Below are 144,179 nucleotides of genomic sequence, written 5' to 3' on the forward strand. Positions count from 1 at the left end.
CTCGCCTCAGTGAACCCAAATCAGGGGCCCCCTATGAGGTCATGGTGTGGTGGAGCTGGCCGAGGCCCCCGCCAGCCCTCACCTCAGTGTACACAATTTAAGAGCCCCTATGAGGTCATGCTGAGTTGGCGCAGAGCCCCCCCGCAGCCCTCACCTCGGGCTCTGCTGACACACGACCAGTCTGGCCGCCGTGCAGTGGAAAATCTGAGGCGGGCTCCCGGCTGGAGGACCGCGACTCGGATTCAGTGCCCAGTGGCGGCGCTGCGGCCCAGACCACTTCCGTACTCCGTTTCCCCCGCTGCTCTCCTCCCCCACCTATCTGCCTCCCTGCCCTGCTTTCTGCCGCCCTGCCCTGCTTTCTGCCTCCCTGCCCTGCTTTCTGCCTCCCCTTCCCTGCTTTCTGCCTCCCCTTCCCTGCTTTCTGCCTCCCCTTCCCTGCTTTCTGCCTCCCCTTCCCTGCTCCCTGCCTCCCTTCCCTGCTTTCTGCCTCCCCTTCCCTGCTCCCTGCCTCCCTTCCCTGCTTCCTGCCTCCCTTCCCTGCTCCCTGCCTCCCTTCTCTGCTCCCTGCCTCCCTTCTCTGCTCCCTGCCTCCCTTCCCCCCTGCCTTCCTTCTCTGCTCCCTGCCTCCCTTCTCTGCTCCCTGCCTCCCTTCTCTGCTCCCTGCCTCACTTCCCTCCTCCCTACCTTCCTTCTCTGCTCCATGCCTCCCTTCCCTGCTCCCTGTCTCCCTTCCCAGTTCTCTTCCTCTTTACCCTCCTCCTTTCCCTGCTTTCTACCCCTATACCTTTTAACAAATACCGCCTCCCCACCACCTATCTTACATCCAACACCCCATGCTCTCCACCGCTAGTTCTCTGCCTCCCTTCCTCGCAATCGACCACCTATCCCTCCCTCCACCTCTTTCTCGGTCTCTCCAACACCTCAATGCTCTCCACCTCTGGTTGCTGCTCTCCGCCCCCTATAACTCATCTATACTCCCACCCATCCTCTCCACACCCCGATCACCATTTCCACTCCCTGCTCTCTGTCCCCCACTTGTCACATTTCCCTCCGCTCAGCACCTTCTGTACACCTTTCCCTGCTCCCAGCTGCCACTGCTCTCTACTACCCCTGCTCTCTACTACCCCTCCTTCTTTCCAGTTGCCCGCTCGTCTATCTCAAGCCTTGTGTCCACCCTCCTCTGCTCTCCACCCTCCTCTCGTCCACCTCCTCGTCTGCAAACCCTCTCTCCTGCTAACGAACGCTTTCCCGCGGTTCCACCTCTGCTCTCCACCCCCCTCTCCTGGCCACCCCCTCTCCTGCCCTCTCCACCTCTGCTCTCCACCCTCCTCTCCTGGCCACCCCCTCTCCTGCCCTCTCCACCTCTGCTCTCCACCCTCCTCTCCTGGCCTCCTCCTCTCCTGCCCTCTCCACCTCTGCTCTTCACTCTCCTCTCCTGCCCTCCTCCTCTCCTGCCCTCTCCACCTCTGCTCTCCACCCTCCTCTCCTGGCCACCCCCTCTCCTGCCCCCTCCACCCTCCTCTCCTGCCCTCCTCCTCTCCTGCCCTCTCCACCTCTGCTCTTCACCCTCCTCTCCTGCCCTCCTCCTCTCCTGCCCTCTCCACCTCTGCTCTCCACCCTCCTCTCCTGGCCACCCCCTCTCCTGCCCTCTCCACCCTCCTCTCCTGCCCTCCTCCTCTCCTGCCCTCTCCACCTCTGCTCTTCACCCTCCTCTCCTGCCCTCCTCCTCTCCTGCCCTCTCCACCTCTGCTCTCCACCCTCCTCTCCTGCCCTCCTCCTCTCCTGCCCTCTCCACCTCTGCTCTTCACCCTCCTCTCCTGCCCTCCTCCTCTCCTGCCCTCTCCACCTCTGCTCTCCACCCTCCTCTCCTGCCCTCCTCCTCTCCTGCCCTCTCCACCTCTGCTCTTCACCCTCCTCTCCTGCCCTCCTCCTCTCCTGCCCTCTCCACCTCTGCTCTCCACCCTCCTCTCCTGCCCTCCTCCTCTCCTGCCCTCTCCACCTCTGCTCTTCACCCTCCTCTCCTGCCCTCCTCCTCTCCTGCCCTCTCCACCTCTGCTCTCCACCCTCCTCTCCTGGCCACCCCCTCTCCTGCCCTCTCCACCCTCCTCTCCTGCCCTCCTCCTCTCCTGCCCTCTCCACCTCTGCTCTCCACCCTCCTCTCCTGCCCTCCTCCTCTCCTGCCCTCTCCACCTCTGCTCTTCACCCTCCTCTCCTGCCCTCCTCCTCTCCTGCCCTCTCCACCTCTGCTCTCCACCCTCCTCTCCTGCCCTCCTCCTCTCCTGCCCTCTCCACCTCTGCTCTTCACCCTCCTCTCCTGCCCTCCTCCTCTCCTGCCCTCTCCACCTCTGCTCTCCACCCTCCTCTCCTGGCCACCCCCTCTCCTGCCTTCTCCACCCTCCTCTCCTGCCCTCCTCCTCTCCTGCCCTCTCCACCTCTGCTCTTCACCCTCCTCTCCTGCCCTCCTCCTCTCCTGCCCTCTCCACCTCTGCTCTTCACCCTCCTCTCCTGCCCTCCTCCTCTCCTGCCCTCTCCACCTCTGCTCTTCACCCTCCTCTCCTGCCCTCCTCCTCTCCTGCCCTCTTCACCTCTGCTCTCCACCCTCCTCTCCTGCCCTCCTCCTCCTCTCCTGCCCTCTCCACCTCTGCTCTTCACCCTCCTCTCCTGCCCTCCTCCTCTCCTGCCCTCTCCACCTCTGCTCTCCACCCTCCTCTCCTGCCCTCCTCCTCTCCTGCCCTCTCCACCTCTGCTCTTCACCCTCCTCTCCTGCCCTCCTCCTCTCCTGCCCTCTCCACCTCTGCTCTCCACCCTCCTCTCCTGGCCACCCCCTCTCCTGCCTTCTCCACCCTCCTCTCCTGCCCTCCTCCTCTCCTGCCCTCTCCACCTCTGCTCTTCACCCTCCTCTCCTGCCCTCCTCCTCTCCTGCCCTCTCCACCTCTGCTCTTCACCCTCCTCTCCTGCCCTCCTCCTCTCCTGCCCTCTCCACCTCTGCTCTTCACCCTCCTCTCCTGCCCTCCTCCTCTCCTGCCCTCTTCACCTCTGCTCTCCACCCTCCTCTCCTGCCCTCCTCCTCCTCTCCTGCCCTCTCCACCTCTGCTCTTCACCCTCCTCTCCTGCCCTCCTCCTCTCCTGCCCTCTCCACCTCTGCTCTCCACCCTCCTCTCCTGCCCTCCTCCTCTCCTGCCCTCTCCACCTCTGCTCTCCACCCTCCTCTCCTGCCCTCTCCACCTCTGCTCTCCACCCTCCTCTCCTGCGCTCCTCCTCTCCTGCCCTCTCCACCTCTGCTCTTCACCCCCCTCTCCATACACCTTGCAGCCTAAGGGCCTCTCCCGCCCACCCCATGCTGTCCACACTGGACCTGATCTTGGCTGTTTGTGGCGGAGCTGCAGACACCACTCTCCAGCGCCTTGAGACCTATGGATGAGTAGTGCGCTTTACAAACCCCTGATTGAGTGATAGAAACTGTGTATGTGGCCGTTCTGCCTAATGGACCTCAGTCACTCTGGTTTCGTAAAGTCACACTAGTCGCTGCACCGCAAGCCGCGCCCTTGCATCCCAGGGCTGTCTTGTACTCAGTCCTCTGTGGGTGGTGGTGCCTCTCCTCTGGCGCATGCTAGAGTACAGTGGCCCTAAGGCACTAGGTGACAACGAGCTTGTCATCAAGGCACAGCTCGATGCTGACCCGGCACCCCTTTGGGTAGGATAATTATGAACCTGTGAGAGAGTTTCATGGCAAAGAGCCCTTTCATTGATGTAAAGTAATAAACATTAGAGGCTCCTTGCTGAACTACACCCGGTGTTGGGCAGCAGGAAACATGCTAACTCCATCACCCCCGTATGGCTGTGACTCCCAGAAGCAGCACTGGGACTTTGGGCCATTACTTGCAAGTTAGATCTTTGCACTGGAGATGGCTTGCGCTCACTCTTCCTGTCCATGTGCGACTTTGATTACCCGGACTCCTCTAGACCAAGATGAGGTCATTGATTGCTCTGAACAACTTTCCAGATGACCCAAACAGTCTTCAATCGGTCTGTCCAAAGCTTTATCCCAGAAAAGATCATGCATCAGGTCTGTCCAAGGTACAGCTGTGACATCAGGGTCGTGGTGGGTCTGTCCAAGGCTCTACTCATGTCAGGCGAGCTCCTGATGGGTCGCCCCAAGGCAAGCTCCTGATAGATTGCCCTATGGCTATACTCGTCCCAGGCGAGCTCCTGATGGGTCGCCCTAAGGCTTTACTCGTCCCAGGCGACCTCCTGATGGGTCGCCCCAAGGCTCTACTCGTCCCAGGCGAGCTCATGATAGGTCGCCCCAAGGCTCTACTCGTCCCAGGCGAGCTCATGATAGGTCGCCCCAAGGCTCTTCTCGTCCCAGGCGAGCTCATGATGGGTCGCCCCAAGGCTCTACTTGTCCCAGACGAGCTCATGAAGAGTCGCCCCAAGGCTCTACTCGTCCCATGCGAGCACATGATGGATCGCCCCAAGGCTCTACTCGTCCCAGGCGAGCTCCTGATGGGTCGCCCCAAGGCTCTACTCGTCCCAGGCGCGCTCACGATGGGTCGCCCCAAGGCTCTACTCGTCCCAGGCGCGCTCATGATGGATCGCCCCAAGGCAAGCTCATGATAGATCACCCCATGGCTCTACTCGTCCCAGGTGATCTCGTATGTGGGTTGCCCCAAGGCTCTACTCGTCCCAGGTGAGCTCATGATGAGTCACCCCAAGGCTGTACTCGTCCCAGGCGAGCTCATGATGGGTCTCCCCAAGCCATACTCGTACTACACTAGGTCATGAATGGATCTGTCCAAAGCTCCTCTGTTCCAGACAAGGTCGCGAACAGGTCTGCCCTAGGCTCCTGGTGCCCCAAAAGATGTCATGAATAGATCTGCTTCTTTTGGTCTTGGCTAGGTCATGGCTAAGTCAGTCCGGGGCTAACCTTTTCCCAGACGAGGTCATGGCTGGGTCTGTCGAAGGCTGATTTTGTTCCTGCCAGGTCATGGGTGGTTCTGTTCCAGAATCCTCTAGTTGCAGAGGGTGGTGGATGGTGTTTGCCAAGGGCTCCTCTTCCCCCAGACAAGGAGGTGGATGTAAGCTCATAAATCAGTCTGTCCAGGCTAAATCCATTTTGAAATCTTGTGATTTGCAGTCCTTGTGAACTAGACCTCTCCTTTCTAGTGCACGTTTCGATTAATGCTTCATTTTCTTTTGAAAGGTCTGTGGAGGACCTCGTTAAATTAACCCAGGAGTAAGCATTGGCAACTCCAGTGGGTCTGGTTTATGAATGAAACCATTGATTGGTTTAGACACTTAGTAAGTCCTATTTTATGCACTCATGCAACCATTCAGCCATCCACTGACTCATTCTTGTACTCTCCCTCTGACACAAACACAATAAACACATGCAAACATAAAAACATGCAAGATAAATCGAAAGAATAGTGCTGTCTAAGCATGGTGGGCATGTGTTTGCAGTAAATAAGCTAAACCTAGCAGCAGGTGTCCATCTTACAGCGGTCTTGTTGACTGTCCATCGTGGTCTCAAAGTTCAAGCATGGCCGCCAATCTTTGAATTGTGAAACAGCGATACACTATGGACAACAACCTTCGATAATGGTCACCTGGTTTAGAGTAAGTGGACACTCTGGATGCAGCCTACCGCATTTGCAGTGAGCGGCAATCGAGCAGCTTTTTAGCACTGCCCGAATGGGACTAAGCAGCCCCAACACTAAAGCACCTTTATTTTCAGGGGGATGTGCACATGAGATGAGAAAATGCAATCATTTACAGGGCAAGCGAGCCAATGGCTGGTGTGGACTGAACCATTACCTTATGCAGTATGCAATCGTGGATGGAAACCGTGTGTAAATGACAGCCAGAAACACCAGTGGCAGAAGCGAGCCAAATCAAAGGCCCTCTGTCTATCTATATAAATATATATGTGCATTTTTGGATCTATTACTTAATAAAAAAACAATATTACAAGATCCTGGCTAAGAGAAGCCTTTCAGGTTTTACACAGAATTATTTCTCCTATGGCTTGTTAGAAAAGGGCAACCAACTCCAAAATATAGAAGAGACATGTAGAAGGAAGGCAGAGGCGCAGCCCTAATAAATCATGCATTGAAAAACAAATTCAACTTCCTATTTTCATGCAGGATTTTAAGGGATATACCAGTGGAGCGAAAACTTGAAAAACAATGTGAGACTCAGTGTAACAAAATACCAATCTGTTGTCATTAATATAGTGTAATAACAATCCACCTGTAAATACATATTGACAATAAAATTTGCTTTTCACAATCAATATAACCGGCTTACTGCCGGCTTGTCATCCTAATCAACTCCGCTGGTCTGTGTTGGACATAAGCGTTCCCACAAGAAAACAATCAGGTAGTCTGTAATGCAATTACAAATCTGTGCAAGATGGAAGTTGTGAAGACAATATAAAATCCCTTCAAATCAAGCCTACTTCAGTTCGGGATTGTTATTATTTTGCATTTTGATTCTTGTTACTGTTTTGGTACTGCATTCATACTTTACCGATTGCCCTAAATTAAGCCTGTCTGCTCTGTGGCATAGCTACCAGGGGGTTGAGCTCAGATTAATTTGGTGAGATTACACTGTCAAGAGTTGTGGTTATTCCTTGAAGTTGGTAGTCACACACCCCAGTTAATCCAATCTCTTACTAGATCTCTATCCACAGTTTGTCAGTGTGGGTGACCAACAACAAAAAAACCCTTGTAACAAAATCCTTGTCTGCAGGCTTTTATGCAGAGTATTAACAATCCACTGTTAAACGGGTTGATGTTAACATATGCTTTTCACAATAAATATGCCAGGCCTGCCACATTTTTCGTTACCTTACCATGATTGTCACCACCATAACTAGCTCTGTCCTATCAACTTTGCCACTAGCCAAAAACTGCAATACAAACAATCGCTTCAGTGGAACCACACGACTTCGACCCATTCAAATCCTGTTTATCGAAGAGCCAACTTATGGGTGGAGCCAGAGCCCCTCTCACGGATTTGTTTGAGTGCTCTTTATGGACATATATGGTATGCAGCCATCTTTACTGTCAAGCCAGACCTAAAAAGCGGTTTGTGTCCTTCATGTGGGACAGCCCCAAGTCTTCACACGGACCATGGCAACCTTTTGGAGCAAAAGGCATAAGGTGGAAGCTCTCGTAGTGAGTGTAGCAGTGGTCAACGTTGAACCTTGTCAGTAGACTGTTAATGCTTGGGTATTCCTGACATCTGTCTGTAATGGATGGACCCACTTCAAGGTCTGTAGTGAGGGTCTTGATTACCAGCTCTCTTTAACTAGTCTATGCGTCTTTGAGGTGTTGGCTATACTATGAGCACCATTTCGCTAAGTGAGCGGCTTCAAAGGCACAGCTGGTCTTGAGTAGAGCTTCCTTCCATCTTCAACTGTCCGATGGAAGTGACTTGTGCTGTTGAAAAAGAGTGCATAGTCTGCATGATGTTCTAGTTGTCTGTGGTGACCTTATGTACGCCAGGGTGAACTAGTTTACAGTGGTCAGTGGGTTTAGGATACTCCTTGTATTAAAGTACACTGCTTCAAGGCGCTGAATGAGTGCCACCTTCGTATGTGTCCTCCGGTCTTTGCGAAGTCAATTTGAGCTGTCTTTCTCAAGCACCGAGTGTGGTATCCACTGTTGTGAACTATTGGTGCACACCTGGCCTTGGACTCAAGAAAGAGACTTGGAGCTAACTACATAGTCAGCAGGGTCTGCTTGACACTGAATGTGGTATTCCCTGTGAAGAAGCACACACAGAGAATAAATACCACCATTCAGACTGCCAGGAATACAGCTTGGTGTCCACTCTAGACAGGCACATTCAACATCAATGCCACGAGTCAGACTGCTAGAGATAGAGCACTATGTCCGCTCTGGACTGGCATGCTTCCAGCCTTAGTGCCACTCGTCACACTGCCAGAGATAGAGCATGGCTTCAGCACTCGACAGTCATGCTACCAACATCAATACCCTTAATCTGATAGAGCCTTCTAGCCGCAGAATCCTTACCTTAGAATTATCCCCAGGTGCGAGACTGGAACCTGAAATGTTTTCGTAAACAGGAATCCTGTGTGCCGGTAGGTGGTACTGTGTGCATTACCTATATAGGTGCCACCCATGCCGCTGACATCCGTTTTATTTTTTGCGACTTTCCATGTCAGATCTGCAGGTCCAAGAAGAGTACTGACCACTTGTGTGTGAAAGCTAGGACCCTGAAGAGGAAACGGTGCTAAGTCTATAAATCCATTCACAGAGCAGGGAGGATGGGTATTTCGGTAAGGAATTTGCAGCTAGATATAGCCTTTACCAGATAAGGCGTTACCAAAGGTAAGTAACTTGTTCATCTGGTAAACATTTCTATTTTCAGATTTCTTACCTTAGAATAGATACCCAAGGAATACCTCCCCGGAGGATCGTCTGCGAAAACATTTTACACTAAAAAGTCCTTCAGGACCGAACAGGCAAAGTTCCCATCCCTGCGGACCGGATTGTCCTAGTAGTGGTGCTTGGTAAATGTGTGCAGTGAGGCCCACGTTGATTCCTGAAAGATGTCCAGGACCGAAATTCCGCGTGGTAGCGCAGTGGTCGCAGCCTCGGCTCTGGTGGAATGAGCACGCAAGCCCTCTGGGTGTTTTTTCTTGGTCCTTGTGTAGCAGATTTGGATACAGATCATGATCCATTGGGAGATGGTCTGTCTCTGTACCACTTTCCCTTCCGGGGCTCCGACATATCATACGAAGAGTTGGTCGTCCACAAAACTCTTTTTGTGCGGTCAAGGTAGAACGACAATGGTCTCACACAAAGCCACCAGTCACACTACCAGGCGTAGAGCATAGCTTCACCTCCGGATAGGCACGCTGCCAACATTAATGCCAGGACTGCAAACGGTATGCGTCGGGCAAGATCGTGATGTGTTGCCAGACGCGCTGCATTGGATGTTGCTCTGCTGCCAGATGCATTGCATTGAGAAAGGTGCAGGGCTGAGCTGAAGTCCTGTATTAGGCACTGATAAAAATGTGGGTCTCTAGTTGGCAGTGGCCTGCACCCTGTCCAAGTAGGGACCCTTCCTTCTAGTCAGGATAAGGGGATTACACAGCTAGGATTATCCCTGCTCTCCCCCTGGGTAGCTTGGTACGAGCAGTCAGGCCTATCTCCGAGGCTATGTGCAAAACACACACAGTAACACAGTGAAAACACTACAAGTGGACACCACACCAGTTTAGAAAAGTAGCCAGTCTTTATCGGTTTAAACCAAAACAGCAAAAAAAAAAACAACTTACACAAGTAAAGGTATCACTTTTAAATAATTCATTCCATAGGAAACTATGGAAGCAACACTTTATGGCAAAGTACCTCGGATGCGTCAAATTCAGAGAAAACCCGGTACAGGGGCTAGAAGACGCCAGGAAAAGCATTGCGTCAATTCATTACTCGCTGGGAAGGTGATAAGTCTGTTCCTTGCTGTCAGGGGAGGTGATACGTCGATTCCTTACTGCAAGAGGAGATGTGTCAAACTCCAGACATATGGCCTTGGTTCCTTACCACTGGGCAACATTGATTAAGAACTTGGCGATCAGGTGCGATGAGTAGAAAATCCAGACGCGCTGGGTTGATGCGGCACCGAACAGGTGCTGCGCCTATTTTTCCAGCCGTGTGGCAGGTGATGTGTGTATTTCTTCAGCCACACAGCCGGACCTGGGTCGGAGCGAGTGCCTCAGGCATCTGAGACATGTTTTTCCAGACTTGGGCTGCGGTGATTTTTCAGCCACACGACCGACCCTGTCGATTCTTCGGTTGCACCGTGGTGAGGTGTGGATTTTTTTTCCGCGCGACTGTCCTGCATCAGAAAAAACAGGCACTGAAGGGCGAGGCATGGATTTACTTCTCCTCTTTGCAGCAACGCCACCACCAATGGCCCAGAACTGGAATTGGCACCACTTGGCAAAGCAGAACTCCCAGCAGAGGAGTTCAGGGGCTGCAGGTGAAGTCTTTGATGGCCCTGAGACTTGTTAACAGGAGGCAAGCACTTGCAACCCTTGGCAAGCAGGATACAAAAGCGCAGTCCAGTCCTGTCGCTGTCCAAGACAGAGGCAGCAAGCAACAGGCTAGTACAACACTGCAGCAAGCAAAGTGGCAGCTTCCCTCCTAAAGCTTACAGGGGACAATTCTACACAAAAGGGGCTGAGGCAGTACACTATTGCACCAAACACCTCAGTGGGAACACCTCACTCACCTGTCTTGATGAAGACCCGATGTGACCACCCATTTGGGCACCACAGGGTCGAAACGTCGACACTCTTTCTAGGTCCAGCACCACGAGGATTCTATACTAGGAAAGATAGTAATCTCTGGATTAAAATCAACATCTGGCCTATCCTAACACCTGTATATATGAAATTGTTTTCACTGTATATAATGTTCACCACTTGAGCACCATGCACATCTGTCACCCATTTACGTTTATGTCTATTATTGATCTTGACAGTTTAACTTTGTAATGTATATATCATTTAATTAAGTAATTCTGGTCTAAGCTCGTCATGAGGCACGGTTGAGCTGCACTCCTGACGAGCTGAGCTCTTCACGGCCGTTGAAACGTTCGCACACGGGGATAATTTCCCCACTGTGCTGACCTTTCGAAAACGGGTGTGGCCTATTCATTAAGTGCTAAGACATTTGAGTAACGATCTTTGTGTGTTCGAGAGCTTTCCTTTTTGATTGCATTAAAAGCATCCTCAACTCACGTTTGTTCTACCCGACAGAACCACTTTTGTTTAACCATAACTTACCCAGGTTATGAGGGACACAGGGTCACCCCATTTTTCTTAACTCCCCATGATGTGGGGCCTCTCCTTTTGACAGTTCCGGGGGCCATGCTGGTCTCCACACGGGCCAGTGACGCCCCCTGTGCTGGGGCCAGGCCCCCCTCCTTTGGCAGTCCCGGGGGCCGTGCTGGTCCCCGCTCGGGTCAGTGCAGCGCTAATTTCACGTCTAATGGGAGCCGGCCGCGTCTGGGCCGCGTTTCACGCCTGCTGTGTGGCCGGGGTGATTCACGGGTTCCAGAGATGGTTCTGCTCCGAAGAGGAAACTATGGATTATCTGAAGCGGCTCCTCACGCCCCCTCCGTCGGGTCCTGGTCACGCACGGGGGTTGTGGTGAATCCCCTTCCCCCATGTGTGAGTGTCTTCGGTGCTGTGGCTCTGGTTACACACCGTTTGTGTGACTGCTCCCCTGCCCCCAAGAGTGCAGCACTATAACCCTGATACTCTGGGCCCCAGCTCCATTGAAGCCCGCGGTGAGGCTGCGCGGCGCCTCTTTCACTGGTGGCCTCACTGGTGGTGGTGTGCACGTCACGTGCGCAAGCATACAGCGAGGGATGGCAGCACTGATGTGGTGAAATGCGCCAAGCTCTCCCAGAGGCTCTGTTATTCTGTGCAACATCATCTCTTGCACAAGCAGGAGCTGTGCTGGTGACGTGGCACGCAGCGGATAGAGAAACGGGAGCTGAGGAAACACTACAGGTGTGCAGCAAGTAAGGCTTACTTAAAATGAATAAAATCAGCGAGAGTGCTGTAAGGAGTACCAGAACTCCCCACGGTACTATTGGGCTACGCTAGAAAGACGTGCGTCATGGAAGAGCTCCACGTGTGCTGCATGTGGTTGCTGGAGCTTCACTTTGTCACACAAGTTCTGATAGGCTGCAGCCTCTCTCTGCAGGTGAAGTACTACATGACGTGTGCAAGCCTCTTAGGGATGAGAACTGTGAAACTAGGAAGGGTCGGAGAAAGGAACTCGGCTGCACATCTAAATAATTGTGGCTCATGAGTGCCAGGCGTGAAATGTCACAACCTGCGGGAATGTTTTCACATTTCTACTATATAAGGAGGGAAAAATCCGGAGACTGCTCTGAACATTAATTAAAGTCGTCTCAATGTTTCTTCGATCCAAAACGTAAAAAATAAACCAGCCTGCACTCGCCGTGTTAGATGTTTAGAGTTCAAGCTTATTAAAATGTGTGTAGTCTGCGACCCTCACACATCTCTGCAGCTAGAGTTTGAGAGTCCTGGTGGTACACTGTCTCTTACACACATCTCTCACACATATCACTGCAGATACAGTTTGTGGGTCCTGGTGTCACACTGGGTCCTCCCTCGCACACACCTACAAGTCTGTGCCCTAACACCTGGTGTCTGCACCCTCGCACTCCTGGCACGTGTGAAGGTTCAGTTTGAGCAGATTGGAGGCACTGGGTGGCTTGGGCTCGCCTTTCACGTGCCCGCTGCCCAATCCTTGGCAGCAAACTGTCACCAAAAAAGAGGTTGGAGATTTCAGGGTTAGAACCATCCATTAGCACGGTACCCCTGAAAATGGCACCCCGTGAACTCAAACCTGATGGTGAAGCCCCAAGAAATCCTCTTACTTGACATGGGGCCTCAATTTGAGGCCGGGCAGCCTTTTTATTTATTCAAGTTAATATCATAGGGTTTAACCACATGGCTGCTGGGCGTTTCCCCCCCCCCCTGTGCTGGAAAATGCCATTTTAGTGGCACCATGACGAGCTCAGCTCGTCATCAGCACACGACACCCGTGGGTGATGACGAGCTGAGCTCGTCATCAGCATCGAAAGGGTTAAATGTCCTACAATATTCAGTAACACCTGGAAAAAAATATTACTTTTAGATTTCATTTAAAATAATAAATAGACGATAAAATTTACCCACAAAATATGTACAAATTATTAAATAGTACTAATTTGAATATGACATTGCATTATACTTGTTAAAATATATTCGAAAAGTAATTGTTAATTTGTTGTCGTTAATTGCATATGGGTTTATGATGTCCGGCCCGACTAGAGAAAACAGGCCTCTAATGTATCTGGGTTAAACTTCACGCAGGCTAACTTAGTTTCATCATTTGTAAATAAAGTGCTGCTGCTATGGTCATGTGAGCTGTAAGGTTTTTGATTTGAGTAAACAAGGTAAATCTGAGCAGACCTGTTCAATTCATCTGTCACTGTTTTCTAATTGGTTTGCCGCTAGACTTGAAAACTTTATCGCTTGTATGCCAGTTGGACTGTCGAGCCTCCTAAGCATTTTATGATGGCAGATTTGCAGGTCCTCGTTTGTTCTTGCTTCGGTTTTGGCCGTAAAAGGGTTTTCCGAATATTTAATCGTGCCAGACAGATACATAAAAGGTGAAGTGGTGACTCGCTTCAATGCCCACCAAGGCGCTATTCCGTACTGGGCCAGGACAGTTTCCATTTTGGGGTAAGGTCTTTAAATGGAAAAGCTACCAGTCTCAATGAAATTAGGTTCACATTTTTAGGTTTCGCCTCGTCGAGAGCTGCGCACTGCGCAGGCGAAATCTAATGTTAGAACAGTGTGGCTTGGGAATCCGCCCCTCTGTTCCATTGGCTAGCTCCATAAATGGAGGCTAGCCATTGGAACAGAGATCTGTCCGTCATGGCCGTACCAGATTCGTGGGCGTTCCCGCGATTTCTTCCCTCTGTGCGCGTCATCTCGGCGGTGGGCGTTTTTTATTTTTTTATTTTTTTTTTAAGGTTTTTCTTCATTCCAGGCCGACCTCCGCCGGAAGAAGTCCAGGTGAGTGCCCGTTCCCGCCCCCCCTCCCGCTGACCGTGTGCCGTTTCCCCCCCCCCCCTGCTGTCCGTGCCTTTCCCGACCCCCCCTCCCGCTGTCCGTGTGCCCGTAGGTGCTTGTTGTTACTTTGCTAATGCCATGACCCCGGGGTCTTGCGCAGTCAGCGTCCAATAAGAGTCTTAGCAGCTCGCAGAGCCCAGGCTCAGCGCCTGCCCCCGCTCCTGCCTTTTAAAGGGGATGCGGCAATCTGTGGCGTCCAGGTCTCTGCTCGAGCGTCCTCGGAGGAGAGCTCCAGGCAGAAGGACTCTGACGACACGACGAGGTGAACCTCCTGCTCCCCTCTGTAGAGTGCCAGTAACTGAGAGCGCAGAGAGCCCCAATGCAGGGTGAAGGGGTGGGGAAGGGAAGGGAAAGGTACCGCCCACTCAGGGGATCCCACTGCAGCCTGCACACTGAACTGATCAGAGTAAGGGTCTGTACACAGGAAGCACTGTTGCTTCACAGACCCTCCCGCATCCTCGCCCCACGCGACGGCAGCAAGGGACCACGATCACCTTTTTCAAAACGTACATTAAATGGAAGGTGGATCACTTTTTCTGATGACATAGTTCCTCTTTCAAACTTCTTCTAGTTGGGATGCCTTTCTGAATATCTTTATAGAAGGCATGGTAGAGTGCCCGTAAAAGTACTTTAGAGAGTCTTTTGAGTGTCAAAACCGCTCCTTCCCTTCACGCCTGAGGACGTGCAACGAGCCAGCCCCTTAGCCAGGCCCCGGGACTGAAGTGCAAGCATCCACCAGCACTGGAATAAAATCGTTTCACCAAATGCATTTCTGGGTTTCCAACGAAGGGGCAGTGCGAGTTACAGTGGCCTAACAGCATTATGCAGCTTTTACCAGCTCCCGGAGTCCTGCGACCCATGCCCAGCTGGGAGGATAGATTGAGCAAGTGTGGCTCGAGCAACAGATGTAAAAATCAAACACTGAAAGCTGGAGCCGCACGCCCGCTAGTGGAGAGAGAAGGGATCGGTACCACAGCATGATGAATTAAAGTAGAGGGTATTTTCCCATGGACACGAAAGGGATCGTTCTGTACTCCCCACATAGTGGGATTTGTAAAATGCTCACCTTTGAGGTGTTGAGGTTACAAGTCGGCACCTCTGTACCCAGAAATGCTTGTCACATGCCCTCACTACACTTCTATTGTCAGAAGAATTGAATCGACGTGATAGGAAAGTCCCATTTTACCTGATACCACACAACTGCCACTTACAATCAATGCCAGTCCCTAGTACTAATAAAGTTCAGCTACTATCATTTACCCTCCCCGGTGACTGTACCTGTTGTCAGCAAGAAGTGGCGGAGCCGGGAGTCCTGCCGAGTATCTGCATTCATTCCAGCTAGCACTGCGCTCTAACGCAAGACCTGTGACACCAGGCAGACTCCTTATTCCATATTTAAAGGCATGGTGCCTGATGACTTCACAGGCAGCGGAGCTACCTCAAAGTGTGTGTCTGTCTAGCTTCCAAAAACTTTTCCAGGGTGACTCAGGCACTCTCGCTGGAATGCCATTGGCACAGGGCACTTGCTACGTTTTATTACTATCTTTACCCTCAATGTTTAATAATAGCACGATTGGCATATTTTTATTAAACGTTTTTGGGAAAATTATGCAAATGGCCCTACATTTGGGAACTTGTGAGGACGATGAAAGGGCTCTGCATTTGCATAACGCTGAGACACCTCTTTGCAGGTTGAAGCAGCATGCGCTGATTGTGTCTGAGTGCCCTGTGTGTTTGTTGTCAGCTGAGCTGAGGTGTGCAGTGTACTCCAACCCCTTATATCGCACAGGGCCATCTTTCAGTATAGCACTGCGCACGGGAACGCGCAAGACCCCAGGGCGCTGGCACTTCCTTTCTCTGACTTACATCCACTCCCCATGAGTAGCCCTACTCCGAAGAAACGCACACAGATTCCAGTGAGCAAAAGTCAATATTAGCTGTCAGACCTAAACTTAGAGATGGAGGGAACCCAGCTTACACCAGAGACAAAAATACATCATAGCCTTGAACTGGCCCAGTGTTCATAAGGAGAAAAACGTTCCACGGACACGCTAAAAAGGTCAACATTGTGTCTTCTATGCACTTTAGCGGTTTTTTTCAAACTTGACTTTAGTGGACCCATGCCAGGATAAAATATTTCAAAAACCGTTATCAATAGCAGCGTACCTATCTTTAGCAGGCCTGCCCACATAGACGTTTATCCAGGTGCTAATTGCAACGCAGGATGCCAGACTCTTGAAAATTACATAAGTGCATCACCAGGTTACCAAATGTATTCCACCCTTATTTTCAAAACATTGCTGTCCAACTAAATGGTCCCAATCGTGCAAGAAGGTCATGTTTCTAATTTCGAACGCCACTGGCTGGCTCTGTGTGTGTGTGTGTGTGTGTGTGTGCGGCTGGCTGTGTGTGTGTGTGCGGCTGCTGTGTGTGTGTGCGGCTGGCTGTGTGTGTGTGCGGCTGGCTGTGTGTGTGTGCGGCTGGCTGTGTGTGTGTGCTGCTGGCTGTGTGTGTGTGTGTGTGTGGCTGGCTGTGTGTGTGTGTGCCTTTGTTTGTGTGTGGCTCTCTGTGTGGGTGCAAATGCAATAGGTCTCACATTTGCAAGAGATTAAGCTAATGGCAATGTAAATGACAATGCCATTTATTTATCTGTTTTCAAAACCAATACGTAAATACAAGTTTTGTCATTTACAATGCCAATAGCTCTAACTTTTCCAAAGGCGAAACCATTGCATTGTAAATGCTTGTTTGTCTTGAAACTAAAATGCACCGCACTACCCCCCGCAGCTGCTCTGCAGGACACACTCTAGGTGCACAACAGGTGTAGAGGTTTGGAGTGATCCCCTTCAACCCACAGCGTCCCCGAAGCTGCAGGGTGACTGATGAATCTGTAGGTTCAACCCACAACCTCCCCGAAGCTGTAGGGGGACTGGGGAATCTGTAGGCTCGACCCACAACTTCCCTGAAATCTGTAGAGTGACTGAGGATCTGTGGGTTGTAGTTCTGTTGATGAAGCAGGCGTTTCCTTTCTAGATTAGTAAGTGTGGTGTTTGGAACTCAGTTGTGCCAAGGATGTGCTGAGTATTTCAGTCTGTGCCTGCAGTGTTGGTTGCCTGTTAGAGTGTTATTTATGACCAAGGCTTCTGACTCCCCTCGCCTCCCCTCTGCACCTTTTATTTTTAGGTCTGGCTACAGACAGCTTTACCTGTGCCATAATGTTTTAATTGTTTTCTAAAAACAAATAGATGGGGCTACAGTTGCTATTTTATTTTGCACCGGGGCATTAGGCTTTTTTTTCCAATGCAGAGCACGAGGTGGTTTCATTTTAGGACAAGCAGCAGCTCGAACAGATTATTTGTTGAATATGAAAATCACCTTGAAAATTGAGCAACATTACTTGTATGGTATAAATAATTCTGCAAATGCCATATGATAGCGGAGTGTTCTATTTTAATAAAATGTTTATGCTAAAAGCACTACTTAAAAAATAGAAAAAAAATGACAATTACAGTGAGTATACCTATTTAGATAGGACATCAAGTAAGTTTTTCTTGAGTTATTTTGTGAGGCTTGTGATGCCTTTCATGGTGAAACTGCCCTTCCTAAGGTGGTGTGCTTGTACTTGAAATAAATATCCTTGCTGCTGATTCTTCTCTCGAGCAGGGTACTTACCGTTTAAGCCCAGCCGCCATCTTTGAATGGTGCCGCATCTGTAAGGTTTTACTGCAAGAAAGAGAACATCCACTTTCTTAAATCCACCATGTGTACAGTATGATCTTTATCTGGTCTTTTTTTACGAACCTGTGCATGTGCCACTTCGGTAGTATTTATTTTTTGGGCTCGTCTTTCGCTATGACCCTGTGTTTAGGTTGCCACTTAGGTACTCTACTTTTCTTTTGTAAGCCTATGTACGCTGTTGTATTATGTTCCTTTTTTTTCTTTATGCATTTGATCTGCTGCGAGCTGGGCCGGCTTTAGGACATTGCACCTGGGCACTGGGCGCCGACCTGTGGAGGCAGGCACTGACCTCGGGGGCTGAGCTGTGTTTAGCAATAACTTATGATTGGGGAGATGAGCGGCACTTTTGCCGGATGGTAGAGAGGTGGTCATGGGGGTGAAGGCGCCAAATAGGATTGTAGCACTGGGCGCCGCCAGCGCTAAAGCCGGCCCTGGCTGTGGGCCTGTGGGCTTGCCATTTACTTAAGGTACTCTGTCTCCCAAACACCTGATCTGTGTTGGCGCTGGTGGTGCAACAAGAAAGAGATGCGAAGACGCCTCACGTGCCAGAACAGTCCAGGTGAACTGATGCAGAGCCCTTTTGTAAACTGTTCAGATAACCCTCCCAGCTCATTTGGCAGAGTGGGGACTGCTACCTTCAAGTCAACCATTGTGTCAACCATGGAGGCCTTGGGCTGTAGAGATCTGCCACCCTCGGACTAGGGATGAACCAACCATGGAGGCCTTGGGCTGTAGAGGTCTGCCACCCTCGGACTAGGGATGAACCAACCATGGAGGCCTTGGGCTGTAGAGGTCTGCCACCCTCGGACTAGGGATGAACCAGGGGCCTTACTGAACTCCGCTGTGAGTCCAGTACGCTCAGTTAAAAGAAGATTAGACCACTGGCAGGAGACCGCACTCAGCCCCACTTCGAGTCTGCTTACCCGTACAGGCCAACATTTTGAAAAAGAGATCTTGAAAACAATAGTATCAGGGGCCTTCATTTCCCCTATTGATGTATGTTGGAAGGCAAGGCAGTTTTAGGTGGGAAACGGCTACAATAAATCCATTTTGGCTTTAGAAAATCCCAATTCTCCCCCTGAATCTTGCATGCATGCTTATTCTCAGGTAAGAAAAGGTTGGGGCGCTGGCGGGGGCCTCGCAGAGCTCAGCTTACAGGTGTTCTCCACTTGCCTGTTGTTTCTCATAATGGAAAGTAATATTTTAAAGTCAACAAGAGTAGGATTTGAATTTAGGAACCATAAATTTACATTTGCCCACGCCTTGTGTGATGCTTCACTCTGCAGAATATTGGTAATGCCTGACATTTGTGTTGCAGTATTATCCCTGTTTGTGGCCTGAGGCCTCATCTTGTAAGATGGGGGTAACCTGCTGCTTCGTTGCGTCAAGTCATTCTTTTACTCCGCCGCGCGCATCCAGGCTCCTATCCATGCACTTTTATTAACCCATTCATCAATGCTCTAAACCACTTACCCATCGGCACACTCACTCACTAATTATCCATGTACTCTCACTGATGAATCCTTTTATCCATGCACTCTCTCATCCATCCCGTTGTTCACACATTCTCGTCTTCACCCAAACTCGGGCACAAACTTGTTAATGGGCTATGAAGCAGTTTCACTTTTACCAGATGTGTTGGTTTTCCAATGCTTTTTCTCCTTTTCTGCTGTGGCCATTCTCATCCCGCTCCTTTCCTCTTTTATATTCTCTGATTTATGCTTTCTCACCCTTGTAATATACCTGCCAAAGTTCTTCAGGTTTTGGATAAACATTATTGAAGATGGAACATATATGGTTGTGTATATTTTATTTTTATTTGAATTTTCGGTGTGTTTGTCTGATATATCCATCTCTTGGCTCCCCAGAACTAAACTTTTTTCGGTGATGATGTGCAGTAGTTTCTTATCCATGACCTACCTACAGGTCCCCATTTTAGGAAGACGGGAGCTTTGCATTGTGATTGTCAGCAAACGTTGATGGGCTTCGCAAGTGTTGTTTTTAGGTTTTCACATTGTTTTCTGTGATCAATGCGCGTAAAAGAACTTACCTGTTTGAGGCATGTTTTTTGCCTGGCTCTAACTCCTGGTTCTCTCTGTTTTCTCTTCCACTCAGGATGTCCGCAATACCGTGGGTAACATCCCCATGGAATGGTACCAGGATTACCCCCACGTTGGATACGACCTGGAGGGGAGGAAAATCTACAAACCAATCCGCAACAAGGACGAACTGGACGAGTTCTTGGACAAGATGGAGAACCCTGACTACTGGTAAGAGTCGCTGGGCCTGGAGACCTTCTTCTGTTGAACACTTCTCCATTGCCTGGCTCTGCAGCACATGCAAGACCTTCCCATGTAGCCTCAACTCTGAGGCACCTGCTGTTCTCTGATGCCTAAGAACATCTCCTGTGTACCTGTACCCTCCACTTCTGGACTGAAATACCACAAAGGTCTCTCTGCCCTCTACTGCTAGACTTCACGTCACGGGGAACAGCTTCTCAATACCTCTGGTCCCTGGAATCACTACCACGAACCAGGGTCTTCGCCAACTGGGTCTAATGCACTTCTAAACTCTCCTGGTTCTGAGATTATCGCTCGTATTGCATTGCCAACCCCTAGCAGACTCCAAGGCATGGGAACCATCTCATACATACCCCCATTTTCAGCTTCTGCTCCTCGGCGAAGCGATGAGGGGTGGTGGAGATCAGGAGAAGGAGAGCTGGTAAAGAGGGTTGGAGGATTGTGAAGCAGTGGGAACAACAGTTTGAGGTGAAAAGGTCCATGGATAGTGCAGAAGGGGTGATGGAGTTGGGGCGTGGTTTAAATGGACTGGTAGGAAAGGAAAGATGGCCTAGTCGTTCTGAGGAGACGTGGAATGTAGGGAAAGGGTGGAGGGGCGCACTAGAGGCTGTTAAGTGGCATGGAAGTTAAGGGAGGAAAAAGTACCATCTCACTTTCTCCCCTCCACCTCTTCATCAGTCCCCGGCCACTGCAGTGTCTTCTCGGTTCTGTGTCCTCCAAGCCTCTATTTTGCCAAGCATCTACCAGCAAATGTTGCAACACATCACTCTTTCTTTACTGTCCCCTCTCCTTCCTCACCTCTTCTTTCCTTCTCTTCCATTGATCGCCGCCGCATCCCTTCTCAGCATTGCTCTTTCTTCCTCTGTTCTCTTGCATCGCTCTTTCTTCCTCTGTTCTCTTGCATCGCTCTACCGCTCTTGCTCATCACCTCTTCTCCTACTCTTGCTCTTCCTTCCTCACCTTTTCGGCACCTCTTTCTTTACTCTTCCTTGTGCTTCTTCTCTGACCTTTTCTACCATTTCGCTTCTTTAATCCCCTGGTCTCTTCGCATGCATCACTTTTCACTTTTTTCAGCTCTTTTCTGTCATCGCCTTTTCTTTGACCCTTCTCTACTGCAGCTTCTACTTCCTTGTCTCTTTTCTAGAAGTGTGGCTCACTGGTTAGAAGCGGCAGAGCCTGAAGCAGAGATCAGGCCCGGGACCAGGGTTCAATTCCCGACGCGGCAGGGTCTGGGGCTCAATGTCTGCGCACTCGATAATTCTCGCCTCAGCGCCTACTCTAATCATCGGTCTTACTCTGCAACTCTGGGCAATAGCTTGCTTAATCTCCACAACTGCCCCAAAAAATGCTGGGAAGCCTGGCTTCACCTTGGGGGTGCCCAGGAGGGGCATCTCACAGGGAGAGCCAGGAAGGGTTCCACCGCGGTATACAGCGCCGGGACGCCCCGTTGCTGGGGCAGCTGTGCGCTTTATAAGTATACTACATTTCCTTTTACATTCTACCATTGCTTCTACTCCTCTACCCCTATGCCCTTTCTCCAGCATCCATTTTCTTTCGTCATCTCTCTAATCTCCCTATTTCCATTTAAACCTCCTCATTCATCCCTTTATCACCATGGTGCTTGTTTATGAAATATTCTGGTATCCCCGACCCATCCACCCTTCTCCCCCGGATGGGTAGAAAGTGCCTCAATGACTAGCTGTTCTTTTCTCATTCACACCCCTGTTGCAGTCCTGATTCGAGTCTGTTCACATTTTGTTGGCAAAAAAACAGCGAAATGTCAACAAGAAAATCATATTTACATACCATCAGCTCCTTAAAGACCAAGATGAGAGCACCTTCCCTCAAAAGGTGCAACAATAAGTCCTCTGAATACCCGAGGTCTTCGAATAACCACTGTCCAAACGTAGCCCTAGATGAAGCAAAACCTGGTTACTTCCAAAGCCTTGTCACCTCTCTAAGCAAGCGCAAGTTGAGGGAGGTGGGGGGGTTCTAAGAAAAACTTCCTCTTGATTTCACACACCCCTGTCTGTCACAGCTCTTGCTCTTAATGTCCGCCCACAATTACCACCATACATGAAGCCCTTGCCTTAATACTCCCGCTTATCGTCCTGCCTGAAAAATCTGTATATTGGTGGAACTTAAACCTCATGGGAACAGTCCAGCCCGAACTGCACAGGCACAGGGTCAGACTGATTTGCATATGGCCATGTCTGAACTGGGGTGGGGTGGAGTGCAAAAAAAGATGGATTTAGGCCCAGATCACTGTACTGGGGTGAATGTATGACATTGTTCTGCATTCTGTCCATCAACTGTGGTTTTTGCATTTGTCACCCCGAGTGGGATGGGTATGCTCAGACGTGAGTCCCATGCACTCCACACCACTGGGTAATGCCAGAAACCGGTCCTCGGAAAGCTTGTTTCCGGTCCAGGGAAGGCATGGCTTGGCAGTTCGGGCTGGACTGTTCCCATTAGGCACTGATTTGCATATGGCCATGTCTGAACTGGGGTGGTGTAGAGTGCCAAAAAACGATGGATTTAGGCCCAGATCTCTGTACTGAGGTGAATGTATGACATTGTTCTGCATTCTGTCCAGCAACTGTGGATTTTGCATAAACCTATATCTGGACACATTTGCACCTATAAGTCAATCCTATGGCAGGCCTTAACAATCCTGGAGGCAGAGTGCTTGGTTTTATGTGAGATGGTGCTCAAGCATGAGCTGAGCCTGTCTTCAGCTTTCGGAACCAAGTCCTTATAGCTGTTCTGGGCGATTGCCACACCATATACTCTTAAGTGCATTATGAACCTCGCGGTTATAAACTAACTATGGTTTGGTTTTATCAAAACATGTTGTGTAAGGTGTCATACGCTTTGGAATACTACTCCCTCGCCAGTCCTGACGACGGGGGTAGCATTCCACTTTTCTAGAAGGAGAAGACATGTTACTTTCCTTAAACGCGGTTAAATCTAACCAGAGCCTCAGCATCACAAAATGGATGCTGCTGCCACAGACACAAGTCTGGCCTCCTGCTGCTGACCGAAACTCCGGCAGGGGAGGCCTAGACAAAAGGTTTCCTGTCACAGGGAGGTGCTAGCACCACCCAGACAGGAGATAGTGGATTGGGGCAGGGAGGGCTGAATGAAACTAGACACTACCTGGGGCACACAAGGTGTCCCATGCAAAGTCCAGTTCAAACCAGTGCTGGGGCACTCCAGCCCCAGCTCTGGCGCAAAACTAGACAAAGGGAAAGGGGTGTAACCACCCCCTTCCTGGGTCCCACCCATAGGATGGACCTAGCAGGAGATCCAGCCCCTTGATTTGGAATAAAGGTAGGAGCTGTGCCCATAGACAGTAGATAATCCTGACTGAAACTTTGATACGAAACTCTGGACCCTTCGACATCCTACTCGACGTAGAAGACTGAAGAATCTCCCTTGTGGTCAAGGAGTGACCACCCTGCACAAGCAGGCACCATCAGCGCTCAAAGGTTTTCTTTGTTGTTGCTCCCGCCGGAGCTCGAACGACAGAGACCGACAAGACCTGGACTCCCAGACTTCCAACAGCCCAATCCACAGTCCCAGCAAAGCTGAGACCCGTGGGGGCGACGTTAGACGTGGGACCGGCCATCTTGGAAAGCCAGCGAAGTGCTTCCTGTGCAGCTCCCGAGGCACCCTCGAAGCTGTGCATTGGGGCTTGAGAAGCCCCAGCCCCGAGCAGCCTTTGCACCAAAGATCACCTCTCCACACTCAGAGTGCTGCGTGGGGCCATTTTGCAATTTTCCTGCTCGACGCGTTGTCCGGTCACTTGCCCGTTGGCTAGTGGCCTCTGTGACGAAGAACCTTCGAATTTTCACTGCTGGTCTGGTTGCTCCAGACTGGCCCTTGCTCCCCTGAAAAGGAGCAGCCGATCAGACCTTGCCGGTCTGATCCAGAAGCCATCTTCGATTCCTGCGTGGGTTGCATTTGCCAAGGACTGTTGACTCCGATTCGAGAACCGACACCGCCGACAGCAAGAGCCTTTGTGGGACAGTCCGTGTCTACCTCCTGGTCGTCGTCGATATCTCCTGGTCCACGTGGCAGCGGAGACCAGCTTCACGACATCACTTGGTTCCTTCCTGGTTCCATCCTGGTCACTGGCTAGCGACCCAGACTCTGTCCACTCTGCTTTCAGGTACTCTACATCTTCGACCACCCTTGGATCCAACCGGACTCTTCTTTCCTGGTCGCCTGCAGCATCTTTTCCTCCAGGCTCCATAGAACTCCACGACGAAATCCGACTCACTTTGACACCTATGCACCCGCTTCCTGTGGGTGAGGTAACGAGAGTACTCCGGTGCTCCTGTAGTGGTTTATACCTCTAGTGTACTAGTTTTAAGTGGTTAAGTTCTAGTCCAGTCCACTCCCAAATCAGTAACTTTCTAACTTTTACGCACCATTGACTTCTATTGGTAAACGCGTGTGCCTATAGACACTGTACCCGCATCCTGTGGGCCTCCCCCTACCTAACCTTCGTTAGTCCCCCAGCGATTCTCAAGGCCCTAGGCCATACCATTGTTCGTGACGTGGTTCTCATACCACTATTTTAGTATATGGTTTGAGGGGCCACCCGGGCCTATCCATATTTGTGCAACCTTTGGATGTTATATGAAGTTCTTTGTTTAACGCTTTTGCTTCTGTCCTCATAAAGAGTACAGGGGATTATTCTAGTAATAAATGCATATATTTTATAATATATAACTTGTGTGGTGTCCTTTCATTTGATGTTAAAAGGATTGCATATGGTAAAACAGCTGGCTTCACATGCCCTCTTGAGTTTAGCCTAAGCCTAAGACTGCTTTGTCCATGCTACCCCTAGGATAGCTGGTCTATAAGATTGATTTACAACCAATCACCATAAGGGTCGTTTGGACTGGTGCACGGTGCTCACTAGAATAGTGATCATCATATACCAGGCCAACTTCTCACACCCATCTTCGCAAGAAGCCTCAAAACCTGGCTCTTCGACAGACCCCCATCTTGATGGTATGAAACCTGCACCCCCACCTCCCCTCTCAGCGCCGTGAGACCCTTGCGGGTGAGTAGTCGCGCTTTAACAAACACCTGATTGATTGATCTCTGGGTATTACCTTTCCCATGTTCATGTCTCACCTGAATCAGTATGCATGTCAATCTCCTCTGGCATCTCTTACTCTCCTATAGCGCTCCATCTTCAATCTTTCTGGCTCCACTATCTGCTTGTCCCTTCTTCCAAATTGCTCACTTTATTCCAGTGCTCCTCTAAAACCTGTATCCTTTTGCCCTCTCCATTTCCTTCCTGACACCCCATTCCTCTTTCCTTTACTTACTTTTCATTGTTCATGATTTACCATAAACCCCTGCTTTTTAATGTGCATCATCCATACAGGCGGACAGTTCATGACAAGATGACTGGAGCTGATATCAAACTGACAGACGAACAGGTCGACCTAGTTCATCGTCTTCAGAAAGGCCAGTTTGGAGATGTTAACTACAACCCTTATGAGGTAAGCTGAATTCTCAATGACAGTCCGTTAATACAGGGACTTCATATAATATTTCGGCACAGTGTGCTTCATGTAGACCTGCATCAGGATGGGAGTGGACTAGGGAAAAGGTAAATCGATTACACTGCAACAGTCCATAGATTTGTAAGAAGTCTGCTGGGCTATACCTTTTTGGTCTCGCCTAGCGATGCAGCGCCATGCGTTGCTCGCTAGCGAGACTTATTGTCGCTGTGTAGCTAGCGAAGTGGGACATGAGATGTGCACTTATTGTCGCTGTGTAGCTAGCTTAAAAACCCATTGCAGACAATGGCTGTGACCGTGCGCTTTAGGAGACACGCACTGTGAACGTGCGCGCTTTAGGAGACATGCGCTGTGAGCGGCTCACGTCTCTTCTCACGCTCTCCCACACTTTCACTTTCACAGCGCGTGTCTCCTAAGGCGCTCGGTCACAGCCATTGTCTGCAATGTGTTTGGTGAGCTCGTCCGCAGGGCCGCGCACGCAGCAAGGACATCTTGGCTTTTATGAGGACGGGCGGGTGGGGGCTGTGCTGGCTGGTTAATGGGTGCTCGGGGAGACAACTCATGCCATGGACGGGTGAGGCCTTCTGCCGCTCCGGAGGAAGAGCCGGGAACCACTGGCATTGTTTCAACCGGATCAGCGATAAAGTAAGTTACCATGTTGAGTATGTTAATGAGACCCATGCAGCTATTTCTGTAAATACATTTGAACTGAATCTCTTGGTGCCTTTCAATGTAATGTATGTTCCCTGTTTGATACAAAAAATGTGGGTATATCTATAATTTGTTGATATCTTCCCTGTGGTGTTATTTGATTGTCGTTGTCAACATTGACATCATACTTTGCTTTCTAGTGGACTCATTGGCCGGGAAACACTTTCAGTACACAGCCTCATGATTTGGACCATGGCATGCCACGACATCAACCAACCATTGCAAATGCTTCTTTATGTCTCTCAACGAGAGTCTATTTACTACATTTCTGCAAACTCAAAACACGGAAGACAGCGAGGACAGTACATGGTGAATGCAGAGTAAATGAACAAGGGGGTTCCCTCTGGGTAAGGGTACGCAACATGCGGTCCCACCACACACAAAGTGTTAAAGAGCTTCTGTAGTATCCCAACAACATCACGTTGTTACTTACTGTGTCGCTTCTGGAGTTGAAATGCTGGAACACGAAGGTGCCAAACAAGAACCCGGAGATCACGGCGCCGGTAGTCTCCCCTTCCGTCATCCTTCAGCGGCTATTGAACACCTGGGTGCTCTGCCTATTCATCCTTCTACGGTTTCCCCCATGCGGCTATCTTTCGGGGTCCCCCATCCAGCTGTGGAAGAGGTGCGCTGGCACTCGCAAGTCGCACCAGTCCTCCTAGGGGCGGGCAAATCAGAGCAGCAGGGCGGTGCCTAACAGACAAATGGCATCAGAAGCGCTCACCAGGACGCTTGCAATACGGAAGGCTCAGGGCTTTAAGTGGGATTAAAAAACTGGGGGGTCTCTCAAAGGGGTGTTGCCAGTGTAATTAGGGGCATGGCTTTAAAACGCAAAAAATCTGTGTTTAGCATAGTGTGCCGCCCGATTTGTATTTGGCTGTTTGTCATTTTATCCAGATATATGATACAACAAGTAACATCATACCTACAACAAGTAAGGACTATTGGCTTTGTCAATGTTATGTTATGTTATGTTATCAGCACTTTTATAGCGCACAGCTGCCCCAGCAAATGGACGTCCCGGTGCTTTGGACGGGCATAAAAGACATAACACAAAATACATCAGAGAATCAGGAAGCAGGAAAGGGAAATGCTAAAGTACAGAAGGGAACAGATAGGTTTTAATAGCCCTCCTGAAGTCAAGCAACTCATCCAGTGCACGAATTTGGGATGGAAGTGAGTTCCATAATTTAGCAGCTAAAACACGAAAGGATCGTCCTCCGGCTCGGCAGAGCTTGAACCGCGGGACCACAACCAGGTTTTGACCCAAAGACCTCAGGGAACGAGAAGGAACATAGGGAATGAGAAGATTCTCAAGGATCTGGGGGGAGGACAATTTGAGAATCTTAAAAGACAGACATAAGGTCAATCCGTTGCGCCATAGGCAGCCAGTGTAGCGTCCGGATAGTTTCTTTCACGGAGCAGAACCTCGGTAGACCCACCAGGGCTCTGGCGGCAGCATTTTGAACACGCTGCATCCGGGCAACTTCTGCATGATTGGCCCCCAACAGGAGCGACCTGGCATAGTCAAGCCTTGATAAAATAATAGCCTGCATAATCAGCTGCCTAGTAGGGGCGTCAAAAAATTTCAGGATGGGCCTAAGCCCTCGCAAAATCCCGAAACAGGTAGCTGCCACTTTTTTTGTCTGGCTGCAGAAGCTGAGGGTAGAGTCTAGCCAGACACCTAAGTTTTTAACCTTCGAAACTGGAGTTGGAGTGACACCTAGCTCTGAAGGCCACCACTTTTCACCCCAAAGGTTACTATGTTTGCCCACGATCAGGACCCTTGTCTTCTTAGCATTAAGCTGAAGACAGTTAGCTGCCATCCAGCCCGCTACTGCTAAGAGACCGGCCCCGAAATTTGGGGGCATCAAGGTCGGACCTCCCACTCAGTGTCACCGCCAGCTACGTGTCGTCAGCATAGGAGACCATAGTCATGTCCCAATGCTTGGCGACCGCAGCCAGTGGCTGCACATAAAGATTAAACAATGTGGGGCTCAATGCCGATCCCTGAGGCACTCCCAGTTCGAGCGGGTAGCATATAGACTCAAAGGGTGGGGTTGCAACCCTGAATGAGCGATTGGCTAAAAAAAAAAACGAAACCAGTCCAATGCTATGCCAGAGACACCAGCCTCTTCCAGTAGAATCGTGTGTGAAACCGTATCAAACGCGGCACTGAGGTCAAGTAACACCAGTGCCACAGTCTGATCGGAATCAAGCACGGACCGCAGATGTTCCGTCATCGAGAGTAAAGCTGTCTCGGTGCTGTGGCCAGCGCGAAAACCATTCTGGGAGGGATCCAAGATTTTAGCCCTCTGTAGATGTTCAGACAGAATACCATTGACATGGGCCTCAGCAACCTTCGCGACCCACGGGAGCAAAGAGATTGGTCGGTAATTCTCCAGTTTGAGGGGGTCCAACGTGGGTTTCTTTAGAATCGGGGTGACAAAAGCCTGTTTCCATTTAGTTGGAACAGTACCTGAGGAAAAGGACAAGTTGATAAGATGGCGCACAGGAGGGAGGCAGAGAATAGATGGTTCCCTGAACTGCGCCGGTCTGAGAGGGTCGGCAGGAGACCCAGATTTTACTTTAGTAGCCAACCCATTAAACACCTCCTCCGACAGGCCAGGGATAGTCGAAAGAACCACATTCGTGGAGGGGTTGGATCTCTGAGCCTCGCTCGAAGGGACAGAGCTAGGAAAAGAACTATAGATAGCCTGAACCCTTTCAAGGAAAAAGGCCGCTAGATCTTCATAATGAGACACTGAACAAATTTCAGCTGTAAGAGCTCTTTTCGCAGTCAGGTCTTAAGGACTTTAAAGATCAATTTCGACGAGTTGGAACTGTTTTTAAACTCTTTAGAGTAGTAGGCCGCACGGCCCTGTGATAACTTTTAACTTTAGTGAGGTATGCAGTCTTTTTCCCAACTTCGTAGGTTTTCCGCCAGCCCCGTTCCGCTTGTTTTTTTTAGCGGCAACAGGGTACTATCATACCATGTACTTGGTTCTAAGGAGCGACATTTGCTCCACGTGGCCGGGATCAGAGCATCTAGAGCCCGGATAATCCAAGCACAAAAAAGATCATAGCCGGATTCCACCTCGTTAAGGGGACCAAGCGGATTTTCAACAAGTAGACTGTGGAAGTCTTCAAGCTTTAATTTTTTCCAGGGACGTTTAAAAACGACTCTATCTAACGGTTTAAAAGGGAGGTCTCTGATCGTAAGATACAATTTCACTAGAAAGTGTGCGGACCAGGCAACTGGGCTTGGCTGCGGCACCTTAGCTCCCGGCAGATTCGAGAATATTGGATCCAATATATGTCCACCCACATGTGTAGGTTAAGTGACCAGCTGACTTAGCTGCAGTGCCACTAAATCTGCAATAGTACTGCTTATCGATGGAGTATGGTGACGATCAAAATGGAGATTGAGATCTCCGAGGATACTAAAATTGGCAGAGCCCATTGCAAGGGAGCTAGCCGTTCCAGGAAGAGCTTTCCTAAAGGCATTATCATTGCCAGGCGGACGATAGATCAAGAGGCCGGAAAAGGTAAAATGGTGGCTGACCTTGACACTAAAATGTGCACTCTCGCAGCCATCCAAATTCAATACCTTCCATACACAAGGATAACAAGACTAAACTACCATAGCAATGCCCCCACCCGTAGAGTTGCGATTATGGGTGTAGATGGAATACCCCGGCGGGAGTGCCAGATTCACTACTGCTGTGGCCTCATCCTGCAGCCACGTTTCAGTCATGAGGAAAACATCTGGGACCTCCTCCAAAATGAGATCATGGATCGCAGAGTGATGTTTAACCATCGATCTCACATTGAGATTACAAGATAATAAGTTCTCGCGGGGTCACAGGCCCTATATGTGGAGATTCAGCAGGAGAGAGCTCAGTAAGAGCTGAGATAGGGATTGGGGTCTTAAGTAAAAAGTTGCCACTTGAGAACCTGTAAGGACCACACAGCTGGTCAAAGGGCCCAAAGGCACAATGTGGGGGCAGCTGTCTAATGGTCAGCAGCTCCTCCCTGGAATATTGACCTCCTAACATCTGAGGTGCCAAGTCCCTGGCGCTTAGCGCTGACGGACGCAGACAAGCATGACTCTGGCTCAACTCCGGCGCGAATACGGCGCGCCTGCTGCGCGTCACCGCTGCGCGTTTCCATGACAGGTATAAGTAGAGGTCCGTGAGTATGCCTGGAACACTGGAGCGCTCACCAAGATGGTGCCCGTCAAGTGTCCCAGCCTACCCCCAAGATGGCTGCAGAATCGCCGTGTGGGAGCAATGGTTATTAGTTGCATAAGATAACAATCATTTGCAATGCAATAGGTCTCGCTTTTGTGAGAGTTTAAGCTATTGGCATTGTAAATGACAATGCCTTTCATTTAGGTTTTAAAAACCAACACGTAATTAAAAGGCATTGCCATTTACAATGCCAATAGCTCAAACTCGCACAACTGCAAGACCTGTTGCATTGCAAATGCTTGTTTAAAATAGTCACCATTGGGCTGCTGGTAAAGGTAAAATAGAAGTCAATATAACTTGAAGTGCAATAGAATGAGCCTGTTCAGTGGAGTGAGACAAGGGTGTGTTCTATCCCCAGTATTTATTTTATAGATTAATAAACTCTGTCTCTCTGAATACCATAACTCAAGTTGTTCCCTATGCCAATTCAGCTACTATACCTGTACTTTCATATTTTTATAATGCTGTGCTTCTTGCCTGAACCTACGTTGCTTGGTATGTGCTTTTCTACAATGTATGTCTGATCTTGACCTGTAACTAACTTTACTCCCACGCCATGGTATGTGGACATAAGCACTATTTGTTACTCACTCTCTGTATCAATAGGAATCGCTTGGAGAGTGTGTACAGATTTACATATCTAGGACTCGTGTTTGATTATAATGGATCATGAGCTGAAAATGTAAAGTACAGAAATGTCAAGTTTACATAAACCGTATGTTCTCTTTTTAGTGTTTGTAAGGCCATGGGAGGCAAACCGATCTCTTCTATTTCAGACGTATATAACAAATAATGTGTACCTACTGCTAGTTTTGGTCGTGGGATCTGGGGTTTTGCAGACTGTTGGGCATTGCAAGTGGAGGAGAATCGATTTTGCAGTTGTCTCCTCTCGCTTCTTCATTCATTTCCCCACTTCTTTTGACATAAAGAACTTGCCCGCCTTATTTTGAGGATCTTAAGATAGGGCCCCTGTTGTAATGGCTTTCAGTGTGGAACAACATTTGGGTCAATTTTAGCCTAAGTATACTTGGTGATTGTTTTCGATGTGAGTGGCCCTTGAACATTCCCTGACTTGAATATGTTAAGCAGAATTTTCAGATCTAGGAAAATCCTTCTTATTTGACAACCCTCTGACTATATGTAAAAATGATTAAAAAAATTCTGTGAAGCGTCTGTTTATCGACGGACGCTGTGCACTAAGGGAAAGCTTGGAACCACGAAAGCCCTTACTGAGGAACTATGATGTCCTAAAATCTTTGGTCTAGGGCCATATTGGTGTTACGTATGTAATAATTGGGAGACCACTCTGTTTACCCCTACCCTTACTGAGACTCTGTGAGCCCTTGCTCTACTTGTAAATACGAACCTTGTGGATCATAAAGATCCTGATACCTTGCTAGATAAAGAATACGTTCTTCAGAACCTATGGTGTGGTGTCTTTGTCGAGTGGTGCTAGCTCGGCGCGTATGATCCTAGATACAAGACTCTTCCCCAGAAGGGTCTCCCGCCAGTGCTCGGCTGCATTCCTGGAAGAGGTGGGTCACAGGGTGGTCAGGTCCATATCCTGCCCTTCCCTGGGATCGCCCCTTCTAACAAACTCCCCCCATTTCACTTAACATCATTCTATGAACTTTTAGATCATAATTGTTATTAGCTATTTTAAGGGTGCACAGTTTTAAGCAATGGAGAGATGCCCTTCGTTTCTTACAATTGTTGCCCAGTGCTGACATATGTTTTACATTGGGTAGTTTTCTTAAATCAGCTGGGTCTAATCGCAAATGTTTGGATTTTTCGATTGGGGAATATTTTACTTTTTAATCTTATTTATGTGGAATTTCAGTTGTATGGATATTTTGTATGAGACTTTTATGATAGTCTTTGACATTCGAATAAAGAATTGATTGATTGATTGAGTCGGTTCAGTAAATTACTTCAATGGTCAAGGCACCAGGAAAGGAGCTTGCTTCTCAGCGGCAATAAATGTGCTACAGAGATCGATACATAACCTTCAATGAACTAAAACCTTCTTGTTTCCCCCACAGCCTGCAGTAGATTTCTTTACTCATGAGATCATGATTCACCCGGTCACTAATCGCCCAGCTGACAAGCGGAGCTTCATCCCATCACTGATTGAGAAGGAGAAGGTAAGACCCTCATGGTAACTTCCTGAATGTCTTTAGATGTGGGATGAGAGAGACTGTTTAACAGGTCCTAGCCTCTGGGGTCTTCTTTAGTATGACCTTGGCATCGGCCAGGGAAAGGCCTCTGTCTGTTTGTTAATTACTGAGCCTGCTGCTTTAAAAAGTTTTGGTATCCCTGGGTGTATTGTATAAATCTCCTTGTAAGGAATGGGGAAGGTATGGATTCACATTAATTTTTATTAAATCTGCATCAAAGAATGGATTTAAGAGATTCATCCCTTGTGCAGAACATACTTAGCACATAGTTATTCATGTGGGAACTGAATTTGGGATCCAAAGGCTTTCTGGCCGGGAGTATGCAACAGGCCTAATATCCTGAGGTGCTGAGGGAGGTTGGTGATCGATGGTTTGTGTGCCAGGTGCAGAAACTAAAGGTTCATCTGAAGGTTGTTTTGGGGTAGGGCTCTGGAATCTAGAGCATGATCTTTCTTACAGCTTCACTCTCAGGAGGCGGTCTGATTTCTGATCCTCCCCTGCAGGTTTCCAGGCTTGTACATGCCATTAAGATGGGCTGGATCAAGCCCCGCAAGCCGAAAGAAGATGGCCCCCAGTATTACGACTTGTGGGCCAAGGAAGACCCCAATGCTATCCTGGGGCGACACAAGATGCACGTGCCTGCACCCAAGATGAAACTCCCGGGGCACGAGGAGTCCTACAACCCTCCGCCAGAGTATCTCCTCAGCGAGGAAGAGGTAATGGCTGCAAGCCAGGCCACTGATGGGTGCACACATTTCAATGCCACGCCTCCTTTCACCGGGGCTCCCTAAAATGAAAAGCGTATTTGCTCCTAATAGTTCTATAAAATGGTAGCGCTCTGTTCTCTTCCTCTGACCCTGTGATTTGTCCCTTCCAGAGGTTGGCCTGGGAGCAGCAAGAGCCTGAGGAGCGAAAACTCAACTTTCTGCCCCAGGCGTACAAATGCCTGCGCGCTGTCCCAGCATTTCCACGCTTCATCCATGAGCGCTTTGAGAGGTGCCTGGATCTCTACCTGTGCCCCCGGCAGAGAAAGATGAGGGTATGTTTGCTTCTTCATTTATTAAGAGCAGTGCTTCTCAAACTGTTTAGAACCACAACCCACTTACAAGAACTAGCACTCACTTTATTGGACATGAAGGATGATTCTTTTTTTAATTTTTCTTTTAGTGTAACTAATGCATTGTTTGGTAGTACATTGTCATTTACAGACAGCACATTTTCCATTAAAATTGTCCTTACTTGCATATCCATGCAGTTTTACTGATAACACTATAATACACACAAATGATAATTTGTGGAAATCTGGTTTCTGTGAATATTTGTCATTTGTGCTTCATCAATTAAAAGGGCCTTAATTGTTTGAATCTGATTTAAAATCTCAGTTTCAGCTTTTTTTTAAATTACCTTCCTTTTTGCTTTCATAATTGCTGAATGCATACAGTTCATTTACAGGTATTTACGTTTTATGTGTTTCAATAAAATAACACCCTAAGATTGTCATATAATTCACTTTAAAAACGCCTCACTTTGCAGTCGGAGAAAGAAAAGTAAAAACCCGTCCCAGAGGATAATCAGAAGACCTACTCACATTTCACTCACTTCAAAGTGCTGTCTGGTTGGTTGCGTGACAGGAGTTATTGCTACTTTAATGTGTCTGTTGCTTCCACCAGGAGGATGTTGTCCTCCTGATTTTGATACCACAGGAGGGTCACTGGGTTCAGTAAATGCATTTTCTTTTTTATAAAAACAAAAAGCAGGGTTCGAGTTTTTGAGGGTCTTGAGCAGGTGCCTGTGAACTTCTGACCTGGCAGTGTTCAAGGCTTCCTTGAGAAGGCTGCTATACAGGTGTTTTTTGGACTCACTGTACCGTGTTTGGGGATCAAGAGACCCCATCGAAGGACGTGAAATGTTCTTTGCCATGTTTGTTTCCGTCTCTAGTTTCAAGGCCTCATTTGTACTTGGTATTTACATTCTGTGGTCTCTGGACGGTCCATAACGAGGGGATCATTTCTGAAGGTAGACCCTAACCCTAGCCTCGTGAACCATGTGCGTAGTGCACCAAACTTTGGACTGGATTTGTTGATGTACCATGAATTGCTGAAACGACTATTGAGCGAGGTGGGAGAGCTGTCGCATATTTTAGTGCCCGGCTAGGGATGATTTGAAGTTTATATATTTCTGGTGTGAGGCGGTGCTGATGGTTACCGCGATCCATCCGTGATGAGTTCAGGTGCTTGTCACGTCGCAGTGGGAGCTCTTTTCTATCATTAATAGTTGAGGTTAGAATCTTCAACACTGCTTGTCCTTTGGTCAGAAGGCTATCCCTTACCCTCTCATGCTGTCCTACAGATGTATGTAATTTCTATAGCATACAGCTAGCTACAAAACATCTGCGTGTGTTGCCTGAGGAGTTGAGGAAGAGTGCAGGGCTTCAGCATCACAGGAAGTGGTCTACAGAGAAGAAGGGAGGATGCTACAATGAGGCTTACACTGAGGGTCAGGCAGCGAAGGCAGTGAGATCTGGGAATCTTTCAGGTTGGGGCGGCATCCAGGTGGTTGCCCTGTGACTAGGTTTTGCTATAGTAGTTTAGTTTTGGTCCAGCAAATCTAGATAGGAATTATTTCCATGATCTGTGGTTATCCTGAGAACCGGGAATGGGTCTTTCTCTTCCTGATCTACATTGGCTATCTGTGGTCTACACCAGGATCTAGTGTGTGGGGACGTGTGCACTGGCTCCAGAATTGGGTTATCCATCTCCTAGACTTAGATATAATCTGGTGGAGAAACCTCAAGATTATTGCTGTTTGGACCTCAAAAGGTCGGGGAGTTTCTCCTAAGTAGACTGGGTTATAGGGTGCTTTATAAATTAATGAGCAATAAAGGCAAATTGGGCAATTAAACTTTCAGGTGACAATATACAGAGGCAGAGAGTACAGATGGTTCTTAAAGACACCAGAGGTATGGAGGGAGTGGACATTTGGCAAACTCGAATCGGAAAACTGCTTTCTGGTACCTAGTTCCTGCTGATCAACGAACTGCATCTTTGTTTATAAGAAGATTTTAGGAGTAAAGCCTTATTTAATTTTAATTATTTTGTTATGGATTTTTTTTATCTCTTTTTCTTCTGAGCGTCTTTAAAGTGCTGTAAATATCCGGGGGTGTTGGGCAGGTAGAGGATTGGATGCCGTAAGTATCTGATAGAATGGTTTGTTGGCCTAGCACCCACAGTCTAAGCCAAACAGGTGGATTTTACGAAGTCTCTTCTACTGTGCCACAGCCTCGAACTGGACTTAGTATTTTGGTTGTCCTCTTGATTTGTGGAGACATACAATGTTCAATGTCCGGCCGACTGCCACATTACAAAGGTTCTGTTGAGGAGAGTGATCACTGGACTGCTGGTTTCTTTTTAATGAGTTATGCATTAAGTCTTGGCAAAGAACACAGATATATACAAACTTAACTGATGGTGTACTTGCAGTGACACATTCATTCCTTGCTCCCTTTCCCACTGCTGTGGCAGATCTTTGCCCCTTAGACAGACAGGCACACACAGACCCTCCTCCCACCTATCTCCACAAAACTCTATGGCACAGACCAACATATCCTGTGCCCACCCTATTTCATCCATACGCAGCAGCCCCTGCACATCTCCAAGCGTACATTCACATCAGTCTTGACCATCCAAGATACCCCTCGCACAAAGAGGTCGCACCGACCAACAACCTCAATGCACACTTTCTGTGATTTAGGACTACACCAGTGCTGCGAGCAGTACATAAATGCACAAGCAGTGCCACCCGCTTCCTTTCATGCGTCTGCCTTTTCCGAGCCCTTAACAAACAATGATTCAAAGAGGGCAATCTTGAGTTTATCAGAAGCAAGAAATCCGGATTGAGTCTCTTTAGTCCGAGGCGGTGGGCCTTCATCCATACCAGATTACGTAAAGAGTCTCCAGTGTCCTCAGGGCATCTGCTGTCCTCCTGAAGTTTGAGCCGAAGTTGGGTATCTTGAGCATACATTGAAAGCAGAGGGTGTGAGTCAAGGACTCTATATAGGCTATGAATAGGATCAGTGATTAGATTGGTTCCTGAGGATCTCCAGAAGTGAAGCTGCCGAGCACGATGTGCTAGTTAACCTTGTTTGAGACGAAGGTTGCTCACCACGTTAGCATGGTACCTTCGATATGCTTAGCTTCGTGAAGGCGGACGGTGTAGCCATAGGATTGCTGCATTGAAGGCTAAGGAGAGGTCACACAGCATGAGTGCTCATGCGTGCTGAACCTGATCTCTGGGTGCAAGCAGCTCTCTCCTACAACATCAGTGCCAGCATTGGGTGACAAGCCTGATGAGCTGCTAACGGAAAGATTGCAGGTATTGTCTTACTTTCTCCGGGGATGCATGATACTTCTGGGATGTGGAGTAAATAAGCAATCTGCTCCCCTCCTTAAACAAGCATTTACAATGCAACGGTTTCGCCTTTGTAAAAGTTAGAGCTATTGGCATTGTAAATGACAAACATTTTATTTATGTGTTGGTTTTGAAAACCGATAAATAAATGGCATTGTCATTTACATTGCCAACAGCTTAATCTCTTGCAAACGTATTGTACCCTACTGGAAGAGCTCAGCAGACCGCAATTACTACCACACACACACACACAGACCCAGAGCCAGCCACACACACACACACACACGAGCCACACATACACACCCAGAGCTACACACACACACACACACAGAGCCACACACACACACCCAGAGCCACACACACACACCCAGAGCCACACACACACACCCAGAGCCACACACACACACCCAGAGCCACACACACACACCCAGAGCCACACACACACACCCAGAGCCACACACACACACCCAGAGCCACACACACACCCAGAGCCACACACACACCCAGAGCCACACACACACCCAGAGCCACACACACACACACCCAGAGCCACACACACACACACACCCAGAGCCACACACACACACACACCCAGAGCCACACACACGCACACCCAGAGCCACACACACACACACCCAGAGCCACACACACACACCCAGAGCCACACACACACACACGCCCAGAGCCACACACACACACACGCCCAGAGCCACACACACGCCCAGAGCCACACACACGCCCAGAGCCACACACACGCCCAGAGCCACACACACGCCCAGAGCCACACACACGCCCAGAGCCACACACACGCCCAGAGCCACACACACACGCCCAGAGCCACACACACACACCCAGAGCCACACACACACACCCAGAGCCACACACACACCCAGAGCCACACACACACCCAGAGCCACACACACACCCAGAGCCACACACACACCCAGAGCCACACACACACACACACCCAGAGCCACACACACACCCAGAGCCACACACACACCCCCACACACCCAGAGCCACACACACCCACACACCCAGAGCCACACACACCCACACACCCAGAGCCACACACCCACACACCCAGAGCCACACACACACACCCACACACCCAGAGCCACACACACTCACACACCCAGAGCCACACACACACACACACACACACACCCAGAGCCACACACACTCACACACCCAGAGCCACACACACACACACCCAGAGCCACACACACACACACACCCAGAGCCACACACACTCACACACCCAGAGCCACACACACTCACACACCCAGAGCCACACACACTCACACACCCAGAGCCACACACACACACACACCCAGAGCCACACACACTCACACACCCAGAGCCACACACACTCACACACCCAGAGCCACACACACTCACACACCCAGAGCCACACACACCCAGAGCCACACACACACACACGACCTTGATTGAGGCTCTTCCTACCAAGCCCACTGACACGTGCCGCCGGCACCAGAGAGCGTGTCTAGCCAACGTGCTAGCCAAGCCACTGCTGGACAGCTTTGCTAGTCAGCATCCTCTCTCTAGTCGGGGACGCTTCCGACAGCTTGAAACCCGTACAGCGTTACTAGCGCTTACAAGCTGCACCACAGTACTACTGCATCTGTTTCCTCTTTCGAAGCAGGACGTCCTCCAAAACAGACATTAAAGGAAATTAAGAGGCGGTGAGAACGCTTCCAAAGACCTTGCCTTCCTAGGGTCCTGCAACACAGCGGAGACGCGCTGGACGTCTGGGGTTTGTCCGATATCTGCCACGTCACACCCCCTTCTGTACCAGATATGAATAGTGCACAGTTCCATTCCTCGCGCCGTGGCACCAGTCTGTCTGTGCATCACTGTCCGAACGACGACTAAACGGCGACACTGCATAGTTTTACAGTGTTTGCGTTTCCACTGATTAAAAGGTGTCCCCGTGAAAAACATAATATGGAAAATACACAACCTACAAAATTGCCTCTGACGCCAGATGCGTTGCTACTTTAATGAAGAGAGCGAGAGGTGGGCAGTACGAAACAGGCTGCTGTGCCTATACCCGGTCTCAAGCGTCCAGTGCACACCTGCTAGCTTGTCACAATGATTTCTCAAACTTGTAGGACCTAAAGGACTAGGTCAGCAGAAAGTATCCAAACCATGCAACCTGGTCATCCTTTTCATGAGAAGATGAGAAACCCCGCCCCCTAGCTGCTGCTTCCTACAGCTGCCAGTGCTAGCAGTAATATCGTAGAAATAATGCTTAGCAAACCTCTCCTTCAGCCCTGTCCTCTAGGATGCCTTCAAAGCGCACAGGAGTCTAGCCTCTGGGAGTTCGCCGGCCAAACTCTCAGTGAAAATGGCCAATAACAAACGCATCGCTGCAGGAGCGGGGGTCCGTGAAAGCCAAGGCTGGGGGTTGTTACCATAGGTGCAGTTGCAGCACAGCCTCAGGACCAGCAGGATCTCCATCTGAGGCTCCCTGGGGCGGCCGGGCGCGTGCAGCTCTGTGCGCTCTGTCCATGGCGCGCACCGGGCTATGACTAGCCCCGGCACACACTGGAGGGAGGCGGGGCCGCGGGGGGAGGGAGGGGCGGACGGAGCGAGGGGCGGACGGACGGGCTCACACAGCACCCGAGAGTCTTGACTACATCCCCACATTTTAAACAGTATTACTTAGCTCTAGCTGCAAGATTTCACGGGGATAATTACACTGCATGCATTTGTAAATTATACTAGATTTCATGTTAAGCTCTGCTTTTCACGGAATTCATATAGCTAAGTACGTAACGTGAGCATAGCGTTGTGGCACAAAAGAAACAACGTTTACCATCGGCCGAAGGGTGGGCTGCATAGAAATCCCGTACACGCCCACAGTGGACACGTCTTCATGGCGTTGCGAAAAGCCTAAAAATCGCCGGAACGCCCACGAATCTGCTCCGGCTATGACGGACAGATCTCTGTTCCAATGGCTAGCCTCCATTTATGGAGCTAGCCAATGGAACAGAGGGGCGGGACAACACACACATACTGTGCACATAAGATTTCGCCTGCGCCGAAAAGCTGCGTGGTGCGCAGCTTTCGACAGGCGAAACCTAAAAATGAATACTTTCGGTTGTTCTCAATCTAGAGCTCTCAGAAAAACACAGCAACAAAATGTGTGTTTTGGAAACTTTTGTCATACTAGTTTGTACAGCGTTTAGGATAATTCCCCTCTTCTAGAATACTTCCTAGGATCTGTTATTGTATCCTTCGATAGGAACACGTTTGTTAATCAGGAAGCATGCATATGAACTTCTTGCAGTTGGGCTTACCATCTGCACTCTGGGCTACTTTGATTTAAGAGAACAGGATGTTAGGGGAAGTTCTTCTAGCTTTATGATTGATATGCAAATGTGGAGAAGTCTGCCTAGTCACAGCATCATCCGGTATACAAGGGTATTTTTTGTTCGGTGTGATAGGAGCTTCTACATTGTGGTTGTATCTGTAGGAAGATAAAGAGGTCTCTGCTGTTTCTACTGGTTGGTAGAGGTGCATTTCTGAGAAAGGTGGTATACTTATTAAACCGTCCTAAGCAGATGTGGAGGCCTACAGGACATGGTTCCATCAACAGAGTGATCAAGGAGGTCTCCATGTGGTGGTCTGTGAGTATGAAGTTATAAAATGTTCATGAAGAAAAGACCACTAGTGATCGGGGTGGTGGGTCTTACTAATGTCTGTAAAGATGGCCTCTCGGGCGTTCCTTTAGGCTTCACCCGTGTATTTGTTCTCTTTCAGGTGAATGTGGATCCAGAGGACCTGATTCCAAAACTTCCAAAGCCAAGGGACCTTCAACCGTTCCCCACCACCCAAGCCCTGGTGAGTCTCTAACTTCTTAAATTAACCCTTGTCCTTTGCAATTGGGGTAGGCTTTCACCCCAACTTTAATCGTGTCTAATGACTTCTGTTGCTCTTTTCTATGGATAGCTCTCCCAATACCTGCTGTAGTAACCAACATTACATACGCTTTATTACAGTGCCATGTGTTGGGCGCATGAGAGCTTCGGGGCACATGAACAGATGAAATACTTAAAAAGACCCACTGCCAAGCAGTGATGTGTATTCAGTCAAGGCTGCAATGTGGGTTCAGAATGCACCAGACGAGTAAGAAGGTGTATTTTAGTGAGATTTTATTTTACAACAGTAAAGAGGTACCCGTCCCCGAGGAGGGGTCTCTAGAACAGAAGAGGGGAGGGATGGGGCAGTAAGAAGAGACATGAGCATGGCAGATGGTCGAATGACAAAAGGGAGCAGAGCTGTCCTTATGAACACAGCTGTGATACGGGGGATTGTGGGAGATGAGATGGAACACTCATATGCCCATGTGAAGTCACCATCAATCCAGGAAGGTCTTGGAGTGACCGACCGGTGCGCGATATTGGGGCTCGCAGAACAGCAGTCTAACGAGCGTAAAGGCATTAGCAGCAGCAAGAGAAACGCTGTGCATAATTTGCGTCCAGTGATTGGTTTGTACTGCGCCATTCTCAGTCACACTGGAGAAGACGCGTAGAAGCAGGGAGTATCAATCTTACCCCACCTGTCGAACTATAAGGGACAGAAACATTGAATGGATTAATGTCTAATGTTGAACAGTGGAGGTACAGACCTTTCTACCCGAGCTTTGCATTACAAAGACCATCCAATATTGTCTTCGTTGTGAAATGGGAAGTGGCTTGTATGGGAGAGGGCTGGGTTTGGTGAAGCGAGCAAGGAGGATGCCGTGGGAAGCCATCAGTTCGGTTGACTCAACGGTTGAAGAGTTCATGTGAAGGAGACTCTGGGAATAGAGGAGCCGTCATGTGTGGACCAAGGATGGACCCACCACCAGGGCCGCAGGGCTTGGGATTGGACATCACGAAGAGCCCGCAATGCCGACTAGTCAGGGCGCAAGGAAGGGACAAGCCAGCGGACCATGGAAGGATGACGGTGGTAGGCAGTGTCTAGCTTCCATTTCTTGTAGTCAAGTCCCTCTTAGCAAAATATTTTTGGAAGTGTACAATTTTCCACCAGAGAAGAACATAGTGTGCTTCTGCTGCTTGTATTGTAAGCGAAAAGTAATTCCGAAGCGCCAAGTGTGCCAGTGAACAAGAAAGTATCGCCCTACAAAGGAGGGTCGACTGTTGAGTAGTTAAGTCAAACCAGCATTTGGTGGTGCACTTGGCCACATTTCGCTGGGTCTGCATTCTTTCCGGAGAGGCGTCTGACTTGTGTGCCGCAAACCCAGATTTTATTTGCATATAAATACTCGCAGGCCTCCAGGGGCATACTTTCCGTTGATGCTGTCCGGCACCGAGAGCCCAGGTCACTGCGCTGGCTTCCCTGGCCATTTAAACCGCATCTCCAGTAGCCCAGCAGTGTCCAGCAAGTAAACTCTTGCTGCTGTGAAACGCCGGTGGTTGGTTGTGCTTTACAAGCTTTGTATTTGGGCCGCATTTGCAGTCATTATATATTATTGTATACCGCTGTGACTTTGTTCCTCGCCAGACAGCACCTCTGGGCTCAAATAAATGGTTGACACTTGTGAAGGATGTCATCGGAATGTCAATTGTTGGAAAAAACAAAGTATATCTTCCAGTTCTGTAAAAATACATTCCTTCCCAAGAAGACTGGGTGTATCATGTGGCGGAGGAAGAGAGGCGTTGATGAGACGGAAGGGTCGTTAAGGGTGAAAGGCAGGCCCGGCTCCAGGAATTTTTGTTTGGGTGGGCCAAGGGCGCATTTGGGTGGGCCACTGCTGGCTCAATGTGTCGCTTCTGGAGGTAGCCTACAAATAGAAAAAACTCTACTCCTGCGTGTGATAGAACGGGATAACAGGAGATTCAGGGCCCTCCATTATTTTCCAAATCTCTTTCTAATCGTTAACACTCTCAAAAAGTGTTTTGATCCCCATGTAAGGTCCTTTTGATGGGCAGAGGAGGTTTCTGAGGTGAGAGTATCAGGCAAGTAACACTACTCAGCCTGCCTCGTTGCCAGCCTTCAGAGAGAATCTCTCTTCATTAATACCTCCATCTGACCCCAGACTCTGCAGTACACTCCCTTCCAGGCCTGATCATCAATTTTCTACAATCTCTCTACTGTGCACCTTAACTCACAGCTAACCTTGGCCCCCAGCCCCATATCAGGCACCACCTGGTTTCATTCTCCATAATACCACTAAAAAGATTTGTAAAATCACCTTCAAACTGAAAACCCTGAATATAAGAGTAAATATAATTAGCACACACTTTAAAATATGTTACACAGTGGCCCTAATGACCCAACTGCTAATTAAATAAGCAAAAACATTACAGGGTCTATTATAGCGCCGGTGCAAAAGTATTTATTGGTGTCCCACCACTGACCTCTTACTCGATAGACACCTTTACTATCACCCTCCAACAGTGCACTTCATCTCTCCTTAGCCCCTTTCAGTCATGACCTCCTCATCAGACTCCCTCCCTACCTGCCACCCACCAGTGTCCCTCATCACTCCAAAGCCCCTCCCCATGACCACCTCCTCAGACTCCCACACAAATACCCTCCACCAGTGCCCCTCATCGCTCCATAACCCCTCCCCCCATTGACCTCCTCCTGAGTCCCTCACTGCCACCCTCCACCAGTGTCCCTCATCGCTGCAAAGCCCCTCTGCCTCATGACCTCCTCCTCAGACTCCCTACCTACCACCCTCCACCAGTGCCCATCACTCCAAAGCAACCCCCTCATGACCGCCTCCTCAGACTCCCTCCCTACCACCCTCCACCAGTGCCCCTCATGCCCTCCTCCTCAGACTCCCTCCCTACCACCCTCCACCAGTGCCCATCCCTCAAAAGCAACCCCCCTCATGACCGCCTCCTCAGAGTCCCTCCCTACCACCCTCCACCAGTGCCCCTCATGCCCTCCTCCTCAGACTCCCTCCCTACCACCCTCCACCAGTGCCCATCCCTCAAAAGCAACCCCCCTCATGACCGCCTCCTCAGAGTCCCTCCCTACCACCCTCCACCAGTGCCCCTCATGCCCTCCTCCTCAGACTCCCTCCCTACCACCCTCCACCAGTGCCCCTCATGCCCTCCTCCTCAGACTCCCTCCCTACCACCCTCCACCAGTGCCCATCCCTCAAAAGCAACCCCCCTCATGACCGCCTCTTCAGAGTCCCTCCCTACCACCCTCCACCAGTGCCCCTCATCACTCCAAAGCAACTCCCCCTTATAACCTCCTCCTCAGAATCCCTCGCTACCACCCTCCACCAGTGCCCCTCATGCCCTCCTCCTCAGACTCCCTCCCTACCACCCTCCACCAGTGCCCCTCATGCCCTCCTCCTCAGACTCCCTCCCTACCACCCTCCACCAGTGCCCATCCCTCAAAAGCAACCCCCCTCATGACCGCCTCTTCAGAATCCCTCCCTACCACCCTCCACCAGTGTCTCATCACTCCAAAGCCCCTCCCCCATGACCTCCTCTTCAGACTCCCTCACAAACAACCTCCACCAGTGCCTTCCATCTCTCCGTATCTCCACCCCTCATGATGCCCCCCTCGGATTCCCTCATTGCCACCCTCCAACAGAGCCCATCATCACTCCATAGCCCCTCTCTCATATGCATTTTATTTCTTGTATAGCGCTACTCGTAGTGTAGGGTATCACAGTACTGTACATCACACACACATTATGCAGACACAATGATTCATAAAAGTATCCAAATCAGCCTATAGGGAATGTTGCATAAGCTAATGAAGATTACCAGGTGTAGGAATCACATCTCATCCATGCTGCTGGGCAATATGTATTAAGAGGGTTGGGTCTGGAGAACCACAAACACAGGATTTAAAGCATACCCCAGTGGTTGGCTGTACTGATTAGAAATTATATCTGCCCAAACTCTGTATTGCAACATTAGAATAATGAAATACTGGGAAAATTCGAACTAACTAGCAATACAAAAAAAAAATCTAATTATACCATTCTGGTTTGTATACACGTCTTTGATCACACTGTCTTATGTATCAAAGGATCTCTGTGACAAAGGCAGTAACCCACTGAGCTATCCACGTTAACTACAGTTCTATTGCATTTAAATACTACAAACCAAAAAAAGACCGCTCTCCAGCAAGATCAACAATCCCCAAGGTTATTTGGACATTTAGTTGTCGTGCATCCTTGCAGAACCACTTATGAATGATACCAACGATTTAAACACACGATGTAAATGAAATAAACACGGCGTTCTAAGTATGTCTTTCTCACAGATTTAAAAAACACAATAGCCACACATTCTCTTACCTGCTCCTTACGAACTCTGTCACAGCCGGATCGGGTAAACAAACAGCTCAAGGGGTCAGGAAGGTGAGGAAAACGAAACGGCAAAACAAACTCCTCTTTACCAGCAGAAAAGAATTAATTATCCACAAATCCAGTTCCAACGAAAGGCTTTGTCCCCTTCGCAGTGCCCCTAATGTACCTGCACGAGTGGGCGGGGACACAGCCCACCTGCCTAATAGGAGATGCGTGATTGGGGGTGCGAGCCCAGGCCCAATCACGCAACTCCTAAAGAAAGATAATGTTCGAAGAACTTTTTAACTTGCAGTGGCCATATTCTGCTGGCCTTGCTGACGTCACTGCCAGGGCCAAGGGTTATGTTTGGGTGGGCCAGAACCGGGCCTGGTGAAAGGTAACACATCCTGTGTGCAGCCTCTGTCCGCACTCGTTCTCAGCAGTGGCGGCCGGTAAGTTTTGGGGGGAGGGGGGCGGTTGGGACACACGCATACGCTCACAAACACATAACACTCACAACCAGGCGCGCACACACACAAACACATTCATCCACAACACTCTTTCCCAAACATTCATACATGCACGCACCAAACAATGTAAAAAGAAAATAAGTCGCACTTACCTTCAGCCGGCTCTGCTCTACCTCGGAGGTTCCAGGAGGCTTGGGACTGGTGCCTTCCCTCATTGGCTGACCTAAGGTCAGCCAATGAGGGAAGGCAGCAGTCCTATCCTCATCACAGAGTGGGATGGGGTCAGTGAGACTGCTGGCCCAACCCCACTCTGTGATGAAGTGTCACTATTGACACTCGACCCTGGGCTCTACAGGGCTTAAGACTGTAGCACCCAGGTGCGAGGCAATCAGTGACGCTATCCCTCGTCACTGAGGGGAAGACCTTCGGGACCTTTGCTGAGATGAGCTGAGCTGAGATGAGCTGAGCTGTGGTGGTCACGCCCAGAGGAGCTGTGATTGCCACAGCCCAGCAAAGTTCAGTTCAGGCATTCAGGAGCCAACGCTTAATGCGCATGTGTGTCTCCTGGCTGCTTAAACTGAAAGTGGATAGTGTCTGTCAGACTGACTTTTGTTCGGCCTGTTCATACGGGGTAAAAGGGGGCGGACTGGGCCCTTCAGCCCAAATGGACCAGCCGCACCTGCTGGCGCGGCTGAAAATAGTCCCTTGTGCTCAAACCAAAATAACAAACTTGGAGTCAACAGCCATCTCTTTGCATTTTCATCTTGAAATGAACCAGGGGCAGAGTAAATGTAGACTTGAGGAATGTGCCCTTCATTAAAAAATTCTTAAGGTACAGGAGTAACATGCGGGTATTTGCATTCATGCATGTGGAGAAGTGTGGCTCAATGGTTAGAGCGCCAGACTCTGAAGGGACCAGGGTTCAAGTCCTGACGCGGCAGGGTCTTGGGCTCAATGTCTGCGGACTCCATAATTCTCGCCTCGGCGCCTACTCTAATCATGGGTCCCACGCTGCAACTCTGGGCAATAGCTTGCTTAATCTCCACAACGGCCCCCACAACACTGGGATGCCTGGCTTCACCTTGGGGGTGCCCAGGAGGGGCATCTCACAGGGAGAGCCAGGAAGGGTTCCACAGCGTTATACAGCTATAAAGTACAGCAGGCTGTAAAAATCAGCAAAATACCCTAACATGGCCTTCGCCCTGAAGTTCCCCATCAAACCCAATGAGCAAGCATGAAAAGGAAAGACACTACAGCCAACTGATTGAGATATATATATATATATATATATATCAATCAATCAATCAATCAATCAATCAATCTCAATGTATATATGTTTTTTTCCACACTTTATGTTCTATTTTTGAAAGATTGATGGCGTGAGCTCTAGTAGGAAACCGGTAAAACTGTCTGTAGCAAGACCTAAAAGGCACTTTGTATGTTGGGTTTATAGACTCTTGGTATATTTACAGTGCATTTACAGCTTCTTTCCTGTTAAAGTTTTGCAGAAGTCAAGTATTCCAAGAATGTCCTCCCACTCCACCATTTAATCATCTGGGTGGGTTATCGAAGCTTGACAGTGACTAGTCCTTCGTAAAAAGCAGGGAAAGCCACAGAATGAGCAGTTGACATCACTGTATTGCAGCCTGCAACAAAAAAGCACTTATCAGCATCTGACTTTGACCAACTTGAAGGATGTGAGTAAGAGAAGCACGGGAGCATGACTCGCGTTGTGGAACAAGAGACAGCCTGAAATAGAACCTGCTAGTTCCAGTAAACCCCACGCCGCCCAGATGGCCTCGGTGTCCGCCATGATGCTTCACAATCATTGCAGGCTCAGGATCAATGCAGACCGAGTGTATTGCAGGATCATTGCAGACCGAGTGTATTGCCGGACCATTGCAGACCGAGTGTATTGCCGAATCATTGCAGACCGAGTGTACTGCAAGAGGATCATTGCAGTCAGTCTGCAATGATCCTCCTGCGGTACACTCGGTCTGCAATGATCCTCCTGCGGTACACTCGGTCTGCAATGATCCTCCTGCGGTACACTCGGTCTGCAATGATCCTCCTGCAGTACACTCTGTCTGCAATGATCCTCCTGCAGTACACTCTGTCTGCAATGATCCTCCTGCAGTACACTCGGTCTGCAATGATCCTCCTGCAGTACACTCTGTCTGCAATGATCCTCCTGCAGTACACTCTGTCTGCAATGATCCTCCTGTAGTACACTTGGTCTGCAATGATCCTCCTGCAGTACACTTAGTCTGCAATGATCCTCCTGCGGTACACTCGGTCTGCAATGATCCTCCTGCAGTACACTTAGTCTGCAATGATCCTCCTGCAGTACACTCGGTCTGCAATGATCCTCCTGCAGTACTCAGTCTGCAATGATCCTCCTGCAGTACACTCGGTCTGCAATGATCCTCTTGCAGTACACTTAGTCTGCAATGATCCTCCTGCAGTACACTCGGTCTGCAATGATCCTCTTGCAGTACACTCGGTCTGCAATGATCCTCTTGCAGTACACTCTGTCTGCAATGATCCTCCTGCAGTACACTCTGTCTGCAATGATCCTCCTGCAGTACACTCTGTCTGCAATGATCCTCCTGCAGTACACTTTGTCTGCAATGATCCTCCTGCAGTACTCAGTCTGCAATGATCCTCCTGCGGTACACTCGGTCTGCAATGATCCTCTTGCAGTACACTTAGTCTGCAATGATCCTCCTGCAGTACACTCTGTCTGCAATGATCCTCCTGCAGTACACTCTGTCTGCAATGATCCTCCTGCAGTACACTCGGTCTGCAATGATCCTCCTGCAGTACTCAGTCTGCAATGATCCTCCTGCGGTACACTCGGTCTGCAATGATCCTCCTGCAGTACACTCTGTCTGCAATGATCCTCCTGCAGTACACTCTGTCTGCAATGATCCTCCTGCAGTACACTCGGTCTGCAATGATCCTCCTGCAGTACACTCTGTCTGCAATGATCCTCCTGCAGTACACTCTGTCTGCAATGATCCTCCTGTAGTACACTTGGTCTGCAATGATCCTCCTGCAGTACACTTAGTCTGCAATGATCCTCCTGCGGTACACTCGGTCTGCAATGATCCTCCTGCAGTACACTTAGTCTGCAATGATCCTCCTGCAGTACACTCGGTCTGCAATGATCCTCCTGCAGTACACTCTGTCTGCAATGATCCTCCTGCAGTACACTCGGTCTGCAATGATCCTCCTGCAGTACACTCTGTCTGCAATGATCCTCCTGCAGTACACTCTGTCTGCAATGATCCTCCTGCAGTACTCAGTCTGCAATGATCCTCCTGCAGTACACTCGGTCTGCAATGATCCTCCTGCGGTACACTCGGTCTGCAATGATCCTCTTGCAGTACACTTAGTCTGCAATGATCCTCCTGCAGTACACTCTGTCTGCAATGATCCTCCTGCAGTACACTCTGTCTGCAATGATCCTCCTGCAGTACACTCGGTCTGCAATGATCCTCCTGCAGTACACTCTGTCTGCAATGATCCTCCTGCAGTACACTCTGTCTGCAATGATCCTCCTGCAGTACTCAGTCTGCAATGATCCTCCTGCAGTACACTCGGTCTGCAATGATCCTCCTGCGGTACACTCGGTCTGCAATGATCCTCTTGCAGTACACTTAGTCTGCAATGATCCTCCTGCAGTACACTCTGTCTGCAATGATCCTCCTGCAGTACACTCTGTCTGCAATGATCCTCCTGCAGTACACTCGGTCTGCAATGATCCTCCTGCAGTACTCCGTCTGCAATGATCCTCCTGCGGTACACTCGGTCTGCAATGATCCTCCTGCAGTACACTCTGTCTGCAATGATCCTCCTGCAGTACACTCTGTCTGCAATGATCCTCCTGCAGTACACTCTGTCTGCAATGATCCTCCTGCAGTACACTCGGTCTGCAATGATCCTCCTGCGGTACACTCGGTCTGCAATGATCCTCCTGCAGTACACTCGGTCTGCAATGATCCTCTTGCAGTACACTTAGTCTGCAATGATCCTCCTGCAGTACACTCTGTCTGCAATGATCCTCCTGCAGTACACTCTGTCTGCAATGATCCTCCTGCAGTACACTCGGTCTGCAATGATCCTCCTGCAGTACACTCGGTCTGCAATGATCCTCCTGCGGTACACTCGGTCTGCAATGATCCTCTTGCAGTACACTCTGTCTGCAATGATCCTCCTGCAGTACACTCTGTCTGCAATGATCCTCCTGTAGTACACTTGGTCTGCAATGATCCTCCTGCAGTACACTTAGTCTGCAATGATCCTCCTGCGGTACACTCGGTCTGCAATGATCCTCCTGCAGTACACTTAGTCTGCAATGATCCTCCTGCAGTACACTCGGTCTGCAATGATCCTCCTGCAGTACTCAGTCTGCAATGATCCTCCTGCAGTACACTCTGTCTGCAATGATCCTCCTGCAGTACACTCGGTCTGCAATGATCCTCTTGCAGTACACTTAGTCTGCAATGATCCTCCTGCAGTACACTCTGTCTGCAATGATCCTCCTGCAGTACACTCTGTCTGCAATGATCCTCCTGCAGTACACTTAGTCTGCAATGATCCTCCTGCGGTACACTCGGTCTGCAATGATCCTCCTGCAGTACACTCTGTCTGCAATGATCCTCCTGCAGTACACTCTGTCTGCAATGATCCTCCTGTAGTACACTTGGTCTGCAATGATCCTCCTGCAGTACACTTAGTCTGCAATGATCCTCCTGCGGTACACTCGGTCTGCAATGATCCTCCTGCAGTACACTTAGTCTGCAATGATCCTCCTGCAGTACACTCTGTCTGCAATGATCCTCCTGCAGTACACTCTGTCTGCAATGATCCTCCTGCAGTACACTCGGTCTGCAATGATCCTCCTGCAGTACACTCTGTCTGCAATGATCCTCCTGCAGTACACTCTGTCTGCAATGATCCTCCTGTAGTACACTTGGTCTGCAATGATCCTCCTGCAGTACACTTAGTCTGCAATGATCCTCCTGCAGTACACTTAGTCTGCAATGATCCTCCTGCAGTACACTCGGTCTGCAATGATCCTCCTGCAGTACACTCTGTCTGCAATGATCCTCCTGCAGTACACTCTGTCTGCAATGATCCTCCTGCAGTACACTCGGTCTGCAATGATCCTCCTGCAGTACTCAGTCTGCAATGATCCTCCTGCGGTACACTTTGAGTACTGCAGGGGGATCATTGCAGACTGAGTACTGCAGGAGGATCATTGCAGACAGGGTGTACTGCAGGAGGATCATTGCAGACAGGGTGTACTGCAGGAGGATCATTGCAGACAGGGTGTACTGCAGGAGGATCATTGCAGACAGAGTGTACTGCAGGAGGATCATTGCAGACAGGGTGTACTGCAGGAGGATCATTGCAGACAGGGTGTACTGCAGGAGGATCATTGCAGACCGAGTGTACTGCAGTAGGATTATTCCAGACCGAGTGTATTGCCGGATCATTGCAGACCGAGTGTACTGCAGGATCATTGCAGACCGAGTATTGCCGGATCATTGCAGCTGCTTAAATGTAGATCTGTCTCCAAATCCAAGAGAATGCAATAGAAGAAATGTTTTATGCTGTGGTCTAAATCTTGGTGCTTCAGTCGCTCCTAAATATGTCTCGAAGGCATCATAACACTGCCTCCATGCTATCGGTAGATCACCTGGTGTCTAAAACGTAGTTTGTGTTTTTTGTCCGTAAGCTGGGTTTGTATTGCTTGTTTTTTTTATTTATATTTATATGAACTTGTATTGCGCGCAGCTACCCTCAATTGGTTTCCCGGCGCCATAGATAGATAAGAAAGAGAAAACAAGCAGATGGCCCAAAACAAAACATACACTGCAGAAAATTAATTGAATAAAAGGTCTTCAATTTTTTTCGAGAGGAGATTTTTATATATTTTTTTAAAAAGAAAACAATGTATGTAGTATTCACATAATACTGTGATATGGGCAGCATTTCTAGTTTGTGTTGACATGTTATGCAGACACTGTGAGGGTATCTTTATGAATGTTGTATCGTACCAGAAATCTATATTAGAATGTTTAGGTGTAAGCATTCCTCAGAATGTTGGATACAGAGTTGACTTGTCAGTTGGAGCTGTGCCTAGAGCTTTTATCGTGTTATCTTTTCAACAATAATCCCAACAGCTCACCCACTACACCGCGTTGGATTCTGCTTGAAACATTTTTAACGAATGCTTAAACTTATGCATTCTAAGTAAAATAGAGCCTTTAAAAGCGCCAGCATATCATGTCAACACAAACTAGTATTCTGTGAATGCTACAGAAACCTTTTTTGTAGCGCGTTCAACAGACTGAGACGCTTGTGCGTACCACAATGGCTGATCGTGTGGTGGTGCTGCCCTTGGACAGTGGCATAAAGAACCGAAAGACGAGCTGCACTTCGATGGTGGGAGAGTGTATTTCCAGTAGTGTTAAGGCAAGGACCAACTCTTTCCCTCTTGTTGTTTTTGCAGCTTGCCTGAACACTGAGTATTGTCCATTGTCAAACAGATCCCTCCTGGTTGCTCCAGGGAGCTGTTGATGGGGATAGCAGTAGGCGTGATTCCAGTCTGAAGCGGGTGGCCCACGAACGTCTGCACTCAAAGTATTGTGTAGTTAATGTCCATCATAGGGATTACATATCTAAAAAATAATGTTTTCAAAGGCTCAGGCAGAAAAACCATGACCTAAACTCTCACCACACAAGCCGCAGCAATAAGGGAGAGTCCAGTTGTTTTTGTAAGGATATCATACTGGCAGGAGGCAGTAACAGTATTCTGTTGCAGAGGGGTATTGACTCAAGGACAATGTTCCCTTTTTTTCGAGACCTCAGAGTATGATGGAAAGGCATGCTCTATTGCTTAAAGTAGAACAGTGAAACTAAACACTTGAGCAAATAAGCTAAACAGACAAGGCACACTTGGCAGGAGACAGCAGCTCCAGTTTACAACTAACGTTTATCCCTAGAGTGCTGCCTTCGGCTCAGAGAGCGCCAAAGAAAGATAGTGAAAACGTAAGAGTTCAAAGTTAGAAAGAGGAGCACAGAATATGCAACCAGAGTCAGTCTGTAAACAAGATGTCTGCTCATGAGACTGCGGAGAGGGAAATGCCTAACATTATCAAAATGATTGGTCCAAGTACCTGTATGATGATGTATTTTCAGAGCTGGGGCAGAAAGCAGATGTGGGTGTTTACAGTGACACCATTTTTGCCTCCAGAGCATTGGAGTGCTTGACTGCACCTTGACCTCCAGAATACCAGTGGGTTAGACTTCCATATTCCAGAAGGGACAACATCATTGGAGAAGGCTAGCTTTGCCGCTGTCGTTACGGAAGCAGCAGAAATGCGAAGGGTTCTGCTCCACAGTGACCAAAGACGCATTTGTTCACATACATTCTGACAGACTGGCACCGGATGTAGTCTTGCCTTTGTAAGAGGCACTTTCTAGTTTGTTAGCAAAACCCTTCGCCTACTGTACAGTTTCCAGGCATGAGTCGAGACATTCTAGACCAGCGCTGACAAAACACTTCAGGCAGTCGTCCTCTGCCAAGTTTGGAGACCACTGCTTCCCTACAGCTCCACAGAATAAGAGCATGCGTAATGCAGGATGCAATGTGTTTATGTCTTTGACTTGTAATGCCACCGGTACGTTGTGGGAGATGGCTGCGCATGCTGCTCCCAGCATAACCGAGCGAATATATACAGTTCCTTCCGTGGTCTGCTCCAGGATGGAATTAATGCAAGTAAGCAGTCCAAGTAGATGGGCTTGGACACTGTTGCAGTTGTGACAGTCATTCCAGGGTTGTCCTAGAATCCAATACCTCAGCGCGGTCTATAGTCCTTTCAAGGATGTCTAGGGCCAGCTGTTCCTCATCCCTTTTTAATGCCCAAAACATATTCAGCAAGAAAGCAGAGCATCCTCTTGCAATATTAAAGTAGGGAAGCACCTGCGCCAAAGCTCCTGCGTTGGCCTCCTCATTGAGTACATTCAACATTATGGGGCAGAGGTTGTGGGCAGCTACCTTCATCGTCCTCCTGTACTCCCACAACACTGCTGAGCAGAATCACAAATCGACCATCAGGGCCTCGGGTTGTCTTTTCTTAAACTTTAGGAAACCCTTCAGAGTGCTCAGTTCTTGAGATAGTACATTCTGGTTACTCCATGCCTTTTTAAGATCCTTCACCTACCCCGAGCCCCAGATTTACTCCTGCCACCCACTACCACCTTCGTGAAAGAAATGGATGAGGGGCAATACATTGAGTGGTCTTACCCGAGATGAACAAGGGTTGCTCCTGGCCAATTCCCAAGAAGGGTCGAGAGGAAGGTATGCAGCTGAATTTTACCCTCTGCTTCCTCAACAGATTTTGAACGACGAAAAATTGAAGATTGTAGGGTTTCAACATATTGTGTAGGGTTTATAGGAAGGAGCAGGACGGGTTCATCTCACTTGAGTTTAAGAGCCTTAAGTTCACTTTTCCATCAGGAGAGGTCATTGGAAATTCCTCTGATAAGCAACAAGAACTGTCTTGCCTTTAAGCCTTGGTGTGGCCCCAAGGGTATTTGCAAAGTAGTCTGCAGTGGTTGAACATCTGCATTGTTTGGGACTACGCATCAGTCCTTATCTAGAGCACTGGGTTCTGATGTTCTTCATTCTTACGATTTGTTGTCACCATTTGCATCATCTGGGTTTTCTGTCGCTGAAAAGAAGAAAGCTTGTCTGATACCATTGGAGAACTCTGGACTCAAACTTTCAAGCAATTGTCCCTCCGCCCGACAAGATGTAGCACAATCGCCATATGTTCTTGTGCTTCCTGAGAAATCCACCTTTTAATTATATGGCTGTCGGACTCTGTGAACTCCTGCATCTTTATGGTTGCTCATTTCCACTTGTAGATGGGACCACTGCAGTAGAGTTTATGCCTGTAGAGGAACACGTTTGGGATTTTTCATCCACTAGAACTGACTTCAGAATTCCAGTGGTGGGGCGCCTCCTGATGCAGGTTAAGCTGGGCCCTCTCAGACCCATTTTGAGGAGCTCGCTTGGAGAAGGTTCCATCAATGGTTGATGGTCTAGTTATCTTGCTATTGACACCTAAGGCCTTTCGTGTACAATTCCAAGGCTAGAAGGCGCTTGAAGACCTTCCACAAAGGTGATATGTGCCCCATTCTGAATGCTTCTCTAAATGCAGTCATGACAAATCGCTTCTATGTCTGCAGTTTTGTTAGTATTGGAAGGACTGAACATGGGTACGGTACATCAGAGCTTTAAAGTGGGATGAAAAACCTGGCGGGTGGGGGGTGTCTCTAAAGGGGCGTGGCCAATGTAATTAAGGGCGTGGCTTAAAACCGGTATGCTAAAAATCTGTGCTTAGATTAGGGTGCCGCCCGAGTTGTATTTTACTGTTTTTGTCAGTGCATCCAGGTATATGATACCACAAGTAACATACCTACGACAAGCCAGGACTATTGGCTTTGTCAATGGTTGTTAGTTGCACAAGCTAAATAAGCAGCAACTATGGCTTGTATATAATATTGAAAAAGCTTCCACTTAAAGCCCTGGTGACACCACAACAGTGTTGCTGCTCCTGAGTTTCAAAAAGAGAAGGGAAATCCAGAGAGAACATTACTCTTTACAGGATTTCCCTTCCCCTACAAAGCTCCCCTGGCATGACGTCATGCGTAACTTCTGCACTAGTCAGCAGTGAGCACATGTACATCGATGTGCCTGATGTCACTGCAGTCCGGAAAAAACGGACCGCCTGTGCCAGGGCACAAAACAGAGCCCGACAGAGACCAGTTCGTGGCCCCCTTTAAAAAACAGCCGGTGCTCAGACCCGGCGAGACCCGGCCCGCTTAAAGCCCTGCGGTACATAGACACTTGTGTGAAATATTAGCCTGCTTATATTGTTGTTATCACGGATTTCAGCCCACTTATATTTTACTGATCATTGATTTTAGCCTCCTTATAATCCCCCGATTATGGATTTTAGCTGTTATATTCTCCTGATCATTGATTTCAGCCGGTTTATAATAGCCACATTATTGATTTTAGTCGATTTATAATCCCCAGATCACTGATTTCCGCCTGCTTATATCCTCCACATTATTGACTTCAGCCGTTATATTTTCCTGATTATTAATTTCAGCCATTTTATGTTCTCCAGGTCATGGATTTCATCCCACTTACATTGTGCAGATCGTGTTTCCTTCCCAGACTTCCAACAGTGGCTAGATCTTTAAAAGGCTCTCAAAACAATTTCCACCAATGCCTTTCACGGTTCCTCCAAGTGATGTAACCTAGTATTGACCCTACTTACAGCTTTCCATTTGCATTTCTTCTCAAAGCACTATTGTTGGGATGCTCACGGTGAGGCACAATTGCAGTGCGGCAAAGCTGTACTTCTGAGTTTCTCACTATAGACTGTCATCGACTTCAGTGGAAACAACTACTCGCATTCACTTTTTTCCACTATATCCTTTTTTAGGTCTCGGTAATATCCGGTCGAAGACCGGAAGTCCGAGAATTATTGTGACTTAGTAGGCTGCTTTATCCCCGCCTCTGTTTTCGTCTCTCCTTCATTGGCTGGCTTCCTAAACAGAGGCCAGCCATTGGAGGAGAGAGCCGTCCCTCGAAAGAAGCTCCGTCTTTTTCGGATTTGGGGGCGTGATTTTTTGCGTTCTTTAGACAGTGACGTTGTCTGTCAGTCAGAACCACAAAACCACGCCCCCAATTCCGAAAAAATCAGACGCTTCCAGCCGCCATTTTGCAACTGTCCCTCCGAGCACCTACAGGCTCGCATGCAAGTCCGCTCCCCAAAAACTTGGTAATGGAATGTTGGGGTGCTGCAGGCAAGGAGCGGGGTGCACAGTTCAGCCTGTGTGGGCCCTCAGTGCTGGAACAGTACGGCCTTGCAGTATCGGCGGATGGCGGTCCGGGGCTCTGGGCTTCCCGACGAGCTGCCTTCCTCCATCCTCCGCCGCTCGGAGCAGGTACCTCCCCCTCTCAGCGAAGCTTGCACTAGTTGGGTTTTTTTTCAGTGGAGGTCTGCAGCTGTTTCTTGCGAGCGCCCCTTTTGGCATGTCTTTTAAACAATCTGGAGCGGACCAGGCCAGAGATCAGCACCAGCGGGGGCTCTCCTGTGTAAAAAGAGCCCCGCTCCCCGCCTGCAGCTTAAGCGCCGTCCATCTGCCCTCTGCCCCACCCCCGCTCTTCCTCCGGTGACCGAGCGCTCTGTCCCCCTGCTGATGTCTCCGGCCCTGGAGCTGCCGCCGGCCCTCAGGTAAGAGTTTGTTGGGGGTACGGGAGGGCCGGCTGGGACAAAGAAGAGCCTCGTGGGCTCCATTTCCGCTTCCCCCAGGTGGGGGGAAGCTGTTCTACAGCTCGCAGGCAGCGCTGCGCAGCTCCGGTCTCAGGAGCGGACCAGGCCAGAGATCAGCACCAGCGGGGGCTCTCCTGTGTAAAAAGAGCCCCGGGGGTCGGAAGGGGCACGTGGCAGCAGATGCCATGTGTAACTCAGAGGTGTATCGGGCGCGCTTGGTCTCGAGGGCTAAATCGAGTCAAGGCGCTAGAGCAGATCTTGGGTATTGTGCCCCGCTCCTTACTGACGGTATAGCGCTTCATGTGGTTGTGATACCGTAGGCAACATGGTGGTGGCTGATGTCCTTCGAGCCGCATTTAGTAATATGGTAGGAAAGATTCCAGTGTGCTGGTGGACTCTGCGAGTAAGGTAACCTGGACATGGGTTCATTTAAAGTCATAAACCACTGGCGCTACTAAAGACGACATGCTTAGCCCACTCGTTAAACTAAAACAATTGTGTGACAGTAGGACTTTGAAGTAAAACGAATTGTACCTGGAAAGACAAGCTTTCCATCCCCGGCATCTTTGTCAATATTGGGTTTATTAGCGCAGCACGAGTGAACATCGGGCCCGTCCCGGATTAAGAGCTTCTCTATGGCTCACTTATTCACGCAATTACCGGCCGCATGCGAGCGGGGGCCGAGGCCAGAGTGCGGCCCTCCGCTTCCACGGGTCACCTTTAACAGGCGCGTGCCGTCCTCAGGTCACCCAGGCGCGTGCTGTAGGGAAAGTGAGTCCTTTGCGCATTTGGGAAGGGGACTTGATATGCTGTAAAGCTGGCTGATATGCTGTAATGCTTTAAAGACGGATGTCCGCACCGGCGCCAGTGTGATATCACTGGATGCGGCCTCCCTTCCGTGCCTGCGCCTATTTTTTTAAGACCCTGCCCGGTGGTTGGAGCTCCTCAATACAGTGAGTATGGTTACCCCGAGATTGGTGGGTGAAGCGCTGCTGCTACTGGACTTTGCTTCCCGTTACCGCATGTCGAGGCGCTCACGTGTATTAGTTTGATGCCAGAACCATTGCGGGTATTTTGAACTCCAGTCCGCTGCCCCGCCACGAAAGCCCATTGCTATTAATGCTGACGTAGCTGATGCTGTTCTATTGGTCAAGAGCTGCGAGCGCCGTGAAACTTAGCCTGCGGTCGGCACCCCTCGCCACCCCCCCTTTTTGTAATCATATCGCTGTATATAAAGTCTGTGCTGACACTGGCTAACCGGTGATTTGTTCCCAGTGCTATGTGTGTCAGCCCGCAGCTCCATGCCTCACATTTTTCATGATCGTATTGGCAGAGGCCCCTCTAATACCGCTCTCTTTGGCCCATGGATGGCAAATATATTGTCAGAACAGCGTCTTGATGCAGTCTATTGCTGACAGCTAGAGCAGGGCTCGAGGCCTCCCACTTCTGGCCTCTGGCTATGCCTCTGACCACGGCCCTCAGGTAAGAGTTTGTTGGGGGTACGGGGGTGGCATCTGTCAGTGATGTTGACCGGGGGAGCGTAGGCTGCAGGGTGTGACGTGAAGGGTTGTGTGTGCATGTGTGTGGGGAGGGATGCATGTGTGAGTGTGTGTGTGAGGAGGGATGCATGGTGTCCCCGGCGAGCTGGCATGTGTTTAATGTGGACCCAGGAGGCTCGAACAGCATTTTCACTTGGCCACATTGAGTGATCGTGGGCAAATCTCTTCATCCATTGTGGCTCACTTCCTTTATCTGCCAACACAGAGCGCTTGGAGTCAGTATTGAGCGCTTTATTGCACTAAACTGGATATATTCGCAATCCGGAGGGCTTACTCTATCGCAGTGTCTTAAGTAAGAGAGTGCAGTACACGGCACATGCTGTTTCTCGTGCTTTTAAAAGCACTACGGCTCGGGTGCCTTCTTTTACCTGTATCTTGGTCTGTGTTACTTTTATGTGCGTTTCGAGTGGCCACGGAGTCCAGCGAGAGTAGTTGGGGGGGGGGGGGGTTGTCGGAAGGGGCACGTGGCAGCAGATGCCATGTGTATGCCATGTGTAACTCAGAGGTGTATCGGGCGCGCTAGGTCTCGAGGGCTAAATCGAGTCAAGGCGCTAGAGCAGATCTTGGGTATTGTGCCCCGCTCCTTACTGCCTTCATTGACGCTATAGCATGCCTCATTGTGTCCGCTTGAGCATCCTCGGGTATAGAGTTTGTCACACACCTTCGTCTCTTCGCTGCAAAGACACAGGCTTACATAACAGATACTATATAGAAACATGTCACTGTTGTGCCCCTTATTGTTAAGTAATGCACAGGGCAGATTTGCCGCAGACCTGACACCTCCGCCCCATTGGCTTGTACAGCGCGCGCAGGTGTCAGGGGTGAAATATCAGGCATGATGATATGCGACCACGTGCCATATGTCGCACCCTGAGCTTCCAGCACGATTTCAGGTTAGGGCTTATAACTACTGTCCCTCTGCACGCTTGGACTTGTTGCCCATGGCGGAAAGGAGAAAAGCGAGACTACATGTTCCAGAATGCACTTTGCCGTACATAGATCTCTAGTTCTCCAGGTTCTCTCTTCCTTCTCTCTTCACTTCTTCTCTCCTGTCTTCCTTCTCTCTCTCTTGCTTCTCTCCCTTCTCTTTTCTCTTCCTTCTCTTTTTTCTTCCTTCTCCTCCGTCTTCCTTCTCTCCACTATCCCCTCTCTTCTCTCTCTTCCTTCTCTCTTCTCTTCCTTCTCTTTTCTCTCCTCTCTCTTCCTTCTCTATTCGCTCTCTTCTCTCCACTATCCCTTCTCCCTTGTTTCTTACTTATCTTCCTTCTTTCTTCCTTCTCCCTTCTCTCTTTACTTCCTTCTCTCCTCTCTTACTTCTCTCCCCTCTTACTTCTTTCCCTTCTCTTCCTTCTCCCTTCTCTTCCTTCTCCTTCTCTCCGCTCTTCCTTCTCTCTTCTCTCCCTTCTCTTACTTCTTCTCTTTTCTTCCTTCTCCCTTCTCTTCCTTCTCTCTTCACTTCCTTCTTTATTCATTCTCTCTCTCTCTCCCTTCCCTTCTTTCTACTCTTCTTCTCTCTTCTCTCTCTTTTCTCTGTATCTGTCTCGAGACCGAGCTGGCACCTAGCCGGAAGTGCTGTCTGGAGCCTGCCACACTAAGCCCCGGCATGGCGTGTCGGATTATGGAGCCTTGTTAGACCACCAGCGTTAGAGGCCCAAGGGTACACAGGTCTAGGGGGTTACTGCAGGGCTCAAGTTGAGGTACCACGCGGGTGGACAGCGTCCCACCACTTATTTTAAAGGGGGGATGGCATCCCCCCTGCCAAACAGCTGGACTTCACTCTTTGGCCTCTCTGGGACGAGGAGCTCGGCACCTCTCACTACCTCACTTTCTCACTTTTCTCTCTCAAAACATCACTACCTCACTCTCTCACTACCTCACAACTTCACTCTCTCTCACTATCTCAATCACTCTCTATCTCACTACCTCACTCTTTCTATCTCACTAACTCACTTTCACTCTCTTTCACTATTTCTCTCTATCTCACTACATCACAACATCACTCTATGCTTATATCTCACTACCTCACAACATCCCTCTCCCTCACAACATCCCTCTCCCTCACAACATCCCTCTCCCTCACTACCTCACTCTCACTACCTCACTCTCTATCTCACTACCTCACTCTCTATCTACCTCACTCTCTCACTACCTCACTCTCTCTCTATTTCAATACCTCACTCTATCTCACTACCTAACTCTCTCTCTGCTAATGCAATAGGTATCACATATGCCCAAAAAAGCTAATGCCAATAGAAATGACAATGCCATTTATTTAGGGATACAAAAAAATAAAAAATGAGCAATACCAATAGCTCTACCTATAATATTGCCGAGACCATTGCATTGTAAATGCTTGTTTCACCTTTGTGAGGCACTTAAATACTTGTGGAACTGATGTCCCGAACACTCTCGGCGCTGTATCTTAGACCCACTGCCTCACTTCCTGTGGAGCCGGACTTAAAAACAACTGGGGCTGCACAGCGCTGCTTGGTGCCAGTGGCCCTTTCTTGCTTAAATGAAGTCCCAAATCCAGTCTTACATTCTGCGCCAACACAGAAACAAAATTATTGAAGGTAAATAACTTGTTTTAACCTATTCTCCCAGGTAGTTGGAAGGGAGGAGGAGGAGGCAGAACATACACAATCAGCCACTTAAATGTGGTGTATCACTTAATTGTTTGGGTTGAGGTCCAGTGGGGCTCCATTACATCTTGCTCAGAGTGTAGTTTATTCTCTTGGTATCAAGCATTCCATAATATTTACAGTACTTTGGTCCCATGGTTATGGTAGTCATCTGAGTTTTAGATCTCTTCTTCCAAAGCTCACCAAGGGCATGGTGATAGGCTGCAGGGTGCACTAGTGTCCACTCCGAACAACTTTGTTCATGTGCCCAGTCCTACGCTCCCCCTTCTTACTCAAGATGTCACACAGTCTCTGGCCACACGCCGAGCTGCCCAAACCGGTTTCTTCCTTGTTCCAGCACGAGTTCATGGATCAAAACCAGACGCACAACAACCCAGAAACCATATCTTCTGCAAAGGGTTGGCTGGAGGAGGGGAGATCAGTCAAGTTGGGGTGGGGCCTGGAAGGCGATTATCTCACCTAATACTTATTGTCTATTGATCAGTCTATCTTTTTATGATTCATTTACATCGGAAAACCCTATACCCTTATGTACACTACACCCGCCCCAACTTGAGGTGCAAGTAGAATAACCTGTGCCCGAAAAATGCTAATCAGATTCCAAAACCTGCTAGTTTTATTCCTGCCAGAGCATAGGCACAGGAGGCACCCGGGGAGTTTGTTCAAGCAGTTCATCATCCACCAGAAGATTTCTGGCTTCCTCAAATTTTGGTTTGCGCTTCCTACAGTTTTAGCTTTTTGACTTCACATCTCTGTGTGATCTATATTATTGGATCTGATTGGTGAGGTTTTAGTTCTCCACTTGCTGCAGGTTAAGAACATTGTGCTGCAGGTTTACTGGTCAAGTTTCTCACTTGCGGAGGGGTCTGCAGTCATCGCTCAGTGAGTTTATGATTGTTGGCTTCTGATCTCAGTGAGCTTTGTTTTGAGCAGTGATGCTCCAGGATATTTACTGTCTCACACTATGCCACACAGTTTGGTGGATGGAGCTTTTGGGATCAGGCCGCTTTAAGTACCATATAGTATTCGTGATAGATGTCGGTATCCTCTACAAGTATTGGCAACAGCAAATTGAACATTATACCGACCATTAGTACATTTATACCTGTTGCTCACTAACCCAACAGTTTGCTTTAAGATCTGATGAATGATAAATTTAGCAACAAGTATAGTTTCCGTTTGGTTGTATTGTGAACGTCTCTGATTCGTTGCATCTTTCTCTTCCTCAGGTCTACCGTGGACACACCAATCTGGTGCGTTGTATCAGTGTGTCACCGACCGGGCAGTGGCTAGTATCTGGTAAGGTGTTACTTGATCTGTTTTTTTTAACTTATGTAGCACTTTGAGTGTCATGTAGAGCACTCTGTTGTAACTCCAAACAATAGGCCATGGACTTGGGCCTCCGCCTGCTGGGGTGGAGCCAAGTGCAGGCCATGAGTTTCTGTGATGCCCTGGTTATTCAAGCTTGTGATGGAATGAAGTCTATGGCATACATTTTGCTGCCTCTCCTTACTTCAACGTGGTAGGAATGTAGGGCCCAGTTTGAAGGAGTGCTAGTGGCCACAGGATAAGGCTCTCCCAAGTTTTTTCCTGGGTGTTTTGAGGAGACCTATTGTAATTTGTCATCCTGGACTCACACTTACGAGAAAACCCTAACTGAACTACTAGACTGAGCGTGATGGCATGATACTGGTTCTCTGTTGCGTGTAGGTTAATGTATGAATTTGGGTCTCGGCACAGCAAATTCCAAAAATATATATAATATATATTTTATTTTTCAGGCTCAGATGACTGCTCTGTGAAGTTCTGGGAGGTGAGCACAGCTCGCTGTATGAAAACCATTGAGGTGGAGGGAGCTGTGAAGAGTGTTGCGTGGAACCCCAACCCCGCCGTCTGCCTGGTGGCCGTTTCTGTGTAAGTGTTGTCTGAATGGTACGCACAGCTTGGCTGTGCACCTGCACCAACGTGAACGAGGGGGCATAAGTTCTCAGTTCAACACAGGAAAGGTACTATTCATTCAATCATTCAACTATGGGCAAAAGCTCTTTCTGCAAGTGATCACAGGTAGGTAGTTTCTGGCAGTCCTTGAGTTATTCCTGCAGACCCTGGGAAAGCACTGACCGTAAAGGGTGGTACGCCTGAGTTTGCGTAGATGACATCAGCTGCTAGTACAGTGGTGGACGTCAGGTAGGGATTTAGTGGTTGTTTCAAAGTGCAAGGGGGCTTCACCAGGACGTATGTTACTGAGAATTGCGTAGAGACATGGAACGAGAAAAATGAACCCTTCTATGGGTTCGTAGAGATGTTTGGGACAAAGTATTGTCAAGTGCTGGTAACTAAAAAGTTGTGTATCCTGACTTTCGTCTGGATTAGTATTACTTTTTACCCAGGTTTATTTGGCAGTCTAACTGATATGTCTCAACAAAATGGTTGCCATGTTCAAGTAAATGCAATTGAATGGTTAGGTTTTCATGTTATTTTGTTTGGTCTAAAAACGGTATGGAATGAAGAGAAGCTGTTATTACCTATCCTCTGAAAATGCCCCAAAAAATAATTCTGGAAGTCTAAAAAACGAAACATACGGTGGTTCGTGTAACAGGACTTGGGTCAAACACTTTGGACAGGAAGATTCAAGACGATCTTCTACTCCAAAAACTCGACTCACTGAAAACATAAAGTGGAAACCTCTTGCTCTTACGAGTGGAGGATAAACCATCCTCCTCCTCAAAAATAAACACCAACAATATTTCAAAGAAGGGCAGCAACTTGACTTCCAAAACTGGTGAATGAGCTCAAAAGAACCAGATGAGAATTCTTTTATCCGATAACCCCAAGGAAGGCTTCGGATGTAAACCTTGAAGCACTGGTGTGGTGGTATTGGCACCAAAAAACCATCAATACACTTTGTTGCCTAAAAAGAATATTAAAGAAAAAACTTACTTTTGCATAGGCCTAAAAATCCCATATAATTTCAAAGACTAGAGATAAGAAGCAGAGGGCATAGATAGGAGAGTGAGATGAGAAATGTAACCACCCCTGCATATCCTTCAGTACCTTAACCACAACATACAGCCCATGGAGTTGTGGAAGACTTCCACTTCCTTTTAATGTTAGACACAGATATGTAGCCCTCACTCAGTGAGAAATGTGATTTCCTTGCTTTCAAAGTTTCAAAAGGGAATAGTGGTGAAAGAGTTATTACTCTGAACGTGCACAATTGAAAAGTCCCATCAAATCGGTTACTGGTTTTCACTGACTGCATCCCTAGAAATCCCTCTCATTATGGATCTTTAGCAACAGAAACCTTGCTTTGGCAATCGAACTTCTTATGTGTAGAACCAGGTCAGTGCTAGTTTGTTTCCTAATTAAATCCACCTCTCCTTCATGGCTATCTTGTGGTTAATGACTGCCTCCTCGATGTTCCTATGCTTTGTGGGATATGTATGTGACTGCGACAACCTTACCATAATGTAACTTGTAGTCGTAAAGCATGTGTTCACCTGAAGGGTATTTTGGCCTTAAATAACTGATGTTGGATTTTCAACTCGATGGCACTAGTTTCATTAAACTTGAAAGGATGAAAGGCGGCGTGAACCCCACAGGATTTAAACCGTGACTCTGAGGTCAAACATGGATTCCTGAAGTGAATGCATTAGTTTACGTAGTCATCAGACATGTTTTGATGGATCTCATGACTATCAGGTTGAGGTAGAGGAGCTGCATCCACCCTACATCTCCCGCCACCCTGTCTATCTTGTCTTGTGTCAATAAACCGATCCGAAGATGCGGACCAAAATGCAGTACAGAAGCAGAACATGGTGGAGCTGCTCTTCCTTAATTCTGTGAGTTACAGGACTCTATACAGAGGGCAGTCAACTTGCATGGAATGTTTGTGGCCTCCAAGATTGGCAATGACATGCCTCCTAAGATGGTAGTGGCCATACCTCCACACATGTCTCTTTATCCTTTATGGATGAAAGTTTTGTTTTGTGAAAGTGACTCATATATTCCTCCAGGTCAGGTGCTCAGTCACTTGTATTCTTCCCACTAATTTGGGCCTGGATGTACCAGTAATCGTAGGTGCTCATTATAGTGCCTGTAACCTGCCTAAAGTCTCAAACGTTTATGTTTATGTTTATTAAAACTTTTATAGCGTGCTCTATTACCACGGGGTATCCTGGCGCGGTGAGTAATTCAGCAGCAAGAGTGATGAATCTGGCACAGATCTATTAGAGTGGAGCGTTGAACAAATGGGTCTTAAGTTCTTTCTTAAAAACATTAATAGATGGAGAGGCTCTAAGGAACAGGGGGAGGGCATTCCAGGCAGAAGCTGCCTTAAATGAAATAGATTGGCCACCCAATCGGGTGTATTTGTACTTGGGAATGGCCAGTTGGCATTGGTTGGCCGATCGTAGGGCACGGTTGGGAGTATAAAATGAAAACCGTTTCTGCAAATACGTCGGCCCCTGGCCGTGAGCGGCTCTGAATGCCAACACCAGAATTTTAAACAGAATTCGGTGTGGCACTGGGAGCCAGTGCAGACTTCGTAAGTGGCCCCGCACGCTCGACCTCCTAGGAAGAGAGAAAAGCAGGCGTACTGCAGCGTTTTGTATCACCTGAAGGCGATGAACCATGTACGCAGGCAAGCCACTAAATAAGGCATTAGCGTAATCGAGCCGAGATAAAATCAGGGCTCGAAGAACCGTCTCCTTGGCTGCCCTGGGAAGAAGAGGGAAAAATCTTCTCAGGGCTCGCAAGGTACCAAAACAGATGCCGGTCAATTTTTTAATATGGTCCGAGAACTTCAGGTCCTGGCTGAACCAAACTCCCAAGTTCTTAGCTGGGCCACCCATCGTACTAGGGCAGGGCAGGTCCGGGGGCCAAATCTGGTCCTTGAAGTTGTCAGGGAAAGAGCCAAAAAGCAAGACCTCGGACTTGTCTTCGTTGCACTTAAGTTGGACTTGTGCAAGCCACCTAAATACTTCCGACAAGCAATACTGGACTGCTGATGGATCGGACACACCCTTAGGCCAGGTGAATAGCAGCTGTGTGTCGTCAGCGTAGGCTATTATCTTGGCTCCAAGCTGTTCCGCCAGATAAAGTAAGGGGGTCATATAAACGTTAAACAATAAAGGGCTTAACGTAGAACCCTGCGGAACACCAGTGGTCAGTCTTTTCGGGGCCGAAGAGTAGGGGGGCATCCAGACCTGTTGAGTTCTGTCACTCAAAAACGATTACAACCAGTCAAGGGCCAACCCTGAGATGCCGACGGCTCGCAGTCTTGCAATGAGCAGGGCGTGGGGCACCGTATCGAAGGCGGCAGAGAGGTCCAGTAGAATCAGGACCGCTCTGCCACCCCCGTCCAAGCACTCTCGAACTGCCTCCGAGACCTCAACTAGTGCTGTCTCGGTGCTGTAAGCCGCTCTGAACCCTGACTGAGCAGGGTGAAGGGCGTGAGAGGACTCGATGAAACTATCCAGCTGTTTAAAAACCACCTTCTCACACACCTTCGCCAGGGCTGGCAACAATGAGATAGGCCGATAGCTCGATGGCATTGAAGGGTCTAGACCAGCCTTTTTTAACAAAGGGAGCAATTTTGCTTCCTTCCAACTTCTCGGAATTAAGGCCGTGGAAAGGGAGAGGTTGATAATCTGAGTCACCTCTTGATAAATAATATCCACTATCCCTCCCAAAACCCTAGCCGGGCAGGGGTCTGAAGGGGATCCGGACTTTAACGCTGCCAGGATTTGCCGTATCTCAGATTCCGAGGCCGGGAGGAAAGCAACAAACTGATCCTCTAAGCATCGTCTATCCGATGATAGAAGGGCAAGTGGAGTCACAGAGGACTTTTGAACTGCTTCTAAGTCCAGTTGGATTTTAGCAATTTTGTCCGTAAAGTAGCAGGACAGTTCCTCACACCATTGAGCGGAAGAGGGGAGCAGGGGTTGGGCAGCACAAGGAGATAAACATTTTTGGACGATCGAGAAGATCTCTTTGCTGTTGTTATCAGCCTTCTCGATTCTGTCCGAATAGTACCTGCTTTTTGCTGTCTTGATCGCAGCATAGTAGTCCTTTTGAGCTGCACGTAGAGACTTCTTTTCGGTTGGCAGGTAAGCTTGTCTCCAAACTCGTTCTATAACCAGCCCCCTGCTCTGCTCTCTGTCTAGAAGGAGGTCTAATGCCACTTAAAGTTAAGAGGACTACATATCTGGACGTTGGTGGACATGCAAAACAAGCACATAGTGTGCATGTGCCTTGTCCACAGATGTTTTATGTATTTTCTGAAGGGCATACATTTTCTGTCACTGCCTGTCATCCTGGATATAACTGGGTTAGGGTCAGCCCTTATAACAGTTACTCGTGTTAGCCGTGTGCACTTTATCTTACAGCCAATCTAATTTTATACTTGTGGTTTGGGCTGTTTCTGATTTTCAAGTGAATTATTCCATATCCCTGCCAATGTTCTTTTCCAGTCTTGGCTACAGCTTTGCATTTGAATTTTGAACCATTCAAGTATCAAGAGAGGGTTAGAGGATCCGCCCAAATGAGAAGCAACTGCGCCAAACAAATGCTTATAAACTGACTTTATGACCAGTTAGTCTCATAGCGGATGTTTCATTTAATAACAACAAAATAGTGTTCCGACCTGAAAACCAATACAGTCGACCCTGGGTGCAGTACTTAGTGAAACATGCAGAAACAACCCACTCAGATACAAGTGACAGACCGTATAGAATTCTCTGTCGCTCCATGAAGAGAGCTGGACTTAAGAATCACAGAACCCAAACACTAGTCCATGGACTGACTAAGAAAGCACAGACCTTTTTTTGATGATCAGTTTTGCAAAAGAGGTACAGCCTTACCCAGTCTACTTATTTGTCTCAGAATCACTGATCATAATCCCTGCCCAGAAGTAATCTCTTACGTAGGAGGACCAAACAGGAAATCCAAACCAGAAAATCCTAATTCTGCATTCTCCAGTATTGGATCTTTCATGGATTCACATACAATAATCATTCCCTGTTGTCGAGGTGGGAGTCCCACTGTATCCTTTAAAGCTGTAAAAGTAGTATGCAAAGCTTATAATGGCAAAAGACATTCAATTTAATAGCTTATCTACATCATTATAAAGAACCAAACTCCAGACAATCAGGCGATTAACACCCTTTAGAACACTCCCTTCAGAGGCAACTTCCCTCAGATTTTATACCACACAACATGTGAAAGGGAGTCTCTTTGAGCTCTGATCAGTACTTCAGCGGCTACCTAGATTCGGATCAACCAGATTATGTCTGTGTCGTCCTTTCCCAGCGCCTGGCATGAATATGTCCGATACATTGAAAATAGGACTTTTCAGACCTTGCTGGGCCTGTGGAAAGAAGAGGCAATGCTTTAGAGATCCTCACAAGGTCTACTGCCTTCATCCTGCCCACAAGGTAAAGGTCTAGAAAATCTGTTGCACCTTTACATCTAAAACTCTCAAAGATAGAGAGGGGAGGCTGTTATTGTTGATACAAAAACTTAAACCTAAAACAGCTGTCATTCCTGAGGAGAAGGATAGTGAGGATTCCATTACCTCACAGGAAAAGGTCAAGGAAAAGGGATCACTAGAGGTGCATAGAAAAGCCATAAAAATACTCGCCTTAAGTCTTCAATAGGCTCTTGTCTTAAAGGGAAAAAGAAAAGAACTCCTCAGAGGCTAATAGATCAGAGCCTTCAACACCTTGCCATTACATCCTTAGAAATCCTCTTCTGGGCCAGTCATGGCAAAATATAAACTGGCAATGAGAATCTTCTCGACAACAACACCACCATCAAAAACGACATTGACCACCACATCAACTACAACAGCACCGTCAAGAACGACAACCACATAGACGACCAGCGTGCCAGCACCATCGACAAGACTGCTGACGGCACACCCAGCAACAAACACAGACGCCATAGACAAAACTGCTGTTGAAGAAACCACCTATCTTATAACGGAACTGATGACTACATTGTTGGCGATACCGATGACGCAACCATCAAGGATGGACAAACCAAAACAATACATTTTACAGCCAGAACATACTTTACGTAGCAAGATGGCTCCCTGGCCACCCATTTATTTTTAGATGTGGAGGAGGAGGATGATGATGGACCATTTAGTGCAGCTCATAATCCCAGCGAACATAATGTCAAGTACCAAGAAGAAGATGAAGGGGACTATTATGAGCACGTCAGGGAAAGGCAGCAGTATATAGAGAATCCTAGACAAAATGTGGAGCCATTCTCCACTTCGTTCCGCCTCCAACTTCAGAGAGCATGGTTCGGTTCCTGTGGTTCTAGTGCAAGACCAACATGACATGTTGCAGGACTACTATAGACTCTTCCCTGAAGGTCAACATCATCCTCGATGTGCCCACCACCTCCTAAACCAAGATCAACCGAACATGTGTGTCCACCTGCCACTCCAGTAATGACCCCGATGTCCACTATTGCCATGCCTCCTCTGGAAGACCCGTCCTCCTCGGATGACAATTGCGAGGAAGGTGAAAATAAAGATAATCAATCTGTGTCCAATAAATGGGGCGATCCTCACCCCAGCACCTTCACCTCTTGCACCACAACCTGTGGACTCCCCACAAGAAGATATCTGTGGTTTTCATACCTTTACGGTGAGAGCGGCCAAATGTTTCCAACTTCTAATTTTTTTTAACAAATCTGTTTTATTAGCATTATTTTTCAAAAGTACAGTACAGATTTCGTAGGTGTTAGCAACAATGCAAGCACAATGGCATAGGCGTATCAAGCATAAAGTCACGTTCACAATAGGATAATATGCTGTGTTTACAACAACCAAGGCGTGCAACAAGTGAAACATGAGCTATTCGCCTACTATTAACCAAACCATGATGCTCGTGTCCAATTTCGAACTCCAGGACTGTTCAGGAGCGTCAGCACGCCGGGTTCTCACCCAACCGCTTGAGTCAGGGTAAAACCCCCTCAGCTTGAGCATACGATTAAGTAGCATGCATCATGTAACAGAAAAAGGAAAAAAACTATAACTACAGCGGCAAAGACCATAATCACAATCCACTCCTTCTACCACCCCCCCTTCCTCACTCTCTTTCTCTCCCCCCTACCCCCAGACCCGCAACCCCTCCTCTGCATTAGGCACGCAACCACAGGCTACTACTATGTCTGCACGACCGTCGTCATGACTCATTGGAACTGGAACCATACGTGGCAAGCGAATTCAGTGGGAGAAACAGCCTGTGGTATGCTCACATCCTCATGTTTCCAAATTATAATAACAATGAAATGGATTGTTTTCTACATGATTTTGAGGAACAATCTAGATAAGCAATTCCAATTTTTGATTACATCTGGGAGGAAGGAATACAGATCATGAAAACTCCTGATTCGATCACAGCGGTTCTGCCAATAATTTATAAACAAAGCTCCTCAGGATTCGCCAGCATGTCTGGTTGGACATCGGAAACCGGACTGTCATCACACAGGTTGCACAGCACAGATCAAATAACCCTTCCACACCCATATCAACCCACCTGACAAAGAAGGCAGACGCCTTGATAACATTGGGAAGAAGTTTTCAACTGTCAGCAACAACAGTACAAGCGGCTGATTTACTGGTAATTCTAGGCTGATATGACTGCCAGATGTGGTCCGACATTGTCACATACATGGATTTCCTGGTTGAAGACAAAAGGACAGAAGCAAAAAAGATTCTGTAAGAGGGTAAAGATCCTAATCGGAAATCATAGATTGTGCTATAGATATAGCTTTCATAGGATTCCAACAACTTGCAGGATCAGCGGTCCTTAGGCAACAAGTTTGGGTAAAGGTTGCAACATTCAGACCTGAGGTGCAAACAAAAATATTAGATATGCCATATGATGGTGACGCTCTGTTAGGCAAGCAATCAAGGGGGACACTGACACCGCAAGACCGTTGGGCAAATTACAATTTTGAAAAACACCCTTCTCTGGAGCCTGCGGAAGAGGCACTTATTTGTATCGAGGAGGATACGAGAGATATCCGACTTATCAGCCCTATAGGCCAAGTTACCAGCAACATCCAGCTGCCAGCGTCCGCCTAATCCAAGTAGGCACTAAGGAGAAGGCAGACAGCAGAGGCAAGAGACACTGGCAGAAAACAGTGATAATGCTATAGTGCCAGTTATGCTCTCTACAGCACACCATCCTGTGGGAGCAAACATTTCAACATTTTCTCATCCATAGTGGAAAATAACATCAGACAAATGGGTTCTGGATCTCATCACATTAGAGTTCACCCAGATTCCAACCACCACTCCACCAAAATGACAGGCACCCACCTCATCTCCATCTATTCCAGAAGGAATTGCTAGCTATACTCATCAGATCTCACGTTCCTGTCCTAAATTCCCGAATGTCATTACAATAGATGCTTCTCTAGAAGGTTGGGGGACCCATTTGCAGGGTCTCAAAATCAATGGGAAATGGACCCTTAAGCAATCGTAAATACACCTAAACTTCCTGGAGATCAGAGCAATCTCTCTTGCCCTTCATACTTTCTTACTGAGAATTAAAGGATCTTCAGGTTCGAGGCATGTGGGCTGCTGAATACATATCTGCGCATAGATCGCCACCTAGTGTTGGGTCCGGATGATTGCACATTGTTGTCCTGGAAGAGTCTTCGAAGTATCACGAGATAGGTGGCTCCTCCCCTGGACTACAGTGCGCATGGGCATCGCCTCCATCCCCAGATTGTTTTTTTCCGCCATTGGGTTCGGATGTGTTTCGGTTCCCTCTGTCGGAACCGATAGTTGTTCAACTTCTACTCGAGACCAAAAGGTCTTTAGGCTGGGCGTCGGTATAGTTGCGTACGGGTTTCTTTCTGACTCTCAGCTCCGATCTCTTGCTGCCCTTCCACGTGCTTTCGGCGCGGTCGGGCCTGTACTACACTCTTGCTATGGAGCGAACTCCGTTTAAGAAGTGCCCGTTGTGTCACTCTAAATACTCGCACCTCGACGTGCACCCGGTGTGCAATACCTGCTTGTCGCCGGATCACCGCGAGGACACCTGCATGGCGTGTTCGAAATTCAGGAGCAAGAAGACTTTAAAGATTCGTCGGGCCAATAGGCTCCAGGCTAGGTTATCGGCCGCGGCCCCCCCGCCTGACGACATTTTCCAAGAATATGTCGAGGGAGAAGACGACGTGCAAGGTTCGGACTCTAATCCTGCATCCGAGGGAGAGGCCTACGACGCGGGTGAGGAGAACTTTGACGAAGTCACCGACGAGGTAGGGGACGACGAACAAACTTTTACCACGATGGGAGATAGCTCGGAGGAAGAGCTTCCCCAACCTGACTCAGGGGTTGTTCCCCTTCATACGGCCCAGGTCGAGGGATCGCCTTCGGGCCTTACCCAAGATCTAACTATGAGTCCTACGTCCCCGCCTCCGGGCCCGGTCACGGACACTTATGAACCATCACTTACGTCGAAGAAAACGAAAGTGAAGCCAACTGGTCCCGCTCCTCGGATGCGAAACCGAAAGTGAAAGTGGCGCAGGTGAAGAAGGTTCTGGAGGTGTCAACTTCCAAGAAATCCAAAATGGCCGACTTGAAGAGCCACGCCAAAATGGCCGACCCGAAGCCCTCGGGGTCGGCGCCGAAGGTGAAGTCCTCCGACGCGGCTGCGTCGGCGCCGAAAGGGGTCGCGGACCCGAAGACTGCTTCGAAGAAGCGTCAGGGCGACGACGCGCATAGGCAGGGGGCGTCGGCCCCGAAGACGGTGCCTGCCGGCGCACAGGCTCTCGAAGACGTGGGGTCGCTCGAACCGGCCCAGCCCTCTCCGGCCTGGACAAAGAAGGTAGCGGAATCCTTGCAGCGGATTCGAAAGGCCAGTGTGGTTCCCGCACAGGACACCAGTGCGCCTAAGCCGACGCCTAAGCCTGCGAGGGAGCAAACGCCTATCCGTTTCACCCTGCCGCCCAAGTCGGCGCCGAAGGCCTTCGCACCGAAACAGGGCGGACCCTCGAGGGAGGTGTTGACGCCGAAGGCTGCCTTGGCGGTGTCGAAGCTGCGTCTCCAGCCGCTTGCGGAAGAGGAACGTCGTGCAGTAATAATCGACGCCAACACCGGAAAGCTGTCGCTCCTCAAACGGAAGATCACGACGGAGCCGACGTTGGAACCCTTTAAGATTCCTCTCAAAAACAAAAGGGACTCCGAGGACTCTCCGGCTTTGGTGGAACCTGTGTCCCCGCAAACCCTAGGACACTCGCCGACGCATTCCGCTGCAGCCGATGCGGACGAGGAAGGTGACGAGTACAACTATCCGGCGTACTCGGATCCGGAGGAGGAGCACGTCCCGTGGTCCGCCGGAGGCGACACGGAGGACCCGCAGTCGGCTCAGGACACAACTTTTCGCGGCCAAGACGTCCCCGTCTGAGGACTCGGCGGCCTTCAATGCTCTGATAGAGAGAGCTGCTGCTAACCACGACGTCGAGCTGCACTCGGACCCCGTGGATGTGGACTTCTTGTTCGACACCTTCTCGGTAGCCGAAAAGTCTGTCAAAACGCTACCGATGCTTAAGGGGGTGCTGAAACATGCAACGGAGGTTTTCAAAGAGCCCACCCGAGCGCGTGTGGTCAACCCTCGCATCGACAGGAAATATAAGGCAGCGCCCACGGATCCTACATATATCAAGGGACACTTGCCATTGGACTCCTTGGTTGTTTCCAACGCTCGGAAGAGGGCGAACTCTCAAACTACTGGTGACGCTCCTCCCCCGGACAAAGAGTCCAAGATCTTTGAGGCCTCAGGCAAACGAATTGCTGCACAGGCAGCTAATATCTGGAGAATATCTAACACCCAAGCATTACTTGCACGTTATGATAGGGCCCATTATGACACATTAGAGGCCATACTGCAACACTTGCCTGACCAATACAAGGAGGCGGGGGAGATGCTCATTCAGGAGGGTAAACTCATTACGAATGCATCCATCAAATGTGCATGTCCATCAGATGTGGCAGACACAGCCTCCAGGGCTATCAATACCAGTGTGCTGCTTCGACGCCATGCCTGGCTTAGAATTTCGGGGTTCAAACCCGACATCCAAACTACGATCCTCAATCAAACAGTGAATCCTGACCACCTGTTTGGCCCTGAGGTGGATGCCACACTGGAGAAAATGAAAAAAGATACGGAAACTGCCAAGTCTATGGGGGCTCTACAAAGTCAGCAGTTTCGGAGTGGTTCCTTTCGCCGCTCAAACTCCAGAGGCACCTCAAGGGGACAGGCGCCCCAGTCGACCCAATATTACAAAAGTAACACCCAAGCCTCGTATAACAACAAGGGTCGAGGTGGTTACAGAGGCAATAATGTCAAGGGCAGGGGACGTGGAAACAATAGTTCCAGGTCCACCACCACCAACAAACAGTGACGTCTTGTCACTGCCCCCCGACCATGCAACACCGGTCGGGGGGAGACTCCAGCAGTTCCTGCCGGCGTGGAAAACCATCACCACGGACAGGTGGGTGAGGTCTATTATCCAGTACGGGTACTGTCTAGAGCTTACGTCCATTCCACCGGACATACCCCCAAGGAGCCGTCCTATGTCAGGCGAGCACTTGACCTTGTTGCAGCAAGAAGTTCTAGTCATGCTGCAAAAAGGGGCAATAGAGCTCGTTCCATTGCAAGAGCGGGGAACAGGGGTTTACTCCCTGTATTTTCTGATTCCCAAGAAGGACGGATCCCTCAGGCCGATCCTGGACCTCAGGCCCCTGAACTGGTACATCCTCTCGGAGCACTTCCATATGCTCACGTTGCAGCAGGTGCTTCCCCTGCTTCAACAGGGGGACTTCCTGGCTACGCTGGATCTGAAAGATGCATATTTTCATATCCCCCTGCATCCTTCCCACAGGAAGTATCTCAGATTCACGATCTTAGACCAGCATTACCAGTTCAAGGTTCTGCCGTTCGGGGTCACCACGGCACCGAGAGTGTTTACCAAGTGCCTAGCGACTGTGGCAGCGCATCTCCGTCGCCAGCACGTCCACGTCTCCAGGGATGTGGAGCGCATGTACTCCAGTACACAGTGCAGGGACTATGGACACTACAGCAAAGGAAGATGCACATCAATGTGTTGGAACTGATGGCAATCTTCATGGCCTTGAAGGCGTTCAAAGTACATCTGTGCAACAAAGTCGTGTTGATCCGGACGGACAACATGACGGCCATGTACTACATCCAGAAGCAGGGAGGCACACACTCTCCACAGCTGTCTCATCTGGCTCAGAGCATGTGGAAGTGGGCCATTCAGAGGAACATCTTCCTCATGGCAGAGCATCTCCCGGGCAAGGACAATCAAATGGCGGATCGGCTCAGCAGGCACAGCCATCAGATGCACGAGTGGGAGATACATCCATCAGTACTCCAACCGTACTTCCAAAGGTGGGGTCATCCAGAGATAGACCTGTTTGCCACAAAGGAGAACGCAAAATACCAAAGCTTCGCCGCCAGATTCCCACACCCCCAGTCACAGGGCAATGCGATGTGGATGAACTGGTCAGGCAGATTTGCGTACGCTTTTCCCCCAGCACCTCTGATACCGCTGGTGGCACGCAAGCTCAGGCAGCACTCGATGACTCTCATCCTGGTTGCTCCAACGTGGGCTCGCCAACCATGGTACACCACGTTTCTAGAACTGTCCGTGGTGCCGCATCAAAGGCTTCATCTCACTCCCAGCCTTCTGACGCAGAGCCATGGCGACATTCAGCACCCAGATCCGCAACAGCTCAACCTGGCGATCTGGCTCCTGAAGTCCTAGAGTTTGGCTACCTCAATCTTCCTCCCGATTGCATGAATATCATTCGGGAGGCAATTAAGCCCACTACCAGAGCTTGTTATGCGGCTAAATGGAAGAGGTTTGTCATCTACTGTGCTAACCACAATATTGACCCTCTAGATGCTTCCATTCAAAACATCATTTGCTATCTTTTCCACCTGTATCAATGCAATCTGGCATACTCTTCCATCCGCATTCACCTGTCTGCTATGGCAGCATACCTCCAGAATAGGCAACACCTGTCACTCTTCAAGGTCCCTGCTATCAAGGCCTTTCTGGAAGGACTCAAAAGGGTCATTCCACCAAGGACCCCACCAGCTCCAGAATGGAACACTCAATGTGGTTCTTACAAGGCTGATGGGTCCTCCCTTTGAGCCACTGCACTCTTGTGAGCTTCAGTTTCTGACTTGGAAGGTTGCGTTCTTAGTAGCAATTACATCGCTACGGAGGGTTAGCGAGCTGCAGGCGCTCACCATCCAAGAACCTTTCTTCCAGGTACACGCTAACAGGGTGGTGCTCCGCACTAACCCTAAATTCCTACCCAAAGTGGTATCCCATTTCCACTTAAACCAGACAATTGAATTGCCGGTGTTTTTCCAAAACCCGGAGACGCTGGCGGAGCGCATGCTCCACACCCTTGATGTTAAGAGGGCCTTATTATGTAGACAGGACAAAAGATTTCCGCAAAACCAAGCAGCTTTTTGTTGCTTTTGCCACACACCACAAGGGAAACGCTATCTCAAAAGCAGGGATTGCTATGTGGATAGTAAAGTGCATTCAGATCTGTTACACTAAAGCTAAACGCACCCTCACTATCCCACCGAGGGCCCGCTCCACCAGGAAGCTGGGGGCCTCTATGGCTTTCCTAGGTAACATTCCCTTAGAAGATATCTGTAGAGCAGCCACATGGTCTACCACACATACTTTCACTAAGCACTACTGTGTAGACGTGCATTCCAAACAGCAGGCAGCTGTTGGTCAAGCTGTTCTAAAAACACTTTTTCAGACCGCTGCAGTTGGCACGGGCGGCCGCCGATAATGGAGGGACTGCTATGTATTCTATGCACAGATATGAATTCAGCAGCCCACATGCCTCGAACTGCAAATGCTACTTACCAGTATGCATCTGTTCTTGGCATGTAGGGCTGCTGACATTCATATCGCCCACCCTCCCCCCCGGCGCCTGTAGCAGCTGCAGTATTCATTCATACATATACATATGCTCATAGCATGGTCATCACTCACATTCTTCACTCCATCTCTGCCAATGGCTAAAAACAATCTGGGGATGGAGGCGATGCCCATGCGCACTGTAGTCCAGGGGAGGAGCCACCTATCTCGTGATACTTCGAAGACTCTTCCAGGACAACAATGTGCAATCATCCGGATCCAACACTAGGTGGCGATCTATGCACAGATATGAATGTCAGCAGCCCTACATGCCAAGAACAGATGCATACTGGTAAGTAGCATTTGCATTTTGATACAAATGGACAACACAATCAGTATGCACTACTTGAACAAACAAGGAGGCACACAATCTCAGATCCTGTCGACGCAGGAGGTGCAAGAGATCTGGAAATGGCCTGCTTTGGAGCATCAAGTAACACTACAAGGAGAACATTAACCAGGAGTGAGCGACAGTTTGGCGGAAACTTTAAGCAGAACAAGTCAGCGCTGCCACAAATGGGAACTAAATTAATCCATTCTGAACACAATCTTCCAACAATGAGTCAAGCCAAAACTAGATCTCTTTGCATCTCAAGAGACCCTGAAATGCCAGTTTTAAGCAGGCTGGGACCTGCACGAAGGGTAGTTGGGGAATGTGTTATCAATCAGATGGTCCGGGATCGTTGCTTATACTTTCCCCCCGATCCCACTCACACCCAGGCTTCTCAGAAAGATGATGTGGGAACTGTCAGATTATGGTGATTGGCCCAGACAACACTGGTTCACAGAACTTCTATTGCTGTCAGAGGCGAATTACATTCAGCTGGAACCTCAGAAGGATTTGCTATTGATGCGCCACATGCAGGTAGGTACTTCATCCGAACCCAACTTCTCTGCACTTATCGGCCTGGCTCCTGAATACTATGAGCTTCAACATTTAGATATCTCACTAGACTGCAGCGAAATCCTTGCTAGAGCCAGAGCAGATAATACTACTAAAACATATAGACTAAAATGGAAGAGCTTCTGCTTATGGCACCAGAGGTCAAAGATTCACCCTATATTATCAGCTCCAGAACAGGTCTTGCCATACCTATTCTCTGGCTAGATCAGGCCTGATTCAGTCTTACAATAAAGTACACTTAGCGGCCATTTCAAGATAAGAAGGATTTCCGGATCTCCATTGTTATGATCTAACAGGCTAATAACACATTTTCTTTACGTTTTATTCGAAGTATTCCCTCTGATAAAGGTGTCTTCGCGAACCTGGCAACATAACACAGTACTGTTAAATAATGAAGAGCCCTTTCCAACCTGTTCACAAGGCCAAACTCAAATTCCTAATGTGGAACGTAGTTGTATTTCTAGTTTTGACATCTGCCAGAAGAGTGAGTGAAATTAAAGTGTTCACTATAAAGGAACCTTTCTTACAGTTTAAGGATAACACTATGATTCTCAGAAATAATCCCACGTTTGTTCCTAAAGTTCAGTTGGATTTTCATCCGAATATACCTGTTGTACTTTAGAAATTTTTTCCAAATCCCCAGACACCTGCGGAATGAACTCTGCATACACTAGATGTAAAGAGTTGCTTAAAGTTCTATTTGCATTGTACAAAGGAGTTACTGACTACAGCTCAAATACTAGTCGCATTTGGAAACCATAACAAAGGAGGTCCGGTTTCCAAGGCAAGTGTAGCAAGATGGATATCTACAGCTATTTAATCCTGTCACTCTAGTGCTGGCAGGCGTTTGAGAGAAAAGGCTAAGGTGCACTCTACTAGGGCGGTCTCTACAACAACAGCCCTGTTTGCTGGAGTGCCTTTTTAAAGCATATGCCATGCAGCGACTTGGAAAAACAGGCAAACGCTCACACAACATTATTGCCAGGACATGTCGCAACCCAGTGATACAGCTGTGGGACAAGCAGGGTTACACCATCTTTTCCAATAAGGTAGGCCTTGCACGATGATATTTGTATATTTAAACCCATCATCTGCTATTGTGATATATATATATATATATATAACATATTACAGTGTGTGTGTGTCATGTGATCAAGGTCCAGGTGGGACCGAAACGCGTCATGGCGGCTTTGATGCAGGGTGTTTTGAAATAAACGGCACGAAGAACTCTGGGTCCGCGTGTTCATCCTTTTTCTACTTGTACGAGAAAGGTCTGGGTGAAGTACGATAATATATATACATATATATATTTTGTAACTACTAACTATTCTGATTCATTACAATTACAAAATAGTCCCTGACAGGGGAGGTTCACACAGAAAACAATGAATATAGGCCGGAAATCGGTGCTATCCAAAAGCTGTCCAGCCGGACAGAAAATGTAATAATGAATCAAATCCCATAAAACACAAGAATAAAGTGGGACACAATCCTGCGTCCAACGCAACATATATTTCAAAGACACAAATGAACAGAAATTCACAAATTCAGAAAAAAGTTCAGGCAGGACAAAAAATGCTTGTAACTTGTATAAAGAAATGCAACAAGCAAACAGTATGTAGAGATACCGTTACACATCCGTAAGTAATTCAATTGTGTTTACAGTGCATATTAGGTTGACAACGTTTCGATCCCATAGAAACAATATTGGGATCATCATCATCAGGAATTAACAATTGCATGCCTTTAAGATGGTCTGCTTTACCAACTGCAGAATCACCCATACCCCATTTCACCCCAGTGGTTTCACCAGGTCAATGCAGCTTTGGGTCCGTTTTTATGGGCGGGAGGGGGAGTCCAGAGTAGCGTTTCGGACCTGCTTTCAATCGACCTATTGTGGGGGGCTGGCCACATCGGATGTCCAATCATACTATATGGCCTCACACCTGTTGATATTGAATGAATAGTAGTACGGGGACATATCGGATCCCGCATATGCGGAGGAAAGAAGATGCATTGGGAACTCAACTCTACATACTATCTTATATCAGGCCCCCATGCGTAACTCTTTACTGTCGGCCACAAGAGTAGTTTTCCTAGTTTAGAAACCGGCTTGGCGTAAGATGGGGTGGTGGGGCAGGCTGACTGGGGAAACTCGCCTGTGGTTTAATGGGCAACTGCCAAAACTAGCTGCCTTATCGAGATTTTGTGGCTGGGATAATATGGGGGTCTCCGTGCTGGGAGATGTGATGCGTGGTACAGTCCTGAAATCTTTCCAGGACCTCCAGCAGGAATATCACATGCCGAAGACCCAATTCTATAAATACCTCCAATTTAGACATGCCATTTCCTCCAGTATTGCGGGACTGGAGACCCTTCGCAACTGCCAAAACTAGCTGCCTTATCGGGATTTCGTGGCTGGGATAATATGGGGGTCTCCGTGCTGGGAGATGTGATGCGTGGTACAGTCTTGAAATCTTTCCAGGACCTCCAGCAGGAATATCACACGCCAAAGACCCAATTCTATGAATGCCTCCAATTTAGACATGCCATTTCCTCCAGTATTGCGGGACTGGAGACCCTTCCCGAATACAGTCCCATTGAGGCAAAAGTCTTCATGGGAGACTTAAAAAGACCATAAAATCTCCAAAATGTATTAGTCCTTGGTGACAAATAGTCCCACCACATTAGACAAACTTAGAGAGGCGTGGGAAGGGGATCTCGGGCCACTGGATGGGGACGATTGAACTAAGGCATTGGCCTCCCACGGGAGGCAGCGATCGTGATGCGACTTCGCCTAATTCAATTTAAATACCTACATCTGGTCCATTGTACTAGGGCTTGTCTGTGTAGGGCGGGCCTGGTTTGATCCCCAACTTGCCTATGATGTGGCTGGGAGGAGGGAACCATCATCCATACGATTTGGCATTGCACGACGCTCGCAAAGTTCTGGCGAGGGGTTTGGGCCTGCCTTGCAGAGGTGCTGGGGTGGGAGCATCCCTCTTCACCTAAATTGGTACTGCTACACATAATTGAGGGTGTTGGGGAAAATGTTTATAAACGACATTTGTTGTTATTGAGGCTTACATTGGCTAAGAGATATTACACGGAAATTAATAGCTATGGCCCCACCTTCTTTGTCAGCGTGGAAAAATGGCCTAGATTTCTGTATGCGATTGGAGAGTCCAATATTTAAGGCTAGGGGCTGCCCGCAAAAACATCCCAAGATCTGGAGGTGATGACAGACTATCGAAGTCTCTACCACGAACCACTGTCATCTGTGGATGCATTGATCCCATAATGATCTTTCAAGATCGTGGAGCGATAGACCGACGACTCAGTGATACTTTATATGATGGGAGGTGGGTATTAACGTGGCATTTAAAATGTAGTGCTACTTTAGTGCAATGGGGGGGGGGTGTTATACAGTTCATGTTTTACTGTTTCTTTTTTAAAATGTCTATTCTAAATGTCAATGCAATTATCCTGTATCGTTCACTGAGGCAGACGGCTTCTGGGTTACAGAACCCTGCATTACTTTTGACGCTTGACACAATAAAAATCTGTTTATAATAAAATAAATTACATGCCTGAGGTAATTTTAGCCTGAAGAACAATAGTGAAAGGTAGAGGGGACAAAAGAAAAAGTATATCAAAGACTTTAGAAAAAATGGTCTGTAACATGGTGCTAGTGAGAGACAAAGGTGGTACAACTCTTCCATCCTGACGTCGTGTACTAGTTGTTTATACAATACACATGCTGGGTGAAAATTGGTAGGAAACCACGATCTCATGGTGCAGCAATGGATCAAGACCTTAAAGTGTTACGTCGTGGGTGCTACAGGTGAAATGGCAGCCTTGCGTACAAGTACTATAATGGCAAGGTGTTTGTGCATGCAGTTCAGCACAGACAGCAGCAGTGCAGGATGTTTGCACACGCAGTCAAGTGCAACACAGACAGCAGCGTTGCACTTCTCAACACGGCTGCAGTACATTTCATAGGAGAGTACTTGTACTTCTGTGAAGCAAGCAGATACTCTAAGTATTGAGTACCTGCACTTATAGATCTCCATTTACAGCACTTCTGTCCCCAATGCACTGAGTGTGCAGTCAGTTCTTTGATCCTTCTAGTTGCAGGTCTTTTGTTGTCTTCTCAAACACTCCTAACACTTTCTCTTCTTCAGAGGTGAGTTCCCTCGAGTGCTCTGCCATCTTTTGCTTGGAAACACTGACATGAAAGATATACTTTTATGCACTGAGTGGGTACTCGCCTCTCTGCCCAGGGCCACCCTCTCTGCTCCGCTTAACACTTTCTCTTCGAAGGAGAGTTCCCTAGAGTTCTGTGCCGTCTTTTGTGTAAGTTATGTCTGGTAGAAATAATTTCATGAAGTATGTGTTATTATGCACTGAATGGGTAACTGCCTCTCCGCCTCCTCTGCCACATGCAGGACCAGTGCCACCCTCTGCTCCTCCTAATGCGTCCTCTTCTTGCAGGGAGAGCTCCATCGTTCTGCTAAATCCGTCCCTTGGGGACAAGCTGCTCTACAGCGCCACGGACCAGCAGATCTCAGGCTTCCAGGAGCCCGAGGAGCCGTACATCCAGCCCGTCCAGTGGGTGGCTGCTGAGGGGGACGCTTACGACAAGGGGGTGCGGCTGACTGTCAAACATGAGAAGGTGAGTGGCGTGGAGCCTACACTCCTGGAACTTCTTGGCTGTTCTGTCCTCTGCTCTGCCACTGGCCCATTGTCCCAACCTAGCCTCACATGTCGCCTCCAACCTGCCCTTCTGTTCTGCTGCTGCACATGTATCTTATATTTAGTACTTAATGCTCCAGCCTGTGAAAGCTAAACATTGCAATGCCACCTTGATCACACCCCTCCAGTAAGGCATGTGCTGATGCCCAAACAGCAGTTGCCAGAAGAGGGTTGGAGCACAGGGGCCCCTATTATATGGTAGCATTGTGGTCATTACAGTGCTCTTTGCTTACTGTGAGAGGAATACAACTCCTGTGGGGTTAGCTTGCACCAGAGTGATGTGAAGGACCGTTGTGGCTGACTAAAGGATTTCAGATCCAACTTCATGAAGGCCACAGGGTGGCTACTACACAGTGGCAGGATTGCGCTGTTGCCACCGGGGAGGTCTGCTTGTTGCCACGAGCAGAGAAGCTCTCGACTGCAGCAATTAGGTGAAGAGTGTGGAAGGACCGCTGCTGCTGGGTTAAGGCCTTCGGTGAAGCCCAAGGCTGGCCATCACTGGGTGAAGGACCTTTGTTGAATGTCATTAATAACTGTCTGTCTGGAGTAGGTCACCTTTGGAAGAGTAATCCAAATGCCTTGGAAAACATGAATTAAGGAACCTCCTGGAGCTGTTCCTAAATCACCCCCAGGAGTGGGTTCTAGTATCAAAGGAAGTGGGTGGGATCTGGCACCCATTTAATGTAAGAGTTCAACAGTATTAACTCCATTGTGGGAGAATCCTCTTTGCATTTTCATGTTCTGCTTCTCCTCTTGCACCAACACATCTGTTTCATCTGGTCTCCAGGCGGTGAAGCACGTGGCCTGGCACGGGAAGGGAGACTACTTCGCCAGCGTGCTCCCTGACAACGGAAACATGCAGGTGCTGATCCACCAGGTGACCAAGCGGCGGAGCCAGAACCCTTTCCGCAAGAGCAAGGGGTTGGTGCAGTGTGTGCTATTCCACCCCATCCGGCCCTTCTTCTTCGTGGCCACCCAGCGCTACGTCCGGGTGTACAACCTGCTCAAGCAGGAGCTGACCAAGAAGCTGCTGACCAACTGCAAGTGGGTGTCCAGCATGGCCATCCACCCTGGAGGTGAGGCACAGCGATGACCGGGTCCGCAGGTGGGCTCTTGCTTGGGGCTGGGGAACCTGCTGCTTGCATCAAGCGTCCAGGTCACTGGGACTGAAGTTGGGGGTGTGTGTTGGCGACCGTACAACCCAAGAAACTGTTCAAGAGCTTTCACAAGTGCGCTACCCCTCCAGCCCTTAAAGCAATGATGTCGTTTTTCTGTTCAACTTGTTTCAGCCTTTCAAAGTGTGTGGTTGGTAGGGGGCTTTTTTAGACTTGGGTAGTTTATGTAATTTGTGACCGGAGACCGTCTATTCTGCAAAGTTTCTACCCACTCACACAGTTCTATCCAAAATTGCCCCCTGAAAAAGGAGCCTTTGCTCTCAGTGCTCTGACTGGGACGTGCTGTGCCCGGCATTTTTTGTTAATGTTGTTGTAGTAGTGGTTGGCGTGCTACGAGAGATGGATGCTGGTGTAGGAGTGGCAGAAATCCTGCAGCCCTCACAATAACAAACTTTCCTCTGTCGCAGGCGATAACCTGATCTGTGGCAGCTATGACAGCAAGCTGGCCTGGTTTGACCTGGATCTCTCGACTAAGCCCTACAAAGTGCTCAGGTGAGTTTTCCCACTTCAGAAGTACCACCGCCACCTTTGGCGCACCTCCCTCATCCGCGGCATCACTGCCTCCAACACTGTACTGCCATTCCTCCCCCTATGTCTTTCACTCAGCGTTCACTTTCGCAACCTCTGCCATGTGCCATCCACTTTTAGTGCCACCACATCCTGTGTCCCTGATACTGCTGCCAGTCCTTCTCGTTTACCCCTTGGTGCAACCATTCTCTTTAACTGCCACAAGTGCTTGTGCTGCCGCTGCCAGCTCTGCCCTTACTCAGACGATACCAGCCAATCCCTCTCTCTTCTATCTTGGCTGCGTCTCTCTCCATCTGCCCACTGTGGTTGTCTCTGTGCAACTTACTCCATTCTCTGTGCTCTTCTTCTGCCATAGCACTGTCACTGCTGCCTACTCTGCTCACATGTCCATGTCTACTGCCCGACCCCCCACTGCCAATACTGCATACTCATTCCGTCACTGCTGCCCACTGGTCACTGCCTCTCAGTCACTGTTCCCTGCCTCTCAGTCACTGTTCCCTGCCTCTCAGTCACTGTTCCCTGCCTCTCAGTCACTGTTCCCTGCCTCTCAGTCACTGTTCCCTGCCTCTCAGTCACTGTTCCCTGCCTCTCAGTCACTGGTCACTGCCTCTCAGTCACTGGTCACTGCCTCTCAGTCACTGGTCACTGCCTCTCAGTCACTGGTCACTGCCTCTCAGTCACTGGTCACTGCCTCTCAGTCACTGGTCACTGCCTCTCAGTCACTGGTCACTGCCTCTCAGTCACTGGTCACTGCCTCTCAGTCACTGGTCACTGCCTCCCAGTCACTGTTCCCTGCCTCTCAGTCACTGTTCCCTGCCTCTCAGTCACTGTTCCCTGCCTCTCAGTCACTGTTCCCTGCCTCTCAGTCACTGTTCCCTGCCTCTCAGTCACTGTTCCCTGCCTCTCAGTCACTGTTCCCTGCCTCTCAGTCTCTGTTCCCTGCCTCTCAGTCACTGTTCCCTGCCTCTCAGTCACTGTTCCCTGCCTCTCAGTCACTGTTCCCTGCCTCTCAGTCACTGTTCCCTGCCTCTCAGTCACTGTTCCCTGCCTCGTAGTCACTGTTCCCTGCCTCGTAGTCACTGTTCCCTGCCTCATAGTCACTGTTCCCTGCCTCATAGTCACTGTTCCCTGCCTCGTAGTCACTGTTCCCTGCCTCGTAGTCACTGTTCCCTGCCTCGTAGTCACTGTTCCCTGCCTCGTAGTCACTGTTCCCTGCCTCGTAGTCACTGTTCCCTGCCTCGTAGTCACTGTTCCCTGCCTCGTAGTCACTGTTCCCTGCCTCGTAGTCACTGTTCCCTGCCTCGTAGTCACTGTTCCCTGCCTCGTAGTCACTGTTCCCTGCCTCGTAGTCACTGTTCCCTGCCTCGTAGTCACTGTTCCCTGCCTCGTAGTCACTGTTCCCTGCCTCGTAGTCACTGTTCCCTGCCTCGTATTCACTGTTCCCTGCCTCGTAGTCACTGTTCCCTGCCTCGTAGTCACTGTTCCCTGCCTCTCAGTCACTGTTCCCTGCCTCTCAGTCACTGTTCCCTGCCTCTCAGTCACTGTTCCCTGCCTCTCAGTCACTGTTCCCTGCCTCTGTCACTGTTCCCTGCCTCTGTCACTGTTCCCTGCCTCTCAGTCACTGTTCCCTGCCTCGTAGTCACTGTTCCCTGCCTCGTAGTCACTGTTCCCTGCCTCGTAGTCACTGTTCCCTGCCTCGTAGTCACTGTTCCCTGCCTCGTAGTCACTGTTCCCTGCCTCGTAGTCACTGTTCCCTGCCTCGTAGTCACTGTTCCCTGCCTCGTAGTCACTGTTCCCTGCCTCGTAGTCACTGTTCCCTGCCTCGTAGTCACTGTTCCCTGCCTCGTAGTCACTGTTCCCTGCCTCGTAGTCACTGTTCCCTGCCTCGTAGTCACTGTTCCCTGCCTCGTAGTCACTGTTCCCTGCCTCGTAGTCACTGTTCCCTGCCTCGTAGTCACTGTTCCCTGCCTCGTAGTCACTGTTCCCTGCCTCTCAGTCACTGTTCCCTGCCTCTCAGTCACTGTTCCCTGCCTCTCAGTCACTGTTCCCTGCCTCTCAGTCACTGTTCCCTGCCTCTCTGTCACTGTTCCCTGCCTCTGTCACTGTTCCCTGCCTCTGTCACTGTTCCCTGCCTCTGTCACTGTTCCCTGCCTCTGTCACTGTTCCCTGCCTCTGTCACTGTTCCCTGCCTCTGTCACTGTTCCCTGCCTCTGTCACTGTTCCCTGCCTCTGTCACTGTTCCCTGCCTCGTAGTCACTGTTCCCTGCCTCGTAGTCACTGTTCCCTGCCTCGTAGTCACTGTTCCCTGCCTCGTAGTCACTGTTCCCTGCCTCTCAGTCACTGTTCCCTGCCTCTCAGTCACTGTTCCCTGCCTCTCAGTCACTGGTCCCTGCCTCTCAGTCACTGGTCACTGCCTCTCAGTCACTGGTCACTGCCTCTCAGTCACTGGTCACTGCCTCTCAGTCACTGGTCACTGCCTCTCAGTCACTGGTCACTGCCTCTCAGTCACTGGTCACTGCCTCTCAGTCACTGGTCACTGCCTCTCAGTCACTGGTCACTGCCTCTCAGTCACTGGTGTTCCCTGCCTCTCAGTCACTGGTGTTCCCTGCCTCTCCGTCACTGTTCCCTGCCTCTCCGTCACTGTTCCCTGCCTCTCCGTCACTGTTCCCTGCCTGTCCGTCACTGTTCCCTGCCTGTCCGTCACTGTTCCCTGCCTCTCCGTCACTGTTCCCTGCCTCTCCGTCACTGTTCCCTGCCTCTCCGTCACTGTTCCCTGCCTCTCCGTCACTGTTCCCTGCCTCTCCGTCACTGTTCCCTGCCTGTCCGTCACTGTTCCCTGCCTGTCCGTCACTGTTCCCTGCCTCTCCGTCACTGTTCCCTGCCTGTCCGTCACTGTTCCCTGCCTCTCCGTCACTGTTCCCTGCCTCTCCGTCACTGTTCCCTGCCTCTCCGTCACTGTTCCCTGCCTCTCCGTCACTGTTCCCTGCCTCTCCGTCACTGTTCCCTGCCTCTCCGTCACTGTTCCCTGCCTCTCCGTCACTGTTCCCTGCCTCTCCGTCACTGTTCCCTGCCTCTCCGTCACTGTTCCCTGCCTCTCCGTCACTGTTCCCTGCCTGTCCGTCACTGTTCCCTGCCTGTCCGTCACTGTTCCCTGCCTGTCCGTCACTGTTCCCTGCCTGTCCGTCACTGTTCCCTGCCTGTCCGTCACTGTTCCCTGCCTGTCCGTCACTGTTCCCTGCCTGTCCGTCACTGTTCCCTGCCTGTCCGTCACTGTTCCCTGCCTGTCCGTCACTGTTCCCTGCCTGTCCGTCACTGTTCCCTGCCTGTCCGTCACTGTTCCCTGCCTCGTAGTCACTGTTCCCTGCCTCGTAGTCACTGTTCCCTGCCTCGTAGTCACTGTTCCCTGCCTCGTAGTCACTGTTCCCTGCCTCGTAGTCACTGTTCCCTGCCTCGTAGTCACTGTTCCCTGCCTCTAAGTCACTGTTCCCTGCCTCTAATGATCGCAGGTGGCTGTGCCACAGCTTTCAGTTGTAAGTTGGAGATCAGTGTTGCAGTAGAATATCTTAACACAAGATGCTGCCACAGCAGTGCTGGAGTTTCCACTCATTCCCTTAGCAGAGCGTTCAAAGAACACTTTAACAGAGATGCCAGTACAAGCCTTGGACGTCATAGTGTTCTGTCCTAACGCAGCATAGAGAGACTATGTTAGTGGAGCTGGCAGTGGGTCCTTGGGTGGTATATATGATGTGCGTGTGTAGAGCGCTCTAAGTATATCTCAATAGAGCCGGCAGTGGATCCGTGTGTGGGATAAGCATTGAGGGTGTGTAGGGCGCTCTAAGTGCATCTTAATAGAACTGGCAGTGGATCTTTGTGTGCCTTACGTAATGTGGGCGTGCAGGGGTGCTAAGTGTATCTTAATAAAGCCGGCAGTGGATCCATGTATGATGTATGCATTGTTGGCATCTAGGGAGCTCGAAGTGGAATACGCAATGTGGGCGTGTAGGGTGCTCAAAGTGGGATACGCAATGTGGGTGTGTAGGGTGCTCTAAGTGGGATACGCAATGTGGGCATGTAGGGCGCTCTAAGTGGGATACGCAATGTGGGCTTGTAGGGCGCTCTAAGTGGGATACGCAATGTGGGCATGTAGGGCGCTCTAAGTGGGATACGCAATGTGGGCGTGTAGGGCGCTCTAAGTGGGATACGCAATGTGGGCTTGTAGGGCGCTCTAAGTGGAATACGCAATGTGGGCATGTAGGGCGCTCTTAAGTGTTTTGAGCGGGCAGTGGATCTGTGTGTGGGATACGCAATGTGGGCATGTAGGGCGCTCTAAGTGGGATACGCAATGTGGGCTTGTAGGGCGCTCTAAGTGGGATACGCAATGTGGGCATGTAGGGCGCTCTAAGTGGGATATGCAATGTGGGCGTGTAGGGCGCTTTAAGTGTAAACCGGCAGTGAAGGGCTTGTATGCTGAGGCTCTGGTGACTGAGGATCTAGTCTATCCTTTAGGTGCCCCAAAGAACAGCGCGCCCTTGTATGGCCTACAATGGGGTGGGTGGTGGATCCCCTCAATTCTCTGACAGTGCTGTCCGATTGCGCTGGAAGTCTTGGTGGTTTACGATGCTCGTGCAGTGCTTAGAGGTGGGTCCTCTGCATCTTGTGTCGTTCACTAACGCAGTCTGCTTATTTCTTCTTCCTTCCAGGCATCACAAGAAGGCCCTGAGAGGGGTGTCGTTCCACAAGCACTATCCTCTGTTCGCCTCTGCCTCAGATGACGGCACTGTGATCGTGTGTCATGGCATGGTGTACAAGTACGTACCTTATCGAGGGGCGCAAGCGCCAGGTGTTAAGGGTGTAATAGAGTTTGAATCAAGCGCAAAGAAGCAAGTGTAGTTGCTCAAAGGTTTGTGTGGCACATATGAGCAGAAAGGCTGCATCCCTGGTACTGGAGAGATTGACCAGCACCCTGGCTTTACCATCTGCTGGGGATGGTGTAGCGCACTTCACACTGGTGAAAGCCATGATGTGTCTTCAACTGTGGGCCTGACCACATGGAGGGGAGTCCTATGAAGGAAATGTTTTGAAGCATAGAATGGTCCGCTCAAGGCAGAATGGTTTCACCCAGCAAAGGTGACGCCAACCTCCTGAGTAGGTTTTATTGGCTGTAACACATGGGACTGGCACCAAATAGAAGAGATTAATATGGTCTACCCGGCTTTCAGCAAAATCTTTTACACTGTTGCATGCAGAAGATTTAAAGAAAAATAATAAGAAGGCACGGGGGCAGAAAAAGATGGAGAAAGGGTGCATAGACATTTACATAGATTTAATGGATATAATATAAACAAGTCTTTGCAAGTAGAGTGTGGACACAGCTCTTTGAAACACCCTGAGCTGCAAATTTACGATGAGTTGGAAGTTCTCAGTGGCACGAATAGAGCAAGAGAGAAGCTTGGAGAGACGATGGCACTTTCTCATACCGCAGAGGTGTAAATACTTTGAAACAAGTAAACACTTGACATAGCGGCTTGAATAGTCCAGGTGTGGAAGCATAGTAAAGAAGTGAAAGGGGAGATATGATGGAATCATTTCAGTATCATACGTTTATAAAGAGTTCACTGGGGAGATGTGGGTGAAGCATTTAATTACCCTCGAGTTGTAAACACAGGAGGAAAGTGACAGACGACAGATATTTAAATTTGAGGAACACTAAAAGTTTTTTCTTTAAGTCTTCGATGCCACAAAGTTTAAAAAGTTTTAATAAGAAAATTGTGGGTGAAGAAACTCCCCACAAAGTAGGTTTTGATTGAGAACTAAGGCAATACCTCCTTACATGAGCCAGGGTTATCTCAGCAATAAATATTTTTGTTGTAAACCAGTCCTGCACAAATGTATTTTACACAAATATTTGCCAGTATGCAAAGTTCTGTGAGGGGATATCTGTTGTCAAACAGATGAGGCATTGAAATTCCCCAATGGAGGGGAGCATATGCTAAAGGAGGGGTGGTTCTAGGCAAAGGCATCATGACACCGGTCTGACCGCCTCAGACTTCCATTACGAAGAAAATGTCATCCTAACGAAGGGTTGTTTACATTTTGGAATAGAATATAACCCATATCTGTAAAGAGTGGATTCCACTCTTTCAGTCGTCCTGTGGGGCAATTTTTGTTTGGAAAACCCGTCACAATCCGCTCGGCAGGTGCTCTAAAAATGAGGCGCATACCTATTTCCTGAGATGTAAACGACCTGTATTCCAATAGCCTAGTTCGCACAATGGTTCTTGGAGGCACACAATCCCTGTAGCTACTATGAGTGGCTGCTCAGCAGCCGAAGAGAATGATCCAAGCACAGACACCATCTCTGATTGGATAATTGTCAGCCACTCAGAATTGCTGACTGCACTGGTCGGAGCATCTAACCGCCCATTGCTATTACTGTGTGTTCCCTTACTATAGAGACAAGCCCACTCCAGGGCTAGCTATAAGTTGTCTTTCCCATGGAGGTGGGGAATGCTGTCTTGGTTTACCCTAAGCCTACAGATTCACTCAGAGACCCTTTTAAAACAGTAATCCTCTCTCTTTGCTCCTTAAATTCACTGTCTATTTTATACAGTTATCTAGGACTCACAGGTCCCCAAAACCTAAAGTTAAGCTTTATATTACCCCTCTCCTCAAGAAGCCTAATCCTTGACCATTTAACGCTGCTAGTTTTTGCCTTATCAACACCCTACCATTGCTTGCATAAATCTTGGAAAAAGCTATGAACCTAGAGTTAAAACAACGTATGGAAGCCCAACCAATCCTTTCTCTCTTGAAAACTGTGTTACACACTTAATGAACAAGGGTGAAGGCAGTCAGCTGGTTATTCTAAGCTCATCAGTGGCTTTTAACATGCTGTACCACTCCATTACTTTTGTGCTAGGCCACCATCTTGAAATCCCCTTGGGAGTGGTGTGGTGGTTCTAATTTTGGTGTGATAAGAGAACCTAGCAGAGCAGGTGAAACTGGTTTCCTTTCTAAAATCTATAGATTAGATGGTGGAGTGCATATGACTTGGTGTTATCCTTATCTTTGTCCTCTCTACAAACGTTTCAGAGGAAGTGGCGTAACAACTTAAGCGGACGAATTTGAAGCTGGGGTACCAGATTGGAGCCTCTGTGTCGGCTCAACATCCCGTGATTCAGGGCAAATCACGTAATCTCCCCATGCCTAAAAATGATTCTGTCCGTCTCTAATGCAACTGGTGCTCATGTAAAGCTCTCTAATACCTTTATGTCTAATTCACGCTATATATAAACTCAAGAAAAGAAAAAAAGATGCCCGGTCGGTTCAGTTTTCTGTCAATGATACTCAGATTTGCATTTGATTCTGCCATGGTGCTCTACCTTGGTGAGATCCAAACTTGGTTGAACTGAAACTTTCTTAAGCTGAATTGCATCAAAGCAGAGTTGTTCATTTTTGGCTCTAAAGTGGACCCTCGCTGTTTTCTCAAAAGCCGCCTAACATTTTTAAAATTAACTATAGCTGGCTGAATAAGTCAATAGCTTGGGAGTTGTGCTTAATGTTGAGACATTCGTCAGACCGTTTGTTAATGCTCTATTAAAGTATTGCTGTCAGGTAAGCAAACCAGACCCATAAAACTTTATAAATAAATCTATTCCTCTCCTGTCACAAGAAAAACAAGTCATTGCAGTAGGTGCAGCTATTGTTTCTTGCCTGGACTTCTGCCTCCTGCCTTACTGTGGCCTACCTGCATCTCACCAGCCAGACCCCAGTGGCTTCTGAATGCTTCTCATTGGGCTATAACAGGCTTGGGTGAAAAGAGCCGTGTTCACCAGCACACGCAACGCTCCACTGGCTCCCTGTTTGAGAGCATGTTTCAGGGTTCTGTGCATTACTTTCAGATGTCTATTGCAGCAAGACCCAGCTTAACCACGTGATAAGGTCATACTGAATCAACCAGCTCGCAATTTGTGCAGTGACGTCTCACTATTCGGTCACCTTCCTCACGGTGAACGCTCTTTCTTTCGCTGTGCAATTCCCCACTTAGTTGTATTTACAACCATCTGATACCAAACTCTCCATCTCCCTGACTGACCAGCTTTAGGGGAAAGTGAAAGACTTGACTGTTTCAGGAGTCCACTTTGTAAGCACTAGGGCCCCTGGGGGTAGTGTGCACTGTACAGGCATCGTTGGGCAGTTAAACAGGTTGTTTTAGAAGTATTCACTGACCGCTCGACAACCAACCAGTGCTGATGTCTGTGCTCACTCCTCCTTTACTCACCGCTCGACAGCCAGCTAGAGCTACTCACTCCTGACCCTTGCACTCTTTGATGGGACAGGCGAGCTGCAATGACAAGATTCCACCATCGCTATGTGTCTGTGGAAGCACATACCAGAAAAAGCGGATTTGTCACCTATCCACATCCGCATATCAAAGATAAAAAGAGAAAAAATATTTTGCTGCCTACTTATGTTGTTAATGCATAGAACAGCACACTGCACATGTATAATGCTCTTCTCGTTCTGTCTTGTCTTGCAGTGACCTGCTCCAGAACCCACTCATCGTTCCTGTGAAGGTATTGAAGGGGCACGAGATCACGCGTGACCTGGGGGTTCTCGACGTAACCTTTCATCCCACCCAGCCCTGGCTCTTCTCTTCGGGTGCTGATGCAACTATCCGGCTCTTCACCTGATCCTGTGGCCAGTGATGTGATCCCCCCCCATACCCTGCTCCCAGAGAGGGGTGCGGCGCCTCAAATATATGTTGATCCTGAGATGTGGGACTTTTGTAACCGGATCATCACCAAGAGCTGAGATTGTGGTTTGGGGCACTATGTGCCCGATTTCCCGCTGGATCCACACTTTCAAGCAGAACAATCTTTGTAAACCTGGACTCTCACTTTATATTTTTTAATAAAACTCTGTTTTTCGTGAAATCTTATTTATTTCAACTTCACGTAAAAGTGTGTTTTGCTTTCCTGGGTAGCTTTTTCTGGGAAAGGGATATTTCATCTTTATTTCTGGATTTCTCGTGGTCCACCTGTGTTTCCTCTAAGCCCTCTCTTCTTTCCACATCTTCATCCTGTAGGCCCCAGTGCTTCTAGTATTCTCTTTTTTTCTGAACACATTCTAGCAATCTATCCTACATGAACTCTCTCATTTCCATAAGGCCTCTTTCTTTCCACTTCTCCCACACTTATAAGTCAACGGTTATCAGTGTTCTCGGTTTCCTTCAATGCAGCTGTTCTTCCAGCTCTCACCTCTATGCACCCCATGGCTCTCTCTTACAAGATCTTTCTGTTTCCAACTCTGCCACCAGCGTGGCCTCTATCTCCTCTAAAACGGCTTTCTTTTGTGAGAACCCTTCTAACAGGTCTCTCTCCAACAAACTCTTTCTTTCCATTTCTGTCCTACAACTTTGTTCTTCTCCCTGCTTCCTGTCTGTTCCCAGGTCCTCTAAAGTCTGCCCCGTGGCTGATGACAGACTTAGTGAAACGTGTAAGAGTTCGGCAAAGTATTTAAGGTGCATTGAAATACCAAGGGCCTCCATTTTAGGCGATGATTTTCAAGGGGGTAACTGGGTGGAAGAGTCACGACTTAGCCTTGGAGAGTAGTGTGGGGGTATAGCACCTAATTCGGGGATCACAAGTGTCACAATAAATTATCTGAGCAATGTTCTTTTTAGGGAAAGGGGTACAACTAGTTAAATTAAGTAGACCTATACAGTAGCTATAAGAAGTTGTACAGCATACAGTTACTTGGGATTTTTCGCAAGACCATCCCAGCACCTTGTGTGCCAGGTGGATGAGAGATACTTGCAGGGAATCCGTTTCAGTTCTATAAATTTAAACTAGGGTCAGCCAAGCACACTGCCTGGCCCCTACTTGTGCCTGTAAGGATGTTTGTAGTCTTCTGAAAGTGCAGGGTCTCCAGGAGAGGGTTAAAAGACTCTGCGCTGTTCGGGACCCGACTGTTCTGTAGAGATGGGAGAACCATGGCAGTGGCACATAGTCTCTCAGTGAACTAAGGTGGGCACATGTTTTGTCCTTTAGTCTTTGAGTTTGCGCTCTTGTGCTGAGAGGGTAATGTAGTTGCACTGCAAACCACTTTAAAGGGTTTCACAAAGGAAATAAGAAATTGGTAAACACCATCAGGATGAAACACACTCAACCTGGATTCATATTCCTTCATGCAATTCAAATCACACCACTTTCTGGAAGAATCAAATTGAGGGTAACATATGGTGTCGCATTGTTTTCGTTCTTCTAATCTCAAAAGTTACCCCAAACGCATTGTATATTTTATTCACCTGCAAAGCTTTAGCATCCGACACTGCGACAGGATATTAGGCAAAGTAAGGAGACCAGCTTCATAGAAGGTTTTTTTCAGGTCCAAATATCTATTACCAGGCCAAGAGGAAAACCTACTTGGCACTAAATTTAAATCCCATCTGGTCTCGTACTTAGGCTCGTGGGGGCGGTCTCCTCAACCTGATATTCTTCTGAACTCTACAGATCAGAAATAAAATTCCCAGGCTCCTGCCCTCGACTAGATTGTGTCCTGCAGAAACTGCAGACCTGTAGCAGTTTATCGTCCTGTAGGTAAGGTCCCTATCAAATTGTTCCACCAGTAAATTCACTGCCTCAAGAATAGGAGCCACCATGGGATCCAAATCCCTTTCCAAGCACCAATGTGCCCACGTTTTCCTTATTCCTTTATACCTATAGCATGTTCCTGGAGCCCAGGACTCCTCTGGGGAGTTCTTCAGCTCTTCCCGAAAGGTCTGACCATTCTCTAGATCTCCTGATATTCGCCAAACAAGAATGCTGACAGTCCCTGTCAGAACCAGAGGATGTTCCCCAAGTCTCAATAGACCCTCTAGGACCCTCTAGGACAGGAAGTAAAAAAGGGAATGTCGCAAGCTAGCTCCAATGTCATTTGAAACCCCACGTGTGATACCCAAAAGGGAGTTAACCATACATGAGAGCATCTCTCCTTCCTCACCTTCTGAATTCTCTGAATCATCACGAATGGTGGGAATGCATAAGCACTCGTCCCCTTCCAGGTGTGAAGGAAGGCAATCACTGCTAGAGCACCAGGGTCTGCCATCCAACTGTAGTACCTCTTCAGTTCAAATATCAGTCAACTCTCAAAGAGGACTTAATCTAGTGCGCCTCGATCTGATACAGTTTTGTGTAATAGGCCTGCTCAATTTTCAGTTGCTGAAATCCCTTAAAAGCTTTGAAATCTAGTACGCAGACATATTTGCCTTTCCAGGTGAATACTCTGCCTTCAAGCTTATTTTGTGCTCCAAGCAAAACATCCCGAGTTTCTTGGCTCAGTCTCACAGTCCTGAAGATCTCTTCCCTCCTAAGCGATTTATATTTGCTACGACAGAAACATTGTCCAACATTAACAAATCTGCTCTGCATTGCGAACAAAGTTTGAAACTCATAAGGCGTAGAGCCCTGCAGTCAACTCCAAATAATATATATGATGCGATTTCTCAGTGTGCAACCACAATACCCTAGTGTCCAGTGCACCCAAGCATGCAGCCCAAGCGTGCAAAAACTCTTCCAACTCCAGAATGAATTCTGGGGAGCATCCAAAAGATCGTCCTGCCATTCCAGGCGTCCAAATTCTACAGCCACCAATTCAACTCCCCCTTGGCTTCCTGATCTACAGTTACCTCTTCTCCTTATCACAGTCCTGCCCGAAGAGCTTTCACTTTTATCCTCTGCAAACAACAGTAATATAAGGGTCCTGAAAAGATTGCCTGGATGGTAGAAGACAGAAGACCCAAAAGTCTGCTAGTTCCCTAAGAGTTAGACTCCTGTTTCAGTATATACTTTATCGCTTTTTGAATTGTTTGGTCGTCTTTAAAGGGCAGAAGTAAAACCACATTTACTGTGTCTTTTTTTGAAGCTGAAGAACTCCAGAGACCTGGAGGGGGTAAGAATAGACTTCTCCCTGTTTATTATGAAACATTAAACTCTCTAGGAGGAACATAACCATATCCAAGTCCTTCATAATCTGTGTTTGGCATTGGGACATGATGAGAATTTATTCCAAATAGACATCCATACGAATACCTTGCTCCCTGAGGTAGGCAGCTACAGCTCTCATTGCGTTGGTAAAGCACCATAGTGCCAACAAGAGACCAAGGGAAGTGTTCAGAATTGGTAAAAGTGTCAGATGAACCGAAGATAGCGCTGACACTCCGTGGCCATTGGAAGTAGGCATCTTTCAGGTTGAGTTTTACCAGCCAATCTTTCTCACAACATATCCCTTAAGAGATGGATTCCTTCCATCTTAAAATGCTTGTATACAAGGAACCTGCTCAGATCTCGTAGGACCAGGCCTTCATCCCTGGTCTTTCTTTTCCACAAGGAAGGGTATACTTACAAAAATCCTGTGGTCTAAGGTAACGTCTATGTTGATACCCTTCTGCAACATACATATTACTTCTTCCAGCACCACTATCTGCTTATCTGTGGTGAGATCTGTTGGGGCAACAGTTTGGAAGGATTTCATCAGGAAATCTATCTTGAAACCCTGGATGGACTCTAGCATCCAAGCATCCTCTCTAATTGCTTCCTAGACCTCTGTACAAAGTCGGAGGCGACCTCCCACTCTTTTCTGGAAAGAAGAAGGTGAAATCATTGTACTCAACCTGGTAACTGCCTGATGGTGGCACGCTGTGCGCTGGGTCATTGCCCAGCACTTTCCTTCAATCTCTACTCAATGCATCATTGCCCGGGGACAGAGGAGCTGAGGATCTCGGTGAACTTGGGGGCTGCCAGCACAGACCCAGCACGGCCCCAGGGTTTGCCAACACACGTTCTGTGGGCACGGGGTAACCAGAAGCACTTGGGGGCAGCCTCGGTGGTCTGGGTCCCACAAAGGGAAAACAGTGCAGCATTCAGCCTGCTCCGAAGAAGGAACTGATAACAGGTGCAGGGCTGAATACACCTGCAGGAGTGCTGGTGTTACCCCAGGATGATCATAAAACCAACCGCTAACAAACCAAGTGTAAGCAAAACAGTATAGTAGGGTATCATAAATTGGACACTGCCGCAGACATACATAAACATGATCTAAATCATTTAAAAATAAAATAGTACAAGTATATCTACCACAAAGGAAAATGAAGGTACTTCTCTGCGAGGAGCAGCATTTAAAAGAGGCAGGTCTGATAGACTACTAGCTGCAAATTCCTTAACGTTAGAATTATCCCCAGGCGTGAGACTGGATCCGGTAACTTTTTTGCCACAGCATCCCTGCGCGCTGGGGGCCGGCAAACATCACGTGACTCGGCCCAGGCGTTGTCTGCGCACGTGACATCAGCGAGGGGACATAAGACCCGCCCTGGCGCGCCTACAATAGTTTTTTCCTTTTCCGCGTGCAACGTGGATCCGGTCCATGCTATGGGCCTGTTTCGGGCCCTTTTTTCTCCATTCTTTTGGTGGAACAGTGTGCAAATGCCTTCTGGCATCAAAACTTGTAAGTTTTGTGGGCGTCTTGTGTCGGCGACGGACCAGCACCTCATGGTGTTCAAGTACATTTCTTTGGTTAGTGTTCTGTTCACTCTACATTTTTCAGCACTTAATACAACTGTGGTAGCTGAAAATGAAATGTTAGTACAAGAAACGCTTTTGCAGTCAGGCTGGTGTGACGCATTCTAATGGTTGTACATAGTAAATCTAGGTTTCAATTCCTGTCCGGTATTCTCGGTGGTCATCTGTTTGGGCCATCACTGTAGGAAATTGGGTTGTTCGTTGGGCAGAGTGTGAAGCCTGCACAAATAGGTCCGCAATTATTCCGTCACTGGGAACCAAGCACAGTCTTGTATCGCTTAACACTCTCTCATGGTAGAGAAGCAGAACAGTCAAAGGCCTACTCGGGGCAGGTGGTGTGGGCTAGGACTCCTGCACGCAAGGGGGAAGGGGGGGCGGTACAGCGTGACTCCGCCATGACGTTGTTCGCAGGCGTGACGTCATGGAGGTCACATAAGCCCCACCCCGGCGCGCTGACATCAGTTTTTTCCTTTTCTGCGCATTTGTGCTCTGGGCCTGTTTAGGCCTTTCCCTTCGCTATTGCGTAGTTATTTGTGGGAACAGTGTGCAGATGCCTTCGGACTTTAAAAAGTGTTAGTCTTGTGGACGCCTGATGTCGGCGCAGACCCTCACCTCATTTGTATGTGGTGGTTGGGGGATGATCACGGCTCCACTGACTGCGAGGCGTGCCAACGGTTAAAGCCGAAGTCGCGGCGGGAGCGCCGGATGAAACTTCTCTCGGCTTGCATGTCCAGGTCTGCTTCGTCCCCTCAATCAGCTTCTGCGGAAGGTTTTTGAAGCCGCTGTCATCATAGTCTCCCTCATCCCTCTCCTGTGCAGTAAGAGCGTCGCTCCCCTGTCGGTAAGTGTTGCAGTTTGTCCCCGATGGCTGGTTTCCGGTCTGTTGGGATGTGGGCTCTCCGCGGGTGATGCGGCCCTGGGTATCGTCCTCCTATCCACCGTTTCCCGGTGAGAGGGTGTTGAGAGCCCAAATGGCAAAATATGTGGCGGCTTTGCAGGCCTCGCTGGTTCCTCCTTCTCCTTCCCCTCCTGGGACGTCAGCGGATCCCTTGTGCCGGTGGCTCCGGCCCCGGCGCCGACTGGTTCGGATCCAGGCTTGGAGGATGTGGTGCTGTTGAGGTGCGGCCCTTCGGGAGTCCCTCCTTCGGACCACAGTGCCCTGGTTTCGCCGCAAACTCCTACAGGAGTCCCTGTGGTGTCACAGGAGGTCGCCGGGACTCGGGTCGCATCCCCAAGCCCCTCTCTGCCCCTTTGACAAGGTGATCCTGTCTAAGGCTGAGGTGATGTCGCTACGGCGCCGGCAGCTGCTGGCCCTGGCAGCGCCACAGGGGTCGGCGGACCCCCTTCACCCCATCATGGGTCAGGGCTGGCGGGGTCTATCGTCCCTCCCCGGGCCCCTCTTGTCCCTCTACGCACATGCGGCCGCCTGGTCGGAGGTCGAGTTAGCCTTGACGGCGCCACAGGGATCGGCAGACCCCTCTCATCCCTTTGTGGGTCAAGTCTGGCGGGGGTCTCCCTGTCACTCCCCGGGTCCCCCTCGTCCCTCCGCACAGGCGGTTGCCTCGCCAGAGATTGAGTCGGTCTTGGCGCCACCATGGGGGTCGGCGGGCCCTCCTCACCAACTAATGGTGGGGGGCTCCTTCCTGCTCTCCGGGTGCCTCTCGTCCCTTCACGCAGGTGGCTGCCTCGTTGGAGGTCGAGCATGCTCCATTTCAGTGCCGCCCCCTACCCTCTCCGGCCCGCCCCGTTCTCCGGTGCTGTGTGATGTGGCAGAGGCCTGTCCGGCGTCTCGGGTGGCGCTGGACGACGACGACGCCCTGCTCCAGGTTATGGATTCTACCGCACCGGACAGGCGTCGGGTCGTGGATTTGTCTTGTTTTTTAAGTAAACAAGGGGGACCCACTTAATGGCTTTGGACCATGGGTATCGGCTATTTCAAAAGAACAAAGGTCCTAAGCTTAGAACAATTTTTAGAAAGTTAGATAACATATGGACCACAATCGGACACCATGTACAGTTCTTCTTATACCCAGCCGGGCAAAGAGTTTATTTTAGGAATGTTTGACAGGAAGTCAATTCAAATCTTTCAATATTATATCAAACATAATAGTGTTTGAAGTAAGGCACAAGCCTGTGCCGTACTCATCAGAATAGAGAAAAGTATGTGAAAAGGGGTGCAGAGGAAAGAATAGTTTACATCAGGCAAAGGAAGAGTTGAGCAAAAGAATGGTACTGCTTTAGGATTTAAATTGGCAGTATTCCCTTTAGTAGAACATACAACAGTAAATCACAATAAATAACAATGTATGTCTACATAAGTGTCGACGGCGTTTCGATCCTATGCTCTAAGATAAAAGGATCATCATCAGGACTTAATATATGCCTGGAATAACATAGAACAATCAAGCCTGTAAGGAAAAACAGGAGAAAACAGAGAGACAAAAATATTTTTTAGAGAACGCTACTCTGTATTTTAGCACAGATATGGACAAGGAGTCAACTTAGTCACACACTACTTGGCATGCAATTTCGAAATCGCAGTGCGGTGAAGGGTGTTGTCTTTGATGACGGCGACCAGAACAATGCGCAGTGGCTGGGATGTGCCTATTTTGTAAAAGATAGTCATTTCTGTGGGAGTGAGGAGATGACATCTTGTGATTAAATGAGCTACTGGAATGACGGATTCATCACAGATCAGTGAGACATTAGTGGAGGAGTGCAGGTCTTAAAATAATTTGACGTGAGATGAACTAGATTAAAACATCGCCGACGTACCCAGAGGTGGATTTGAAGAAGCGCTTTCAGTTAATGTTGTGCCTCGAGGTTGCGGTACATTGCGGTTCAAGAGGCTGTGAAATAATGGTAATTATTAGCAATTCGGTAATGCCCAAACTGGTGCTCGTTAACTGCCGAGTATCAAGCTGCGACTCTTTTTTTTTTTTTTTTTTGGTTCAAGACATTTATTGAGCATTGTCAGGATTACACAGCGTCTCGCCAACAACCCGGAGGCCGGCCGCTATCAGTGCATACATAAATACAAATCATTGTCGACATGTACGTGTGCTCAAAAAGAAACAATTCTGCCAACAGTCCCATCGAAGTGACAAGTGCCGCGTCTTCACAGCTAAACAAATGAGTCTCGTTTTTAAAAAAAAATTTCATAACCATTAACATGTGCAGTGTCTATACAAACTCAGGAATGATGGGGGGGGGGGGCACACGGGCATCCAGGCGGGCATATCTAATCTCGGTAGGCACGGGGCTGTCAGAGTGGCAGAGTCATGAGACCATAAAAGAGGGAAGGCTGAGCCATAGTATCGGAAGCAGCGGGTTGACAGGCATCCGGGGACGTCGCTAAGGATGGGGTTCCCCCCACAGGGTCCTGAACGGGGGGGGGGAGGGGGCTGGGAGGGGAACAGAGAGGGGGGGGAGGGGAAAGGGGGGGCTGTATCGCTAGTCCAAAATAGCATCATCCAAGGATCATTACTTTCCAACTGCAATTGCTGTCAGTCATGGGCGGTAAAAAGGGGGGGGGGGGAAGGGAGGAGGCAGCAAACACATCAAGCTATATCTAGCAGGCCAGGTGCTACATTACAAGACCAAGACACATCATCGACGGAACTCCACCGCCCACCTTCAATTGCTGTCATCCTCGGGCGGATCAGTTATCAAATAACATTGTAGTGGGGCCCATATATCAGTAGGCCTAGAAGCCGGCGGTAATAGTTCAGAATAGGTATGCAATTGTTCCTGGCAGTACACCATATCACTCAACCAATCCTTGAACTTGGGCGCTCTTCCCCGCCCCCATCTACAGGCCACCCTGCGTTTAGCCAGAAGCATAGCCAGTGCCACATATTTGCGGTGAGACGCTTGTAGAGGTGCAACATACCCCAGAAGGGCCACCAATGGGGATGGATCCACCGTCATGTGTATCATTTTGGAGAGGGCCTGAAATACCTGAGTCCAGTATCTATTCACTTCAGGACATCCCCATGCAAGGTGAAGGAAATCAGCCCCCGGGGCCCCACACCTGTCGCAAGCATCTGTAGGCCTAAGCTGGAATCTGTGTAGACGCGCCGGAGTGTGGTACAGCCTGTGCAGAAATTTATAGTGGATTATCCTATAACGGCTGTTAGAGGATATGCGCTCAGTTTGCTGTAGGCAAAATTCCCATTGTGTGTCCGTGAGAGTCAAGGTTAGATCCCGTTCCCATTTCTGCCTAGCGGGCAGAGCAGTGTATGTCATGTTGGCTCGTATAGATTTATAGAGTGCAGACACTAGTTTAATAGGATGGTCGTGAAGCAGCATGTTATGTAAGGGAGGTAGCACCGGGGGCTCGCAGGGGAAATCAGGGGTGATAGCTTGCAGACCGTGTCTGAGCCTGACATAATAAAACAAGTCCAGAGGTGTTGGGTGGATGCCTTCATATAAATGTTCCCTAGTTCGGAAGACGCCATCTAGGTATAAGTCTCCCCACGTAGTGACACTAATCTTTTTCAATAGTTTTTGAAAGCCAGCCTCCTGTAGGAGCGGCATCTGTGGGTGATAGGCCAGCGGCAGTGTCGGTGCGTATAGGAAGTGCAAGTCCAGCTTAGACACAATAGAGTGCCACGCCGTCACCGTGCTCGACACAGTGGAAGGGGTCTTGTCCCTACCTTCAACCTGGGAGTAGAGCGCACCTTCAATAGGGATCGGGTGTGCCAACCAGTGTTCAGCCGCCAGTTGAGGCATATATCTTTGCTGGCGCACCCAAAAGTAAGCATAGTGGGCCTGAGCAGCCCGGTAATAGAGCTCAAAGTCAGGGATGCCAAATCCCCCTTGTGAGAATGGCCGGACAAGGATCTCCCATTTGAATCTGGGCGTTTTACCACCCCACACCAGTCGGAGCAATTCTGAACGTAGCAGACGAAAAAAATAGGATCCGGGGTGGTACGGAATATTCATGAATAAATACAAAAGTTGAGGGAGTATGACCATTTTGACTAATGAGGCACGTCCCGCCATGGAAAGAGGGAGCGTGATCCACCTAGATATATTGTCGCTCATCTTGTCCATCACAGTGCCATAGTTCGCACGCATCAGTTCTTCTCTACTCTTTTCCACATGTATACCTAGGTACTTAAAATCCCCTGTGCTCCAGGCAAGTGGGAATTCCAGCGGGAATTGAACTGTCGAGGCAGTAAGGGGGAAGATACATGACTTCTTCCAGTTGATTTGAACCCCCGAGAGAGCACCAAACCGAATGAATTCACGGAGTATGGGATGTAAGTTATCGCTTGGGTGGCGAACATAGAGGGTGATATCATCAGCATACATAGAGACGAGTAACTGTCTCTGAAAGCAGCGTAGTGCCCTGTCCTGATGATGGTGTCGCATTTAGCCGCCAGAGGTTCAGTGGCTATGGCAAACAGAAGGGGGGACAGGGGGCATCCCTGTCTTGTCCCCCTGGTGATCGGGAATTCCGACGACAATTTCCCATTGATGAGTACTCTGGCAGTTGGACGCATTTAAAGTAACTTAATCCAGGAAATAAAGAGAGGCGGGAAACCCATTCGCTCCAGAACTTTAAACACATAGTCCCATTCGAGCGAGTCAAACGCCTTGGTGGCGTCTAAAAAGATGGCTGCCATTGGGAGGTCCTCATGGACGGAGTTGTATACCGAGAAAAAGGTCCGGAGATTATGTGATGTTGCCCTTCCAGGGACAAATCCGGCCTGATCCGGAAGGATAAGAGCCGGCAGGAGGAGGCTGATGAGTGTCGCAATCAGTTTCGCGAGGATTTTAACGTCGCAGTTCAATAGGGACAACGGTCTGTAAGAGTCGCAGCACGAGGCGGGTTTTCCAGGTTTAAGCAGCGATGTAATGAGGGCAACTCTCATGGAAGCTGGGAGATGGCCCACCTCCAGTGCGTCTTCAAAAACTTCCTGCAAAACCGGTGCCATGAAGTCAATAAACGTTTTGTAGAATTCTATAGGTATGCCATCTAAACCGGTGGCCTTACCCGATTTCATGCCCATGATAGCTTCCCTGACCTCATCCAATTCGAAAGGGGCGTTCAAGAAGGACCTCTGCGCGTCGCTCAACCAACCTAAGGAGACATTTGCCAGGTAGTCATCCAATGTGAGTTCACCATGTCTGCTAGTGGAGTAAAGTACACCATAATGCCGCAAAAATTCGTTAAGGATGTGGGCGGTGTCTCTAAGTATCAGCCCCTCCGCCGTCTCAAGTTCCAATATTATCGTCGGCGACCGCATTAATTTGACCGTCGCTGCTAGAGCCTTCCCAGGCCTCTCACCCTCACCATATCGCCTGGCCACCCAGTATTTGTTCCTAAACTTCACCTCGCGAGCAGCCTCTTCAGAGAATTCCGACAATTTGTCGCGAATGGTAGCGAGGGTTATAGTGTCAGGATTTGCCCTAAGGCGGCATTCTGCACTGCGTAAGTCAGCCTCTATACTGCGTAATCGTGTCATTATGCTCTTGAGCACTCCCGAGCCCTTCGATATACATAAGCCTCGGAGTGTGGCCTTAAAGGCATCCCATATGGTCTCAACGTCTTGGACAGAATCTTTATTGCGCTTGAAGAAATCTAGGCATTCGTCACGGAGTTCCTCTTGGAACGTCGCGTCCAATAACATAGTGGGCTGCATGCGCCACGCCGTCACCGGGGGGCCAAGCTCAGAACCAGTCAACGTGATCAAAACGGGGGAGTGATCGGAGTACGTCCTGGGGAGATGTGACGCATGTATAAGCGCTGTAAATAGTTGTGAAGTTAAGAGGAAATAGTCAAGTCTCGCCCACGACTTAGCCTGCGCTGTAAAGTGTGTACCCTCCTCCCTAGTCCCGCAGTGTGACCGCCAGGCGTCAATGAGATTGTTACCAGCAATAGTCGCTCTAAGGACTTCGCGCCCATTAGTATAATGGTGTGGGGCGGGGTGTGATCTATCCAGGGGGGGTGCAGGGTCACGTTAAAATCTCCTCCCCATATGATGTGTTGTGGGCCCGTCTCAACCACGGCCAACCATAGAGAGGTAAAGAATTGTGGGTCATCCGTGTTGGGCCCATATCAACAGACAAGTGTTACTGACATGTGCCCTAGTCTACCCCATAGCAAACAATACCTCCCCTGGGGATCCACCCTGGAGCCAGCCCGCCGAAAGGGTGTGGATTTCTTAATTAGAATGGCCGTGCCTCGTGCATATGAGTAGTAGTTAGCAAATATCGAGTGAGAAGCCCACCTACTCCCAAAGGCTTGTGATTTGTGGGGCGCAAAATGCGTTTCCTGTAGGAAAGCAATGTGAACATTATGACGATCAAGGTAGCCCAATATTTGTCTCCTCTACCTATAATCTCCCAGCTCTCTCACATTCCAAGAAATCACAGTTAGGCGTGTGTCAGTCATGTAATCATGTAATACAATAACTGCAGGATGAAAGCATGGAAGGCGACCAGTCCATCCCTAGCACCAATCAGATCAACATCCAGTCTGATTACCCCATCGTCCTCAAGCAAGAACAAAGAATGGAACAGAAAAGAATCGCCCCTAACCCCTCCGCCACACCCCCGCCATACGTAACGTGCAGCATACCCATCCCGCCCCGCATCCCCATGTCATAATCAAGGAGCCCTCCAGAGGGCAAATATGTGAGTACAGAACACAACATGCACATGTCAAAACTTGAAACCCAACAGAAGTCCCAGCAGACCCCTCCCCCCATTCCCCCCCTGACTACTCCAGCAACCGGACCCAGCTGGAACAAGCATTTGCAATGCAATGGTCTCGGCATCATTAAAGGTAGAGCTATTGGCATTGCTCATGACATTTTTTTTCTTTAAATCAAAAATAAAACTCTGCCCTCACCACTCTGCACTCACCACTCTGCACTCACCACTCACCACTCACCACTCACCACTCACCACTCTGCACTCACCACTCACCACTCACCACTCACCACTCTGCACTCACCACTCACCACTCTGCACTCACCACTCACCACTCTGCACTCACCACTCTGCACTCACCACTCACCACTCTGCACTCACCACTCACCACTCTGCACTCACCACCACTCACCACTCTGCACTCACCACTCACCACTCTGCACTCACCACCACTCTGCACTCACCACCACTCTGCACTCACCACCACTCTGCACTCACCACCACTCTGCACTCACCACCACTCTGCACTCACCACCACTCTGCAGTCACCACCACTCTGCACTCACCACCACTCTGCACTCACCACCACTCTGCACTCACCACCACTCTGCACTCACCACCACTCTGCACTCACCACCACTCTGCACTCACCACCACTCTGCACTCACCACCACTCTGCACTCACCACCACTCTGCACTCACCACCACTCTGCACTCACCACCACTCTGCACTCACCACCACTCTGCCCTCACCACTCTGCCCTCACCACTCTGCACTCACCACTCTGCCCTCACCACTCTGCACTCACCACCACTCTGCACTCACCACCACTCTGCACTCACCACCACTCTGCACTCACCACCACTCTGCACTCACCACCACTCTGCACTCACCACCACTCTGCACTCACCACTCTGCCCTCACCACCATTCTGCACTCACCACTCTGCATTCACCACTCACCACTCTGCACTCACCACTCACCACTCTGCACTCACCACCACTCTGCACTCACCACTCACCACTCTGCACTCACCACTCTGCACTCACCACTCTGCACTCACCACCACTCTGCCCTCACCACTCTGCCCTCACCACTCTGCCCTCACCACTCTGCCCTCACCACTCTGCCCTCACCACTCTGCACTCACCACTCTGCACTCACCACTCTGCACTCACCACCACTCTGCACTCACCACCACTCTGCACTCACCACCACTCTGCCCTCACCACTCTGCCCTCACCACTCTGCCCTCACCACTCTGCCCTCACCACTCTGCCCTCACCACTCTGCACTCACCACCACTCTGCACTCACCACCACTCTGCACTCACCACCACTCTGCACTCACCACCACTCTGCACTCACCACCACTCTGCACTCACCACCACTCTGCACTCACCACCACTCTGCCCTCACCACCACTCTGCCCTCACCACTCTGCCCTCACCACTCTGCCCTCACCACTCTGCCCTCACCACTCTGCCCTCACCACTCTGCCCTCACCACTCTGCACTCTGCACTCACCACTCTGCACTCACCACTCACCACTCTGCACTCACCACTCACCACTCTGCACTCACCACTCTGCACTCACCACTCTGCACTCACCACTCACCACTCTGCACTCACCACTCTGCACTCACCACTCACCACTCTGCACTCACCACTCACCACTCTGCACTCACCACCACTCTGCACCCACCACCACTCTGCACCCACCACCACTCTGCACTCACCACCACTCTGCACTCACCACCACTCTGCACTCACCACCACTCTGCACTCACCACCACTCTGCACTCACCACCACTCTGCACTCACCACTCTGCACTCACCACTCTGCACTCACCACTCTGCACTCACCACTCTGCACTCACCACTCTGCACTCACCACTCTGCCCTCACCACTCTGCACTCACCACTCTGCACTCACCACTCTGCACCACTCACCACTCTGCACCACTCACTACTCTGCACTCGCCACTCTGCACTCGCCACTCTGCACTCGCCACTCTGCATTCGCCACTCTGCACTCGCCACTCTGCACTCACCACTCTGCACTCACCACTCTGCACCACTCACCACTCTGCACCACTCACCACTCTGCAGAACTCACCACTCTGAACTCACCACTCTGAACTCGCCACTCTGAACTCGCCACTCTGAACTCGCCACTCTGAACTCACCACTCTGAACTCACCACTCTGAACTCACCACTCTGAACTCACCACTCTGAACTCACCACTCTGAACTCACCACTCTGAACTCACCACTCTGAACTCACCACTCTGAACTCACCACTCTGAACTCACCACTCTGAACTCACCACTCTGAACTCACCACTCTGCACTCACCACTCTGCACTCACCACCACTCTGCACTCACCACCACTCTGCACTCATCACCACTCTGCCCTCACCACTCTGCCCTCACCACTCTGCCCTCACCACCACTCTGCACTCACCGCCACTCTGCACTCACCACCACTCTGCCCTCACCACTCTGCACTCACCACTCTGCCCTCACCACTCTGCCCTCACCACTCTGCCCTCACCACTCTGCCCTCACCACTCTGCCCTCACCACTCTGCACTCACCACTCTGCACTCACCACTCTGCACTCACCACCACCAAGCATTGACAAACCCAATACCTTATGTAGACGAGACCTATTGGCTTTTCCAATGCTTGTTTTTAACTCTGTGGTCGCGTCCTTCTGAATATGTTTGAATATAAACGTTCACATTCTATCGCACGTTGGCTTGAGGGCTGTTGGAATTCACTGTATGCTTTAATCCAAAATGTTGATGCGGGTTCAACGAGAGAGAGACAGAATTTGGCAGTACGGCAAGCTATTTTCTTGCATGAGTTCAATCAATGGGTGATGTAAACAAAGCGTCTTTCATCAGTGTCCATTTTGAGAACTAACAGCGAATCCCTGGAACGTTGCCTGTGTTGTATTTGTGTTGTGCAAAAGGGGATGATTGCATACTCAACCATTCATAATTTAAACATGTAAATTGTTGGCAGATGAAACACGGGTGCATACACCTGCTGAGCTTTGCTTAGCAAGGAGTTATGGTAACTTTGTTCTTAGAATGAAGCAGGAGCAGGATGCTCCGGGCAGAATTGTAAGCATTAATTTAAATCCTGTTTAAACACCGTTAGGTGAGGGCTTGGAAAACCTATTAATCAGCTATTGAATACAATTGCATTTATGGTATTTATTGCATTTCATTGAACTCGCGGCCGCCCCGGAAGGCAGGCACGGTCGCCTGTTACGGGGGCGGGGCCACGTTCACACCGGAAGAGGAGGCAGGCGGAGTCGTAGCGTCTCGCGGCCCGGGGCTCCTGTGAGCGGTATAGAGCCCCGGGGCCGCGCCAGCAGGAGGTTGGGCGCCGCGTGCTGAGGTAAGGTAAGTTCTGGAGCGCGATTGGTGCACTTGTGTGTGTGTGTATGCTCGTGTGTGTGTGTGTATGTATGTGCGCGACGGTGACGGCGGGGGAGGGGGAGGGGGAGGGGGGGTCTGGAGCGCGATTGGTGCACTTGTGTGTGTGTATGCTCGTGTGTGTGTGTGTATGTATGTGCGCGACGGTGACGGCGGGGGAGGGGGAGGGGGGGGGCCTCGGTGCACTTGTGTGTGTGCGCGCGCGTGTGTATGAGTCAGGGGTGGTGTCTCTGTATGTATGTATGTGCGTGCGTGCATGGGCGCGTGTGTGTGTGTATGCGCATGCGTGTGTGGTGCTTGCGCTTCCCAGGAGACAGCGCCTGGCCACAGCGCGCGTTCCAGTTACAAATCGCCTGGAAGGATGCGCGTGGCCAGGACTGTCTCCTGGGAATGATAGTCGCTGACAAAAGATCTTGGCGGAGACGCGCTTCCGCGCGTTGACGCCGAGACCTAAAAAGGACAGGCAGTTCTCAATATGTAACCTTGCACAGCAAAGCGTCCCAGAACATCCAAAGGAAGGTCCATATCTCCCAGTACTAGCCCGTTCCGCCCAATCGTCAGTCCACCCCCCCCACCCACTGAAGCCACCCCAACTTGCCAGCATCCCATTCCCACCCCCCTCCCGAACACCAAAACAGTGCTAAATAGCAACCAACAAACAAGCAACCACGTGAGTGTCATTGGGGAACACCCTGTTGGGGTCATCAGAGGTGCACGGTCCATCACCCCCAGCCATCCCACTCCGTGTTTGTCCACCCTCGGGGTCACCCTCGGAGCAGAGAGGGATGAAGGGGGTAGGGCCTGGCATACATTACCACCTGCAGTCCAACACCCGTCCATGGCATCCGCAGCCATCTCCGAGCAGGATGAGTTCCCCCTACCATCGAGGGGAGTGAAGATTAACCAACCAGTTGCAGGAGGATGAACTGAAGAGAGCCAGCCGCCACTTATTCGGGACCAGATGCATTTAAGTCTTCAGCGTCCGCAGTCCGCTTGGGTCTTTTGGGCAGGGTCTTAAGGTAATCTTCGACCTGTTGTGGAGTAAGAAAAAAGTGCTGTGTACCCTGATGAGTGACTCGTAACTTGGCCGGGTACAGGAGAGCATAGTCAATGTTCAAATCACGAAGCTTCCTTTTAACAGCAAGAAATTTCCGTCGCTGTTCTTGTACCACCGGGGTAAAGTCAGGGTATATCGAGAAGGGCACGCCATCATATGTAAGGTTCTGGTTCGCTCTGGCTGCTTTTAGCGCCGCATCGCGATCTCGGTAGTTGAGCAGGCGGGCAATTATGGGTCGCGGTGGGGTCCCCGGTTGTGGTTGAGGCCCAAGGGAGCGATGTGCGCGTTCCACAATAAAGTGAGCCGAAAGAGCTTCTGCCCCAACTGTTGCTGTAAGCAGTCTCTCGATATACAGTTCCATCCTCCCCGTGTTGGTCGATTCCGGAATGCCCGTGACGCGTATGTTATTCCGCCGGCTCCTGGCTTCCAACTCTTCGTTCTTGGCAGCGATTACCCTCAGGAGATTGTCCATTCTGGCAAGGCGAGTGTCATGTGCCGCGGTCGTGTCATCATTTGCCGATATTCTGCGCTCCGCCTCAGATATGCGTTCTTCATGGACATCCATCTTTTGGGCAATGCCGTCCATCCTAGAGGTAAGCCTGTCTACTTTGTCGACCACTGTCGCAAAGCCTTGTCGCATTTCTTGTAGGATGGCGGCCATATCCGGGGTCAGCAGAGTCGACGTTGAGGCCTCCGCGACCGGGCTTCGGGGTGGCACCGTGTCTCCTGTGTGCCGTGTCCCCTTTTTCTGCGACGCAGTGTCAAACTGCAGTTTGGGTTGGCGACTGTCTGGCTTCCCCATGGCGGCAAAGATATGTATGGATTTTCTGCGCCGTTGCGTTGGTTCCACCGCCGTCGGAGAAGGGCTGGTGGAGGATACAGTGGCCACACACTATACAGCGCGGTGCAGCAACGCCGCTTTCGCAGCTAATACGCCAGGTAGTGGGGGATGCTCAGCAAGTGTCTGCGGGGTGGCTCACAGCGAGAAATAGTGCAGTGCAGGTGTGGACAGGCCCGGCAGTAGAAAGCGCAGGAACTGCAGCAAAGGATGTAGCACCCAAAGGGTAGGAGCAAGGGCGCCAGGCAATCTGAACTGTCTGCTTGTCGGGACACCGGCAACAGGCAGGCTCCGAGGCTGTGCAAAGTGATAGTGAGGCAGGTTACCGGGCGTTTCAGGACTCCCTCCGGTATTTCACAGCCAGTCTCTTATGGCGCCAAGATGTCGCGCCTAGCTCGGCGATTATAGGGTATGTCCGTAGTGGGTGAGCGGCGGGGGCATCCCACCTTCACATCCCCCGTGTCCAATGTAGTGCGCGGCGCTCGTACCTCGTACTTTGCAGCCCCTGCTCGGAGCCCGCTTCAGCGTTAGTCCCAGCCGCGCCGCATCCGAAGTGTTCGAGGCCTGTCCGCCTCGTGGTAATCCCCGGGCTCACCTAAGTCATGGGGCCGACAGCGAGCTCCGTCTCCGCCAGGCGACGTCAGACGAGGAGGGTTCCGCGGGCCACAACTCCGGGGATTTTCAGAGTAGAGCCATCAAAGTTTCACCGAGTGTGAAGGGTGGCAGGCTGCCCCTCCGTGGGGATTTTCAGGCGGGTGCGTGCAGGAATAAGAGGATAAATATCGGATCACAATGCCAGGTTGCTGGAGCCTCACGCAAGTGCGGCCATTCAGCAGTGCGCCCTCTAGCGCCCCCCCCCATCAAGCTGCGACTCTTACCGATATATTCAGCGACCTGGAGCGGCTGCCCAATGAGGGGTGCCTCGTAAGAAGAGATAAATGGGGGAACAGTCTGTAGGGAAGAGGTTACGCGAATTTAGCATTGGGCAAAATATAATCAATCACGCCAAGGGGCAGGAGCGGGAACTTGCTCACCTTGGACGGGGATACGGTGTCCCGTAGCAGCATCAGATGGCTGAGTACAGTTGAATGAGCGCCTTGCTTGGCGTTCTCACCCAGGTCCCAGGGGCTCCGTAGCGGCGGTCGGGAGATTCAACAATCCGCTATGGTTAAAAAAGGGGGGGGGAAGAGTCAGGGTAGGGTGTGCCCTTCTGCTGACTGTGTCAGAGCTACGAGCTCGGGCAGGGGCCGATTCTTACCTCGCTTTATTCGGGATGACGGTGCATCTGTTCCTGGCAAGCGTTGTAGCTTCCATGTTGGGAAGTGTACACGCCGGGCTTTGAAGGAGTGCGGTCATGTGACATTAGTCATGTGATCCTCCGTATTGGCGGCGGACATGTTGGAGTGGTTGAGGAGTCTCAGTGCGTGCCTAGATGGCAAACATGCAAGGAAACGAAGCTAAAAGAATAACATTGGCATGCCAAAGTTTAACATGCATTGAATAGTAACAAACTTTTGGAAAGACGCTTGGCAATTTCTTAAGTAACCAGGTTGGTTACGTTTGCATATAACAGTGATCATGAGGTTGCTAGTCGGTTGTGGTGGCCATATTGGAGTGGCGGAGGAGTGAATTAAGGCGCTTAAGGTGCGTGCCTAAGGGGTGAATAAGGACACATGCAATTCCATCAACATATGGCTGAAAGCGCACAATATACTATATACAAAATGGTTATATACATCCATGTACATTTTTGGCAGGACCCCAACGGACAGGTTTATTGCGTTGCAATCAAAGCAGATTGGTCCAGTCCTCACTCCTATTCAGACCAGTCCTGATGGTATTGAATTGAATGATGGACTTAAGTTCCTCTCTGTTCATTATTTGGGCCAAATTCCCACCTCTTTGCGGAAGTTTGATGGATTTCAAGATGGTCCACTTGATGTCATCTGCTGTGTGGTTCATCTCAGTAAAGTGTTCCACCATGGGGGCATTCGGCGTGTTGCATCTTATCCTACTCCGATGCTGGCTGATTCTGGTCTTGGCCTTTTGACTTGTCTGGCCTATATACATTTTGTTGCATGGGCAGAAAATAGCGTACACAACATTGCAAGTGTTACAGTTTGTGAACGATTTCATATCGAAATTTACCCCATTGTGACTGATACTCCTGGTTTCAATTGTGAAATCGCAGACAATGCAGTGTCCACATTTAACATGGCCCCTCAGTGGTGGCATCCCCCAATTAGAGTCAATAGTGGTGCGGGGAGTGGGGGTTGGTAGGGCTGCCCTCACCAGGTGGTCTTTCAGATTCTTATTTTTTCTAAATGCGAAAAGGGGTCTCTCCAGGGTTATGACTCCAGCATTTATGGTGGGCCAGTGCTTCAGGATCGATTTTCTGATTTTATTAGATACGGGGAAAAATGTGGTCACACATGCAATTCTGTCTTTATTTTCTTTTGGCTTTGGTGTCAATAGGGCATCTCGTGGACAATACCAAGCCCTTTTTAGGGCAGTTTTAACAATTCTTCTAGGATAGCCACGCATTTTCAGTTTGTGTGATAAAATTGCTGCTTCCCTGAAGTAGTCAGTTTTGTTGGAGCAATTACGGCTTATTCGCAGGAACTGCGAGTAGGGTAATGAGTCTTTTAATGCTCTCGGGTGACAGCTCTTGTAACTGAGCAGAGTGTTACGCTCAGTTGGTTTCCTGAAAAGGCGCGTGAGCAATTTGCCTTTGTGATGGTATATTGACAGGTCAAGAAATGCTATTTGTGATTTGTCATGGGTCATAGTGAAAGTTAGGTCTGCGCAGTTATTGTTTAACCAGTGGAGAAACAGGTTCAACACATCAATATCAAGGTTCCAAATTAAAAAGATGTCGTCTATGTAACGACGCCATAGGGAGATACCTGCAAAGAATGGATTGCTGTTGTGTAGGATGACACCAGTCTCTAATGCATCCATGAATAGAATGGCTAGGTTGGGGGCAAAAATAGCCCCCATGGATGTCCCCTTGATCTGTTGGTAGTATGAGCCTTCAAATGAGAAAAAAAATTTGAGAGACATATCTCAAGCAGTTGAAGGATAAAAAGGCTTGGGACCCTGTGTGGGCGGGGTCGTGTGTCTAAGATTTTTTGGATCACCAATAATGCAGCTGTTTGAGGGATATTGGTGTAAAGAGATTCTACATCTAGGGTGCACAATGTGTTGAAGGTGGGATCGAAGGGATGATGCTCTATCAGATTGATCATCGCCATGCTGTCCCTGATGTAGCAAGCAGTATTGGGAACAAAATCTTTAATAAAGAAGTCTACGTATGCTCCTAGAGGTTCCAGGATAGACCCACAAGCTGACACAATGGGTCTACCTGGTGGATGCTCAATGTTTTTGTGAACTTTGGGTAGAGTGTAAATTACAGGAGTACGGGGACTTTTTACATTCAGGAAGCTATATTCCTTTTTGCTGAGAAACCCTTCGTTTCTAGCCTTGGTGGTAATTTCCATAATGGTGGCCTGGATCTCCTTGGTTGGGTTCCCTGGGAGACGTTGATAGTGGTCAGTATTGCCAAGTTGCCTGAGAACCTCCGTTTTGTATGCATCGATGTCTTGGAGGACAATCCCGCCTCCTTTGTCCGCACTTTTGATTACGAGTGAGGAACTTATTTTTAATGTGTCAATTGCTTCTCTTTCTGATTTGGAGATGTTGTATGGTATGTAGAGTTTCTTTTTCTCTAATTCTACCAGATCATTTATGACCAATTTCTCAAAGGTCATAATTTCTGCGGGGATCATACTGGCCGTGGGTAAAAATGTAGAGGGTGGATGAAAGGGGGTATTCGAGCTACTCATAGGAGAGGGGTGTAACTGAAAAAAGGCTTTCTGGCGGATGAGTCTGAAGAATTTCAGTAGTTCCGCCTGTAGGTCCATAAAATTTGGACGAACAGTTGGTACGAATGAGAGACCCTTTTTAAGGAGCTCCAATTCTGGGCCACACAAATTGTGTTTAGACAAATTGAAAATGGGGATTACCTCATTCAAAGGTTCAATATTAGGCGCATCAACTACCATTGGTAGAAATTGTTGCGAGTCTTCCGTTCGCCGTGCGCGTTGAACCAACGTTGTGGTTTCTTCACCTTCCCTCGTTGGGGGGTATTCGGTTGGCCTCGGGATAAAAAATGGGGTTGTGCCCCACCCCCTCGTCCTGAGTTTCTACCACCCTCCCCAGGATCCGAACTATCGGAAGAATCTCCAGAGGTCTCTGAAAAGCCCACAAGGTTCTGTCGCTTATTATATCTCCCCCAAGGTCTTGTGTTGGGGTTGAAATGGGGTTTGTTTGTATAGAAATCTTTCTGTAGATATGGGTAAGTATTTTCTATATTATAAGATTTTATATCCTTCTTTATTTTGTTAGATTTTTTATTTTGTTCTATTCTATGGAATTCTGATACAGTTTTGTCCACTTGCTCCAATAGTTTTTTGCACTAAGCGGACTGATCAGAGTCATTTATTTGTTTCAGAACCTCTGCTATTTGTTTCTCAAGGGATTCTAATGTCTCTGTGGCAATATCAATTCCCAATGCGAGCCAATGTCTCGAGCATGTAGTACCAATGTAGCTAAAATTTGTGGTGTATTTAGGGTTATCTGTGAAGATTCCCGGGATGTTCCGAACCTGGAGGCCTAAAGGAATAACCTCTGCTTTTAAATAATCTGTGAGCATAAGAACCATTAATTGTAAACGAACCTGTTTCTTCCTGAGTTTTTCCAATTGATCAGGTAGGGAGTTGCTAGTCGAGGACGGGACATCTGGGGTCTCTGATAGCAGAGATGGTTTTGTACATAGATGTTTGATATAGTCAGCAGTGTAGAGTGGGACATGGGTTGACATTCCTTTTTAGAGAGAAAGTAGTACAAGATATAGATAAAAGAACAAAGAATGGGTGTACTGAGGGCACTAGGGTGGCCTTCCTCGGGAGCCGAGGTATGAGGATTTGGAAGAAACCCTTGCAATCCAGCGATTGCGCTCAAGTTTTTTAAGTAAACAAGGGGGACCCACTTAATGGCTTTGGACCATGGGTATCGGCTATTTCAAAAGAGCAAAGGTCCTAAGCTTAGAACAATTTTTAGAAAGTTAGATAACATATGGACCACAATCGGACACCATGTACAGTTCTTCTTATACCCAGCCGGGCAAAGAGTTTATTTTAGGAATGTTTGACAGGAAGTCAATTCAAATCTTTCAATATCATATCAAACATAAGTGTTTGAAGTAAGGCACAAGCCTGTGCCGTACTCATCAGAATAGAGAAAAGTATGTGAAAAGGGGTGCAGAGGAAAGAATAGTTTACATCAGGCAAAGGAAGAGTTGAGCAAAAGAGTGGTACTGCTTTAGGATTTAAATTGGCAGTATTCCCTTTAGTAGAACATACAACAGTAAATCACAATAAATAACAATGTATGTCTACATAACAGTGTCGACGGCGTTTCGATCCTATGCTCTAAGATAAAAGGATCATCATCAGGACTTAATATATGCCTGGAATAACATAGAACAATCAAGCCTGTAAGGAAAAACAGGAGAAAACAGAGACAAAAATATTTTTTAGAGAACGCTACTCTGTATTTTAGCACAGATATGGACAAGGAGTCAACTTAGTCACACACTACTTGGCATGCAATTTCGAAATCGCAGTGCGGTGAAGGGTGTTGTCTTTGATGACGGCGACCAGAACAATGCGCTGTGGCTGGGATGTGCCTATTTTGTAAAAGATAGTCATTTCTGTGGGAGTGAGGAGATGACATCTTGTGATTAAATGAGCTACTGGAATGACGGATTCATCACAGATCAGTGAGACATTAGTGGAGGAGTGCAGGTCTTAAAATAATTTGACGTGAGATGAACTAGAATAAAACATCGCCGACGTACCCAGAGGTGGATTTGAAGAAGCGCTTTCAGTTAATGTTGTGCCTCGAGGTTGCGGTACATTGCGGTTCAAGAGGCTGTGAAATAATGGTCATTAATAGCAATTCGGTAATGCCCAAACTGGTGCTCGTTAACTGCCGAGTATCAAGCTGCGACTCTTACCGATATATTCAGCGACCTGGAGCGGCTGCCCAATGAGGGGTGCCTCGTAAGAAGAGATAAATGGGGGAACAGTCTGTAGGGAAGAGGTTACGCGAATTTAGCATTGGGCAAAATATAATCAATCACGCCAAGGGGCAGGAGCGGGAACTTGCTCACCTTGGACGGGGATACGGTGTCCCGTAGCAGCATCAGATGGCTGAGTACAGTTGAATGAGCGGCTTGCTTGGCGTTCTCACCCAGGTCCCAGGGGCTCCGTAGCGGTGGTCGGGAGATTCAACAATCCGCTATGGTTAAAAAAGGGGGGGGGGGAGAGTCAGGGTAGGGTGTGCCCTTCTGCTGACTGTGTCAGAGCTATGAGCTCGGGCAGGGGCCGATTTTTACCTCGCTTTATTCGGGATGACGGTGCATCTGTTCCTGGCAAGCGTTGTAGCTTCCATGTTGGGAAGTGTACACGCCGGGCTTTGAAGGAGTGCGGTCATGTGACATTAGTCATGTGATCCTCCGTATTGGCGGCGGACATGTTGGAGTGGTTGAGGAGTCTCAGTGCGTGCCTAGATGGCAAACATGCAAGGAAACAAAGCTAAAAGAGTAACATTGGCATGCCAAAGTTTAACATGCATTGAATAGTAACAAACTTTTGGAAAGACGCTTGGCAATTTCTTAAGTAACCAGGTTGGTTACGTTTGCATATAACAGTGATCATGAGGTTGCTAGTCGGTTGTGGTGGCCATATTGGAGTGGCGGAGGAGTGAATTAAGGCGCTTAAGGTGCGTGCCTAAGGGGTGAATAAGGACACATGCAATTCCATCAACATATGGCTGAAAGCGCACAATATACTATATACAAAATGGTTATATACATCCATGTACATTTTCTCATTCGAAGGCTCATACTACCAACAGATCAAGGGGACATCCATGGGGGCTATTTTTGCCCCCAACCTAGCCATTCTATTCATGGATGCATTAGAGACTGGTGTCATCCTACACAACAGCAATCCATTCCTTGCAGGTATCTCCCTATGGCGTCGTTACATAGACAACATCTTTTTAATTTGGAACCTTGATATTGATGTGTTGAACCTGTTTCTCCACTGGTTAAACAATAACTGCGCAGACCTAACTTTCACTATGACCCATGACAAATCACAAATAGCATTTCTTGACCTGTCAATATACCATCACGAAGGCAAATTGCTCACGCGCCTTTTCAGGAAACCAACTGAGCGTAACACTCTGCTCAGTTACAAGAGCTGTCACCCGAGAGCATTAAAAGACTCATTACCCTACTCGCAGTTCCTGCGAATAAGGCGTAATTGCTCCAACAAAACTGACTACTTCAGGGAAGCAGCAATTTTATCACACAAACTGAAAATGCGTGGCTATCCTAGAAGAATTGTTAAAACTGCCCTAAAAAGGGCTTGGTATTGTCCACGAGATGCCCTATTGACACCAAAGCCAAAAGAAAATAAAGACAGAATTGCATGTGTGACCACATTTTGCCCCGTATCTAATAAAATCAGAAAATCGATCCTGAAGCACTGGCCCACCATAAATGCTGGAGTCATAACCCTGGAGAGACCCCTTTTCGCATTTAGAAAAAATAAGAATCTGAAAGACCACCTGGTGAGGGCAGCCCTACCAACCCCCACTCCCCGCACCACTATTGACTCTAATTGGGGGATGCCACCACTGAGGGGCCATGTTAAATGTGGACACTGCATTGCCTGCGATTTCACAATTGAAACCAGGAGTATCAGTCACAATGGAGTAAATTTGGATATGAAATCGTTCACAAACTGTAACACTTGCTATGTTGTGTACGCTATTTTCTGCCCATGCAACAAAATGTATATAGGCCAGACAAGTCAAAAGGCCAAGACCAGAATCAGCCAGCATCGGAGTAGGATAAGATGCAACACGCCGAATGCCCCCATGGTGGAACACTTTACTGAGATGAACCACACAGCAGATGACATCAAGTGGACCATCTTGAAATCCATCAAACTTCCGCAAAGAGGTGGGAATTTGGCCCAAATAATGAACAGAGAGGAACTTAAGTCCATCATTCAATTCAATACCATCAGGACTGGTCTGAATAGGAGTGAGGACTGGACCAATCTGCTTTGATTGCAACGCAATAAACCTGTCCGTTGGGGTCCTGCCAAAAATGTACATGGATGTATATAACCATTTTGTATATAGTATATTGTGCGCTTTCAGCCATATGTTGATGGAATTGCATGTGTCCTTATTCACCCCTTAGGCACGCACCTTAAGCGCCTTAATTCACTCCTCCGCCACTCCAATATGGCCACCACAACCGACTAGCAACCTCATGATCACTGTTATATGCAAACGTAACCAACCTGGTTACTTAAGAAATTGCCAAGCGTCTTTCCAAAAGTTTGTTACTATTCAATGCATGTTAAACTTTGGCATGCCAATGTTATTCTTTTAGCTTCGTTTCCTTGCATGTTTGCCATCTAGGCACGCACTGAGACTCCTCAACCACTCCAACATGTCCGCCGCCAATACGGAGGATCACATGACTGTCACATGACCGCACTCCTTCAAAGCCCGGCGTGTACACTTCCCAACATGGAAGCTACAACGCTTGCCAGGAACAGATGCACCGTCATCCCGAATAAAGCGAGGTAAGAATCGGCCCCTGCCCGAGCTCGTAGCTCTGACACAGTCAGCAGAAGGGCACACCCTACCCTGACTCTTCCCCCCCCCTTTTTTAACCATAGCGGATTGTTGAATCTCCCGACCGCCGCTACGGAGCCCCTGGGACCTGGGTGAGAACGCCAAGCAAGGCGCTCATTCAACTGTACTCAGCCATCTGATTCTGCTACGGGACACCGTATCCCCGTCCAAGGTGAGCAAGTTCCCGCTCCTGCCCCTTGGCGTGATTGATTATATTTTGCCCAATGCTAAATTCGCGTAACCTCTTCCCTACAGACTGTTCCCCCATTTATCTCTTCTTACGAGGCACCCCTCATTGGGCAGCCGCTCCAGGTCGCTGAATATATCGGTAAGAGTCGCAGCTTGATACTCGGCAGTTAACGAGCACCAGTTTGGGCATTACCGAATTGCTAATAATGACCATTATTTCACAGCCTCTTGAACCGCAATGTACCGCAACCTCGAGGCACAACATTAACTGAAAGCGCTTCTTCAAATCCACCTCTGGGTACGTCGGCGATGTTTTAATCTAGTTCATCTCACGTCAAATTATTTTAAGACCTGCACTCCTCCACTAATGTCTCACTGATCTGTGATGAATCCGTCATTCCAGTAGCTCATTTAATCACAAGATGTCATCTCCTCACTCCCACAGAAATGACTATCTTTTACAAAATAGGCACATCCCAGCCACTGCGCATTGTTCTGGTCGCCGTCATCAAAGACAACACCCTTCACCGCACTGCGATTTCGAAATTGCATGCCAAGTAGTGTGTGACTAAGTTGACTCCTTGTCCATATCTGTGCTAAAATACAGAGTAGCGTTCTCTAAAAAATATTTTTGTCTCTCTGTTTTCTCCTGTTTTTCCTTACAGGCTTGATTGTTCTATGTTATTCCAGGCATATATTAAGTCCTGATGATGATCCTTTTATCTTAGAGCATAGGATCGAAACGCCGTCGACACTGTTATGTAGACATACATTGTTATTTATTGTGATTTACTGTTGTATGTTCTACTAAAGGGAATACTGCCAATTTAAATCCTAAAGCAGTACCACTCTTTTGCTCAACTCTTCCTTTGCCTGATGTAAACTATTCTTTCCTCTGCACCCCTTTTCACATACTTTTCTCTATTCTGATGAGTACGGCACAGGCTTGTGCCTTACTTCAAACACTATTATGTTTGATATGATATTGAAAGATTTGAATTGACTTCCTGTCAAACATTCCTAAAATAAACTCTTTGCCCGGCTGGGTATAAGAAGAACTGTACATGGTGTCCGATTGTGGTCCATATGTTATCTAACTTTCTAAAAATTGTTCTAAGCTTAGGACCTTTGTTCTTTTGAAATAGTGGATTTGTCTTGTGACATCCCCTCTTCCCCCGAGGTTGGGCGCCTGCTGGTGTCGTCCTCGCCGGAGACTGGCTACCTCGTCATGGCTTTTTTCCCCAACATCATCCAAGGCCCCAACACCTTCTGCGCCGGCACCTTCCAGGACAGCTTGACCCGGTGTGCCTTTCCTTCCACCCCTCTGCCAGTGGGAGCCTTTTGAGCACTGCCTGTCATCGCTGTTGTCCCCACCATCATGGGAGGCCCGTTGGCTGGATTCTTAGGGGTGCAATATGTTTGCTTCGACCAATGCAGCTCTGCGGGCCCTTAACACGTTGTGTGTTGGCTAGGGCCACCTCTTGCTTGTGGGACTCTGCGGAGTCCCTTGGATCTGCAGCTTCTCAGGAGGGTGCTGGGGTTGACTTGCGGCACCATGCGTTAGATGGCCGGGAGCTGGCGGCGTTTATTCTTCGCTCCGCTCTGGACATCTCGGAGGTGCTTGGTCGTGCCATGGCGTCTTCGGTAGCCCTTCACCGCCATGCTTGGCTTCGGAACAGTGTGTTCCCGGAAAATGTTCGGGAACGGGTGGTGGATCTTTCCTTCGATGGCACTCTTTTGTTTCACACCTCGGCTGACTCGGCCATCCAGAGGTTCTTGGCGGGGCTTCGGCCTCCTTCTCCTCCCCCTCATTGACCGGTAGGTTGATCTGGTTCTTGGGAACTGTTCTTTTGTTGGGGCGGGTTGCCCCAGTTGTGTGATCTGTGTGATTCATGTGCCTATGAGTCCTCTTTTTGGGACTGTGGCTCTCTTGGCTGCTGGCCGGCCCTTTTTGCTGTGTTTTTTCTTGGATTATCTGCACCAGGTTGGCCCTGAGATTAGGCCTTCTGTCGTTTGCTTTTGGCTGCTTGACAAGCCTACTGCCGGGCTTTTTCCCGCTGTTCTTTCTGTTGTCCTCTGCTGCGGAAGTTTCTTCCTAAGAGGGGTGCTCATGTCTTGGGACTAACATACCCCAGGTGAGGTAGTGGTAGTTGTTATATAGCTGGTTCTGTGCTTGGAAGTTGTGATTGTCTTCGGGTCTCTGTTCTCCCTGGCGTTTAAGTACGTTGCAGGTGCAATTACCTTCTAGGTGGTAGGAATGCCTTTGGCGGAGCCCTGTGGTACCCTTCTCAGGGGTTGGTGTGCTGTTAGCCTGGTCTGCCCTGCCATCTGTGGCCTGACGTCATGGCTCTGGTTCCACGTCTTTTTGTGTCGTGTGTGCGGATCCCTTCCTGAGGTGTGTTCGGTGCCCTCTTCGCCTTTTGGCTCTCTGTCTTGGGGGGCTGAGATGGATTTCTGTTCCTCCCTCTTTCAGGCGCTCTCAGCCCGGTCTTCCTGGGTTTCCCCGGGGTGCTCTTTCTGCTTCCGCCTGCTTTATTGCTGTAGGCGCTGTTCTGTCTGGTCTATTGACTTCTACCTGTGGTAGAATCAGATTCCCTCTTCGCAGGGTGTGTTCCTGGTGAAGGGGGACTTGCCTTCTTTCTGCCTCGTCTCCATGGTGCCTCTGGATTGATCTTCTTCCTCTTCCTTGCATTGGCCCTGAATGGAGGTTTTTGTTACCTGATGTAGGCGTGGGGTGTTTCGGCCTCCTCTTGCCTTGCCCCTGTTTCCTATGCGGAGTGTGAACGGGCTTCCTCTTCCTTTCCTATTTCCGGATCCCCCTTGGGATCGGTAGTTTTCTGATTGTTGGGGTTCCCCTTGCCCGGGGGGACAGGGCTCCTCGCCCTGTCCGTCAGACTCCTCCCCTATGGGACCCTCTGTTTTGTCCAGGCTAGTGTGGTCCTCTTGCAGAACTTCCTTCCCCGTGGGTATGGCTAGGGTATCTATTCTATTTTAAGGATCTGCTGCTAGTAGTCTCTATCAGATGTACAACTTAGCTTCAGTAACGATGTATCTGGTAGAGACGATTCTAGCCGCAGGTTCCTTCACGACCCACCTTTCCTCCCCGTTCTGCGAGGGCCTCTAGCTTGCTCTTCCGCACTTGCCTGCCACTGTGTGCTTTGTCTTCTGCGAGTGCCCTCTTTCACTCATCCCTAGCGGGATGCTTGTTTGGTGGGTTTGCATCCATTCCTCCTTTCTGGTACGTGACTGGTGGGTTCATGGGTGCTTCTGCGTCCCTACACTCTGGTGCTTCCAGTGTGGGGCCTTCTCATATTTCCCCTTCCCTTTTCCTTGTTCAGAGTAGCTGACTGATGTGCAGTCCTCTGAGTTGGGGTCTCTTGGCTTGGCCTCTGCCTTGGCTCCTTTCAGGGGATGAGACTCTCCCTGGTGGTGTTGTCTTGGGGTGAATTGTCGTTGATCTTCTGTCTTTCACTGTTAATGGGCTGTGGTTGCAGGCTTCTTCGTCTGCTGCACAGTTTTTCATATGCTTGTCCTGCCTCCAGAGAGAATATTGTATTGTTTGCGGGGTTGCTTTGCAATATCTGTAACTGCTCTTCCCTTCAATGACTTTCGGTGCCACAGTGCTGGGCACTTTCCCTAATGGGCTGTTCCCCTCCATCTGCTTCTTTCCTTTGTTTGTCTGCTGTTTCGCACACTGTTCCCATATTCTCACCGTTTTTGGTGCTGAAAAGTTCTCCGAAGAAAACTGATGACAGTGCGCTGGGGTGGGGCCTATGTGACCTCGCTGACGTCATGCCCGCGGACGACGTCAGGACGGAGGCATGCCGTACTGCCCCCCGGCGGCCAGAGATGCTGGGAAAAGAAACATTTTCCAGATTCAGTCTCACGCCTGGGGATAATTGTACGTTAAGGAATCTGGGGCTAGAATCATCTCTACCAGATACATAGTCTTTTTTTTTAAAAGACCTTTATTGAAAGCAAAGCCATTGACATCACCAAGTCTCTACAGTTTCACATCGCACTGTTTCACACAACACAAGGAACTTGTGAGCAATAATCAAGAAGTACTGTACACAGCCTTATTGCCGGCATCCCGGAGGCCCGGCGGCGTGGTGAAGTGACGCTATTCCAGTATAACCAAGAGTGATGCTCCTTCGTGTGCAGCTATTAGAACAGTGTGTCAACTGGCAATCCCCAACTGCAGTCGCGGCAATAAGGTCTTATATCGAAATAAGGTCAATGGAAACTACCCCAACTACATCCCAACTCCCTCCCCCCTTGAGTGTGGCTGTGGAACTACTAACACCATTCAGTCGTGAGTACCTCAAGGTGTGTCTGCCATGTGTCCCGCGCCATCCCACCGTAAGTGAATTGCCCCCCCCGTGTCACCCCCAACTGTACCCAAGAGGCAAGAACCTCAGTGTAGCCCCCTCACTCGCCCCACCCCTCGCCCCTCGGGGAAAGAGTCTCATGCACTCAAACCACTATTCCAACACCCGGTCTTGGAGATCAACTACTTCGGAGGTGTCAGTCGCCATCCTCCCCCTTTTGCAGGTGTTCCTTGTAAAGGTCCCAGAAATTCTTTGGCCTACTCCTGGGCGGTAACAATTCGCTGTACAGTTCTGTTTGAGTGCAGCAGTATTGTAGGTCCCTCATCCATCTCGTTTTGGCAGGTAGGGGTCCACGCATCCAACAGGTTGCAACCACCCTCCTGGCCAACAGCAGGGCCATATCGACCAGCCGACGCAGAGAAGGTGCCAGCGGCTTAGAGTAACCAAGGAGAGCAAGCGCCGGAGTGCGCGGCAAGGTCTCCCCCAAAATCTGGTCAAGTTCCGTAAACTAATAAACAACAAAGGTACCAGAGGGTCTCAAAAAAATGTGCCCACTAATAAAGAGAACCAACCGAGAACTCACCCCTACTCACAGGTTATGTCACAGAGAGCTCTCCAAGGATGAGGAAAAATACCCATCAGTCACCATTCGGATCCGCACTTCATCATTTGGGATTTTATCCGTACCACCCGTCAGAGGTTTTTAGTACTCTCCTCGGAGGTCAACCCGGTGGTAGGGGGTATCCTCAGTGAGTACGAGAGACAACAGTGTGGTATACCACTCGATGTAGGTGAGTGGCAGGAAAAATGGGACTGGGGTGTGCAGTGCAAAAAGAAGTGTGAAAAAAGAAGAAACCAAGGAAAAGTGTGTTTAAAATTGGTTTAGAAAAAGCACTAGATAAAGATTTATTCCAGTTGTGCTTAACATACCAATGTTAAAAACAATGCGCCTGCCAACTGTCTAGTTATGTAGACAGCCTCAGGTCAATACGGTCGACTAGTTTCAGCAATTAGAGGACAGTGTTGTCCTTGCTTTCATCAGGACCAGTGTTAGACGGACCGGGAGGGTCGGCCGAGGATAAGGGGAGAGGTCTCCGGGGAGAGCCGTCTCCAGCGATCGTACAGACAAGTAACTTCCCCCCCACAGACGGACACCACACAAGGTTAAAGTTCAACGAGACTTTATAGGCAAATCTTTAAGTTTACGATGGAATGGTACAAGGAGGTCTGGACTCAGGGGTCCCCTCGATTCTGGTCTCTGGTTTGGGAAAAGGGTAGCGGGACAGTCTTGTTACCAAAAAGATGGAAATAGCTCTCAATCCTCGAGCTCGGCGTTCTAGATGATCGGGCCGCGGCGGAGCCAGCAGGTCCCGAGATGGACTAAGGAAACGACGGTCCGCGGCGGAGCCAGCAGGTCCCGATGAAGATGATGGTTACAAACGGTCCGCGGCCACGCCAGCAGGTCCCGACGACGATGAAGGATATGAAGGTTACGAAGGTTGCGGCAGCGCCAGCAGGCAAGACGATGGTGCACGAGACAGAGCTATGGCAGCGCCAGTAGTCCGTCAAGGATGAGTTCTTCTCTGCGTCTCTCGACTCCAAGATACAACTGCCTTCCTGCTCTGGAGCTGCCCCAGTTATAGGGCTGGTGTTCTTTGATGTCCGGACCCTCGCACTTGGAGGTCGGGAGGTCCGGGATGGGGGAGTCCAGACACCCAGCAGGGGGGTGGAGCCAGCGCTCGGGGAGGCGATGGGCGAGCGGCACTTGGCGGGGGAGAGCCATCGACACCTCTTTCTCCCATTGACTTGCCAAGTAGCCCGCTCACCTCCTGGGTGGATGGTGGTGCCGGGATGTCGGAGGCCTGGCCAGGCCCAGGGTTGAGGTCGATCGGGGGTCAGGCGGCCTCGTGGTGGAGTGTCCAAGATGGCGCCCAGGATGGGCGCGCAGGCCGGCAGTGGAATGGGCCCACGAGGTCGATATGTTCGAGGGTAGGGGTCCCTGAGGGGACGGAGGACGTGTAATGGTGGTGTGTGGTACCTGCGTGACTGGGCTCGGGCCTGGTCGGGCCGGGGGAGAGCGGCCCTTCATGTGGCCTGTCCAACATGCGTCCCCCCCAGCTGAAGGCGGGGAGAGTTACCCATCCTCTTGGGGACTCTCCTCGTCGAGGCGGAAGAACCGGGACAGGCCATCCGCGTTGGCGTGATCTGGCCCAGGCCGGTGTTCAACCGTGAAGTCCATCCCTTGAAGGGAGATGGACCAACGTAGTAACTTCGGGTTTTCCCCCCGCATCTGCATCAGCCACTGCAGGGGTCGGTGGTCGGTCTGCACCCGAAAGTGTGTGCCAAAGAGGTAGGGCCGGAGTTTCTTGAGGGCCCATACCACGGCGAAGGCCTCCCTCTCGATGGTGCTCCAGCGTTGTTCTCGTGGTAGGAGTCGCCTGCTAATGAAGGCCACTGGCTGATCAAGGCCTTCGGTGTTCATTTGAGACAGGACTGCCCCAATGCCATGGTCGGAGGCATCCGTCTGGACGACGAACTCCCGGCTGTAGTCGGGGCCTGGAGCACAGGGGCGGAACACATGGCGGCTTTCAATTGTTCGAATGCTGTTTGACACTCTGGGGTCCAGTTGACTTTCTTGGGTTGATTTTTTGACGTGAGTTCTGTGAGGGGCCCCACTATAGTACCATAGTCTTTCACGAACCTTCGGTAATAGCCCGTGAGGCCCAGGAAGGCTCGTACCTCGGTCTGGGTGATGGGGGGCTGCCAGGACTGGATGGCGGCAATTTTGAGCTGCAGAGGGGCCACCAGGCCGCTTCCCACCTGGTGTCCGAGGTAGGTTACAGACCCTTGACCAATCTGACATTTGCTGGCCTTGATCGTGAGGCCAGCTCGCTGAAGGGCTTGTAGCACTGCCCGGAGGTGGTGGAGGTGCTCGGACCAATGATGGCTGTATACAGCGATGTCGTCTAGGTAGGCGGCGCTGAACCCTTCGAGCCCCGCCAGGACCTGGTTGACGAGCCGCTGAAATGTTGCTGGGGCATTCTTCATGCCGAAGGGCATGACCTTGAAATGGTAATGGCCATCGGGGGTGGAAAAGGCAGAACGTTCTTGGGCCCGGGGTGCGAGGCCGATTTGCCAGTAGCCCGCCGTCAGGTCGAAAATACTGAGGTAGCGGGCAGCTCCCATGCGGTCGATTAGTTCATCTGCCCGGGGGATGGGATGTGCGTCTGTTCTGGTGACCGCATTCAAGCCCCGGTAGTCGACGCAGAACCGGAGTTCCGGTGTGGTGCCAGGGGCGGCCGCTTTGGGGACCAGTACTACAGGACTGGCCCAGGGGCTGTCTGAGGGCTCGATGACCCCGAGCGTGAGCATTTTTGCTACCTCTTCCTGGATGCAGGCCCGTACCCGATCTGGCACGCGGTAGGCCCGGTGGCGGATAGGGGGGCTGTCCCCCGTGTCCACGTCGTGCACACACCAGGAAGTGACTCCTGGGGCGAGGGAGAACAGGCTGGCGAACTGTGACAGGAGGACTCGACACTCCTGGCGTTGCTCTCGGGTGAGGGCCTCCGAGAGTCGGACCCCATCTACGGAGCCGTCTTTCTCCCGAGTCCGTAGGAGGTCAGGGAGGGGCTCGGAGTCCTCTTCAGCCCCGTTGTCTGTGGCCATCAGGAGGCTGAGTTCTGAACGCACAAAGTGGGGTTTCAGCCTGTTAGCGTGGAGGACCCGGATGGGGTTCCGGGAAGATTCCATGTCGATGAGATAGGTGGCAGGACCCTTGCGCTCGACTACTTTGAAGGGCCCTGTCCACTTGTCTTGCAGGGCGCAGGGTTCGGTGGGGGACATCACCCATACCTGCTGCCCAGGTTCAAATTCGATGGAGGAGGCATTCCGGTCATACCACTTTTTCATGTCCTCTTGACTGGCCTCTAGGTTGGCTTTTGCCAGCTCTCTGAACCGCCGGGTCTGGTTGCGGAGGGTTAGGAGGTACCGAAAGACATCTGGTGGGTTCTTTAGAGGGGGCATCTCCCAGCCTTCCTTGACTAGGCTGAGCGGCCCCCGCACTGGGTGTCCATATAGCAGTTCGAACGGGCTGAAGCCCAGGGACTTCTGGGGAACCTCTCGATATGCGAAGAGGAGGCACGGCAGCAGCACGTCCCACTGGCGACGGAGGGGCTCTTCCAACCCCCCGATCATCCCTTTGAGCGTGCGGTTGAACCGCTCAACGAGTCCGTTTCCTTGAGGGTGATAGGGGGTCGTGAATCGGTAGGTAACCCCGCACTGTTGCCAGAGGGACTTCATATATTTAGAAATAAAGTTCGTGCCTCTGTCGCTGACGACTTCCCGGGGGAAGCCCACACGGGAGAAGATCCCCATCAGAGCCCGGCCGACTACCGGGGCTGTCACAGTTCGCAGGGGAACAGCCTCGGGGTAGCGGGTGGCGTGGTCCACTAGCACCAGGATGAATCGATGGCCTTGCTTTGTACGCGGGTCCAGGGGCCCCACGATGTCTATCCCGACCCTCTCGAACGGGGTGGTGACCACTGGAAAAGGTTGCAGGGGGGCTTTTAGTTTGCGGCCGCTCTTTCCACTGGCTTGGCACGTGGGGCAAGATCGGCAATGCTGGTGTACATCGTTCCTCATTTTGGGCCAGAAGAAGTGGGTCACCAGACGACTGTAGGTTTTATCTTGACCCAGGTGTCCCGCCAGGGGGACATCGTGGGCCAGGTTTAGCAGAAAGTCTCTGAAACGGAGGGGCACCACCAGTACTCGGCTGGCCCCCAGCTCCGCGATTCTTTGCTCACTGTACAGCAGATCATTGTCCCAGTAGACCCAGTGAGTTCCGGAGGTATCCCCTGCGCTTTGGGCGAGCGCTTGCTGGCGGAGTCCCTCGAGGGAGGGACAGGTCTTCTGTTCTTGGCGGAATTGTTCTTGCGTGGGCCCCCCCTCTTGAGGCCACTGGTCGAGGTTAGCGAGGTCTGGAGTTTGGGCTGGTTCTGGGGGGACGTCCTGGTCGGTGGTTTCGGCTGGGGCGACCGGAGGCGGTGGCGCCGGCCATTCGGGTTCCTCTGGGCGGGAGTTGGCACGGGCGGCCATGGACCGGGTGGTGACGCACGCCCAGTCCGGGACGCCTAACATGCCCAGGTGTTCTTTTCGTTCTACGGCTGCCCACGGAGAGCTTTCAAGGTCATTCCCCAGGAGGCAGTCTACGGGGGCATCGTCTCGGACCGTTACCTTCAACATGCCGGAGACCCCTCCCCATTCGAAGGGGACGCAGGCCATCCGACACAGACTTTCCAAGTTATCGGCTGAACGTACAGGGCAGAGAATGTTTGGCAGATATTGTTCTGGGGTCACCAGGTGACAGCGGACGGCTGTTACACTGGCCCCGGTGTCACGAAGGGCTTCGGCCCGGCGTCCATTGATGCTCACCCATTGGCTGTACTTCTGGGTGTTAGCGGGTAGGGGGACCCGCGGGACCATGTCTCTCCCCCCTAAGCAGGCTAGAGCCATGGCGGCTGGCTCCCATTCTTGGTGTTCCTGTTCATATTCCTCTTGTTCCTCTGAGATCTGTTCCTCCCCCAGAGCAGCAGCGGCTACTTGGCGGGGTCTTGGGCTCTGGTACTGGGGGCAGCTTGGGTCGTTTGCATAGTGGCCGACTCGTTGGCATCGATGGCACGTAACATTGGCTCGGAATCCCGGTCGCGCCGGGGTGCTGCCCCGGTTGGCCGGGGGGGTGGTGCTGGTAGCGGGGGCGACCGGAGCGTTGTCCCTTCCGCGTCCTTGGCCTCCTCCTCCTCCTCGGGGACGGTGCTGACCATTGTTGTTCCGGTTCTGTTCGTAGGACCCATTTCGGCCCACTCTGGTGATTTCCCACCGGTCAGCTTCGGCTGCGAGCTGCCGGGGATCCGTTAACTTGCTGTCGAGGAGGTGCTGGCGGAGTTCAATGAAGCAATTGTTCGACAGATGCTCCCATACCATCAGATTGAACAGCTGTTCGTAGGTTGTGACCTTGCTTCCTTTGATCCAGCCCTCGAAGGCTCGGCTAAAGTAGTTTACATAGTCCACCCAAGTTGTACCCGGGATGCGGGTGCAGTCTCGGAACCTCTGACGGTACATCTCGGGTGTGAGGCCATAGCGGGTGAGGAGTGCAGCTTTCATATGGTCATAGGAGGTCATCTGGTGGTCCGGGAGTTGCAGCAGGGCGTTGCGGCCCTCATTGAGGAATCTCCCCCATTAGACCGGCTCCCCAATCGCTTCTATCGATCCGGTGTGCAGTCATAGCGATTTCATAGGCCTTAAACCATTGCTGGATGTCGTCCTCTCGGAAGTATTCTCGAACGACATCCTTGGGGATGTGTACCTTTTTCTCTGTTGCCCCTGGGGTGTGGGGTTGCTCGGACACCCCTACTTCTTTATTCTGCTTGCGTAGGTCGATCTCAGCTAGTTTCCGCTCATGTTCATATGCCAGTTTCTTTTCCTCGAGCTCCCTTTGTCTCTGTTTCTCTTCTCTTTCTTCTCGGAGACGCAGGTGCTCTAAGTTGATTTTTTGTTCGGCCAACTTAAGTTCAACGTCCATTTTGAGCCGGGCCATTTCCAGCTCGTGTAGTCGGGTTTTTTCTCGTTCCTGGATCTCGTCTTGCGAGAGACCCGTTCTTCGCTCTTCAGGGGCCATGGTGGTTTGTGCTGCGATGCTTTGATCGGGGGTTCCGGCAGCCCCGGTTTCTGCCCAAGATTCTAGGGCATGCTTAAAATCGTCTTTGGTACTTAGTCCGGTGGTAGCGATACCTAGTTCGATGCAGAACTGCTTTAGTTCACGATGGCTGTACTCGTCCAATTTCTCCATCTGGAATTTCTCGGTTGATCCGCTTTCTTTAGTTGTCATCGTGATTCGCTGTGGGGTGAGCTACTCTCTGTACGGTTATGCGGTGATTCGGATCGCGCCGCTGGCCACCAATGTTAGACGGACCGGGAGGGTCGGCCGAGGATAAGGGGAGAGGTCTCCGGGGAGAGCCGTCTCCAGCGATCGTACAGACAAGTAACTTCCCCCCCACAGACGGACACCACACAAGGTTAAAGTTCAACGAGACTTTATAGGCAAATCTTTAAGTTTACGATGGAATGGTACAAGGAGGTCTGGACTCAGGGGTCCCCTCGATTCTGGTCTCTGGTTTGGGAAAAGGGTAGCGGGACAGTCTTGTTACCAAAAAGATGGAAATAGCTCTCAATCCTCGAGCTCGGCGTTCTAGATGATCGGGCCGCGGCGGAGCCAGCAGGTCCCGAGATGGACGAAGGAAACGACGGTCCGCGGCGGAGCCAGCAGGTCCCGATGAAGATGATGGTTACAAACGGTCCGCGGCCACGCCAGCAGGTCCCGACGACGATGAAGGATATGAAGGTTACGAAGGTTGCGGCAGCGCCAGCAGGCAAGACGATGGTGCACGAGACAGAGCTATGGCAGCGCCAGTAGTCCGTCAAGGATGAGTTCTTCTCTGCGTCTCTCGACTCCAAGATACAACTGCCTTCCTGCTCTGGAGCTGCCCCAGTTATAGGGCTGGTGTTCTTTGATGTCCGGACCCTCGCACTTGGAGGTCGGGAGGTCCGGGATGAGGGAGTCCAGACACCCAGCAGGGGGGTGGAGCCAGCGCTCTGGGAGGCGATGGGCGAGCGGCACTTGGCGGGGGAGAGCCATCGACACCTCTTTCTCCCATTGACTTGCCAAGTAGCCCGCTCACCTCCTGGGTGGATGGTGGTGCCGGGATGTCTGAGGCCTGGCCAGGCCCAGGGTTGAGGTCGATCGGGGGTCAGGCGGCCTCGTGGTGGAGTGTCCAAGATGGCGCCCAGGATGGGCGCGCAGGCCGGCAGTGGATCGGGCCCACGAGGTCGATATGTTCGAGGGTAGGGGTCCCTGAGGGGACGGAGGACGTGTAATGGTGGTGTGTGGTACCTGCGTGACCGGGCTCGGGCCTGGTCGGGCCGGGGGAGAGCGGCCCTTCATGTGGCCTGTCCAACAACCAGAATTAAAATGCTACTACACCAAGTGAAGAAGAAAATCAAAAGACAAAAGTGACACCAAAGAAACATAAACAAGTGCACATGGTCACCTGAATGCTCCGGGTGCCCTTACAGTCTGTGCAAATCCCTTAATCTGTAAGGTTGGCTAGCCTCACCCCACCTGGCAGAGGCTCAGGGGAAAATGAAGCACCGCTCTAACCGTCGGTACTCCTGGCCGGCGTCCTGGCCGTCTGGGGAGGTCAAGTTCCGTAAACACCTCCCCCCAGAAAGCTTGTACACCGGGGCAAAGCCACGCCAAATGGAAGAAGTCAGCCACCAATGTTCGGCAGCGCTCACACTCCGCAGAGGGGCGAAGGCCATAGCGGTGCAGTCGTTCGGGGGTATAGTACACCCGCTGGAGGAATTTGAAATGCACCAGTCTGTGCCTGCCATTCCGGGAGATCTTGCGCGTGCTGGAGCAGCAGTACCGCCACATGACGTCATCTATGGGGGTTTGCAAATCGTCCTGCCAGGCTGCTCTAGCTTTAGAGGGTTGTGGGCGCTGATGCGTCACTCCCAACCTGTTGACCTGTGAATCAGTTTTGCAGGTGATTTGGATTTAATGATATGGGTTAGTTCAGGGATCTCCTCAGGCTCCTCCATGGAAGAGCCCAGGACCTCACGGAACGCAGAGCGGAGTCTGTGAAATTGGAATTTCTGCAGCAAGGAGGGGCCCGATTCTGTGGGAGTAAGTTGATCCCAGGTTTTCAAAGTACCCTCGGAGAACAAATCCTACATTTTCACTATGCCGAGAGCACGCAAGGCCTCGACCACTCCCTTCTCGCCCAATGGGTCCAGCCAGAGGGCCCATTCTACAGGCATCAATGGGGAGTACAGAAGATCACAGCTGCGAGATCGCATCAGGGAGTGCCAGGCATGATTGGTCGCTTTAAGAGAGTCCATCCGGCCGATTGATCGTTCTGTCGGGAGGCAGATCGTGGCAGGCAGGGGGAGCGGGTCTGCAAACAACCGTTCCAGAATGAGGTGCGGCGTGCGTGCGAAACCGTGAATCCACGAGTGCAGGTGAGAAGCCTGCGCAACTCGGTAGTAGCGCTCTAGATCCGGAGCCCCCAAACCCCCCATCTCACAGGGGAGAGTCAGAGTCGCCCACCGTACTCTTGGTTGCTTGTCGCCCCAGGCCAGTCGTCATGACTTGCGTAAGTTGTCTAAAAAACTATCTCGACCGAACCACTGGTAAGTTAAGGAACAGGAATCGGGGTAGCACTATCATTTTCATAATAGCGATCCTGCCCAAGAGGGAGAGCGGGAGTCTAACCCAGGCATCGACATCGTCAACCAATTTATTGTATGCAACTCTGTAGTTATCCCTAACCAGGACCTCGGGATCAGTATACAGGCGGATGCCCAAGTACCGGATCGAGTCGGTGGACCACTGCAGTGGGTACTCCATGTCAAAGGGTTGTGTCACCGGGGTGAGAGGGAAAGCGATGGACTTGTCCCAATTCACCCTCAGACCCGAGAGTGATCCAAAACGGACCACCTCCCGAAGAACCGCAGACAGGTTAGACTCCGGGTTCCGGACGTACAGCAAGGTGTCATCAGCGTACGTCGAGATCCCTATTTTATAGGTGGGAAAGCTTATACCCTCCAGACTGTGCTACTCCCGTATCGCACAAGCAAGGGGTTCCGCAACCAGTGCATAGAGCAACGGCGACAGAGGGCAGCCCTGCCGAGTCCCCCTGCCAATGTAGATCGGCTCCGACACTCTGTCTCCCAACCGCAGTCTGGCCGATGGTCGATGGTACAGCGCCCCAATTCTCTGCAGAAACGGTTCGCCCAGGCCCAGCTTCCGTAGCACTCTAATCATGAAAGGCCACTCAACCGAGTCGAACGCCTTTTCCATGTCAAGGAATATTGCCAGCGCACGGTTCTCCTGCTTGACATGTTGCATCGTGCCCAGCACCGTGCGTATATTGTAGGTTAAATTTCTGCATGGGCAAATCCAGACTGCTCCGGGGCGACAAGCTCTGGCACTAACAGAGCCAGTCGGTTGGCGAGGACTTTGGCGTAGATCTTTGCGTCCACGTTCAGCAGACTTAGTGGCCTGTACGAGCCGCAAAGGTCCGGAGGTTTCCCTGGCTTTGGTATAGTGATCAGCAACGCCTCACGCATGGTGAGTGGCATCTCACCATCCTCGCAGATAGTGTCAAAGAGGGCAACTAAGTGCGGGAGCAAAATATCTTTGAAGGCTTTATAAAAGCCAACCGTGAGTCCGTCGGAACCCGGCACACTCCCCGATTAAATGCTCGCAAGGGCCTCCAGGATTTCGTCCTCATGGAAGGGGGCCATCAAAAACTCCCTATCCGAATTCTTGAGGAATGGCATGGCAATGTGGTCCAAATAATCGTCCATTTCGCTCTCCACACCCTGCGTCTTGGACTGATACAGTTCAGAATAATAGCGTCTAAAGGTCCCTAGTATCTGCTCCTCTTCCATGACTGTATCACCCTCCGGGGTCCTTAGCTCCTCAACAACCAGAGGCCTCCGAGAGCCCCGAACCATGCGAGCCAACAGGGCTCCTGGCCTATCCCCCTCACCATACACTCGGGCAGTGGCATATTTGCCCATATAGAGAATCTCTCTATCCGCCAGAGTTTGATACTCCGACAGGAGCTGGGTGAGCGCCGGGCCATCTGCAGTATTAAGAGTCAATAATTGTCGATTCTCTAGTTCCGCTATCCTAGTCTCTAAAGCGGTGAGTTCCCGCCTGATGGAGCGTAGCACACTGGAGTGCTTAGACATAGCGATTCCTCTGATGAACACTTTGAAAGCCTCCCAGACCGTAAAAAAGTCCTCAACCGAGTCTAGGTTAGTAGCGAAATATTGTTCTATATCTTCCGCCAGTTCCCCCTGGAAGGCATCATCCAGCAGAGCGAAAGGAGGGAACCTCCAGGTGAAGGCAGGTATCCCCTTCCTGGCAGTGGAGAGGTGTAACAGAATGGGGGAGTGGTCCGAGAGTGTGCGCGGGAGAACCTCGCACGCGCTGATACCACTCAGGACGGGAGGAGATGCTAACCAATAATCTATCCTAGTGTGCACGTTGTGAAAGGCCGAGTAGTGCGTGAAGCCGCCCTTCGTGGGGTGTTTGTCCCTCCAGACATCCACCAGGTCTAATTTAGTCAACTCGGCTTTCATATAGGTGGCAGAAGCCACCGGACGCCGAGCAGGGCCCGCGGAGCGGTCCCTGGAGGGGTCAAACACGAAATTAAAATCCCCTCCCCACAACATCCCAGGCTGAGCATGTGACCTGCAATGGGCGGACAGAGTTGCATAGAATTCAGGGTGATCATAATTGGGGCCATAAACATTGACTACCAGTAGGTCAAGTCCCTTACCCACACATCTAGCTAGGACGTATCTGCCCTCCGGGTCTGCGTGTACCGGGATCAATTTCAATTGTGATGTAGGATTGGCCCAGGTTAACACCCCCCGGGCGTGCGTCGTGAAGCCTGCTGCCACTATATTCCCCGCCAACCCCCTGGATTGCAACATCCTACTATTGATTGGCAAGTGTGTTTCCTGCGACAAGGCCAGATCGACATGATGTCTGTGTAGGTAGCCGAGGACCTTCCTCAACTTACGAAAGTCGTTCAGGCCCCGAACATTCCAGGTCATCAGTTTCAGCTTATGCGGGGCACATGTGGGAACATTCATTGCAGCATTAGACATTGCATGAGCCTATGAACCATTTTAGCAACAGGGATGGGAAGAACAGAACACAGCAGTACACTTGCTCCCATATTCGCCAGCCGGCATTCCCAAACAGGTACAGTTCCGCGAAGCAGTCCACACTCATCACGCACAAACCCCTCAAACACCCCAAGGCAAAAAACCCCAACAGCCCAGTCCCCAGACCCCAACCCCCACTCCCCCGCCCACCCACAGCCAACCACCCCCAACCAGGTCAGACAGGTCCCAAAAACTCCCCCCATCAACCCCAAAATAGCAGAGTGTTCGTTAGTTCGATACTCAACTCCCTGGAGAGTCGCACAACCAAAGGCACCGGGGCAAAGCGCGCCAGAATAGTACAACACCACCAACCGTCCCAATGAAAATGTTCAGATCGGCACTCCGTCCCAGCCCCGCTTGTGTTCCAGTGCCCATCGGGAAGCAAGTATAACAGCCCCCCCCAACCCTACCAACCCCCCAACAATGCAACAGGGACCAGATCCCCCCCCCCTATCAGTGCTTAGCGATCTCCTCACCAGCAACCCACAGAGCACATGTCCGAACCGTGTGGCCGCCGCCCCTCCAAATAGTACTGGCAGCCCTCATGTAATCCAGACTTACCGCCCCTTGGGGGGTGGCGCAGCGCTACCAGATAGCAGGAACGTGTCCTACCCTCGGTAGGAAGAGCCAAATGTTCCGGCAGAGCCCCTCTAGTCTTGTTCTTCCAGGTTTGATGCTGAGCCAGCGTCGTCTTCCTGACTCTGCCGAGCCTCCTTTCGCTCCCGTGTCCATACCTTCAGGGATTTTTGGAGTTCTTTGGGATCCGTGAAGAAATATGATCGCCCTCCTGTGTTAATGCGAAGCTTGGCAGGGTACAGCATCACGTAGTCAAGGCCCAGAGTGTGCAGTTGTTTTTTATACGGCGCGAACTGTCGTCTCTCCTCCTGTACTTTGGCCGTAAAGTCCAGGTAGAGGGAGATGTCCATACCCTCATGTTGGAGCTTACCCTTCTCCCTCGCCAAGCGCAAAGCAATGTCTCTGTCGCGGTAATTAAGGAGCTTCGCGATGATAGGGCGAGGAGGCGCGCCTGGCTGCGGTTGTGGGCCCAGCGTACGGTGAGCCCGTTCCACGATGAACATGGGGAAAAAAGCCTCCTCCCCGAGTAGTAGTTTCAGCAATTTTTCGACGTAGAGCTCCATCTTCCCAGTTTGCGTAGTTTCCGCCACACCCGTTATACGGATGTTGGACCTGCATGAGCGCGCCTCCAAATCCTCCGTTTTATCATGGATGACCTGCAAAAGTCTACCAAACTGCTTCCTATCTTTGTTCCGCTCGGTCTGGGCTTCCTCAGCTTCGGTGAGTCGACGTTCCGCCATGTCCAGGCGCTCCGCATGTTTGTCCACTCGCTCCGCCATGCGGTCCATGCGGTACGACAGAGCGTCTATTTTAGAGCCCACAGACGCAATGCTGTCCTGGATGCCCTTTTCCATGGCGGCCAACATGTCCCGGAGCTCTGTGGACGCTGGGGCAGTCGCAGTGGCCCCCTTCGGGGATGTCTCCGGGGCCGTCGCATCAGGTCCCTTCGTTCGACGCCGTTCAAAGGAGAGCTTCGCCTGAGTGGCGTCGTTTTTCCCCATTTTCTACTCCTGTCGCAGTGGGACCCAGAACCAAGAGGTACCACGCTGTCTGCAGGCCGCAAGGGTAGTACGGGAGACACACCAGCCAGCGATCCACTGCCACTAGATACTGGGTCTGTGCCGGAGGCACGGTGCAGCCAAGATGGCGTCCGTTATGGAGGACGAACAGTCTCCGATCACTCTGGCGATACCCACATTCACTAGACACTGGGCAATATTAGTTCAACAGTTTCAGCGCCGGGCACCGTCATGCAGCTGTGGCGTGGGGACACGGGGACAGCAGGGCGCCGCAGGGTGAATCCGCTCTCGTGATCGCTCCGAAATGGCGACTGCTCCGCCTCGTGGTTCGGGTGCACTGCTGGGGACCCACCGCATGGGAAGACAAATCGTTCTTATGTGAGGCGGTAGCAGACAAGAGGGGGACGCTCTGGTGAAGGAAAAATCCAAGTGTTAGTCCGGCCAGAGACCAATCCGCCCACGCCCGACTCTGAGGCCGCACGTCAGGCGACGTCGCCCGGCCTTCTCTCCAGGATAGTAGCGGCGTCAGGCCCAGTCCGCCGCCGTCAGGTCGCCGAGGAGCCGTGCTTCAATCCACTCGGTGAGGCTCGCCAGCCAATGTCCAAAAGGCACCCAGCAGAATCGAGGGGTGTCGGAGGGTGCAGGAGAGCCCGCTATGGTAGATTGGACACTTCTTAGGATGAATTAACAGGATTATTCCGGGGCTAAGGCGAGGAGCCGAAGGCTCACGCGTCCGCCATCGACGCCGGCTAGCTCCGCCCCCCCCCTCCACCAGATACAAAGTTACAGAAGGTAAGTAACTTGTACCTCAAAATAAAGAGGCGTCACTCTCATTAACAGAGACCTATTGACTTTGTCAGGGAGTTGCCAGACCAGTATATCAGGCAAGCTTTTTGGCTTTGTCAGAGTTACCACATGAAAAGAGCAATGGCACATGTTAACCATAACTATCTTGTCACTGGTCCCGGTAACCATGTTAAATTGCATTCATATTTGTTAAGAAAAAGCATTGCATTTTCATCAGAATCACGGATACTAATACATTTCTAAATAAAGTATTCAAAATTCACATAACGTGTGTCTGAGTCTTTCTTTAACAACTTTAAGCCACAAAAAAATGCAGTCATTAGACCACCACCAGACATATCTGCATTCCCAGGCTGTAAAACACAGGTTCCAGCCTTAGGAACACTTGAAATAAAGGCAAAGCATCCCTCAGTCATGCATCCTTTGACCTGGGAGACATGGGGCTCATTTTATAGGTTACTCCTGTGGGCTGTTGTGCCTTATGCAGCCGCCGCATCATATGTTGCTAGTGCTCCTGCTCTCCAGTGGGCACCACAAAGCCAAAATGATCAGTATCTCCAAGCACCACAGGGCATGCATTCTGGGGTACTCCATTTGATGAACGAGCATTTGTTTATGAGCATCTTCGGTGCACCATGCTCTTATTTGGGGGGGGGGAGGCATGGGGAATGTTCTACCTGGGTCTCCCTTAGGGTAGATTGTACTTTGAGAGTCACGCGGTAGAGCTCCAAGGCCCACACCGCCATGGCTTGGTCCCCGGAAGTTATCCTCGGGTAGGGGTTGGCTGCCTCCACTTCTGCTACCGTGTGACGAGAACTTCTTGGATCCTTTTTTCCACCCTCCTACAGCAGGAGCATCAAAGTCCCCTGTCAGCGTGAAGGCAGGGACAGGGTGGCTGAGGACCACCCCAGCCTGCCCTCCACTGACATGGAGCTGCAGAGTCCTTAGTCCATCAGGGGATTTGTCCGTCCAGCTGTCCATGGTGGTGCTGCCATCCAAGTCCAGGATCGAACTCTCCATCTCTCCCTTGTGCAAGAGTTTATAAGTGTGAGTGGAAAGTTGTATATGCCAGGCAGCCGTGACTAGTCCTGGGATGCCACATCACCCTTCACCACGGTCCCATCCCTCTGGCAGAGCATGCTGGGACATTCAGTATGGTGCTGTCATGTGGTCTGTGGGTACATCTTCTCTAGAGTTCTCAGCTCCAGCTCTAGCTGACATCCCTGCCATGGACTTTCCCACCAAAACCTCAAAGGGTGAACGCCTCCAGGTTCGCTCCAGTTGCCAGGGTTCCCTCCTTTATTTGGTGGGCCTGGGCTGCCCAAACTCTGGCATAGTGCGACAGCTAATTACTAAATGCAGATTTTCCTCCCTAGATGTTCCTTCTCAGCAGCGGAGTGCAGCCGCGGCTGGTCCATTGGGGGTAAGGGGCCATGCCCCCCCCCCCCTTTTTGCCCCTCACGAACAGTGTCTGTCAGGTGACACACTGTCCATTTTCAGGTCAGGCAGCCAGGAGCCAGACGTGGCAAAGGCCTGAGCGGAACTATGCTTGGCTGAGTATGTCACAGCTCCTGTGGATGTCACCTTCTCAGCACAGCAAAGGTCCTTGAGGTCCTCCCGTCAGTGACGAGAGGTAGCGTCACTGATTGCCTCGCACCTGGGCACCTCAGTTTTAAGCTCTGAAGCGCGCAGGGTTGAGTGTCAGTGACCTTTCATCACAGAGTGGGGAGAGTGGGGTTGGGTCAGCAGTCTCACTGACCCCATCCCACTCTGTGATGACTTTGGGACTGCTGCCTTCCCTCATTGGCTGACCTTAGGTCAGTCAATGAGGGAAGGGAGCAGTCCCAAGCCTCCTGGGACCGCTGAGGCAGAGCTGCAGGGAAGTATGTGCTTTTTTTTAAAAGTAATGTTTGGTGCGTGTGTGTTTGTATGTATGAATGTTTGGTAATTAGTGCTGAGAATGGATTTGTTTGTATATGCATGGCTGTGAGTGTGTCCCGTCTGCCCCCCTAAACTTACCAGCTGCCACTGGCTGAGTGAAACACTATTACTTGCTTCTTTTCTGTAGGGAGATCTTTGTTCCCTCTGCAGAGTAATTAACTTGCCTCAACAAGGTGAGAAGTCCTGGAATGAGATCCTGAGCTGAGTCAGAGAATTATGACAATTTTGGGTAACCCATAAAGTGTGCATGTAGGTTTTTCGAACCTGCATATGCAAACTCGGTGTGCATTGGGCTGTAGAGGCCTAAGTGCAATAAAACTGCAGTTTAAGGAAGATTTCCCCTATGTGTTTAATACAGTTACTCAGCAGATAATCCATTAAACCCTACTGACCCATCTATGAGTGCCCACTAACATTAAACCCTAACCCAGGTCAACATCAATCCCAAAAGAGTCCCTTGTACACCAGGCTACCTGTTCGCAATTACTGGGCTGTGCATAAAGGTAGTCACACATATAAACCGCCCAGTGTCCTTTAACTTAGCTGTGTCACAGCAGCCTTAGAAACTGGTGGTATATATGTGCTGTCCAATTACCATGTTTTGAAACCCCTTTCAATTGTCCATGGAGCATGCAGGGGACTTCTGGGCTTAACCGTGGTGGTTGAGGCCTTTTACTCTTGAAGGCCTCGGTCCCGACCAACTATGCATTCTGAGCAGCTAGGCTAAGTGCCCCTTCTGCATTTCACTCTCAGTGATAGCTGTGGACGAGCAGTCGAAGGCTCCCTCTGGTGGGGAGTAGGGGAGGAAGTGTAGCTACAGATAAGTGAACATGACTCATTACACAACTAACAAATCAATGTCAAATACTTTCTTTTATATGAAAAAGAATAATTTAATTTCTAAGTCTACACATGCAAAGAAATAACGATACTCCTATGCAATAACACAATCCCCTTAACTCCATGCGCGCTAGCGGAATTCCGCTCTTGCGCTGGGTTTTCGTAAATCGCATGTTACGTGACGAGCTGGGCTCGTCATCAGCGTGCGAGGAGGCTACGCCATGACGAGCCCAGCTCGTCATCAGCGTCGAAGGGGTTAATGTCCCGGCTCTAGCAGTTGTCAGGCAAATTCCTGTCTCACCCTCTACCTTCTAACGTTTTCAGATATATTCCCCATTGACTGGTAGCCACATCAAGGGATGAGTACTAGTAGGCTGTACTCAAGAGTTTCCCTTTGATTCTTCACTTATTAGTTAAAATAGTCTGTGGTGCCGCATCACAGTTAGCAGGGAGTTCCCCGGGCCCCACATCCAAGTTCCAGTCCTACATGCTCCAGCAGTATAGATCGGTACAGCGCGGGCCCTCCATGGGTGCTCCTGAGTCTAGATCCTGTTTGGTGAAGACCGGCCTCGCTTAGATCACGCGGCAGCATCTGGCAGGCGCATGCTCTGGTTCCGGTGAGTTGCGCGGCCGGCTTGTCTATTAATCGGAGCTGCTCGACCTCACCCAACACGAGGTAAGTCACTCTGTTTCCGTAAAGGGGTGGGATTCTCTAGCTCCCGACAGGAGCACAGGCGAGGGTGCGACTTCTTCAGCAATGTCCTCCGATCCTCTTGGAAGCAGTCAGTTGTGGTTGGTAGGCTTTACCCACCGGTCTAGGCAGTAATCTCCTTGACTAGGCGATGACCGGAACACTTGCCACAGGAGTACCGGTAGCCCCTCCTATTACTTCTGGTACGATCACACTCAATACGGCAGCCCCTCCTGGCATACGGGGTTGCCGATCTTGGTAGACGCAAGTCTCACGCTCCTGGCCCAAATAGGTTTAACCGCATCGCTGCTGCAGCGATTTTTGCGCTGTGCGGCTTTTTTTAAAAAGCCGCGTTACATGACGAGCTCAGCTCGTCATCAGCACACGCCGCTCGTCATCAGCAGCGAAGGGGTTAATGATGGGTCCCCTGGCATACAGGGTCGGCACAGCATTGTGGGTCTGGCGTTTCACACACGGCGCTCTTCACGTGGCTGTGATCAAAACAGCCCTTTCTTGGCATATGGCGGTCACAGAACCATTTCTGCACACGGGCAATGACCCGATCAGTGTGCAGTCATCCTCACACCTCGCTCAGGGAATCTTCTCCGTAGTGCTCCTACTGGACTTGGCTCCATCCTACGCTCTCCTCTTCCTCACAGGGCACACTAGTCTTGGCAGGTAGGCGGTGGTGTCCAAGGCAGTTGATCTTGATAATCTCTGGGTCTCCTCATGAATCAGGGATAATAGCAGGCCTTGGCCCCCAGCCCCTGTCACAGGCAGAGGTCTTACAGAGCTTCCCCTTCTCACACAGACCAGACCATCCTGCTGCTTGGCAGATGACGTTTGGGGTCTCAACCTTTTTGTGGGGTTCTGTTTTTTTTAAGTGGACACTTGTCTTTCTCTTCTTTTCTCATGAACAGCTGTATGTCTGTCACAGCAGGCATGACTCTGAAACGAATTGTCCCACTACACAATTCATGGGAGTGACCAGAGTTTACATCTGGTGTCAGCCATAGTGATATGTTCATCAAATGAATAATACCAGGCTCCCAGCCCTACTGATCAGCCCCATCTCCGTTCCTGAGAGGCGTCCAGGCCCCTTCCTTGTGATCTATCGCTGAATCAAAGTGCTGTGTTTTGAAGTGTATTTGGAGTCTCTTCCTCAATTCCTCCAGTGTGTGCCACATTCAGCTCATAGTAATGCTGAAATACACCCATCGCCCTTAGGGGATTTCTCTCCGCCTTGTGTCTTCACCAGGCATGTCTGGGATTCTCAGAATGGAACCCGGGGTCCTCCATATTAGGTACTCTCTCAGGCATACTTGCTCAGTGTGCATCCACAGCACACTTACTGTCCACACTGCTACCTCCATGCATTGTACCACTACAAGTAATTAAGTAATAATGTGTAATTGTAAAGTGCAGACCTATCACCCCCTTTAGGGTTTCAAGGCGCTGGGGGCCATCGGGGAGATTAAGTGACCTATTGCCGTGATGCTGAGCTGAAGTGACGCCGGGATGGAACCGTGAATTCCAAGCTCTGGTCTTAGCCGCTCTGGCCGCTGCGCCACAACTACACATGTATTCCGCACATACACTCCATCTGCGCACATTGTTCATCACTGAAGCTTCTATACTGCACCAGGATGTGCTGTTAACAATCACACACTCTGCCAGCACACGCATGTTGACTGTAGAAACACATACGATGTACAGTAACTGAGCACACAGGATCATCCAAGGTGCTACACAAGACCGAATCAATGCCCAAACCTGCACCATACCCTTGAGAATAGCAGAATCGTACAGAACCATGCTCTTTTTGCAAACATTTGGCAACCGTGCATGAATAACAATTCAGCTAAAATGTAAGTCTGGAATCTGTGCAGGTGGCATAAGTGTATTTCAGTGCAATGCTTGTGCCTGGCATGGGATCAGACTATATGTTACCTTGAGGTAATGCTTGGTAGTCACTTACACTTCGTGCAGAAAGAAAGGTAAATGCGTGAAACTGGCTACAGGCAGGAATGGGTGGTATGATCAGACATTGAATTTAAAAAGGCTTTTGACAAAA

General features: G+C 49.9%; 1 protein-coding gene across 1 annotated transcript; it reads left to right on the forward strand.

Annotated features, from left to right (window-relative positions):
- The first annotated feature begins 19,552 nt into the window (after positions 1-19,552).
- BOP1 (BOP1 ribosomal biogenesis factor) lies at positions 19,553-93,470 on the forward strand. Its single transcript, XM_086966445.1, has 13 exons — positions 19,553-19,704; positions 25,142-25,259; positions 32,287-32,388; positions 32,925-33,137; positions 33,299-33,460; positions 40,618-40,698; positions 62,394-62,463; positions 62,946-63,078; positions 82,571-82,751; positions 83,619-83,907; positions 84,414-84,498; positions 89,235-89,342; positions 93,074-93,470. The coding sequence occupies exons 1-13, from the start codon at positions 19,580-19,582 to the stop codon at positions 93,225-93,227; spliced, it is 1,821 nt and encodes a 606-aa protein (XP_086822571.1). The 5' UTR covers positions 19,553-19,579; the 3' UTR covers positions 93,228-93,470.
- Positions 93,471-144,179: the final 50,709 nt, after the last annotated feature.

The sequence above is a fragment of the Lissotriton vulgaris genome, chromosome 4_1 (genome assembly GCF_964263255.1).
Source record: "Lissotriton vulgaris chromosome 4_1, aLisVul1.2, whole genome shotgun sequence".
Lineage (NCBI taxonomy): Eukaryota > Metazoa > Chordata > Amphibia > Caudata > Salamandridae > Lissotriton > Lissotriton vulgaris.

Coding starts and splice junctions, on each gene's coding strand:
- BOP1 (XM_086966445.1), top strand. CDS start 19,580: ATGGAATGGTACCAGGATTACCCCCACGTTGGATACGACCTGGAGGGG. Junction 32,389..32,924: donor CACTGATTGAGAAGGAGAAG/GTAAGACCCTCA, acceptor CCTCCCCTGCAG/GTTTCCAGGCTTGTACATGC. Junction 33,461..40,617: donor CCCGGCAGAGAAAGATGAGG/GTATGTTTGCTT, acceptor GTTCTCTTTCAG/GTGAATGTGGATCCAGAGGA.